Raw genomic sequence first — 126,215 nt, forward strand, 5'->3', positions numbered from 1 at the left:
AGTGTGCCAACTTTAAACAAAAAAAAATGATGCACTTGTTGTAAAAAAGCTATTTTCTTTTGAATAAATTTAACATATATTCAAAACAAAACAAAAATATATATATTGTTACAGACAGGCACCTTTTGTTGTTTTGCTACTATCGTGGACATCTTGCCTCAATATGGCTAGTACTTCATTGCATGCACTAAGTGTAAATGTAAACTAAGGCAAGCAGACACATCCTTAGTTTGCAACACATGCAATCACACAAATACAGTTGGTCTTATCAAGTACTTTATTATCTAATAAAGTAGGCTAATAAAAGATAATTATTAGTTTTAAAAATGATGTGTCAAAAATGTCAATATTTCAAAATAACATAGAAATTACTATCAAATAAGGTAAACTAACAAAGTAAAAAATTCTAAATATGTTAAATTAATATCTATATCAATATTTCGAAATTTAATATAAAATAATTATAAAATATAATAATTAATTTAAAATGCAAGACTTCCAAACAATTATAACTATATAAATTTATAATACATGATTTTTAAAATTTAGGCAATATGCTATTGAAAATATTCACAAATAATATATAATATATATAAGTTGAGCCTATAAATTATTGAGAATATCCACATATTATTTTAAAGCAGTAAAAAATGTCAAAGCAAAAAAATGTCAAATCAATACCCAAAATATGTTTCTTTCAAAATAAAATAGAAATGATTATTAAATTTAGTAAATAATTAAAGCAAAATGAATAAGTAGAAGACAGTTGATATATAAACTAAATCTTTGGAACATTAACATAAAAAAAAGTTATAGGTTTATTATTTTTTTTAAATGTTAATATTTCCAAAAAAATATTTTCGAAAAGAGAAATTAATACTCTATATATAACTTAAATTAAAAAAAAAAATATTAACATCTGGCAACTTACTTTAATAAATGGTAAAATATTATAGTAAAACAGAAAATCAAAAGTAAAATAGTAATAGTAACAAAAAAATACTTCTTCTTAGATATAATAAATCTAAAATACATTTTATACAAAAATAAAATGGAAATTAATGTTAAAATAGTTAAAGTAGCAAAAACAGATTATCTTTTTATTTTTAAAATGTTAATATCTCCAAAAAATAAAATAAAACGAAATTAATATTGTATATATATATATAATCTAAACTAATAAAATAAATATTAACATTTAAAAATTTACTTTAAAATGGTATCTATTATAGTAAAATAGAAAATGAAAAGCAGAATAGTAATGTTAACAAAAAAACATAATTTTCTTATAATATGTTGAGGCTATAAGCAATGGAGGGTGTCCACATAACCAATTATAGTATGCTAAATTATTATTTTAGTTTACTATTTTTAAAATGTCAATTGTCCAAATATATAATTTTCCAAAATAAAATAAAGATCTATACAAATAAAGCAAAAATCAACTTGATATATATGATTTTTCAAAAACTTAAAATATATATTTAAAATACTAAACTTAATAAAAATGAAACCTATAATAATTTAAATCACATATAATTTTGAAATATATAGAAATAACATAAACTAACGATTTTTTAAGAAAATTATATATAATTTTTATTTTGGAAATTAACATTTTTTATAAAAATAAAATAAAATAAAAATTTAAACGAAGCTATAAGAAGTTAAAACACATATGATTTAAAATCATATATGACAAATCATCATTTTAATTTACTATTTTCAAAAATCAATATTTCCAAAAGAAATTGTTTATATTGGGCTGGTCGATACCATGAGTTAGTTAAACCCCTACGTAAAAATGTTTTATTATATTCAACGTATTCAAGAAAATTAAAATTTTGAGTTGTCAGCAATTGTATGAAAATTGCTAAAATACATTGCAGTAGAGATTTTCAGTAATGTAACTAATACATTGTAGTCAAGACTTTAAGTAATGTAAAACTAAATGATGAAAATAGAAAACTAGACTAAAGATTAATATTAGAGGTTTCAACTAAATTTCCAATTAATTAATTTCAATGGCATGTTATCAAGTTATATATATATATGCAAATGATCTCTTTGATTAGATTGCTCTTATTATAATTCCAGCACAAGGAAATGAAACAAAGAAATAATGTGGTTTAGATCAAAAATGGAAGCGGCTAAGAGATTTGCTCCTATTTTGGCGAAGGAAACAAAAAATACAAGTGAAACATAATGGCTATGTTACACAGAGACAGTACAGCAAATCAAAACATTGATTACTATATTTGAGCTTAACAACGAATAAGCCAAAGAACTGAAGAAAAAACTGTCAGGAGAAGCCTATAAACAACTAAACTGCAACTCAGTGTGTCAATTAAAGGTAATGGATGTGAGAACAGATGAGTGGTGCACTGTGACGCTTCTTGAGAAATTATAAGACCGGTTGATCTTGGACTGAATCCATTGCAGCTAGGGGTGGATCTAGCAAATTTCATAACATGGGGTATAATTAATTAAATAAAAAAGTCGTAACCAAAGGTATATGGGGGCATTGGAGATTATAAGCCATTTAAGGTCCTTGGTTTTCAATACAACTAATGAGAAAAAAAAAATTTTGCATGTGGCACTTGCCCCACCTATATTTTGCCTAGGTCTGCCTCTGTTGCACCCTCTGTGAGGTTAGGAAGATGATTAACTTTGATTTCAGTAATAGTTTATGGAAGGCTGATGACCACATCGGATGTGATAAGAGTCTTTTTTGGAATGAGATAAAATAAAATATCAAAAAATTTCAAGAAAAAATTGTTTTGAAAAAAAATTATATAAATTAAGACAAACTTTAAAACTCATTAAAACAAATTAACTTGACATATATAATAATTTTTGGAAACTTAACATAAAACTTCAAGAATTTAAACTATAAGAATTTAAAACACACTTATTTTAAAAGTTGATACTACATGTTATTAAAAAATTACACATATAATTTAAAAATATCAAGATTTTCAGAAAAAAAATATTTTTTTAAAGAAAATCAAACCATATCAAGTAATAATAAAAAAATATAGGGGAGATTATTTTTAAAAACATTATGTCGAAAGAACGTCAAAGATATTAATAAAATAAATTGTGTTCTAAGTATGTTAAAGCATAAAATATCATATATAATTAATATCAAAAAATTCGAGGCTAATAAAAATAGAAGAAAGTTAACACGGAATTTAATCTAGATTATTTATAAAGTAGTTGTATATAGACTATAAATATTTATCTAAATTTATAATAGATTTTACATGGTTTAAGAAAATATTAAAACAATGGCTGGTTTCACTTTTTTTTTCTTCTCTACAGAGCCAATTTATTCTTTGACTTACAAAACATTTACTTTAGAAGAACCATATATAAGAATAATCCACTCGTGTGAAACACATATTGTTAAAAAGCATATTATTTAAGAATTTAAACTGATTATTTTCAATCAAAAAAATTCACAAATTTATTTATTCATCAAAATTTTGAAATTGTAATCAACACTATCATCTTATATAGATTATTTCATTAAAAATAAAATAAACCAACATGATGACTTCTCATAAATATATATCACCGATAAAATTATAGGTTCCATATAATACATAAAATTAAAATGATCTCACACAAAATAGGTTGAAAATGATATGTGATAAAAAATATTTATAAAAAGATGAAAAAATAAAGGGTCGAAAGTATTACGTCTAATAAATTAGTTGAATTTCAAATAAATTTATATGTATAGCCATATATATTTTGACAAATCATTTTTTTCATTTATTATTTTCAAAAATATTAATATTTCTAAAATTGTTCATTTCAAAATAGAATGTAAACCAATATCAAATTAGTTAAGTTAACAAAAGTAGAACATTATAAATAAGTTAACTTAATATATAAAATATTATTCAAAATTTAACATAAAAATATAAATACAAATAATAATTAATTTAAGAATGCAAGACTTTCAAAAAATTATAAGTAAATAAATTTAACTTATGATTTTCAACTTTTAGGCTATATGATAATGAAAATATTCACATATAACATGTATTATGTATAAGTTGAAGGTATAAATAATTGAAAATGTTCACATAATATTTTTAAAACACCAAAAATATGCTAAATATCATTTATTTACTATATAAAAGTTGAGACTATAAGTCATTAAGAATATATACATAGGATTATAAAAGATCAATAAAAATATGAAAAATCATAATTATAGTTTACTATTTTTTAAAATGTTAAAATTTCCAAAACTAATTATTTCAATACAAAATAGAATTCAACATCAAATAAGGCAAACTAATAAATAAATCATTAAAATGGAAATAACTTATATGTATACTAAATATTTGGAAATTTAACAATAAAATTAACTAAAATAAAATAAAATATAAAAAATACACGATTTTTAACTTGCAAGAACACAAAATAAAATATACTATTCAAAATAAAATTTCAAAAAGTGTATTTTCAAAATAAATTAGAAATCAATATCAAATATATTTTCTTTAATAATATCCAAATCAAAAAATTAACAAGGAACATATAAAAAATATAGGGTTTGAAATGAATGAAGAATAACAGTGAATGAAAACAAAAAACATCCGCGATGGAAAGTAACCATACAAGTCGAAGACAAAATTTGATAGACAAAAAATGCATCACACCAAACAATACCAGATATACTAGAGAATAATTTCAAACTACATGATGAATTCTTATTGAGAAGCTCTCTGTTGAGTTATGTCGAAAAAATATTTAGAGAACAATGTTTATAAGATAGATGAAAAATACAGAGCCTAAAAAATCATGTCAAATAATTTAGTTAAGATTTTAAATAAATTTTATAACGAACACCAACAATAAATTAGCATGAAAGATAACATAAAAATGATAGAAAGAACAATCAATATGAATTTATCAATATAACTATAATATCTAAGTACTATAACCAACAAACTAAAAACATAAAAATTTACAAATTTTGAACATTTTAAAAAAAGTAAATTATAATATATTGTAATAATCATCAACATTTAGCAACTATAAAAAAACAATTATCAAAATCATGTAATACTTTTAAAAGAATCTTAAAAATTTTCATGTAAACTCCAAAACAAACAAATATTAACTATTATACCATAAAGTAAATTATAATATATTGTAATACATTATACGATCATACAAGTTTAACTACAATACAAATAATCAACTGAATAAAGTAGAAGATAAATTTAATACTTTAGATTCTCAATATTATTAATTCAATAAATAAAAATGTTAGATAACATTTGCTAAATTTATTATATTTACTTTACTTTCTATATTATCTTACAAAGGCAGTTTAGTATTAACTAAAGTTCATCAAAATATTTATAATGATTAAATTTTAAATCTAAATATTATACTATCTTATATATATATATATATATAACAATCACACATTAATTGTAAAGTTTTTATGACTACAAAGCAAAATTAGATATAATGCATATAGTTCAATCGTTTATGTTATACAAATATAACATATGTAAAATATATGATAAAATATAATATATTACAAGTTTACATGCATCAAGCAATTTATATAATATTTTAAAATACAAATTAGAATTTTTCAAAAATTATGAATATGTTTATAAACATAATTATTACATTTATAAATACAAATAACTAAATAGCTAATAAGAGAGTATAGCTATAAATAAACATAAATAATAAAATCAACAAATCGTATTTCAGATAACAAATTATATAAATAAATTTAATAATTAGTTTTTAAGTTATTAATGCAGATTCGCGCGTAGCGCGACTATAAAATCTAGTCTATACTATATAAAAATTGAGGCTATAAGCCATTGAAGGCATCCACGTAGGATTTAAAACCACCAATCTTATTATGACACATCAACATTTTAGTTTGCTATTTCTAAAAAGTCAATATTAACAAAAATCGTTTATTTCAAAATAAAATATAAATCAATTTAAATATGGCAAATTTACAAAAGTCAAAGAATTATATATATGTTAACTTAATATATAATATATTTTCGAAAATCAACATAAAATATCTAACAAATATAATAATTAACTTAAAAATACAAGATATTTAAACAATTAGAACCATAAAAACTAAAAACACGTGATTTTTAAATTAGCATGAAAGATAACATAAAAATGATAGAAAGAACAATCAATATGAATTTATCAATATAACTATAATATCTAAGTATTATAATCAACAAATTAAAAACATACAAATTTTGAACATTTAAAAAAAAAGTAAATTATAATATATTGTAATAATCATCAGCATTTAGCAACTATAAAAAAAACAATTATCAAAATCATGTAATAGTTTTAAAAGAATCTTAAAAATCTTCATCTAAACTCCAAAACAAACAAAAATTAACTATTATACCAGAAAGTAAATTATAATATATTATAATACATTATACGATCATACAAGCTTAACTACAATACAAATAATCAACTGAATAAAGTAGAAGATAAATTTAATACTTTAGATTCTCAATATTATTAATTCAATAAATAAAAATGTTAGATAACATTTGTTAAATTCGTTATATTTACTTTACTTTCTATATTATCTTACAAAGGCTGTTTAATATTAACTAAAGTTCATCAAAATATTTATAATGATTAAATTTTAAATCTAAATATTATACTATCTTATATATATATATAACAATCACATATTAATTGTAAAGTTTTTATGACTACAAAGCAAAATTAGATATTATGCATATAGTTCAATTGTTTATGTTATACAAATATAATATATGTAAAATGTATGATAAAATATAATTTATTACAAGTTTACATGCATCAAGCAATTTATATAATATTTTAAAATAAAAATTAATATTTTTCAAAAATTATGAATATGTTTATAAATATAATTATTACATTTATAAATACAAATAACTAAATAGCTAATAAGAGAGTATAGTTGTAAATCAAATAAATAATAAAATCAACAAATCATATTTCAGATAAGAAATTATATAAATAAATTAAATAATTAGTTTTTAATTTATTATAAACATAAATTAAATTATTAATACAGACTTGCGCGTAGCGTGAGTATAAAATCTAGTCATTCTTTATATATAAAATACAGCTTCCTCTCTTCTTAGACATGCCACATGAGATTCCATGTAATCAATTAGGTGCAGAAGAGCGCGACACGTGTCCACTTAAACTAAACGCTGAGTTTCATTTATTCTGGTGTCCATTTCGTTTGGGCTTTAGTGCGTATTCGGGCTTAATGAAACCCAACCCGGATAAAGAGTAGCTCCAATTGTTATGGAAGCGCGTCGTTTCTGATTTAGGGATCAACACGTTCTTCATCTCCCCCATTCGAGAGCTAATCTCAACCTAAGGTTTCCATGGCGTTGTTTCATGTTCTTCCTAACAATCCGAGAAGCTATCAGTTACAGATTCATCCTCTTAAATCCACCACCCACGATCTACATGTTCTTTCATCTTCTTCCTAACAATCCGAGAAGCTATACAGATTCATCTTCTTAAATCCACCATCCACGATCTACCTTGAATGCGATCTTCACGCAAGGCCGTGGAACCTCGACTATAAAAAGGTAACCTTTCCTACTATGAGAACCATCTCCTCATTCCATTTGTTTAAACTTATTTTCTGTAAATTGGCTAAAGCAACAATTTTTATTTTCGATTTGAAGACCAGACGAGTACGGTACAGTAGGAGGAGGAAAGCGGTAGCGACGGAGGAGAGGAGGATCAAGGCAATGAGGGACCAGCCGTGTCCGGTTTGAATCCGGTTGTTTATTGTAATTTTCCCGTCCCTTAAAACTCATGTTCATCATTATTTTGAACACACATGGTGATCAGATTCATATTTATCAGAATTATTCTTTTTGTATATTTCCTCTTTGCAATATGATTTGAATCTGTTGTTTATTATTATTTTCCTCATTCCAGTGTTCATTGTCTTCCCATATACAAGCGACTGGGTTCTATGTTTTACTTAAAACTCTCGTGTTCACTTAAGACTTCATTATATTCAGGTTCCTGGTCTCCACCTTTTGCTTCTATATATCCAATTGTCACCCTTTGGAAACCAAACCCTACATTTACTGTTTGTCCCACTTAACACAAGCTTCTGACCGTGCAGCTCCATATGCCTTTCAAGTTCTTTCTTTTGTTTAAGGCAGACACCGCTGAAGGTGCAGAGATGTATAAGGTAATCAAAGAGACTACTAATCACCCAAGGGTGAAGTTCACAGATTTTGAATGTGGTCTGGTGGGTGCTCTGAAGAATTGTGTTGTATCAGCTGTAGCTTAGCTGCTTGGTGGAGCTTTTTTGGGTGTGATAAAGCTGTGAGATCTAGAAGAAACAAAGAGTTAGTTGATAATCAGTGAACATCAAAATAAATAGTCAGTTTTAGATTGTTGGAAGGGTAAGTGTTCTTTTATGTTTAATAAAGTGACCACCCGAATCTAGAGATCAATGAACATTGATGAATATGATTCTTGCAACTCTCTATTCTGTTATAGTTTCTCTTATTTATTGCTGCAAGTCCCATGCTATGCATGAGTTTAGTACCAAAGCTCTTCATTCATGTAGAAGGTTAAAGTATACAACAATCTATTCAGGTTTGTTGTGTGATTTTCTAAATTTCTTAAAATTGATTTAACAAAGGAATGGAGAGACTGGGATGAAGAGGTGATACTGCTGATTCCATAGCATGCCACATTTTGCAATAACATGTTAGATCACATTTTAGCTCTACTTTGTTCTCAATATTAAATGAAATTTTTTCATCAACACAGTAGCTAATGCGTGGAAAACTGGTTTGGCTACAAGGTTTTTAAGCAGTTGACTTTTATTTATTTTTATGTTATTCGGTTATAGAAAATTATCAACTTGGGGATCTCCTAAAAAATTACAATTTTTTTAAGGCCATTGCAAATTAGTAGACATTAATTTACAAGAAATAATTTTATTCAATAATAAAATACAATCAATATACAATAATATAATTATGTATGATAAAATTATTGCAAGAATTATATTTTATAAGTTAGGCAGTAATATTTATTTCAAAAATTCTGATCAAAGTAATGGGTAACTTCATTTTCATATATAATAATATATAAGATTCTAATAAACATGTATACATATAAATAGTAACAATAGTTTCATATTGTCTATTTATCTGTCTTAAAATAGTTTTAGTTATAATGAATAAGTTATTTCTTTATATCGCGTAAATCATTAGTTTTATAAGTAAATAATTATATTTTAAAATTTTATTATAATTATACAAGTTTATAATTTACAAAATGAAGAATAAAATAGATAGATAAAGTTGCTAGATAAAGTTGCTGTAAAATAATTACGAAACTTAATTTTATTTTAACTTAAAATGAAACAAATTTGTACTATTAATTTTATTCGTATGCCGCCTGTCCGTAGGGCGGGTTTACCCTAGTCTATATATATAAAAGAGGGTTATCTCTCTCCTGGTGAAGCCACCTCAGCATCCAGGTCACAAAATCAAGTCATATGGTATCGACACGTGTCCACTATCATCGACATTGCGTTTCATTAATTGAATTGATACGGGCTTTAGCTACAATTTGGGCTCTGTAGGAAGCCATTTGGGCTCATAAAACAAAACTAATAGGTACGATATTCTCAACATCGTCTTCTCCGCTTGATCGTACCCTGAAATTGAGATTAGGTCAAGCTCCAATGGAGGTTGTACGAGGTTGTACGTCTCAAATATTCGCTTGGAATCATTGTGTCGGTCTCCTTCATGACGTTTCGTTTCTGATTCATCGCCTCTGTTACGTTATGTAGTTAAGTGTTCAGCGCCATTAACATCGTTCTTTACTCCTTGGACCCACTCCACCCACGATTCATCATTCAATACATATCTTCTTCCTTCCAGGCGGTGAAACTTAACCTATAAAAAGGTATGTCTTCTTCCCATAAACAGCATCTTCCGCAATCCTACTTCAATTGAAACTTTGTTCTTAGAAAAATAGCTATCTTATCTACTATTTTTGCTGATCTGAAGTCTGGACGTTATTCATCCTCAACGTCCATCCACCGTGAAGGTGCTCAGGTTTTAGGAAGCCAGAAATGCGATGCTCCTCTTGGATGCTAAGGTGATTCTGTTCTTTAAAGTCATGTACATCATTGTTCATCATAAACTCACAGGTGTTTAGATTTATATTTATCAGAATTATGTTTCTCCTCTTTGCGATATGGTTTTGGATCCGGTTGTTTATAATGATTTTTTATCCGTTCATAAAAGTCATGTTCATCATTGATTTGATGCTTATTAATCATAATTTTTGTTTCCACTTATGTTATACCTCTTTGCGGTTTTGAATCCGTTTTTTAAATTGTGATTTTCCCAGTCCTTTTAGCTCATGTTCATCATTGTTTTGATCTTCGTTCTGTGGATTAATCTCTGCGCTTGATGAAATGCTGCCGTATTAATAATGGCTCATGGGTTTGATCTTCGCTCTGTGGGCCAAAATCTTTTCCACTCTTGTTTGATATCTTTTTTTTTGTAACACATACGATTATATTAAATCTAAAATGAGTTTAAACTATTACATCCGGAGCTATGCTCATCGGTAACAAGATAGGAACCGGAGGGGATCCTCGACGGTTTGATGAACATCATAAAACAGAACATAAAACAAGTGATAACAAAGCTAAACGAGAGAGTCTTGCTCGTCCATTGGAGAACCGTGGGAAGCATGAGATGTATCCCTGAATAGGTTACTACCATGAGCATGAAGTAGTCGGAACCGACGTTGATTAGACCAAACGGCAAAGTTTGGAAGGAGGTGGAACGAGCATGAACAGCTCTAGCTCCAACATCGAGGCTCCACGAAGAGACTATGTGAATCTCAACAGAACCGAAGAGTATAAAAATCCTAGATTTTACGTTGACGAACAAATAGGATGGACCTTGAAACCGAATAGCGCCAGTGACAAAATCAGAGCTAATGAAAACTCTACTGACCTGTGATGGATGTACAAATAATGGCAATTTAAGCACAACATCACGGCTTTGGGCTAGGTGAACCCTTTTCACTGAGGGGCGACGGCGGATTGTGGACAGACATGATGCTTTGGAGGAGGAATGGTGGCTCAAGTTTATAACAATCGGCAAGTTTAAGCTCCATAAATGGTTTTGGTTCAGACCAAAGCATGTGTCGGTTGAGTACCAGCAACGCTCGGAAGGGATTGGGATGATGAGGCGATGCGGCGGAGGTGAGGTGATGCTCTTGACGATCAACCATAAAGGTATAGAAGTAGAAGCGGCGGAAGAGCCGGTACCACGATGCCTTGCGACGGCCCTTTGTATGTATTTGACGGAATTTGAGAAGGAAACAATGGTTGAATTCAGGCAATGACTTTGGAATCCAACATTACCGTATTGAATCCGTAGAGGTATGACGGAATCCACCCAAAACCACTTATCATATGATTCTGTCAAGCTTGTCATGAAAGTACCTTGAGGTGTGTCAAGCGGAGGTTTTGATCCTAACGAGACAAGAAGCCTCTTGTTTGATATCTAAATACAACTTTTTCTCAATATGAGACATAGGGGACGAAGACGTTTACTGACAAACGTTTGGTGAAAATAGCGTTTTAACTAAAAAACTATGGCCTATACAGGTTTCGAACCTGTGACCTTCGCGTTATCAGCACGACGCTCTAACCAACTGAGCTAATAGGCCATTACGTTCTGTATTAGTGTAGGAAGCTATTGGATAGTTGGATTATTATTAGAATTAGTGTGAGGGTTTGCCGATTTATTTCATCTCCCGCTGTTTGCATCAATGCATAGTGTAGTGATAAAGTAAAGGACAACACTATAATATATCTGAAATACAATATGGTTTCAGTCTACTAATCACTTATTTCAGCTAGTATCCGTCAAACGATGTTGTAGACATAAAACATTTGACATAAGCATCTGTGTATTAATACCAAACCCGAATCGCTGAAACAGCGATCATAGAATAGAAAGAATTCTTCGTGAGAAATTCTTTGTTGTTAGCAGCTCCAATTGCATACCGTTCGTAAAACGTGCTGGTCAGGTCAGGACCGAGATAGGCCTCAACCTTTGGCTTTATTTGAGCAACTTGCACTAAATTAGCCATGGCTCGACCGTAAGAATCCGGATCTTTAATAAACTCTTGTTGTCTAGCATTCATAGGGTCAGCTATTTTCAGTAACTCCATCTTCTCTATCTTGAAACCACCACAACTTTCTATCGCAGCCGTGACTTCCTCAGTGTTTCTAAGGTACAACGGAATGTTGAAAGCATCTCTTCTATCCTCTTCTATTGAACCCTTTTACAAACTCACCAAAAAGATGATAAAATGATTTGTCAACTTGATATATATTATTATATATGTTTCCATAGAAGAGATTTGTTGTTTCAAATTTGATGTTTTAAAATAATTTTGACTTTATTGAAAATTAGTTGACACAATATTTTATTGCATTCTTTATAATTGATTAAATCACTTTAAATTTATATTATTAATAATTCTTTTTTGAAAAAAAAATTCTTCATTTTTATAATTTTAACCAAAACATAAAAAAAGCGAGTATAATATAGAGCATTAAAAAGGTTTATGACGTCAGGATGTGCTCTATATTACCTCATCTACTAGATCTTGCCATGCTTGATCCATCAAAGTTGTGAAAATAAGCTTGAGACGGGAGTCATCACTGACTTGACTCTCTAAGCCAGAAGGTCACTACAAGAAAACAACGGTATTCTGACGGACATTCCGACGGAAAATGAAATCCTCGGAATTTCCCGAGGAATTTCTGAGGAAATTCCGAGGAAACCCAAAATTTGGGTTTCCTCAGAATTTCCTCGGAATATACCGACGGAATTCCGAGGAAACATCAATCCGTCGGAATATTCCGAGGAAATTTCGACGAACTAGTGATCGATCGATGCGTTTTTGAACATATACCCATCGATCGATCACATTGTTACGCTTTGGTCCATCTTAGTGATCGATCGATGCGTTTTTGGACATAAATCCATCGATCGATCCATTTATAAAAAAAACATTCGATATTTTGAAACCCCAAACACTAGTTCCTCGGAATTTCCTCGGAATATTCCGAGGAAATTCCGAGGAACACTTGATATCCTCGATCGATCGATGGGATAATCCCATCGATCGATCACATTGTTACGCTTTGGTCCATCTTCGTGATCGATCGATGCGTTTTTGGACATATATCCATCGATCGATCCGTTTATAAAAAAACATTCGAGATTTTGAAACCCCAAACACTAGATCCTCGGAATTTCCTCGGAATATTCCGAGGAAATTCCGAGGAACACTTGATATCCTCGATCGATCGATGGTATAATCTCATCGATCGATCACATTGTTACGCTTTGGTCCATCTTAGTGATCGATCGATGCGTTTTTGGACATATATCCATCCATCGATCCGTTTAAAAAAAAAATTGACGTTTTGAAACCCCAAACACTAGTTCCTCGGAATTTCCTCGGAATATTCCGAGGAAATTCCGAGGAAGAAAAGGGTTTCCTCGGAATTCCTTCGGAATATTCCGAGGAAATTCCGAGGAAATAGGGTTTTTAAACCGAAAACAACGTTTTTGCGGTTTGAATAACACCTATATAACCCTTATTAAGTGTCTTACGTTCATTATGAAGTCAAAAATTTGTTCCTTACCCTATAATAAACACTTTTCCGATTGTATGAACGAAATCCCCACAACATAAGAGAAACACTTATACACTTTAATGAACGGTAAAGGGAATACTTACAATTCGTTTTGAAATTTGTTATTTCATGGTTTATGCTCATCTATACAAAGAATCCTCAATGGTATGCATTACAATTGTATAAGAAATGAAATACGGCAAAAAAAATTGATGTTTTGAAACCCCAAACACTAGTTCCTCGGTATTTCCTCGGAATATTCCGAGGAAATTCCGAGGAACAATCTAAATAAATAGAAATACATGCACAGGATATTCTTTTTCCTCGAATTAATGAAAATATTCCGAGGAAATTCCGACGGATATTTAAGTGGCCGTCGGAATTTCCTCGAAATATTTTCATTTAACCGGGCAAACAAGCCGCCAAATATTTCGGGAAAATTGAAATTGAAAATACTGAAGGAATTCCGACGGAAAATATCCGTCGGACCCAAGGTTTTATAAACTTCAAACGCATCTTCTTCCCCATTTCTCTCTTCTTCCTCTCCGGCGATCTCTCTCTCCTTCTGGCGTTCTCCACCTTCTCTCGCGACGAACTCTCCGGCGAATCCTTTCCATTCCCTTACAAATCATGTAAGGATCGTATCTCACTCTCTTAGGTCCTATTTGTTAGGTTTTTAAGTAGATTTGATGATTTTAGAAGGTTTTTGATAGATTTTTGTAAGGGTGATTGGGTAGGATTGTGATTTGTTGTGTAATAGGTTTAGAATTGTGATTTAGTTGTGTTGAATTGATTTAGAACTTTTTTTATAAATTGTTCATTATTTTTGTATTTACAAAACGTTTTTTCTATATAAATTCGATTTTACAAAACGTTTTTTGTTTATAAATTCAATTTTTGGATTTATAAAAGATGATTTCATATTTATAAAAATATTTATATTTATTAAAACTAATTTTGTATTTATAAAACATTTTTTTGATTTATAAACACTATTTTTTTTTTTTGTATTTATAAAAACTATTTTTAAATATACAAACCGTTCTTTGTATATAAATTTGATTTTTGGATTTATAAAAGATGATTTCATATTTTAAAATTAATTTTGTATTTATAAAATATTTTTTTTTTATTTATAAACACTATTTTATTATTTTTTGTATTTATAAAAAGTATTTTGTATTTATAAAAAGATGATTTCATATCTATAAAAATATTTATATTTATAAAACTAATTTTGTATTTATAAAACATTTTTTGATTTATAAACACTATTTTATTATTTTTTGTATTTATAAAAATTATTTTGTATTTATAAAAAGATGATTTCATATTTATTAAAACTAATTTTGTATTTATAAAACATTTTTTTATTTATAAAAATAATTTTATTATTTTTTGTATTTTAAATATGTTTTCTATTTCAATTTTAATTTTATATTTTCGAATTTCAATTTAAAAAAATAAATTTATAATTTTTTTTTTTAATTTTGGAAATATTCCGAGGAAGTTTATCCCTCGGAATATTCCGAGGACATCTTCCTCGGAATATTCCGAGGAATTTCCGACGAACTTGTGGTCCTCGGAAATTCCGAGGAAATAGGGTTTCCTCGGAATTCTGTCGGAAATTTCCGAGGGATTTCCGAGGAAAGATGAATTTCCGAGGAGTTATTTCCGAGGACTTTTTTCGTCGGTATGTCGTCGGAATATCGTTATTCCGACGACATACCGACGATTTTTTCCCTCAGTATGCCGCTGTTTTCTTGTAGTGGGTCGACCAGCCATTAACATAAACAACATTCCTCCTACCACAATTTCTTCTTTCCGACATTTCAAGAACTCGACTAAGTCTTTGTGTGACTGCTCCGCGTATGCCTCCACAACTTCTCTCTCTGCTCCTTGAATCCACACCCTTCCCTTATTCCATGTTTTCGATCCTTTCTCCATCACCTTTCTAGGTATCTATCATATCCAAAATCAAATAATGATACACTTTTTGGTTGGGAATGATCTGACTTTATAAATTGTTCATTAACATCTAATGGATTTTATATTATATTAAGTTTCAACTAGATGTTTTCATTTATAATAAATAATCAATCAGAAGCTTCGTTTTATTAGCCGTTTTATTATTTTTCATATATATATATATATATATATATATATATATATATATTAATATATTGATACCCAAATACTATGTGTTTTTTTATTCATCAAGAAGTGAGTAAATTAAACTAAATAAAAAGATATATATACCAGAGAGAGCCATTGTAAGGCACTCGTGGTCACAACAACATGGAGCTCTCCTTTTGGAAACAGCCTCATATAGAACGGGAGGGAAGTGCCATAGGTGTAGTACTTCTTCCCCCAGTCGTTAACTCTGTCTTCCAACGGTCGAAACGACGAGAAGAATCTATTGGAAAGGCGCAGGTCGGAGAAGAAGACTTCAAGCTCTGGCTCGGTTCCGCCGTTAATCACGGCCAGCTTCCGCCGTAACACCTCAACTACCGTGTCTACCATGGAAAACGTGTGGCCTCCGTCTCCGAGGCCTAAATTGGCAATCTCTATGTGAACTCCTTGGGTGAGCTCCATGGAGTGGATGGCTGACGTCAGCATTTGTTCGCTCGAGGCTATCGCTGCGGCCGCACCGAAGCTGTTTTTGTCGAAGCTGACGTCACCGTCTCCGCCTTGCATGGAGAGCAATGACTCGAGGCTCATGGAATTATCCATAGTTAATGGTGAAATGGCTAAGAAATTTTTGTTGGTGACGTTAATAACCAGGAGGATCTCTATTTGGTCTTAATGAAAATGCATGAGAAACAAACGTAACGTCTCTATATATATACTCGGCCAGCCACATTACGCAACCATAGGCTTCGACTCGTTTTTACTTTAATCCAATACACGTCACTAAAAATATAGATGTACCTATATGGTCAATTCCAAATATTACTATTACACTACAAGAAAACAGCGACATACTGAGAGAAAAAATCGTCGGTATGTCGTCGGAATAACGAAACAAGTCCTCAGAAATAACTCCTCGGAATTTCTTCTTTCCTAGGAAATCCCTCGGAATTTTCCGACGGAATTCCGAGGAAACAAATTTCCGAGGACATTCCGAGGACCACTAGTTCGTCGGAAAGCTCCTCGGAATATACCGAGGGAGAACGTCGTCGGGATATTTCCTCGGAACTTCGTCGATCGATGCGTTTTTGGACATATATCCATCGATCGATCCGTTTATAAAAAAACGTTCGGAATATTCCGAGGAACATGTCCCTCGGTATAAACGGATCGATCGATGGTTATATGTCCAAAAACGCATCGATCGATCGAGTATATCAAGTGTTCCTCGGAATTTCCTCGGTATTTCATTTCCTCGGAATGTAAAAAATATTAATTTTTTTAAAAAAATAAAATTTTTGAAATTTAAATTCGAAAATATAAAATTAAAATTAAAATTGAAATCATATTAATTAATATTCAAAGTTTCACAAATAAAAATAAAACATTCCGAGTTTTTGGAAAAAAAAAAAACTACGGGTCTGGCACGTCCGGGAACACCTCGTTCGGGTACATCCTCTGCATCATCTCCATCATTTGCTGGTCAGCCCTCCTCTGTGCCTCATAGCCCGCCTGTTGAGCCGCCATCTGGGTCTCCAACAAAGATATGCGATCATCCTTACCATGTTTGACCCGATACCACCACGACCACGACGCTGTCGAGGCCGGGTCTGATCATCATGTGACCTGTAAATTAAAAAATATATTTAATAAATATAGAAATATATAAATTATTTTTTTTTATAAAAAAATCCCAAATAATAGTTTTTAATCATTCTAAAAAGATTTATAGATATTAAAAATGTTTAATAAATATATAAAAATAGTTCTAATAAACAAAAAATAGTTTTAATAAATAAAAAATTTATATAATATAAATATATATATATTTTTTTTTAAAACAAAATCCCAAATAATATTTTTTAATCACAAAAAAAGTTTTATAGATATTAAAAATGTTTTGTAAAATCCAAAAAATCGAATTTATATACAAAAAACATTTTGTAAAATCCAAAAAATCGAATTCATATACAAAAATCGTTTTGTAAAATACAAAAATCGATTTTATATACAAAAATCGATTTTATAAATACAAAAAAAAATAAAAAAATTATAAAAAAATTCTAAATCAATTCAACAAAACAAATTATTCAACCAAATCACAATTCTAAACCTATTATACAACCAAATCACAATCCTAACCAATCACCCTAACAAAAATCTATCAAAACTACACAAAAACCTAACAAATAGAACCTAAGAGAGTGGGATAGGGTCCTTACATGATTTGTGTAAGAGAAGTGGGAGATCGCCGGAGATATCGTCGGAATTCAGGGAGAAATCGCCGGAGAGAAGAGAGGAGTCGCGCAGAGGAAGAAGAGAGAAATGGGGAAGAAGAAGCGGCTCGTGGTTATAAAACCTAGGGTCCGACGGATACTATCCGTCGGAATTCTAATTTCAATTTTCGCGAAATATTTGCCCGGTAAAATGAAAATATTCCGAGGAATTTCCGACGGGTAGTAAAATATCCGTCGGAATTTCCTCGGAATATTCCGAGGAAATACCGAGGAACTAGTGTTTGGGGTTTCAAAACATCAATTTTTTTTGCCGTATTTTATTTCTTATACAATTGTAATGCATACCATTGAGGATTATTTGTATAGATGAGCATATACCATGAAATAACAAATTTCAAAACGAATTGAAAGTATTCCCTTTACCGTTCATTAAAGTGTATAAGTGTTTCTCTTATGTTGTGGGATTTCGTTCATACAATCGGAAAAGTGTTTATTATAGGGTAAAGAACAAATTTTTGACTTCATAATGAACGTAAGACACTTAATAAGGGTTATAGAGGTGTTATTCAAACCGCAAAACGTTGTTTTCGGTTTAAAAACCCAATTTCCTCGGAATATTCCGAGGAAACCCTTTTCTTCCTCGGAATTCCATCGGAATATTCCGAGGAAATACCGAGGAACTAGTGTTTGGGATTTCAAAACATCATTTTTTTTATAAACGGATTGATCGATGGATATATGTTCAAAAATGCATCGATCGATCGAGTATATCAAATGTTCCTCGGAATTTCCTCGGAATATTCCGAGGCTTTTCCGAGGAAACAGGGTTTGGGGTAACAAAGTGATTGATCGATCCCAAAATGGATCGATCGATCACTAAGATGGACCAAAGCGTAACAATGTGATCGATCGATTAGATTATCCGATCGATCGATGTGGATATCCAATAGATCGAATGAACAAAATCTCGAACGTTTTTTTATAAACGGATCGATCGATGGATATATGTTCAAAAACACATCGATCGATCGAGTATATCAAATGTTCCTCGGAATTTCCTCGGAATATTCTGAGGCTTTTCCGAGGAAACAGGGTTTGGGGTAACAAAGTGATCGATCGATCCCAAAATGGATCGATCGATTACTAAGATGGACCAAAGCGTAACAATGTGATCGATCGATTAGATTATCCGATCGATCGATGTGGATATCCAATAGATCGAAGGAACAAAATCTCGAACGTTTTTTTATAAACGGATCGATCGATGGATATATGTTCAAAAACACATCGATCGATCGAGTATATCAAGTGTTCCTCCGAATTTCCTCGGTATTTCTTTAAAAAAAAAAAATCAATTGTAGTCTGTTTCCGAGTCATCATCGTCGGAATTTCCTCGGAATTTTGTAAAATCCCCCAACGGCTCTCCAACGGCTATAATATTTCCTCGGAATTCATCGGCTTTTTCCGAGGAACACATTTTTCCTCGGTATTTCATAAGAATATTCCGATGGATTGATATTTCCTCGGAATTCCGTCGGTATATTCCGAGGAAATTCCGAGGAAACCAAATTTTGGGTTTCCTCGGAATATCCTCGGAAATTCCTCGGGATATTCCGAGGATTTCATTTTCCGTCGGAATGTCCGTCAGAATACCGCTGTTTTCTTGTAGTTTTATTTTGTTTTGTTTTTCCAAAAATTACCATTAAACCTATGAATTTTGAAATATCACAAATTTTAGGTTTAGAAAATGATTCCATAAAGTTTATACATACGCAAGAACCATTCTAAGAAAGCTCTTTTCAAAAAAAAAAGAACTATTCTAAACTAAACTTTTATTAACCTTTGTAAAACCTAATATATGATTTATACATTTATTCAAATTATAATCTTACGGGAGTTAAATTTGTATTTATTGGTCTTTTATGACATTTCTATAACATTTTTTAAAACTTTTTATACTACAAGCAAGAAAACCTTATGAAAAAGTCTTAAATGTACCAATGAAATTTGTAAAGTGTGAATCAAGTTGGAGAATAAATTAAATGAATCAAACTGTTGAGAGCTGAGATTTTCCACCGTTCATTTTATAATGTTTCAGCTACTTCAGTCTACATCGAAGAATTAGCTAATTTGGTAAATGGTTACATATGGGTTATAGCGTGCAACAGATATGTTTACCTTAAGCAAACAACATTTTAAAGTATTCATAATGAAGGTTGACCAAAAATTAAAAAGTATTCATAATGAAGATACGTCGCTGTCTCTAAATCTAAAGGGACTAGTAGTTGGCGGACAAAAGAAAAGAATAAGAGACTAGCAGTTGCGTTTTACCTTTGGTATCTATAAATACTAGTAGATATGGTTATTGACAAACCAGTCTTTGTCTGTCCTTTAAGATTATTTTCTTCTTTCGATATATATATTGATAACCAATAAAATCATAAAATATCACAAGAGATATAACAAAATGTTCCGAAAATTTCCACAAGAGTGTGGATCAAGTTTGAGATGATCGGAATAAAATGGCACGGAAAATGATGGTCTTTTCACTACAAGAAAACATCGGTATTCTGACGGACATTCCAACGGAAAATAAAATCTTCGGAATATCCCGAGGAATTTCCGAGGATATTCCGAGGAAACACAAAATTTGGTTTCCTCGGAATTTCCTCGGAATATACCGACGGAATTTCGAGGAAATATTAATCCGTCAGAATATTCTTATGGAATACCGAGGATAAACGTATTCCTCGGAAAAAACCGATGAATTCCGAGGATATATTATAGCCGTTAGAGAGCCGTTGGGAGATTTTAAAAATTCCGAGGAAATTCCGACGAACTAGCCGTTTCCGTCGGAATTTCCTCGGTCTGTCGGCAGGATTTCAACTATAAATACAAGCACCCCTCTTCCTCTTCATTCACTTCATATCTTCATCCTCCCTCTTACTCTCTTTACACACGAATTTGATTCATAAAAAACATGTCTTCTTCAAATTATTTTCGTTCTTGGATCGATCGACCTCATTTGGATCCGAACACGAGATTGCTTACGGAAGAATACCAACGAGGTATAATCGAATTCATGGGGCTAGTTCACCGACAACCGAAAGCAAAAACAGGTATGTTAAGATGTCATTCTCTAATTGTAAAAATAGAAAGGTTATTAAAGAGAGAGATGTTTGGACTCATCTATATTTGAGTGGGTTTACACGAAGTTACAAAATTTGGTATCATCATGGAGAAACTGATTATGAACATGGTAGTACTAGCGAACCTCAGCCAGCGGTTAGATTAGAAGAACCAATTAGAACATATGTAGATTATGGTGTAGGTACTGAGCAGATGGTAAATGATCATTTTAGAGGGGAAGATTTACCCAATGCACAAGCTATGAGATTTTATGATATGTTGGATGCTGGAAAGCAACCATTGTACGAAGGTTGCAGAGATGGTCATTCAGCTTTATCATCTGCTACAATATTGATGGGCATTAAAACAGATTATAATTTGGCTGAAGACTGTGTGGATGCGATTGCTGATTTTGTAAAAGGTATTCTACCCGAGGATAATGTAGCTCATGGTTCATACTACGAGGTTCAGAAACTCGTAGCTGGTCTTGGTTTATCGTATCAGGTAATAGATGTATGCAGCGACAACTGCATGATTTATTGGAGGGCGGATGAACAGCGGGTTACATGCAAATTTTGTGGAAAGCCTCGTTATAAAGATACGAGTGGAAGAGTTCCAATGCCATATAAATGGATGTGGTATTTGCCTTTGACGGAAAGGTTGCAGAGGTTGTATCTGTCTGAACGCACAGCGCAACCAATGAGATGGCATGCGGAGCACTCAACAGATGGTGAGATCAGACATCCTTCAGATGCAAAAGCGTGAAGCATTTCCAATCAAAGTATCCCGACTTTGCGTATGAGAGAAGAAATGTCTACCTTGGATTATGTACTGATGGTTTCAGCCCGTTTGGCAAGAGTGAAAGACAGTATTCTCTATGGCCAGTCATTCTTACACCATACAACCTACCCCCAAACTTGTGCTTGCGACGAGAGTTTTTGTTTCTCTCGATTCTCGTTCCCGGACCAGAGCATCCTAAGAGATCACTTGATGTGTTTCTTCAGCCACTAATATATGAGTTGCAACAACTATGGGCTCAAGGTGCTGAAACATACGATGTTTCGTGTAAAGAAAACTTTCAAATGCGGGCAGTACTAATGTGGACAATAAGTGATTTTTCAGCATATGGTATGTTATCTGGATGGATAACGCATGGAAGGCTATCATGTCCATATTGTCAAGATAACACTGATGCTTTCCACCTAAAACACGGAAGGAAAACGTGTTGGTTTGACTGTCACAGGAGATTCCTACCACCTGATCATCCATATCGTAGGAGTAGGAATTTGTTTACGAAGAACAAGAGGGTGTTTGACAGTCCACCTCCGGAAATTTGGGGGAAAGATTTGAAGACACAACTAAAAGATTTTGGTGCAGAAAGGACGCCAGACGTTGGTGGACATGAGCATTTTCCGGTAGATGCTGTTGGAGACCTACATAACTGGCACAAAAAAAAGTATTTTCTGGGATCTGCCATACTGGGAGGATCATCTGCTAAGGCATAATTTAGATGTCATGCATATTGAGAAGAACTTTTTTGACAATCTCATGAACACGATCCTTAATGTTCAAAGTAAAACAAAGGATAATTTGAAGTCAAGACTGGATTTAGTCGATATATGTGCTCGTTCAGAACTTCATGTTGATGAGAATGGTAGGGCTCCTTTTCCCATATACCGACTTGATGCAGAGGGAAAAGATGCGTTCTTTGATTGGATTTCAAACGATGTGGAATTTCCAGACGGTTACGCATCTAATTTGCGTAACTGTATCGACAGAAAGGAAGGAAAGTTTACTGGCTTGAAAAGCCACGATTGCCATGTAATGATGCAGCGCCTCCTTCCGTTTGCCTTCAAGGAACTATTATCGCGAAATGTTCGTGAATCAATTGCAGGGATAAGTGGTTTCTTCCGCGATTTATGCACGAGATCAGTGACTCTTGAAGATATTGAAAATTTGAAGACTAACATAGCCGTGATTCAGTGCAACCTTGAGAAGATATTTCCTCCCTCATTTTTTGATGTTATGGAGCATCTTGTTATTCACCTGGCAAGAGAATTGGAACTTGGTGGTCCTGTGCAGTATAGATGGATGTATCTGTATGAGCGATATATGTTCCATTTGAAGAAGATGGTGAAAAATTTAAGTAGGGTGGAAGGTTCTATAGTCGCACAGATGATCAAAGAAGAAACTTCAAACTTTGCCGAGTAGTACTTTCCAGCAGAAGTTCAGACCAAAAACAGAAGACCTGCTCGGTATGATGATAGAGGCGAACGGGCAACATATCATGTTACGGTTCCAGACATTTTCACAGACGTTGGACGACTTAGAGGAAAACCAAACGACCGTCGATTTACTGAGCAGGAGCGCAGTAATTTGCAAACATATTTGCTCACCAACTGCGAAGATGTTCTTCAATATGAGAGGTAAATAAATTAGCTAACAAATTTTTATTTTAACAAGTTGAAATTTAAATCTTAATTAATTACATTATGGTCATCATATGTACAGGATTTTCATGGCAGAAAAGAGGTTCGAATATAGATACGCCACAGAGGACAAACTAGAAGAAATGAAGCAGAGAGAATTTTCTGGATGGATGTTTACTTATGTGAGTGCTTTAAACAAATTAAAATATTATTTATCACATATTTATACTAATTCACATTTATTGATATAACATATATATGTGCTATTAATATAGGTGTCTGCTGGTTTGGCCAGAGGTGAAACATTTGACGATTGGATACGCGAGGTGGTCGTTGGACCAAAATTTGTTGTGAAGTCATATCCGAGATTTTGTACGCGAGGATATGCATTCACAACTCAGAAGAGTAGACGTTCGAGTACGACATATGATGCTGGCGTTTGTTCTGCATCAGGAGATGATGTATACTACGGACACATACATGAGATTTTGGAAATCAAGTATTTGGACATGGTTGGATTGCGTTGTACTGTTTTCTATTGTGATTGGCACGACAACACTCTAGATCGAAGTGTGAGAACAGATGCATTTGGTGTTGCATCAGTAAATTCGAGGCGAAAGCTGCAATATTATGATCCTTTCATTCTTGCTTCTCAGGCCGATCAGGTAATTAAATGTTAATTATTTAGAATGATTCATCATCATGTGTATTAATTTATAATTTTACTAATAATTTTTTAAATGTTACAGGTTTGTTATATCAAGTACCCCCGGGTAAGGAACAGAGATGATCCATGGGTTACTGTTACAAGAGTCAACCCGAGAGGCCGAGTTCAGGGAAGTTCTGAGCTGGAAGACCCACTACAACCAAGCACATCCGGCAACTTAAGTGCAGCAGGAGATTTAGCTGGAGTTGACCTTGTAGTCGATTTAACCGACTTCGGAGAGGAAGCCGTCGTTCACGTAGAGGATGAACCAGTGATTGGAGAGTTTCACCAAGATCCAGATTCAGATTCATCTGGTGATGATGACTCAGAAACAGACTAGCATCGACTTTTTTTTAATAGAAATACCGACGGAATTCCGAGGAAGATAAGGGTTTCCTCGGAATTCCCTCAGAATATTCCGAGGAAATTCCGAGGAAGTAGGGTCTTTAAACCGAAAATAACGTTTTACGATTTGAATAACACTTATATAACCCTTATTAAGTGTCTTAGACTGATTATGAAGTCAAAAATTTGTTCCTTACCCTATAATAAACACTTTTCCGATTGTATGAACGAAATCCCCACAACATAAGAGAAACACTTACACACTTTAATGAACGGTAAAGGGAATACTTACAATTCGTTTTGAAATTTTGTTATTTCATGGTTTATGATCATCTATACAAAGAATCCTCAATGATATGCATTACAATTGTATAAGAAATGAAATACGGCAAAAAAATCGATGTTTTGAAACCCCAAACACTAGTTCCTCGGAATTTCCTCGGAATATTCCGACGGAATTCCGAGGAAGATAAGGGTTTCCTCGGAATTTCCTCGGAATATTCCGAGAAAATTCTGAGGAAGTAGGGTTTTTAAACCGAAAACAACGTTTTGCGGTTTGAATAACACTTATATAACCCTTATTAAGTGTCTTAGACTGATTATGAAGTCAAAAATTTGTTCCTTACCCTATAATAAACACTTTTCCGATTGTATGAACGAAATCCCCACAACATAAGAGAAACACTTATACACTTTAATGAACGGTAAAGGGAATACTTACAATTCGTTTTGAAATTTTGTTATTTCATGGTTTATGATCATCTATACAAAGAATCCTCAATGGTATGCATTACAATTGTATAAAAAATGAAATACGGCAAAAAAATCGATGTTTTGAAACCCCAAACACTAGTTCCTCGGTATTTCCTCGGAATATTCCGACGGAAATCCGACGGATATTTAAGTATCCGTCGGAATTTCCTCGGAATATTTTCATTTAACCGGGCAAATATTTCGCGAAAATTGAAATTGGAATTCCGAGGAAATTCCGACGGAAACTATCCGTCGGACCCTAGGTTTTATAACCACGAGCCGCTTCTTCTTCCCCATTTCTCTCTTCTTCCTCTCCGGCTCATCTCCCTCCTCTCCGGCGATATCTCCGGCGATCTCCCCCTTCTCTCCGACGATATCTCCGGCGATCTCCCCCTTCTCTTACACAAATCATGTAAGGACCCTATCCCACTCTTTTAGGTTCTATTTGTTAGGTTTTTGTGTAGATTTGATAGATTTTTGTTAGGGTGATTGGTTAAGATTGTGATTTGGTTGTATAATAGGTTTAGAATTGTGATTTGGTTGAATAATTTGTTTTGTTGAATTGATTTAAAAAGATTTTAAAATTTTTTTATTTTTTTGTATTTATAAAATCGATTTTTGTATATAAATTCGATTTTTTGGATTTTACAAAACGTTTTTTGTATATAAATTCGATTTTTTGGATTTTACAAAACATTTTTAATATCTATAAAACTTTTTTGTGATTAAAAATTATTATTTGGGATTTTAAATATAATATAAATTTCTATATTTATTAAAAAAAATTAATATTATTAAAACTATTTTTTGTAATTATTAAACTATTTTTTGTTTATTAGAACTATTTTTATATATTTATTAAAGATTTTTAATATCTATAAAACTTTTTTTGTGATTAAGAATATTGTTGCGGAGTTGGTTCGACAGCCCGGTCGTGACCATCTTCCCTATCTCACTTCGTATCCACATGGACGGGGTCAAACATGGTAATTAAACATATTTTTTTTCATTAAAATTTGATTCATTACTAAGCGTTTGTTCTTTTATTAGGTTCAACCGATCCGGGAACAGGATCAGCGCATGGATCAACCGTATGATGTACTCGGCCCTCGACAAGGGACATCCGACTTTCACTGACTTCCCTACCGACAAGCAGCATCTGTGGTTTCGTCAGTTTGCGGTAAGTATTCTAATTTTTTACTTATATTTTTAATCTTTAATATAAATTTTCTACTAATTGTGTTTTTTTTCAGCAAGAATTCAACTGGAATTCCGATGAGACGCTCTTTATCTATCACCACTTCGTCCATAAAGTTATGGACAACTATGGGAAGCAGATCCACGAGTGGAAGAAGAAGTGGGAAATCAACAAGGTTTGTTTTTAATTTATTAAACAGTTTTTTAATTTATTAAACTATTTTCTTTTTTTTTATTAAAATGTCCCAAAGTCGATAAACAACACGGTCTGGACGGAGTTGTGTGTGCATTGGGATAAGGAAGAGACGAAAGAAACTTCTTCCACCAACTCCACCAACCGCAGGAGCGACCGTAAAGGGAAGGGCGTCTTCAAGCATAACTTGGGTGCTCAATCTATTGCCTCTCTGGGAGATCGCATGGTAAGTTCAGTCGCTTTTTCTTCAATTATTTATGTTTTGAAATTTTATTTTTTGTGCATTTCTTCTAATTTCTAATGTTTCTTTAATTTATGTTTTTTTCAAGGCGGAAGAAAATGATGGCGAGCCGGTTGATGATCTCGCCCTAATGAAGAGGGCGTATACCAACAAGAAGACCGGCCAGATTGATGACGGTCTTGTGAGGGAAGTGGTCAGCCTGATCTAAACTCAGGTGCAAGACGAAGTGTCCCAGCTTCAAACCGAGGATGACGATTCGATGGCTTCGACCAACTTGTCCCAGTTTCGAATCAACGAAATCGTTGAATCCGTAAGTTCTTTTTTTTAAGTTCAATTCATTTATTTCTTGATTTAAATTTGGCTATTTTCTATTTCAGTCGGTTCCAAAGAAGAAGGGACGTTTGGTCGGTTTGGGTCGTCGCACCCGGTCGGTTCCTCCTTCTTCTGCACCACCGCCCTTTGTTCATCCAGAAGTACTTACGGCTCAGTTGAAGGACAAGAATGATCGCATATCTTTGTTGGAGACCCAGATGGCGGCTCAACAGACGGGCTATGAGGCACAGAGGAGGCTGAACCAGCAAATGATGGAGATGATGCAGAGGATGTACCTGATCGAGGTGTTCCCGAACGTGCCAGACCCGTAGTTTTTTTTTTTTCAAAAACTCGGAATGTTTTATTTTTATTTGTACAACTTTGAATATTATCTAATATATTTTCAATTTTAATTTTAATTTTATATTTTCGAATTTAAATTTCAAAATTTTTATTTTTTAAAAAAAAAATTCCGAGGAAATGAACTCTCGGAATATACCGAGGGACATGTTCCTCGGAATATACCGAGGGACTCATTCCTCGAAATATTCCGAGGGACTCGTTCCTCGGAATTTTCCGAAGGCTCCGTTCTTCGGAAATTCCCGATGAAAATTCCGAGGAACATTTCGTCGGAACTTCCGAAGATTGGACCATCGGAAAGTCCATCGAAATATCCCGAGGAGCTTTCCGACGAACTGGTGGTCCTCGGAGTTTCCTCGGAATTCCGTCGAAAATTCCGAGGAAAAATGAATTTCCGAGGAGTTATTTCCGAGGACTTGTTTCGTCGGTATGTCGTCGGAATAACGTTATTCCGACGACATACCGACGATTTTTTTCCTCAGTATGTCGCTGTTTTCTTATAGTGTTTCCGTAGTTCTTAAGCAAATCATATTAACTTGTTCGTATCATAATTACTATGATTTTGTTTCCAAAAAATGACTGTGAAGACAATTTTACTATAGCACCATAAAAAAATGTTTTGTGATGTTTTGTGCTTATGTTTGTATTTCCATATTTTAATAATTTTAATGCAAACATCAACGTAAACATAAATAAATAATGAAACAAATGATGTTCATACGCATGTTTACTATAATGATTTTTGGTTCAGTTTCATATTTTTGATTAATCCAAAGCTTAATACCAACTAGGATGACATGACATGTTTATTAAAAACTTAGAATGTCCCCCTTACTATGAATTAACTTTATTGTTGTGTTCTTTTAGAAAAAAAACAAAAAAAAGGAAAAGTTCTTTGATGCTTTACAAAACCATCAATGCTTCCGAAATTATGGTTTTGATGGAGAAAGCGTTTAGTATAATGTCACTTCATAGATTCTTAATTCGTGTTATTTATATTAATATCAACAAAATTTCGGTTCAAGTTATTCCCGAACAAAACAAGAAGGTAAGAGAAAAGCCTAACTACCAAAATAAAGCGATTTAAGTCGGTGAAAACTAGACTCATGTCTACTAAGATCAGAGGGATGCAATCCACTTCTCTAGATCATAATAGTCTAACTACCAATACTTTACCGCTTGAGCTAATAGTTAAATCTAATTTGATATACATATAAAATAATGCAAATTTATAATAACTAGAATACTATATAAAGGAAAAATATTATTAAATTGTTTTTTTGCTAGAAGCTTTGTTTAGACAAAAGCTAAGTTAAGATTGTACTTGTAATGTTTTAAGCTCCTAAATCTTGAGAAAAGATTTTTGAAAACAAACCAGCTTTTACCATCCCTCAATTGTAAAAACCATTTATTCAAATACGAAGAACCGATGAACAAAGAGATTGAATTTATTGAGATTATGTAAAAGTTAATGGATCATAAGCCTTATTAGGTAAACCTTTTGTGAATATAAGAGCAACATTAACGAATGGATTCTTAAAAAGAGGTTACTAATACCAAATATTATTATTTTAAGATATTACAAGTAAATAATAAACTTTAATTAAAATTAAATAGACTAATTAGATAATAACACATGGAGAAATGAGTTTTTATAAGTATCATGCAGAGACTTAATTAAAAACTTATGGGTATTCTCTCTCCTAATTTTATATTTTTCTTCTTTTTCTAAAATCATTAGAAACTATTAAAACTTCCCGTTGGAGAAACTCTGAGCTCTCTATCGGAAGTTTCAAAAGAACATGAATAAAATATAAAACATTTGGATCACTCTAAGACCATGAATAACGGGGGTTCTCATGGTGGAGTTTTTAGCGGAATATAAAAAACCGTCTCTTAACTTTTGACTAAAAAAAGCTAAGAACCGGTTCTTAAATAAGTTAATCATGCTCTAACTTAAAGGCAATTAATTTTAAGAGAGAAATCCAAAAAAAAACTTTATCAAAATATGTTTTCAAAGCCCCCTAAACCTAACTATTCAAAAGTTTAGCAATCGAGATAATGAGACGCTGAACAAGCTCAAAGAAGAAGAACCACCTGCTGAACGAGTGCACATAACCCACTAGAACCATCAAGAAGGAGCATGTAAGACCACGTCATGCTTCCTTATAATACAGTAAATATTGCAGCTAACGGTTATTTTGTCTCAGTTGATGCCGGAGTCTTATTATATTGCTCTACCAACGTGACATTTCGGCTATAAGTTTGGTTTATAGAATTAAAACACAAGTCTCACTTCTTCATTTACTTTGTTGGAATGCTACAATACGATATAATACAATCAACTCAGAACAGTTTATAGCACACTGCATTAAAAGAATCGAACCATATATAGAACCTTCAAGGCAGAATCTATTGAAGATGTTCCAAGAACTCTGAGATCACAATGCACTTCCAGAAACCTGGAGAAGAAGAAGAAGAAGAATCAACGTTTTAAACACACGACATGCCATCTGCACCAAGTTGTATGATGCTTATATGAAACTGAAACGTATTGTGTACCCTTTCTCGAGCAAACTCCATAAGACTACCATATGATCTATCATATACGCCAATGAAGAGAGACTCAGTGTCAGGACTGAAGGAGATTCCTGATATCTCTCCAAAGAAATCAATCTCTTGCTCTTTCATGTATCCTGTGTTGGTGTTGTAAATGTGGACAAAGTCTGCCGCCTCAGCCATGGCCATGTACTGACCATCGGAAGTGAACTTGATAGAACGGATAGCTCCGAGGTTTCCCTTTAAGATTGCCACAGATTTAGACAGATTCCTTACGTCCCACACACGGCAGGTCTTGTCCTGGTTCCCCGTGGCAAAGGTCACTCCATCAGGATGCCAAGCTGATGCAAATGAATAGTCCAAGTGACCATATAACCTCCCCACCGTCTAGAAAACTCAAAGACACAGAGTATGAGACTCCATTGATGCTTCAGACAAAGTAAGTAGCTGCAAAAAAAGTTGAAGTACCTCCCCGTTGTTGGAGTCCACCAACAAACCATCTGGGTCATCTCCAACGATTGTTACTAGTTTCCCATCAGGACTAACCGAAGAATGCTGCCATAATTTCAAATTCAATCACAAAAAAAACAATCAAATGGTGAGAAGGTAAAGGAGAAGTAAACTCACATTCACTGGCCAGGGATAATGGAAGTGCTGGACAAGCTGATAAGTTTCCATATCAAAGTTTCTGACTCCACCATCATTACTTGAAGCCATGAAATGAAGTGCACCACTGTATACAAAAGTTCATTAAGAAGTTCTTTTTTGTTTAGAGTCCATTACAAACTGAGAAGGTCCAAACATTCAATATAGCAAGGAGAAGTGATACCTGGAGTTCCTGTGTATATTAACAGAATTAGTTATGGCGTTTTCTTCACTAGCTAAGCGGTAGCAGAAGCTCACACCAGGTCTATCAAGATGCTGGATTCAGACAAAGAAGTAAACATGAGTACATGATTTGAAAGCAGCTTCTAAGCATGAAACAGATGAAACTAACCTTGCAAATGAGTTCACCAGAAAACCCACCAGCAACAACCATTCCATCTTTTACTGCCAGACTGCTAACATGTGTCTTCGAAAACCCTTCTAACAAACTTCCAGGATGTTCCTGAACAAAAGTTATATAAAGAAAAATAGGCTTTTGAGAAATCAAGAAAGAAGAAAGAAAAGAGAAACACAAGTTAGTAGAAACTGAAAATGAGAAAAGCTCACACCTCAGATGGGGTTACTAGACCAGCAAGATCAAGAACTTCATCCCTACTACTTGTTAAAGTAGACCAATGAGTGATAGAGTTGTTGCACATCAGGTAAACATCATGGTTAGATGTAGCCCACACCAACTCCCTCAGCTGCAAAAAGGAAAAGTAAAAAACAAAACATTCAACCAATCTTTTATATTCAGAGATGGAGAATAGATGCAGAAGTAACATTTGACAAACCTGAAAATGGAGAATAGTAGGTGTTACAGATCTAAAATTCTTCTTGAACCTATAGAAAGAGCTTCCTTTCTCTGAATCTAGACAGTCCTGGTTTTCCAAATGTGCAGAATCAGAGTGAGAATACAAAGGAGAAGTTTTGTATATGTATCAATGGATAAACATGATGTGTAACTCTTCAGACCTTCCCAGATGCCTCGCCTGAGTTTGGTATGTTTTCATAGTTTCTATAGGATTGTAGCCTACTTTTTCTGTATTCTTCTCTGGTGAGACTAAGTTTATCCCATGGGATTCCCTGAATGTCCTTTCTGTTAGGAGCTTGAGAAGCAGTTGTATCAGCAGAACACATAAGATTCTCAAAATCTGCTCCCAAAGTATCATCATCCTCCATATGTTCCGCTTCAGCTTCTTCACCATGGTGCCCAGACATGTTTACAGGACTGAAAAGTCTCAGAATCAAAAGAGAAAACCTTGCTCAGTTCAATTCAGTTCCAAATCTATGAGTATCTCCAAGACACAACATAAGGAGATGGTCGTGTAGGATCCAACAAAAAAACATTTTCAACAAATGATACTAGCAGAAAAAAAGTATTAGTAGTAGTACTAGGATCTAGCAGAAACGGACTAACAAGGATCCCTTGACTTTATACCAAAGTCAAGCTCTAAAGAAAAGTCAAAAGCACGGAAGCTAGCTGCAGATTCGAGTAGACTCTGTAAATGATGGAGAACTAATAACTTGATGCTTCGAAGGTAATAAGTTTTTCTTTCTTTTGAAACTTTCAAAGTAATTTAACTTCGAACTGTACAAGGATAATAGATTTGTTTGCATGAGAAAGAAAGCCCATATAAAAGCCCATTAAGACATCTGTTTAAATGGTAGACCATCACATGTGTTGTTGCATTTGCTTCTCCATACAGTGTCAAATGAATGAGAGAGGCACAAGTGAACAGAAGCCAGCAGGCACAATCTTTACTTGCACAAGCCAAGTTACTTAAACAGATTTGCCTTGAAAAACGTTGTCGTCTCTTAGATCGGATGTACCTTAGTCAAGTTTGCATATACATCTTAATATACAAATAACAACATGAAAACAGCAAGGGAATCAAGATAATAATATTCGTTTATTACCATTGGCTTCCTCTGCTACCAGAAGAAGGGTACTGAGAAAACTGGACAATATCTGAAAAGGGAGAGCCTTACAAATCAAACGACATCTAAGGAGGCTTTATGTTAAATTGTATAGACATACAAGCAACCTATCTTTCTTTTGGCTATGCAGCTTCTTCCTCTTGTCTCTTACCAAAAGTAAAGTTGGTTCAGACTAAACAAAACAAGAAAGGATTACATCCACGGTTTATCATTTGCCAGATGACTGTCTACTAAGCATCATACAACAACATCTAGGCTAAGGGGGAGAGTCTCAGTATGTGCCATGTGATCAGAAAGGAGTTTAGGATTTCACCTCCTCACCATCAGCAGACCCTCCTGCTTTCTCCTTCACTGCTTCCTCTTCTTTCTCCTTCTCACTACCAGCAGACCCTCCTGCTTTCTCTTTCACTGCTTCCTCTTCTTTCTCCTTCTCACTACCAGCAGAACCTCCTGCTTTCTCCTTCACTGTTTCCTCTTCTTTCTCCTTCACACTACCAGCAGACGCTCCTGCTTTCTCCTTCTCTGCATCCTCTTCTTTCTCTTTCTCAGTACCAGCAGACCCTCCTGCTTTCTTCTTCTCTGCATCCTCTTCTTTCTCCTCTATCTTTTCTTCTTCAGCCTCTCCTGCTAATTTGGTGAGCTCACTTTGGATCATCAGCTTTATAGATAACTTTCTTGGGGTGAGATCATCTTTGAACTCCTTCCCTGAAATATAGGTGAAACAATGTGTGTTACCATACATAATCAGAATCTGACAAGATACCACTGAAGAAAATAATGATAAGAGTGAAACCAATCTGTTCATACCAAGTTCTTTGATGATGTCCGTGAATGTAGCCTGCAGAAGAACAACAATGATCTTATAAGGTTATCTATATAAGAAGATAATTCACAGTTTGTATAGATATTTTACAAGAAACTCAAGTCAGATTTCAAAAAACAAAATTGTTCTGAAGAATCCCAAGTAGTTAAATGTGTCGAATATTAAAGGCTGAGATATGAACTCACAATATTAAAGTCGACCCTTTTCAGTATCTTAATGATTGCATTCTTCAGCACTTTATCACTTGGCCCTTTGGTTTTTTCTTTCCCTTTTCCAGCCCCTTTAACTTCTAGCATAGGCACAAACCCACATATAAAGATGGTGTTAAAAGACATTAGTGACAGCAATATTAGCTTTGGCTAGCTTCTGCAAACAAAGTACCCTACACTCTCCCACACATGATGTATTCTACCTAAGCAATCATCTTAGTGGAAGATAAAAAAAAAAAAAAGAGGATAGTATCCAAACCTGGCTTCTCTTTTGATGCAGACTTCGAAGGGGTAGAGGTGGAGGCCTTGGTAACTCTTTCAGACTTCTTCCTCTTAGAGGGGACCTTTGGACTTATATCACTGTCATCATCAGTCTTCTTTCGTTTTGATGATGATCGCTTCTGTGTAACTTTCTCCGGTGGACTGGATTTTGCAGCGACAGACGCTTTCTTGTTCCTGGCTCTCCCTGCGGATTCTTTCTTCTCAGCTGATAGTTTAGAACCACGTTTCTTCTTCTTCTTCGGCGTTTCCTCTTCAGAACGCTCCTCCTCAGATTCAGCTTTCTCCTCGCTTTCAGAAGGCTGAGGTGCTTCATCCTCAGATTTATCGGGAATACCGTTTACATTCTCCTCCTCTTCTGCACTCTTCTGCTCCTTTTCTTGTTTTTCTCCCTCTTTCTCCTCTTCAGCCTCATCTTCAGAAAGAGCTAAGCCCTTTTTGGCAGCCTTTGTTCCTTCTTCCGACTTTCGTTGGCTCTGCAAAGGCAGTGGAAATAATATAGTCAGATACTCAGATCTACTTGGAACAGAGATGGACAGTTAAAGATAAGTAGTACTGAGACTCTAAGCTACGCATTGATACCTTTGCTGATCGTTTGGAGGATGAAGTCGCAGCTGCAGGCGAGCTTTTCTTGGGAGTTCTCTTGCGTTTGGCACCCTTACTTGACTGTATCAGCAGAATCTTTAATGAGAATGCAAGAGGCACAAGTAAATTCTAAATTAAAAAAATGTTTTCAACACAAAAATACCTTCTCTTTCTCACTAGCTGGAGCGTCACCTTTCGCATGAGGTTTCTCCAAAAACTCAAACAGTTTCGTGACGATATCTTCCTGTGATGAGAAAACATGCAACAATAAGTTGACGTATTTGATTCAATGGGGAAATGAATTATCATAACTTGGGTCACATGAAGCCTAACTATTCATGCAAGAAAACAATGAATTATCAAGAACAAGAGCTTAGAGATTAATGACCTTTGTTGTAGCCTTGGTAACATGTATGTCAAACATTTCGCAAAACTCCACCAGTTTGTCTTTGATACATTTATCAAACTTCTCTTTTATTTTTTCTTTTGCTTTTTCCTGCCAATACCAAAGACAAAATTATATACAAAGCAAAGCAAATGTATACATAAAAATAACGATCATGTGTGATGGATGTTGCACACCTCATTTCCATGCCAAACAAAACCTGAGAAGCTCAATATATTTGTCTTGACCTGAGGAGCCTGTTAAGTAATGAGTCATATATAAACATGATTAGCAGGCTTGATGCTAACATAAGAGCTACAGAACCTGTGTTCAAACAACTAGTAATAACCCACAAGAGTATGCATGTGATTGACAATTAAGAATTAAGACTATCGGAGCGGAAAAATATGACACTCACCTTCCCTCTCCTCCCACCAAATAGAATGGTGTGCAGCAACTTCAAAGTTTCATCAGACTTCTTCCTAGTTACCTTGTAAGCAACTACAGAGAAAACATTCAAGTTATCTATTTCGTTTCAACTACAGAATAGATGATCAAAACAGAACCAATATATGTATTTAATGTTGCTTATGGATTTTAATTTTAATTAGCAGGAAACTTTGCTTCTAAACCAGTAGAATTGCTATATTCAACGAGTAACATTCTAAATGAAGATTCACAAAGCATGAACATACCGCTGGGAATGTCTTTGAGATATGCACCTGGCCCCTGCAATATCCAAAAGATAATTATGAGCACATCTAGCAACGAAGTTCTACTCAGCTTAGGGAAGTATTGGCAAACCTTTTCGATACGGAATTCTTTGAAAGAGTCTGTATCAATCACTGCGACAAGCCTCTCAACAGATTTGCGCTCACGCACAGGGCGATCAGAGAAAGGAGTCTTTGGTTCTGAATCCTTTTTTTCTTCCTCATTCTTTGTCTTCTTTCCAACCTTTTCACCAGAACTCTTTCCTTTCCCACGCTTTTTAGAACTCTTGCTCTTCTCTTTCTCTTCTTCCTTATCATCACCGCTCTCAGCTTTTTCATCTTCCTTATCATCATTCCTCTCTTCTTTCTCATCTTCCTTTGCAGGTTGACTCTCCACTTGTTCATTGTCATTCTCATCCTCACTTCGTTCTTCATCTTCCACCTTTGCCTTTTCAATTTCCTTATCTTCCTCTTCTTTCCCTTCTTCAGCCAAATCCTCCTCCTTATTCTGCTCCTTGTTATTTTCATCAACAGTCTCCACCTTTTTATATTTCTCGTTGATGTCTCCTGTCTTCTCATCTTTTGTTCCGTTTGCCGTATCACCTTCATTTATTACGTCCTCCTCTGATTCTTTCCCAGCTTTCTTCTGATCTGCTTCTTTACTCTCTTGCTTTTCATCATCTTTGGCATTGTTACCATCTCCAGATTCCACATTTTCCTTCATCACAGTATCTTCCACAGTACCACCTCCAGAAACACCATCACCAGTTTGCTCTTTCTGTCCATTTGCATCTTCATCCATCTTGGTAGCCTCTGCTTGTCCCTCATCTTTGGTCACAGTAACGTCCTCTTCCATTTTATCAGTCCCAGCATCGTCTTCATTGCTCTTAACCTCTAACTCTTCATCTTTCTTTTTCTCAGCATCTATCTCCATCGTATCTGGTTCAGCCTTCTTAGGCTCTTCTTCTGTTTCCTTACCTCCAGCCTTCTCCTCCTCTTTTTTCCCTTCCGTAGCCTCTGATGGCTTTTCAAGAGAGCTAGTATCCGTTGCTGTTGGCTCAACGGTTGCCTTTGTATCTTCTTCCCCCATTGTTAAAACAGTTTAGTAGATCTTTCTCCACTCCCCGGTGATATCAAAGGCTGCATGAGAAACCAAGTTCATGATTATCAACTTTGGTGAGATAGCAGAAACCAAACGATCCTTATAAACAAATTCATCATCTTCTGAACTGAAACTACACCCAAACAGTAGCAAAAACAGAACATCAATCCCATTTTAAAAAACTTGTGAAACGCGTTCACTTGGCATGTATGCAACAAAAAAAAAAAAAAAAAAAAAAAGCCAACAAGAAACCGTGAGAGAAATCTAGTTTAGATCACATGCGTGTTCCATAATTATCTCCTATTCCTACTTTGGATCTGAACAAGAAGATCAAAAAGAAACACACACAAGATCTCATCTCTTTTCACTTGAATCTCTCAAAATTAGTCAAATTCGTGCATTTTGCAGGTAACTTTACAGCGTCAAACAGGAACATAAAGGCAGTAGATTCTCACAAAATCGAAATTCACAGATCAAAAGAAGCACATACGAAACCCTAACTTCTCGTCTCACACAATCAAAGGAGCATGCGACTTCAAACAAAGCACGGAACACACAGTCAGCAACCACAGGGTTATATAAAGCACAAGACTTTGGAATCTCACCTCACTTGTCTCAACGCTAGGCACTGAGTTTACTTTACTTCCCTTTCTTTTGCCTTTCTTCGGAACAGAACCAAATACTTTGTTTATGTGGAGAGAGAGAAATGAAAAGGATTCGGACGCAAAACCAAATTTTAAATACAGTTAAATGCCACGTCGGATGGATGTCTGAGGAAGCATCACCGTCCAGTTCCGATGCTTTAAAGAGACTTGTTGAGTGGTCTAGATTTCATCAACGAATGCATCTCGTGGATCGATGACGATGGAATTAGTCCAACCAATGCTTACGTATTCCTTTCTTGACCCAAAAGGACAAAAATCATACTTCTAACAAAATTAAATGGCCATCTTGTGTACTTATTACTTATCTGCTTCAGAACCAATCAGTAAGGTAATGACTTTTGTCCGTAGGAACAGACTTTTTGGTCTTTTAACAAATTGCACAGAAAATAAGATGATCATGACTTGTTCAATCTGGAGAAACCATATAACCTTATCATGTCTTAGTCTGCACCTAGGTTTCTTGCACTGTGACGAAGAAGAAAGAGTTTTTATAGTAGTATTATACTGATAAAAGCATTAACAACTTGTGTGTTTTTACAGCACATTCAAAACAGGTGACACACAATACAAATATTATATGGTGGGAGATAGTATAATTCAAGATCAGATCCTCTGTTGTGATAGAGGAATCATATAGAAACAATGTCTCCTAACCTAAGAAGAGTGTTGTTTCCTTTTTGTCTTCTAAGGACCCGTTTGTATTCTCCCTATGTTGTTATGCGGATACGGGTAAGATGAAGAATGGTTCAGGGACGAGATGTCATCATTTTGAGTCTCGCTCTGGGTTTCTCTAGGGCCATACTGATTCATACTAGCATAGTAAGTTGATACGGGAGCTGCATGAACAAACCTGAATCCGACTCCATTTGGGTGAGTCTGGCTGAGGAGTTGTTGGTTCTCGTTAGGTCCATTAGACGAGATCCCAACTCCGAGATTGAGGCTTATGGTGTCTGTTTCCTCTGGTGGTCTGAACCGAGGCTGGATTTCATGATGGTTGCTGCTGCCAGACTTTGAAGTGGGAACATCGTGATTGTGTTTGCCTTCGTATGTTGTTATTACAGCTTTTGGATCATGTGATGCTCTCTCCACGTGTTTTCTCACTGGGCATCCCGGAGCTGTGCACTTGTAATAGCTCCTGCAAGAAATGTCAACATCACTATCTCCCATTCCCAAGAGAATCAAGCCAAACAACTAGCCCCTTGAAGACAAAGTCTAAAACTCTTCTAGCTATCATCTTAAACTACAAGTTTTGCTGTTGTATAGAACGAGTTGTGTGGCTGTACGAACCTGGGATTGGGGTTTCCCCTGACAACTTTCTGCCCATACTTTCGCCACCTATAACCATCATCAAGTATGTCAACCTCACTCAGGGTTTGAACAACAACCCTAGGCTCCCGGATAGGTTTCACTAGTGGAGTTATTTCCATGTTCCCATCCAACCTCCTGCATTAAAACGTAGAACAAAGTTTCCATCATGTCAAATCACGGTTCCAAAGCAAGCAAGCACCTGGATCCTTTCTTTAAATTCTAAATACCTCCGTTTTGTATATGGATCATCGTCCTCCGGGTCATCTTTATTCCTATTTGACGCTGCAACGTCTCCACCATCGTTAGTTGTAGTAGCTACTTCAGGGTTACCAGTTTGCTCAATGGCTTGAGACAAGTTGTAGACTCCCTTCTCTGTACTCAGAAATAAAAGGAACAGATATAGTCAAGGGGAGTAAGTGCAAATCTTCTCTCAAGTTTTAGATAAGGTTACCACCATCTCGGCGAGTCATTGGAGGATACTTACCTACCCTTTCTTCTTGCGCAACCATACCAACACCACCAGAGTTTCGGCGACCAGGTTGAGGTTTAGGATGGTCATGTGTACCCTTGTAGATAATATCGGTTATACGGCCATCATGAGACGTTTCAAATAACTTTTTCACTTCGCAGTTAGGATGTGTGCATTTATAATAGCTCCGTGGGAACTCACTCCCTTTGACATGCTTTTGACCATACTTTCTCCAGTTGTAACCATCATCAGCCAATACCGTCGGCGGCGCACTTCCCCTGGACTCGTTTTGCGACGTCTGGACTGATTCTTCTTGATCAGATCCGGCCGGAATATCTGAGCTCGTTGGTGGCGTCTGAACAGGAGGAGTTGGCCGGCTTGGCTCACTTGAGGAAGCTGTAGCCTCAGGTGAGTGTGAGGATCCATGGCCCTGGCCTTGGAATTGTACTGGTGGCTCCCTTTTATGCTTGTCAAGCTCGGCATACACCTTGAAATCAATAAATAGATTTAGACAACTCCACCATGCAACAGTATACAAGGAATATAAGAACTTTCAGCTTGTGGATATAGGTTCCTTTTGAAACAAATATCAGTAATTGTTACCATAATAAGCATTACAAACAGCAGTTAAGTGGACAATACCATATTGGAAGCAGGAGGTCTGAATTCAAATTCACTGGACTTGTGCTCGGTGAAGGTGTTCTGATGGAATGCCCTGCCTGTATAAGAACTTGAGCTAACATGCACTGGCCGGGGCTTGAACAGCGAACCAGTAGTAGGGGAAGGCTCTGGCTGAAAATTAAAGAAAGTTCACATATCAATACCATGAACAAAACATAACACATAAACAAAAGACCACAAAAAAAGTTCATTCTGTCTGAAATGGTATGAAAATTCGGATTTTTTAAAACCTGAACCTGATCCATTATCAAAAAAGGGTGATGTTTATGTAAACTCAAATGGAAGGACCCACTCATCTAAAACATAACAAGCAAAACTCTTGTTCAATCAGAAGATGTACTAATAGATGCCAAAATGTAATTAAGCATATCATCACTTCACTTTGATATATGTGCATAAATTAAGCTAAAGCTCTAGATGGTGAACATGATGTAAAGTACTTTTACTATCACACCGACAGAATCATTCAATATCTTAAACAAGAAAATGGAATTTCTTATACAGCTAACAGGAAAAACAATTAACAAAGAAGAGGGAAAAAAAAAAAGAGCAGCACCAAACACAGGGAAGATCAACAATGTGTATATAATATATGAAAACAAGTGAGTACCAATGGAAGATGATATAAAGAAAGGGTTTATTCGAGAGAACAATGTGGACGGACACAAATGCAGCGAGTCTAGTAACGTGAAGAATCAGAATCTGAGCCAAAGCCACTTAACCTAAGGGCAAAAGCACTTGTAAAAAAGAGTAAGAAACAGAAATGGAAACACAAGTCTAATGTTATTTCCTTAGAAGCATCTTCACCAAAATTACAGAACGGACCCAACTAACAACCTCCCCCCCACTAAGCACTACTACAAGAATCTTAGGAACATGAAACGATGGTCCGAATCCGAACTGAAGCAACAAGAAAACCAAACAAAGTTATCTTCTTTTTTTGGATACTGAGAAAGCTGACTGAATCTAATTCCAAATTTAAACCTAATTTCCCAAAAATGCAATCAGAAAACCTAATTTTTTCAATAGAAACCACCAAAGTGATGAGAAAAGCGGAGAGCTTTCCACAAGAGAGAGAGAGAGTAGCTGCTGCTGATTAACCTTAATGTTGGAGATGAAAACGGGAGATTCGAGAAACGACGTCGGACTCAACCCGGAAGGAATCGTGATGTTAGTAGTAGACCTCGAGATCGGAAGCATTGCCGGTGACATGAGCTTGTACCTAGCTCCTCCTCCTCCTCCTCCTCCTCCGGCTGAATTGTGTCTCGCCGTTGGATCTACCGTCGCCGAGCAATCGACCTGAAGTTCCTCCCGGTCATTGTTAGCTTGAGGGAGGTCCATTTCAGGGGAAATTCTAGAGAGGGGGAGAGAAGAGTGCAAGAAGGAAAAGGGAAGCTCAGCTATGGCGGAGGATTGAGAGCTTTTGTTCTCTTTCGTTCTCTCTTGTGTGTTAGTAAAGATGTTGTCAGAAAAATATTGACTTCAGACGCCTCTTTACGTTTATTTATTTTTTTTTGTTTTTAACCTTTTTTACTTTAGTTAATCAATCTAGATTTCGATCCGCGCAACCGTGTATGTTTTTGTTTTCATTTATTTTTATATAAATATTTTGTTTTCAATTTTAAATTTGTATATATTATAATATATATGTATCTATCAATTTTTAAAACATAATAGATTTACGGTATATTTTTTTCATTGAATAGATTGTTTCAAACTTTCATATGTATTTGTATTTTCTTCTATATATATATTTTCGGATTATCTATATATATAAAAAAAATGTTTGCCTCCATCATGTTGCGCCACGTCATAAAGTCTTTGATTGTGAGTGCGACACCTGTCTTCTTTGCCTAAAACTCATCGTTTCATTAATTTTTGATGTGGGCTGCTGCATTTCATAATTGTTTACGGTTTAGTGGGCTTTTTGTTCATACTGTGATATAGCCCAAATACAGAGAGATAGCCACTATAATGAAAACATATGTAAAGACTGAAACTTTTGAAACGAAAAGAAAAAGAAGGAGCGTACTGTGAGTTTCTGGATGCTACTGGCTTCGCCTTGGTTGGAGGCGATATCAACGGTGACGGTTCATTTCGCCGCCACCTCCGGTAACTCAATAACATTCAAGAGTTTAAAATTATTGGCGATGGGTTTTGCGGCAAAGGGAAGAAGATGATGAGCAACAACATTGAAGAGGTTAAAAAAGAAAATCGAACCAATTAATAAAAATATTCCACAGTTTAAGCGGTGGCAAGTAAATCAGATCGGTTTCTCAATTCCACTATGACTCGATCAAGAGAGAAATATAGTTTTTTTGTCCAAAGAAATGTAGATATTATCAAAGCAAAGATTGCTCCGAACGAATCATAAGAAGATAAGGAAAGCAATCAAAAGTTTTTATTTCATTTTTTAATTAGTTATTGGGAATTAACATGAATGGAAGTGTCATACACGGGCAGAGACATGCGTGTTGGTGAGATATGAGATACATATTTTAAACTTAAAAGGGAAATAGACAGAAAGCAATATGTTCTATTCCCATTGGATCTTCTCTTTTGAGCCTTTTGTTTCAAAGAAAAATGACAGAACATAACCAGATTTACTTCGGTTTAGTTTATATTCGATTCAGCTTTAATGCATGCATGATTTTAAGCTACACAAGTTTCATTCAATAAATAAACTAACGGGAAATTTTATCGTAAGAAATTGGGTTAATTGAAATTCATAAGACAGAAAACAATAAATAATTAAAAATAATTTTATAATTATCTAGCTACTTATATTTATATAATATTTATATATCAAAATAACATAAATATATGATTATAATTAATATTTAAATAAAAAATCCGGGCGTAGCCCGGGCCGACCCTAGTTATCTTATATATTAAAACAAAAGTCATCACTTCTTTCATGTATGATTTTTTAATTTGGACTATCACTTAGAAATCTTATTAAATGTATTTTATTAAGACTAATAATACATATAAACTTTAAAATATTTTAATCATAATATCTTTTGATATCTTTTCAGTTTAAATATAAATATATTTATTTTAAATTTCTAACAAATTTGTTATAAAAGATTTTTACAAGATCTTCATTTTCGAAATTATATTTAAATATTTCCACTAATTTCGAAATTAGTTAGAAATATTATTATACATTAATATATTCAGTTATCATTTATAAAATGAAAAATAAAAAAATTTATAATATTTTATCTATTATATAATCATAATCAATCATATTAAAAGAAACTTATTATATTGAGCTAAATATAATAAAATTGTATTAAATTTATAAATTTATATATATTTTACTTTCGTAAGTATAAAATATTTATATTCAAAAATAAAATCTAATATGTTGCTAAGATGGGTTAACATTAGCAAACTATATAATACATGTATAAAAATTAACATATACTAGATCTCGATCCGCGCAGGTTTTTGTTTTCATTTATTTTTATATAAATATTTTGTTTTCAATTCTAAATTGGTATGTATTATAATATATATGTTTCTATCAATTTTTAAAACATAATAAGTTTACGATATATTTTTTTCATTGAATAGATTATTTCAAACTTTCTCATGTATTTGTATCATCTTATATATATATATATTTTTATTTTTATTTTTTTTTCAGATTATTATTTCATAATTAAAATCGTAACTATATATATAAAGATTAAGTAATATATTGTTTTATTGTCATATTCAAAGATATTGTTACATTTCACAAATTTATAAAGTTTTTAAAAAATTAAACTTTTTACTTCATAGATTTATATTATCGAGTAAATAATTAAACATTTAGTTTTTGTTTAATTTTTATAAAATAAACTATATAGTTTAAAATTTGTTTTCATTGGTTTAAGGTAGTAAAGATTAATCATTGTTTGATAATCTGATATCTTTATAATTTTAAAAATTAACATCGAGAAATATTTAAATATTTAACATATGGAAGTATAGTATTACAACATTAAATTATATTTATTTAATTTATATTATCTATAAAAATCCAATGGATCATATATTATTTAAATCCAATTATTGATAGTCTAATAAAAATTTATGTTAGGTCCAAAATTTAAATGATAAGATTAGAGATTAAATGTTGCATGGCTTTCTATGAATAGGTCCATTAGGTCCATTTTTTTAAAAATCGCACATGAATCAAGGTTGTGACTTCTGTTTTAATATATAAGATTTCCTTAAAGCTAATAATATAAAATATTTGTAACTACTTTAATCGTAATTTATATTTTAAAAATTCTAATAAACATGTCTAAAAATATTTTAACAGTAACTTAATGTATTTTAAGTTATCGTTTATAAAATAGAAAATAAATAAATTATATCCTATTTTATCTACTTTATGGTCATGATCATGTTAAAATACAATTAATATACTTAAATAAATATGATAAAATTATATTCAATTGATAAATTTATTTTCATAAATAAAATATTTTTTTAAAAAATATAATATGATGATAGAACGGTTAAAATTAGTAAACTATATAATACATGTCTAAAAATTAACATATCTTAGACTTTTGTATATACAATAATATATTATCTAAAATGAATAAGCATAAAAAATATTGGTAAAAAGAAATCCAGCTTTGAAATACGAGTCAGAATTTAGCATAAATTAAATACAAAATAATTTTTAAATATGTTTACTCATGAATATATTAATTTGCTTAATAATTAAATGCAAATACAATAAGATAAATATATAATAAGTAAGTGACAAATACATACGGTTTTAAACAATTTGTTAATTATAAAATTATTATATTTGAAATAACTATATAAAAATTTAAGTATATGATTAACATTAAAAATATATACCACTTATGTTCTAAATCAATAATTTATATATAGAAAAGTGAAAACAAACACCCTCGCGGTTACGCAGGTCAAAATCTAGTTTCATTATTAAAATCCTAATTATATATATAAAGATTAGTAAAATATTGTTTTATTGTCATATTCAAAGATATTGTAACATTTCACAAATTTAGAAAGTTTTTACAAAATTAAACTTTTCGTTTCATAGATTTATATTATCGAGTAAATAATTAAACATTTATTTTTTGTTTAATTTTTAAAATAAACTATATAGTTTAAAATTTGTTTTCATTGGTTTAAGGTAGTAAAGATTAATCATTGTTAGATAATATTATTTTTGTTATTTAAAAAAAAATCTTTATAATTTTAAAAGTTAACATCGACAAATATTTAAATATTTAACAAATGGAGGTATAGTATTACAACATTAAATTATATCTATTTAATTTATACTATCTATAAATCCAATGGATCATATATTTTTTAAATCCAATTATTGATAGCCCAATAAAAATTTATGGTAGGCCCAAAATTTAAATGATAAGATTGAAGATTAAATGTACTATAACTTTCTAAGAATAGGTCCATTAGGTCCATTTTTTTAAAAAATCACACATGAATCAAGGTTGAGACTTCTGTTTTAATATATACGATTTCTTTCTTTTTTCTTTAGCAGACAACAAATAACAAATGCTAAAAAAAATAGATTAAACACAGTTTGTTCAGGAATTAAAAGAACTAAAACTAATTTCATTTTTTGTAATAGATGTTAAATTCATTCAAAAAGCATTTGTACAACATCTGTCACATTTGCAAATGAAAATTAGACCGAAAACATAACCGCATTCATTTTTTACCGTCACAATAATAAAATTAGATCACACATTCTCGAAACCAAAATTATCCTACCTTTCAATGTTTTAAAAAAAATTCTAGACCACTCTTTCAATTTAATTATTTTTGCCTTTTTACGTTTATTTATTTTTATAACCTCTTTTATTTTAATTAATCAGATTTCTTTTTTTCTTAGCATGGTAACAAATAACAAATGTTATAGTTTGAGAAAAATGAAATTAAACAGACTTTATTCAAGAATTAAAAAATAAAACCAATTTCACATTTGTAATGAATGTTAAATTTATTCAAAAAGCATTTGTACAACATCTGTCACTTTTGCAACTGAAAATAAGATTACAAACATAATCGCATTCACTTTTTATTATCACGATAATAAGATCATATCATACATTCTCTGAATCAGAGTTATCCTAACTTTTAGTGTTTTAAAAAAATTCTGGATCGCTCTTTCAGTTCAATTGTTTTGCCTTTTTTACGTTTATTTTTTTTTCTTTTTTTCTTTTTTCTTTTTAACCTCTTTTATTTTAGTTAATCAATTTTCTTTTTTTTAGTATGGTAACAAATAACAAATGTTATAGTTTGACAAAAAAAATGAAATTAAACAGACTTTATTGAAGAATTAAAAGAACTAAAACCAATTTCACATTTTGTAATGAATGTCAAATTTATTCAAAAAAACTTTTGTACAACATCTGACACTTTTGCAAATGAAAATAAGACTGAAAACATAATTGCATTCACTTTTTACTGTCACAATAATAAGATTAGATCACACATTCTCAGAACCAGAGTTATCCTAACTTTCAGTGTTTAAAATTTTTTCTAGACCGCTCTTTCAATTCAATTGTTTTTGCCTTTTTACATTTTTTTTTTGTTTTTTTTGTTTTTAACCTCTTTTATTTTAGTTAATCAAGTTTCTTTTTTTTTCTTAGTAAGCTAACAAATAACAAATGTTATAGTTTGAGAAAAAATAAAATTAAATAGACTGTATTCAAGAATTAAAAGAACCAAAACCAATTTCATATTTTGTGATGAGTGTTAAATTTATGCAAAAGGTCTTTGTACAATATCTGTCATCTTTGCAAATGAAAATTAGACTGAAAACATAACCACGTTCACTTTTTACTGTCACAATAATAAGATAAAATCATATATTTTCGGAACCAGAGTTATCTTAGTTTTTTGTGTTTAAAAAAAAATTCTAGATGGCTAATTCCCCGATCTGAAAGTTAAACATCAACACTTATCTAGATTTGAGCAGTAATGGCCAGTATATAGTTAGCATAACTAAAGTAATGTCATCAATTTGTAAAACATGAGCATTTGGATCCGTTAGCACTATCGTTGTTTCCCCCAAACTAACACTATAATTAACAGCCGAATCATACTATTACAAGCCATTTGTAAGTTTTTTTTTTTAAATGAGTATGACTTGAAGTCTGAAGAAATACAGTTTAAACTGTTCGTTTAATTTAGAATCATACAAAAACCGTTTTGAGATAAACTCAAATTTTCACATGTAAACTACCGTTACATCTGTTCTAAAGCTGATAACATCTTCTGGGGGTTACTAAAAATGACTATTTATCATCGAATGCTAAATACTATTAATTATTGTTTGGCTAATTATTGGATGTAAATATATATAATGCAACCGTTGGATACTTATAAACATCATTATGCCCAAAAGGAACATTTGGGTAGACTTCTTGCCTCCACACACGACAAGCTGTCCATAGATTCTTTCCTGCTTATTTTTTTTTTGTTATAATATACCCCACTTAAGAGAGGATGGAAAAAACGACATAGCAGACATTTTCTCTTATTGGAAAAGATCAAATGCCAATAGAACAGGATGTTAAAAATAAGTAAAATTGATACAGAAAATAGTATTTTATTTTCTTGTAGTTGCAGGGCATATGATTCTTCTTTGCAATATTAAAAGACCTAATTTCTTTATATTCACGTATCTTGTATAATCATCAATTCATTATATGTCAAGTTAGACATATCAAATGGGTTTTAATTACACGGATAAGTTTTACTAGAAATTTAATTGTTATACTAGAAATTTAATTACACGGATAAGTTTTACTAGTAAGTAGGGTCAGGGCAGGATATATTTACTTGTGATCTAGATTATTATTTTTTATATAATTTTGTGATTTGTATTTTAGGTTTACCTTTGCAAAAAATGTGTATGAGATATACTATTTTATTATTTTAAGTTGTTGGTTAATTTGTTTGGAAATAATTTTTGTTTTGAATTTTTGCTTATATGGCATCACTATGATTGGGTTGTTATGTCAATTTTTAGTTGAATTTTTTTATCTAACAACTAATATATATTACTCTTTTTGAGGTTTTCGCCAGTCATAAGGCCTTTGCAAATTTCTAAGAAGAATATCTCAACTTTGGTGAAAAACTGGCAATCAAAAGATTAGTCATCCAGTTGGATTGGAAATGGTGTTCTTGGGTTGAGAATATTGTTTTTGGTGTTCATCGGTCTCATTTCTTAAGTTTATTACTAGGTGATACTTGGCTTTAGTAAAATAAACTCTATTATTTGTTAGGAACAAATATGAGCATCTCTAGACCATTTTTTGCTTGGTCTTAACTCTTAGGCATATGATTTCAGATTCTAGGGGAAGAAATTCATAATTGTTTCTATGTTTCATTCGAGATCAACTACCAAGATTTTTTTGTTGTCAAGATTTGGAGGACCCATTGGTAGAAATTGGTACAATTGTATTTTCATTATCGAAATACTAAAACTTTGACATTATTTGCAGAGATTTAAAATATATTTATAGTGTAAACTATGTATTTATTTTACACATTTCTGTATATTTTTTATTAGTCAAATATTGTTGCAAAGAAATTTTTGTTTTTAGTCATTTAGTTTTTAAATTTTATTTATATATGTTAGAAAAATATTTACAACCAAATAAATTGGAATATAATATCTTATAAGATTTCAACAACATGATATACAATTTACGTTTTGACACATCAAAACTTACCATCAATTAGCATCGTTAATTTTCTGTTATTTACTTGATTTATTTTGTTTAATATAAAATTTAATTTTCATAATAAAATATGAGAAGGTATGAATTATCATGGTAAGATGCATTTATGAGATGATAATGTTTATTTAGAAATATATGGTTATATAGTATGAATGAATTATTATTTTTATGATTGCTTATTTTTATTTTATAAACTATATGATTAGCTGAAGCTTACTATATACTTTATCCAAAAAGAGTAGATCGATGATCATATCATACTTTGATAATTTCTTCTGATATCGCTCGCGTAGGTTAGACGGCAATTATCAGGATCCAATTACTCAGTGTGTCGAACAGCTTGGGAGCATATCCACTCTCGCAATGGCCCTCGAAATAGCATTTGTGGAGAGACTCTTTCAAATTAAGAAACTCACTAAGCCATTTTCCAGATGACCTCATGTGTCGTTTCAAGATCATCATTGTCCTTTAACACTCTCTCTCGCTCTCCCCATCCATGAAGAAATCAGAGGAGCCTTCTCTTCTATCTGCAAGTCCTTAGCTAAACCCAAGAAGATGATCTAATCTCCAATGATTCTCCTTTTCGTTTGCCTTAGGTTCACTCTCTATCTCTCCCTTTGTAGATCTTTAATCATTTCCTCCTTTTGATGTATTGCGTGAGAGAATGTTTTTTTTTTTGTGAAACGGTTTTTGCAAGTGACAAACTTTGTGTGCGGTTTGCTGTATTAATACAATGTTTTTGTAGACTTTTACTACTTTTTTTTATTTCTGTTTAATCTCTACAGAGCAAAGAGATGAGAATACATATAAAGAGTTGGAAATGCTGAAAGTAAGAAGACAAGAGAATGCTTATGCTCTGGGACATTGACCTGAATCTTGAAAAATCACTTGCCTTGTTTCTGCCTGAGGCGTTCTTTGACAAAATCATTACGGGCTTTAGTACGAGCTTGCTGAGGAGCAACGTTGAGATACGACAGATGCATTCCAACGGCGAAAAGAGCTGCTCCTGAGGCGAAGAAAGCGACCTTCATCGCCAGTTTTCCTGGTGATGATGGATAGCAAAACGACATACTCAATGCTCTAATCCCAGATCAGATGGAACAGTCAACGCTTTGTTCGCTACAAATATTCACAGGTTTATGTGTTAGTCAAGTAAAACATGAATGAGATGAAAATGATCGTGAGAAACTTTCTCCAGAAGACATTTCATCAAACAGTTGGTGTGCACTCTGACTAAATTTTTGTGAAACAGATACTAAGTGCCAAAGTCGCACGATTCCTGGAACAAGTTGGGATAGTAATGACAAAAAAAAATCACGGGAATAACGTAAACTGGTACCTGTTTCTAGTTTTTACCGTTGGAAGGGAAGCACTGAGCTTATAAACAAACGTACACAAAACAATAACACCAGGAGACGGTGCTGCCGATTATTTTTGGGACAGAATAAATTTAGTTAACTTATCATCGAAAGCAACATGGGGATGTAGCTCAGATGGTAGAGCGCTCGCTTAGCATGCGAGAGGTACGGGGATCGATACCCCGCATCTCCATTTTTAACAGTATTTTTTTTGTCAATGGGCCAATGAGCTTCGTAGAACGGCCTGCTAAAAGTATCATTTTACAAATGTTGTTCTGTACTCTTATTTACTCTACACTTTCAGTCTTGCAAACTATTAAAAACTTCTTCTCACTAAACCAAGACTTTAAAACTAGATTATATTGTGATGTTAAATTCCTGCAGGTGGGAGAAGAAGAGATAGCTCAACAGACAATGAATATCAACAAGATGGAACGAGACATTGGAGACAAAGGAGGACTTGAAAAACCGTGGCCATGGGCATGTCTAAGATCAATTACATGGATCCTAGGATCACACTCACACTCGCAGCACAGATGAAAGTTTATACAATACAATTGTTTCAGGTGAGGTTTACTTATGCTACAAGGACTATCGAACTGGAGTTGTGTATTGGCTGAGTAGCATCCTTCCAAAGATTTTTATTTCATCAAGAATGATATATACTCACTCCCGCTGGAATGACTTTTTTGAGTACAATGAAGAATGTTTAAAAAATGAATGAGAAACAAGATTTAACAGAGGGGGAAATGTATTGTTTGTTCCACACCGAATTACAAAAGGGGAAACCGATAAGTTTAAGGAAGATACACCGAAAGAGTAAGTCACTCTAGTTTGAGGAGATGGAGGTTCTTGTTTGAGCAGAGATGGGTGTCTACTCCACCTCGCTTAGGATTGGGACAATGAGAGGCTTCATCTGCGCAATGTAAACGATTGCCCACCTGCCAATATGACGAAAGAAAACGATGCAGTGATATAAGATAATGAATGAATCTTGTTAAAAAAAAAAAAAAAAGCATTTACGCAAACAAAGACACTGGTCAGAGACCAATAAATAATGTTCATGTTGTGGAACTTTCTCAAACACAAATCCTCCTAATTCATCGACTTAAGACAAGTTTCTGAGAGGCATAACTCATCTCCAACTAGAACTGTTTACATCACAAGAAAGTTGGAAGAAGTAAAGCCTACAAGGATCTGTCTCTCTATAGATGGTTTGATGGTTAATGTTGATCCAGGTGAGGAGCAAATCAAACGAGAGAGTTGGATAAAGGTGAAAGCAAACAGCTGAGTAAAAGGAAAAGAGTACACAAAATATAATAGACTTACATCATCCAACAGCAGACCGTGGCTGTAATGACCAAGGTAAAATGTAGCCTGTTCCATTATAAAAAAAAAAATAAAGACATGAGATCTTTACTCCAACCAAGAAGTAAACAGAAACTATCAAAAGAAAGGAACCAAATTCAAATTAAAAAAAGTACATATGGAAAGAGATTAGATTTCATCTACCAATTATCGTTCTCCGAGAAAAAAAGATAACTAATGATTAATTGATAACGGAGAACCACCACATTAGCATTGACAGAGTAGTATAAACATCAAATAGGGCAAAGGCTAATGAGATTACTTAAAAAAATTGCAATTAAATAAAAAAACATACAGATTGGTGGAGGGGCCTTGGTTGAAGCAGATTCTAGTGAAAATCGAAGCAATGATGCCGACCACAGCGAATATTACGGATGTTACAAGAAAAGCCATGTCTGATCCTGATCCCAAAGAGACTTAATCCTGCGACGAGATATTACACGTGGTTTCAGCCTTTCAGGTTATAGAATTCAATGTGATCAGACTCAAAAAAAAAAAAAAAAAAAAAAGGGGCTAGCTAATAATCGCAATACGAGGAGAAAGTGTCAGAGATCTCACAGATTCAAATTGGAGCTCCTGGAGACGTCAATTGAGGATCGTATATTCGTTCGTACCCAAATGCTCTATCTCGTCCCAGGCCCAGATTTTGTGAGGGCCAATTTTGTCATTTGCTAGCAGATAAATAGTAAACACAAAAGCATTACAATTCCATATGAAAGGAGATTAAGTCCGTATACCAAAGACAGAAACCTCATTAATGTTTTTTAATGATTATTTAATTATATAAACTAGATCTCGACCCGCGCAACCGCGCCGGTTTTGTTTTCATTTATTTTTATATAAATATTTTGTTTTCAATTCTAAATTGGTATATATTATAATATATATGTGTCTATCAATTTTTAAAACATAATAAGTTTACAATATATTTTTTCATTGAATAGATTGTTTCAAACTTTCACATGTATTTCTATCTTCTTCTGTATATATATTTTCAGATTATTATTTTATTATTAAAAATCATATCTATATATATAAAGATTAGTAAAATATTGTTTTATTGTCATATTCAAAGATATTGTAACATTTCACAAATTTAGAAAGTTTTTAAAAAATTAAACTTTTCGCTTCATAGATTTATATTATCGAGTAAATAATTAAACATTTAGTTTTTGTTTAATTTTTAAAATAAACTATATAGTTTAAAATTTGTTTTCATTGGTTTAAGGCAGTAAAGATTAATCATTGTTAGATAATATGATTTTTGTTATTTAAATTTTTTTTTTATAATTTTAAAAGTTAACATCGACAAATATTTAAATATTTAACATATGGAGGTATAGTATTACAACATTAAATTATATCTATTTAATTTATATTATATATAAATCCAATGGGGCATCTATTGTTTAAATTCAATTATTGATAGCCCAATAAAAATTTCTGGTAGGCCTAAAATTTAAATGATAAAATTATATATTAAATTTAACACGACTTTTTAGGAATAGGTCCATTAGATCATTTTTTAAAAAAATCACATATGAATCAAGGTTGTATCTTCTGTTTTAATATATAAGATATTTCAAAATCTATATTTATTCTAAATATTTCAAATAAAATTTATGTTCGTAAAAGTAAAAATAATCTTATTAAAAAGTATACTATATATTTTCAATTAATAGTGTAAATCATTTAAATGTGACAATTTAAACTGATCAATGTTATAATTAGTCCAATGGATCACTAATATATTCTATTAATTATTTAAGCCTAATATACAATTAATTTAAGTCCAAAATAAAAAATTAACAGATTTTTTAATGCAGAAACGTAATTATACAAAATTAATTATAAATAATCGAACTGTTTTTTCTTGTCACCCAACATTTAAACCATAACACCACATATATTAAAAATAACATGGCATATATTTTTAATGTATTCTGAAAGCTATATTAAAATGCCACCATCTAAAGATCCGGTTGAGCAACCAAATATACAGTCAAATTCAAACAGAATCTAAAGAATCTAAACCAGACAATTATCCCAACACTTAAACCTAATTGCGTTACAAAATTAAAGTAGTCCCCTATATACTAAAGCGCAAGTTGCATGGCCAATCAGATTATGCCACATGTTTATTGTTCAATTTCTTTTTTTAAAAAAATACTAAATTAAAAAAAAAGAATTTTGATACAAGCAGTTTATTTACGGTTAGATCAAAAATAAAGTGATAATAAAAACAAAAAGAAAGCAAAAAATCGTTTTAGTTGTCTGAAGACTATCAACCGTTTCAGCCACTATCTCCACCTTCTTCTCATACACTATCTCAACTTATACAAATAGTTTAATTTATTCCACAAAAACATAGCAGCTGATGTTCATATTTGTTTTCTCTGAGAAAAAATGTTCATGTTTGTTTTCTCTGAGAAAGATGAATCTTCAATCTTATGGGGACTATAAAGGTTCTGAAGCGGTAGAAACGGTCATTTAAAAAAATAAGTGAAAGTTATAGATGGCTTTGGGAAATACTTTGGTATCCATTGGTTGGTGGTGTCAACCAGTTTATTTTTGTTTAGAAAATGAGTTAGTATCGAATCTTTCTTTTATTCTCAACATTAGATTATTTTTTGTTGTGTAATTTTGATTATTTTCTATATTTTTACTTTTCTTGCAGAGGAATGGTTCTTCCTCAAACCAAAATGGCTCCACTACAACCGAAGGTGAAGAAGCTGGCAACACCATTTCATCTCTTTTTTGTTGTAGAGTTATGTTCTGATTAAAGTTGACGAGAGTTCATGAAGAATGGATGAGAAGATGGACTCCAATTTACCAAGAGATCTCAACCCACGTGCTGCTCATGATTTGATTAATAGGTCAGATGCAAAACCTTGATTAATATTTTTTCTTCTTTTTTTCTCTCTTTGCTCTTTAACTATCAAATAATGCTGAAAACTCTTAAGATTGACAAATTTTCAATAGTATTTTATATAATGACAAATATCATGGGTAGTATATATATATAAGCATGTATTGGTTGAGGCTATTATGTTTACATCTATAATATTATATTATATATTGGTCAATTAATTATAATACCTAAATTATGTAATATTCTTCTTAGTATTTATTTTACAGCATAGTTAAAATATCATATTTTCATCCAAACAATCCTTTAATTAATTTTTCAAATTAAATTTCATGTAAAATCAAATTTGATTTTTATGGTTACACAATTAAGTTGAACTAAGTGAAAGGCTTTGTTATTAATTTATAGATAAAAGAAAACTAGCTCTTAAATGGAGAAGAAAATTCTCAAATGTGATTATTATTGAACTCAAGCATTATCTACAAATATTACAATACATAGGAATTAACGTCTGACAATTAATTTTGCTACGAATCATACTATTTTTAACATAATAAATTAATTATTATTTTCCCGTACGTAGTACGAGGTAGTATACTAGTAATTTAACTAAACCAATGAACATAATATTCGGTGAATATAGGTAACGGGTGTTACAAAGAAAAACAGTTGGGTTAACATAATTTTAGGATACTACTAGGATAAGACCTGCGCCTTGCGCAGGATGAGTTTATTTGTATATATTATCGATAGTTTTTTTATATATGTGATCATTTTATTTATATATATAAAATATTTTTTGTTGTTATTATATAATTTATTTCCACTACAAGAAAACATAACCTTAACGAGGGCGGTTTTCCTCGTTATTTCGTCGTAAAAGAGGTTTTACGACGAAATAGCGAGGAAGCGCGTTTGCTCGTTACTCGTCCGTCGTAACACATATTTCCTCGCTAATTCGTCGTAACTTAGCGAGGAATATATTTCGTCGTAAAGACGAAGTAGGGCGATTCGTCGTAAAGACCACGTCAATATTCCACGCAAGGACGTCGCTACAATTCCTCGTAAATACCTCGAAATGAGTTCCTCGTAACCTACACGTAAATACCTTGAGAGAGTTTCCTCGCAAAATACACGTAACAACCACGAAACGATTTCCTCGTAAAATACTCGTAAACTTTTCCTCGTTATTTCCTCGCAAATGTTTCCTCGTAAAATAGTCGTTAACTGTTTCTCGTCATTTCCTCGTAAGGTTTCCACGTAAAGAGGTCGTACATTAGCTACGAATTTACTTCGTTTTTATTATTTTTACAGAATTTAAAAATATAATTAAAAAATAATTAAAATTATTTAATTTAATAATAAATTAAAATTTAAAATAAAAATAAATCAATATGAAAATATTTTATATATAAATAAGTTTTGAATTTATATAATACAACAACCAAAAAAAAAAACTAAGGGTCGTTCATCGCCCGGTAGAATTCATCACTCCTCCTCGTAACATCCGCCTCGTTATGTACGTCGGATGACTCGCCTTGAATGGGATGTTGTTGTCGCATGTTCCTCAACATGGACTCCCATTCCGGATTTGTGGCCGCAATAACGTCCAAGAAGCCCTCGACTCCACCCATACGAGATTTTGTCGCGGTCAACTCGTTACGCAGCTGAGCGGACTCTCTACGCAGCTCAGTGACTTCATCATCCCGTCGCTGACCATAAGACGATGTCGCTCTCGGAACATCGTTGACGGAACCAATACCCAACGTCCGTCCCTTTTTTTTAGGGACAACCTTAAAAACAAAAAATAAATATTGTAAGTAAAAATTTAAAGTTAAATTAAATGAATAATAAAAAATTAATTTTTTTGAAAATTTACCTCCTCGTAAATCTTATCCACGTCAAGTGTGGATAAGGTGACGGGTAATCCGTCGGTAGACTGCTGGGTCAGCTGAGTCTGGCGGTCTTCAACCCGAGCAACTACGTCGTTGTAGATTTGCTCGGACTTGCCATCTACAAATACGCCCGCCTTGTTCTTGTGGGTCCTCTCGTAAAGTTCCATAAGAGACGGGAGATGTCCCGTCTCTTTGGCCTAAAAAACAGTTAAGAAAGTTAGAATAAATTAATATATATATTAAAAAAATTATTTAATAAAATATTTAATTACCATTTCCAAACGGACACCGGCGTGGGGTTTTTGGCCCGTAGTGTGAAGCATCGGCCCGTTCCCGTGCTCATCGACCGTGTTACGGGAGTTAGAGCAAGCCTGGGCGATTCTAATGGAATCAGGAAGGCGCCAATAACGGATGAGGCCATCCCACACATCCGTGGTGAGCTCAGCGGGTTTGCCACGCTCATACCCCTTCACGATCCAGTCACCCTTCCAGTTGGAGACCGTGTCCAACAAGCGAACTTTCGCCTTCGCGTTAAACTTCTTCCTCACCCTCTCAGTGATCCCCAAGGCCCAAGTATATTTTTGCTGTTGGAAAAATAAATTAACAATTAGTTTTTTAGAAAGTATATATATAAATCATGAAAAAATTAAAGTATATATAATTAATTAATAGAAACTTACAGCGTAAATTTTGAACCACGTCTTTCTGACGTAGTGAGGCGTCTTACTCCAGTTTGGATGTGGCATGGAGAAGTAACCCTTGATCGTGTCGGTTACGTCCGATGCAAGACATCCGTCAACCCCCCACCTGGAAAATACAAATTTAAAATATAAATTATTTTTTAATGTTATAAAAGAAATTTAAACGAATTAAAAAAAAATTAATGCAACATACCACAAAGTTCCGTCCGGTCGGTCTGGGTCGATGACTGGTAAACCTTCTCTGCCTGGCAGACTGAGAATGTCCTCTACAGTGTACTGCGAGTAAGGAGCACTCGGAGGCACCATCAAATCAGGATGAATATCGGCGGCCATCGGAGGAGGCACAGGAGGAGGCATCGGAGGAGGCACATGAGGAGCCGATGGTGCAGTAGAAGAAGTAGACCCAGAGACTCTCTGAGTGTACTGAGTCTCGGGGACAGTCTCCTGGCCCGAAGAACTGGGAGCGGAAGAAGAGGCCGGGTCTAAACGACTACCCGGCTCACCGAAGATCTCTCTGTAATGGGCAGTAAGTCTTCCTTTTCGAACCTGGGAAAAAAATGAAATTTTTAAAATTAACATCAACAATATATTTCCCAACATTATCCACATAATCAACACTAAACAACATAAAATCCGCAAACCTATCTAAATTCCCTATACTAACCACCTAATCTATCCTAAACTAACCAAATTAGAGAGGAATCAGAGAGGCTTACCATTGCTACGAAATGGAGAGGAAGTAGAGAGGAAGTAGAGAGGAAAGAAAGAGTGAGCGCTCGGGTGTATATATAAGATTACATATCGTCGCAAATTCCTCGTAAGTTTACGACGAAATAGCGAGCAGTTACAAAGGCCCGTCTTTTTTTTTACGAGGAAATTGCGAGGAATCACAAAGGCCCGTGTTTTTTTATACGAGGTATTAACGACGATTTAGCTTACGTGGAATTAACGAGGCTTGCTTTCCTATAAATATACCCACAACTCTCATTCTCAAACCACACACAAACTCCCAAATTACACCCTATCTGAAATCACATTCCTTAGCAAAATCCTATTCAAATTATAAATATTTGAAAAAAATAGGAAAATGATAAGATATTAGAATTCATGTGGGCGAGACTTACGTATTATAATTGCTGGAAGTCTTGCCACATGTTATTCTGGTATTTTGATCTTTTTCCCTTTTTTTCTAGTTTTTACACTACGAGGTATTTACGACGATTTCTGCTTACGTGGAATTAACGGGTTTATGTATAAATCCGTTTACGTGGTCTTTACGACGATTTCTGCTTACGTGGAATTAACGAGTGTTTTGTTTAAATCATTTTACGTGGTAGTTACGACGATCTCATCCTACGAGGACTTTACGACGATTTGTGCTTACGTGGAATTAACGAGTGTTATGTTTAAATCCCTAGAATCCGAAACCCGAAACCCGAAACCCGAAACCCAAACCCGAAACCCGAAACCTCATACCCGAAACCAGAAAGCCCAACCCCCAAACCCGAAACCCGAAACCCAAACCCCCATCTTTAATTTTCTACTTCATATATTCCAAACCCCATATTTAATTTTAAGTTTGGTCGTTATTTTTAACGAGTGTTATGGTTAAATCCCTAGAACCCCAAACCCGAAACCCGAAACCCGAAATCCGAAACCCGAAACCCGAAATCCAAAACCCGAAACCCCAAACCCTGAACCCTTAAACCCGAAACCCCAAACCCGAAACCAAAAACCCGAAACCCGAAACCCGAAATCCAAAACCCGAAACCCCAAAACCCGAAACCCCAAACCCCAAACCCGAAACTCGAAACCCGAAACCCCAAACCCATATTCCTTATTTTCTACTTCATATATTCCAAACCCCATATTTATTTTTAGGTTTCGTCGTTATTTCCTCGTTGTATTACGTTATATTTACGACGATTTCATCCTACGTGGTTTTTACGACGAATTCATCCTACGTGGTATTTACGACGATTTAGTCCTACGTGGAATTAACAAGTCCTTCGTCGTTATTTACTCGTTGGAATACGAGGACTTTACGACGATTTAAGCTTACGTGGAATTAACGAGTGTTATGTTTAAATCCCTAGAATCCAAAACCCGAAACCCCAAACCCCATATTCCTTATTTTCTACTTCATATATTCCAAACCCCATCTTTATTTCCATTCCAAACCACAATTCCCACATTTGCTTATTCATAAAACAAACTCCCACATTACCTTATTCATAAAACAAACCCCACATTATCTTATTCATAAAACAAACTCCCTCATCTTATTCATAAAACAAATACATCAATCGGATACATCGACATTCTCGTCATCACTAGAAACATCATCATTTTCATTAAACTCGTCTTCAACAGCTTCGTCTGTGGCATCATCGGTAAGATCTTCGTACTCGTGATTATGCGGATCAATGAGAAGGATGTCATCAATTTCTTGTTCAGGTTCCTCAACTTCATTTATCTGTTCTTCTTGCAATGGTGGTTCTTCTCCACTGATGATTCGTCCTCGAGGTGTAACTTTGATTACTGCTAACCAATTTATACCTGAATCTCTCATCCGAGGGTATGGAAGGAAGCTAACTTGGTCTGCTTGTGAAGCTAAGATGAAAGGCTCGAATTTGTTGTACCTTCGTCCACCGTTGACATCAACTACACCGAATTTGTTAGACCGAACACCTCTGTTGACGACGGGGTCGAACCATTCACATTTGAAGAGGACGCATTTCAGCTTCAGTATCCCTGGAAATTCGACTTCAATAATCTCCGTCAAGATCCCGTAGAAATCTGTTTCCCCTTTCACACATATTCCATAGTTACTGGTCGCCCGCTGTCTACCATAGTCATATGTATGAAAAGTATAGCCTCGTGTGAAATACATCTGTGATGTGGTGACCTTTACAAGTGGAGATTGAATTACTTCGTGTAACCACTTAGGATAATCTGCATCGTCGTCGTCATAATCAACCTGCAAAAATAAAGAGAATGTTAATGAAATACAGATAATGTATGAAAAAAAGTTTTAGTTAATACCTGATTCCGCAACCACTTAATGAAGTGTTGATCTTTCCTTTTGTCTACGTCACTTGTGGATATACCAGGAAATGTTTCTTCGACTTGAGAAACAAATAGGCTGTAAAATCACATTTTATAGGAATGAATCTCTCGCAATTATACAATTAATTATACTTATATGTGTTTCGAAGTGTCAATATATGTTACCTTTCAAAATAACGCATCAATGGATCTTCGCAATTGAGTAGAATATAGGTGTGTGCACTATGAGCGTCTTGTTCACTCGACCACCAAACCTCTTTAGACTTCCCACCGAGTCGCCCAATCTGGCTAAAGATGTCTGGAACACCAGCAACTGCATATGTTGGCGCAACACCACCATCATCATATCTTCTTGGAGCTCTTCTCCGTGTACGTACTTTTGACGCAAAGTAGTACGATGTGAAGTGAGAAACTTCTTCCGTCAAACTTCCAGCAATTATAGAACCTTCAACTTTGGCGAGGTTCTTTGCTTTTCCCTTCAAATATTTCATGGCTCGCTCATACTGATACATCCATCCGTAATGTACAGGTCCACGAAGCAATGCCTCATATGGGAGGTGGACAGCTAGATGCTCCATGACGTCAAAAAATCCGGGAGGAAATATCTTCTCCAAGTTGCACAATAAGATGGGAATGTTCTCCTGAAGCTGTTCCACAACTTCTTCTTTAAGAGTGCGTGTGCTCAGATCCCTGAAAAATGCTCCAATGCCTTTTATATTCAAAAAAAATTAAACACATTGTTAGTCATATATTATTTTGTAAATTATTGTGATATAATACACTACGTACCTGCAAGTGCTTCATGTACGTTTGTTGGAAGTAGCTCCGCAAATGCAAAGGGCAGTAGTACCCATCGGGGAACTTCACTTCTGATGCCACCCAGTTGAACAACACCGACTTTTTTTCTGAAGATAATCTGAATATCGGAACGGGAACTTGTCCATTGTTTTTAATATGTAACTCGCTTCTTGAGCAAATATCCGGCAAGTCCAACCTCGATTTTATGTTGTCTTTTGTCTTCCCTGGGACATTCAATATTGTATTCATGATGTTCTCAAAGAAATTCTTCTCTATATGCATCACATCGAGGTTGTGGCGCAGAAGAAGATCCTTCCAATATGGCAACTCCCAAAATATACTCTTCTTGTGCCAGTTGTGATGAACACCGTAAGAATCTGGCATATTACGAGGGACATGCCAATTACCACCCCAACGAACTGTTTCGTTAGCTCCGTAGTAGTCGATTTGCGCTTCAATTTGTTCTCCAGTTAGATATGGAGGAGGAGTGTCTCTCACAACCCTTTTGTGCCTAAACAAATTCTTGTTTCTTCGGTAAGGATGGCCAATGGGAAGAAATCGACGGTGACAATCAAACCAACTTGTCTTCCTACCATTCTTCAGTTGAAACGCATCTGTCGTTCCATTACAATATGGACAAGCTAATCTCCCATGTGTAGTCCATCCAGACAACATCCCATAGGCAGGAAAATCACTTATGGTCCACAAAAGCATCGCTCGCATCGTAAAATTCGTCTTCGTTGAACAGTCATACGTCCTCACCCCTGTTGACCACAAATCCTTCAACTCTTTTATCAGTGGTTGTAGGAAAACATCCAGGGACCTTTTTGGATGGTTCGGACCAGGTATTAATATGGTCAAGAATAGTAACTCCCGTTGCATGCACATCTCCGGTGGCAGGTTGTATGGAGTAAGAAAGACTGGCCACAATGAATATTGTCTCCCTGACATTCCGAACGGACTAAATCCATATGTGCATAATCCGAGATACACATTCCGGATATTGCTAGCGAAATCTGGATGTACTTTGTTGAAATGTTTCCAGGCTCTTGCATCTGATGGATGAGTCATCTCACCATCCGTCTGAGTATGCTCGGCATGCCATCTCATCTTTCCAGCAGTCTGCTCTGATTGATACAATCTTTTCAATCTGTCTGTAATTGGTAGGTACCACATCCTTTGGTACGGTACCCTATTACGTCCCCGTCCTTGCGGCTTGAATCGTGGCTTCTTGCAGAATCGACATTCTTCTAGCTTCTCATCATCTCTCCAATAGATCATGCAGTTGTCGATGCAAACATCTATCATCTCCGAAGGCAACCCAAGACTATAAACCAGTTTCTGAATCTCATAATAAGAATCAGCAGACACATTGTCTTCCGGCAAATACTCTTTAAACAAGTCCGCCCATTCGTTCATGCAACTTTCAGGTAGATTGTGATCAGTTTTAATATTCATCATTCTAGCAGCTAACGACAATTTAGAGAGACCTTCTCTACAACCACTGTAAAGTGGTTGATTCGCCGCGTTTAACATTTCGTAAAACTTTTTTGCATCTATATTAGGTTCTTCATCTTCATCATGAGCTACGAATGCATCAGCTACCATATCATGAACCCTATCATAATCTACCATCTCCTCCTGATGGTAACTATGTTCATTATGCAAATGATGATCAACCAGTTCTTTTTCCTGAAAATTGCTATTACTACTACTAGCTTCGTTCTGATCATAATTAAAACCTTCTCCATGTTGAAACCAGATATAGTAATTTGCCGTGAAACCTCTATTTATTAAATGCTTCCAAACATTTTCACGGTTTGCCAGTTTCGAATTGTTGCATTTCCGACAAGGACAGAACATCTTACCACTTTCTTGGGCGAGCGGTGTTGAATCTGCTTGATGCATAAATGTCTCCAGACCCGCAAGGTATTCTTTCGTCACTCTCCCGTTAGCATCTCTATGCATATACATCCACTTCCGCAACTCGTAAATAGTCCCGGAGCCAGCCATTTTTTTTCTTTCACGTTTTTTGTTGTTGGTGTGTTTAAAATGATGTTCAAACATCCATATTTATAGGAAAATTCGAATCTGGTAGTTGTAATTTTCCTATGAATTTACGACGAAAATTAATTAGGTGGGCAAAAAAAACGTGTAACACCTATAAAGTTGGTGGATTCAAAAATTTCCTCGATAAATACACGTAAACTATTTCCTCGTAAATACCACGCAAAGTTTACGTCGTATTTACGAGGAAATAGTTTTTCCTCGTAAAATACTCGTAAAGTTACATCCACTTTACGACGAAACAGTTTTGTCGTTACGTTACGAGGAAATAACGATGACTTTAGTTTTTCACGTAAATTCCTCGTAAACTCGACGCAAATTTACGAGGATTGTTTTTCCTCGTTAAATTTCGTCGTTAAGCATGTGTTTTCTTGTAGTGTTCCGATGGATCGGATCAATTTTTATTAAAAATAATGGAACAAAACTATAATTAATACATCATGGGTTGATCGGATTGGACATTAAACAAATTATGACATAAAAACCTTATTTTTTCCATCGAACACATTCTTGGAAAAAGCGAACAGTATTGTTTTCACAGTTGAATTATTTTGACTTTTATCTTCCATATGGTTTTGAAAACTTTCAAATCAACCATCGAATTGATACATGTCATTTTAATGTTTTTAGTCGTATACTTAAGGAAAACTTACATTTTTGTAATTTAAAGTCGTTTTAAAAAATTCAAAATATAATATCTAAGAAAAAATCTAACATATAAGAAAAATCTAACATATAAGGTGTCCTCATTTTTGTATTTTAAAGTCGTTTTTAAAAAAAAAATAACATATAAGGTTTTCTCATTTTTGTAATTTAAAGTCATTTTAAAAAATTCAAAATATAACATATAAGAAAAAATCTAATTTTTTATTATATGGTTAATGTGATTGTTTATTTTTTTTAATAATATAAAATTAAAGAAAAAGAAGAAGGATGCAAAAATTGTTATTAAATCTTTATTATTCATATCATTAATTGACATATATATGTAAATCATATTAGGTAATTTCGTAGCTTTTATTTAGGGAACGAATACACACTTCTTATATTTTAGGTTAATATCATGTTCTCTATTGGACATTATACAAATTATGACATAAAAACCTTATTTTTTTCCTCGAACACAATTTTGAAAAAGTGAATAGTATTGTTTTCACAGTTGAATTATTTTGACTTTTAACTTACATATGGTTTTGAAAGCTTTCAAATCAACCATCGGACTGATACATATCATTTTAATGTTTTTAGTCGTATACTTAAGGAAAACTTACATTTTTGTATTTTAAAGTTGTTTAAAAAAAATTCAAAATATAACATATAAGAAAAAATCTAACATATAAGGTGTCCTCATTTTTGTATTTTAAAGTCGTTTAAAAAAAAAAACATATAAGGTTTCCTCATTTTTGTAATTTAAAGTCATTTTAAAAAATTCAAAATATAACATATAAGAAAAAATCTAATTTTTTATTATATAGTTAATGTTATCAAATCTTTATTATTCATAATCATTAATTGTCATATATATGTAAATCATATTAGGTAATTTTGTAGCTTTTATTTAAGGAAAGAATACACACTTCTTATATTTTAGGTTAATATAATGTTCTCTAGTGGACATTAAACAAATTATGACATAAAAATCTTATTTTTTCTAGCGAACACATTCTTGAAAAAAGTGAACAGTATTGTTTTCACAGTTGAATTATTTTGACTTTTATCTTCCATATGGTTTTGAAAGCTTTCAAATCAACCATCGAATTGATACATGTCATTTTAATGTTTTTAGTCGTATACTTAAGGAAAACTTACATTTTTGTAATTTAAAGTCGTTTTAAAAAAAATCAAAATATAGCATATAAGAAAAATATAACATATAAGGTGTCCTCATTTTTGTATTTTAAAGTCGTTTAAAATATATATATAACATATAAAGGTTTCCTTATTTTGTAATTTAAAGTCATTTTAAAAAATTCAAAATATAACATATAAGAAAAAATCTAATTTTTTTATTATATGGTTAATGTGATTGTTTAAGTTTTTTTAATAATATAAATTTAACAAAAATGAAGAAGAATGCAAAAATTGTTATCAAATCTTTATTATTCATAATCATTAATTCCCGTATATATGTAAATCATATTAGGTAATTCCGTAGCTTTTATTTAAGGAAAGAATACACACTTCATATATTTTAGGTTAATATAATGTTCTCTAGTGTTCTATAATTACACCATTAGATGAAACTATACTTTATATTAGATGCTCTAGAATTCTTTGAAATAGAATTTAGAAGGCATTTAGAGTGTCACCTAGGATTTGGGTTTTTTTTTAATTAATACAAAATTAAGGTTCTAATTTTTCAAATGCTTCTCAATTAATATATATGGGATTAGTTAATGCAAAATATGTGTTTGTTAACCAATCTGGTTTTATAGGAGTCTATTGTTGTATTAGGAATGCTATATTATTAAACCATATTATTATTAATAAATGAATGATAACTGATTTCTAGTGAAAGTCTATTTTTAAAAATATCACACATGAATTAAGGTTGTGACTTCTGTTTTAATATATAAGATATATTTAAGTGTACTTAAGAACCTTTGTTAAGAAACTCTCATTTTAATGGTCCAATGGGAGTTTTTTAACTAAGGGTTCTTAAAAAAAATACAAGATAATAGGTACAAGGAAGAAAGATGCATACAAACAAGAACATACAATTATCTCCACATCCAGCCATAGCCCTGGCATTATTTAAAGTCAGCCTAGACCTACTACTTATGGAACCAGACCTTCAAAACACAACATCACCCACACTATATAAACTAAGTTAAGAAGCCAAGTTAAGACCATAGGGAGATTTAAGAAACATACAGAATGGTAAACGTATGGAGACTTTCCCTGGCGCTCAAAATGCTTAGCCATTATACAGAACTCAACAGGACCCCAATCCTCAGATTCATAGCAGTTCCGAAGTGCCTCTTTGTACAGCTTTAACACAAAACCAATTGCATCAATCTCCACACAAATACGTAATCGCTAAGAACAAATCAACTCGAAATGACACAATTCAAATGTCTCTGTCAAGAAACGAGGACTCACCTTAGCTGTGTCGGTCAGAAGTTCGGTACCAGGGTACGATGCATAAAACTGATCGCCCCTTGAGAATCCAGCTCTTGTTCTACAAAACAATCAAAATTGAAAAAGCAAGAACAACCAGATTAAAAAAAAAATGAAATCCGAGATTAAGCTTTGAAGAAGCTTATTACGTGTTGTTTGTGTAGAAGAATGTAAGAGCGGCAGTGAAGCAGTAGAACCCAACGTAAGAGACGACCCATCGTAGCTTCTGGATCTTTAGAATCTCATTGCATACATCCAAAATCATCATCCTCACCCTCGAAATATCCAACTTACATCCAAAGAAACCTGTGAAAATTCTCTCAGGTATTATATCGAACACGTTGTGATCACATTCCCAAAAGAAGCACGATCACAATTAATAAAGCCTTGTATTGTCCACCGAGTAGAAGTGGAAACAGTTGGGGGAGAGAGGTCTCGCGAAAGAGAGGGTTCTCTTGAAGCTTCTGATTAACAAAAACCCATCGTCGTCCAGCGGAGAAGAGGAGAGAAGATGGAGACGACGGCGACAAACGGAGAACACGAGAGAAGAAAACAAACACAAAATTTTTTTAAAACAAAAAACAAAAATTGAAACTTCTTTGTAAGCCGACACGTGGTCTAAAAAATCCCCCCTAAATCGGTCCCCAAAATACCTTATTAAGGATCGGTTACTCACATTTTAATTACTTTTGATTTAATTAAATCACTGATTTTCTCTAAAAACCCACCTGGGATAATCCTGCTCTAAGCCATGCGATTAAAAGAACCATAATCTCAGAACTTGTCATGTCAACTTTTATGTTTGTGCTCTTTTAAAAAGAAAAAATATCAAAAATAGAAAACATTTTTATGAGAACATTTTGTTTTTAAGAGCATGAAATAACAACACTATGTGGGCTGCATACGTCTTCAAGGAGACATACAAAATCAATCCAAACCGAAAGAACCCAAGATGGTTTTACTATGACATTATTTTCCACAAACGCTCTGCTTTTGAGAATCAGACACTCTGGTTTCCCCATAAGTCAATAACCCCTCGAGATCCTCAACAAAAGCTTCCTAGATGTGATCATTTTGTTATTAAGAGCATGAAATAACAGCACTATATGAGCTGCAAGCATCTTCAACGAGACATACAAATCAATCCACAGTGAAAGAACCGAAGATGGTTTTAGTATGAGCTGTATTTATCTTCAAGGAGATGGTAACATCCCGGTATACGTAAAAAAGGTTAAGAGAATTGATTTAACTATCTATGTCACCAAAGTGTGTTTACATTTTCGGGCATACATCCGTTTAGAACTTCATAGTTAAATGCGCTTGAGCTGGAATAGTAGAAAGATGGGTGACATATCGCGAAATAATTCGCGATATCGTGTCGCCTGTTACACGGAATGGGATCCACGTGCCGAAAGAATGAACATGGAAAGTCTATTAGCCGTGGACGGTCCGAGCGTTACAGAAACACTATGCCACTCTTTTCCACAAACGCTAAGCTTTTTGAAATTCGGACACTCTGGTTTCCCCATAAGTCAATAACCCCTCGAGATCCTCGACAAAAGCTTCCTAGATTTGAATGTATCTTCTCTTTGTAACCTTGTTCTCACTCGGTTCTATATATTTCTTATTATGAACCTTAATTGCTTCTGAGAGATGTAATTAACTTTGGAAGAGTATAGATGTTATTATACGTATCCGTGTACGAGTCTGAGACTCTTTATTTTCTTAAAGGGGTTTACCCATTATTTCTTTCGATTTGTGTGAGGGTTCTTGCATGATTCAATCTGTTTAGAGCTCAGATGTACATATGTAACTTGTGAGTTAAGAAAGTATCATGATCATTGGCCATCTTATATTCTGGAAAAGAAAATTTAATTATGATTATGAATAAAATGTACAGCCAGAATTCTTCTTGTTAGCTTAAACATCTTACTAAAGATTATATGAAACATGTAACTTCCTTACATGTTCGTTTAATTTTATATATATAAAAAAAATGTTTATTATTTTACAAATAAGTTAAACGAAATATGAAGTAACTCAACAACACTGCATAATTGCATTTAAATTGGAAATAAATGGAAAAAGAGACTGCTGGTACAAAAAGAAAAACAACAAAACATACTATTATTCCACATTGAAGCTTTTTAATAGAGCTGCAACTTATATTTTACCTTAAATATTTGGACATAACAAAACAACACATATGGATCGATTATAAGCCTAAAGCAGCTCGATCAATTACTTTAGTAGTACGCTGTCTTGTCTTCATTGATACCAACGTAGATCTTGGCGCAGTACTCGAACAAGCTCCCATCGAAACACCGCCTAATAGCTTCTTTTGATAAAAACCCTTCTTCATCCCTCGCTAGCAAGTACAACAGTCCCCACTCTATTTTGCTTGCAAACCTAATACACAAACATCATGTTTACAACCGGTTTAATACTTAACATTCATTCAGTAAACTAACTGCCTCATTTCACAGATGTACCATCCGAAAATGTCCCATGCGTCACGTTGTCCTTCTGTCATGTCCCATAATTCTCCAAGACTCAATTTATCTGGCAAGGTTTTCGCATATTTGCTAAATATCAACTCAAGATTCACCGGCATAAACCTGCCAAACATAAGGTGGTTAGAGACCAGTGCATCATGATTTGTGACGCGATTTTTTCAATATAGGTCACCCACCTCCCTTCATTGTCATATGTTCTTGAGTCGCTTCCATGCTTTGACTTGTGTATGTTGTGTATGTATATAGGGAAGAACGGCGAAGGTAACCATCCCTGCATTTTTGAAGTGAACATTAATATAGGCCAATTAATCAATCAAATCTACTGATATATGATGGAGGAAGATGAGAGGTGTCACCGGAAGAGTAGCATAGCTAAGGGCCAGGTTGATTACAGCAGCTATGATAAGCGACCCAATGATATTGAAACCAATCATTCGCAGTCCTAATCACAGGTTCGAATTTATCATACATATACTACTGAAAACATGAAACTGAAAGATCTATATATGTGTCTATATCTAAAATAACATATATGTATAGGTATATTACCAGAGTAGGTCTCCCAAGGGTAGATAATGCCATTATCATCTATATCGAAGAAAGCGACATGTTGTTGAAGAACACTTAGTCCATAATTCTTATGGCCTGGGGTTCCATATGGATGCTCTCTATCTGGTGCTTGCAGGGCTCTTGGCATATCTATGCATATCATTATCATATATCATATATATATACTCATTTACACATATCACATATCCATCAACCATCACATATATACATGATACATTAATTTGCGTATATGACACAATATTAACATATAATGTTTGGGCATTTGTAAAGATCAAAATAATATGATCATTTCCACAAAAGTGTGTTATATACTTATATGTGTAGAACTAAACTACTTTTTCAAAAAAAAAAAATGTGTAGAACTAACTACCGTATACATGCACGTGCATGTGTGTAAATTACATAACATAAATGAAGGCTGCATAAGGCCGGTTCTAAATAAATCCGAATGAAACATTTACATTGGCTGAGTTTTAAAATGTTACTAGATTCTAGGCGGGTATATTTTTTGTTTTATATTTTTATAGAAATTTAATGTTCATATTTATATTTGTGTTTTTCTTTGTAATCATATTTATGTTTTTATTTGTAATCATATTTGTGTTTTTCTTTGTAATCCGATTTAGCAAAATAAAATATATTTTGTAAATTTTGACTCAATGTAAATAAAAATCATGTTACCTTTGAAAGCACATGATTAATATTTTGACGATAACCTTTTTTATTTATCTAAAATTTCAATTTTATATATAATTAATGTTTACCTGAACTATTTTAGTTGATATGTTAGATAGATTAAGATTTTAGGCGAGAGTTTTGACCCGTAGAAAACATAATATTGTTTTAATTTAAATATTTGTATCAAAGTAGGATAATACATTTATATAAGTCATCTCACTTAATTTTAGTTTTATGTTTAAAGTTACAAAATTTAAATAAGATAGTTCTTTTTTATTTGCTCTTCTTATTAGTAAAAACTTTGGTAAATCAAAATTACTACAGTTCTTATATTATTATATTGCAGTTCTAATAATAATCTATAAAAATTTAAGCCCTCTGTAAAAAACATAATATGAAATCTCCCGAGTGTATATAATATCTGATATACTTTGTTTTTAACAGTGTTGATATTGATATAACACATGAATTAATGGTAGAAGTCAACCTATAATAATTTTTTGCTCTGATATATCTATTATCTATTATCTATTCCTTTAATATAGAGTTAGTGGGTTAGTTTATAAAAGAAAAAATATAGGGTTAGTGGGTTACGGTTATATTATTTGCTTAAAACTAATATGTATGCCCACTTATATAAAGAGAATCTTAAATTAAAAAAAAAAATAATTGAACATAACATTTATCAATAGATCATGATCCTGTTTTAATAGAATAGATTATATGCATATGTATATCGCAGAATCTTCAAATTTGTGGAAATTATTTTATTAAAATTAATCTAAAAAATTATGACCTCACAAATCTTAAATCCGGTTTATACTCTATGAATATTATATATTATTTGTAACTTATTATCGATATTATTTATTTGGCAACTATATCTATAAGATCATGAACATCAAAAATATTCCCACATGCATAAATTGCATACAGACACACCACACATGAATCCAAATATGCTGATATGCAGTCGGTGTGAAATAATCGTGCCTCTTCAAATTTGGGGGATGATGATATATGATATATCACATGTCAGCCTATAATATATACACATATAAAGATCCGTACGTTGGCAGCAATTAGGATGTAAGAGAAAGGCGTTTTCGTTACATGGTTTAGGAAGTCTATCATCCAAGTCAACACGAGCACGGCGATGAAAAGTGACCGGAGCGTAGGGAGCCACCGTAGCCATTGCGTCTCTCTCCATTATCTCCGTCGCCGTACCCATCTCGTTATTCTTGTTCTCTAGATTGAATGCAATGTGTTCGTGTGTTGTGTTTTAGAGTAATAAGAACGAAATGAGCTAATAAGAATGATGATTGATGTGCGTGGCCGACATGCACGCAAACGAATGCACCGGTGGACATGTCATTCCTTGTATTGACAACACTCTCTCCTCTTCTATCGTTCTCTTTCTTACACTTGACATGACTCTTACGACACGTTTGCTTCCATGCTTGATCACTTTATTGTGTATGCTAAATCTGTAATTTCACACAAAACCATGAATCGGGCCTTTATGGGGTTTCTGATCTAGTCCAGCTTCGAATACTATAACCACTCGCTAGTTGCTTCTTGAACTCGAGTACTCTAGAAAGAATATTCATGGGTTTGGTTAGGCCTGGACGTTCGGGTACCCGTTGGCATTCGGGTCGGGTTTTTCGGGTTTACGTTTCTAGGTCCCATACTAAAATTTTATTAGTACGGGTCAGATTCGGATAATAACACTTCGGGTTAGGTTCAAAATTGTATTGTATCATAAAACCCATAAAGTAATCATACATCGTACGGATTCGGGTTATATCGGTTCGGTTCAGATATAACCAAAGTAAAAAACAAAATTTTTGAAGTAAAACATAAAGAAAAACATAAAGAATGACATCTAAATTAAATAAAAATTAATCTATCACATATAAAATTGATAAAATAACAATAAAATGTTAAATCAAACATGAAAACAAACATCATTTGTAAACAATATATATTGCCTTATAGAGAGTAGACTTTTTATTTCAATGAGCAAATTATAAAATACTTATTTATAACTAATTGTGTACTTAAAGCATTTATTAGAATTTTAATATTTATTATTATATATAATATTACCACAAATATTGAATTTAATAATTGGAATACTTATATATATTTCAAAATATTTATATTGACTATTAATTTCGGATTTTTCGGGTTACCCGTTCGGGTTCGGTTAATAACACTTCGGGTTCGGATATTTTTTGTACCACCCTACAAGACCCGTTCAGGTATTTTTACGTTTCGGGTCCGATAACGGGTCGAGTTTTTCGATTCGGATTTCGGGTTCCGGATTTTATGCCCAGGCCTACGGTTTGGTAGTACATATAAAATGTTTAATCTTGGTTGGCCTAATGTATTTGAATATTTAAGCTCCTATTTTACAATTGACATAAAAGAAAAAGGGCCTTAATTGGAAAAATTAACGATCTCAGTTGTTAATAGCATTTTTCACTAATAATCTATGCTTCACAAATGCTGACTGGCTGTAAGAGATACATCGATGAAGCGTACCATTTAATTATTTTCTCTTTTTAAGTTGATAGTTTCAACATAATGAAAGTACGTAGATCATCGTTACAAATGAAATCCAACTTTTTAACGTTAAAAACAATCCTTTTCAAAAAAAAAAACAATAAAACAATTGTGCATTTGCAATAAAAAAAAGAACACTGATTTTATGAGATATGTATAATAAATAAACACTTCAATTTTGTTAATGCAACCTTATTTGAACAAAAAATACAGATGCCGCCAAGGAAAGTGCAGACTGGAAAATAGAGTACAGACTGAAAAGAAAAAGAGTACAGACTGATAAACCATAGCATGCAATGGCATGATGCGACGTGTTATATCAGGAGTGTATAGGTTTACTCGGCGAACTGTACATTATTAAACATAAAAGCTGACCTGGAAAGTCAACACTCTAATTAATAAGTGGATCGTATAAATCTAAATAATCACGTTTCTTCTGAAAATCGCGTTTATTACAGAAATAAACGACTTTTGATGTAAACGACTTATGATGTAACAGTTTTATGCCGCGTGTCTAAACATCGATAAGGTTCAAATGTGAACACATATTTCACTTTTCCTAGTATATAGTATATACTATATAAAGCCCTCTCTCTCCACTGTTTTTCCAAATCGTCACAACACTTTATTGGTTCCTTTTTTTTTGCATAAACTTTATTGGTTCCTTTTAACCAGAAACAGGAACACTTTGGATCATTTTCAGTTCGACTCCAGGAAAATGGATTATTCAGAAATTGATCCCTCTTACGATCAAAAACCTCCTTATTTGACAAGAGATCAAGAGCATGTGATCATGGTCTCTGCTCTGCGACAAGTGATATCCAACGTAGGAAGTGACACTACTTCATCATCGAACTTCGAAGCTCTTCAACCTTTGGATGCTGGCCCTTGTTCTCTTTGCGGTATCACCGGTTGCTACGGTTGCGCATTCCCACAACACCGAGAGATAAGTAAGGAGAAGAAGCACAAAGGAGTGAGGAAAAGGCCATCAGGTAAAATAACATTATATATCCAATAACTTATATATGTTCAACCGGGCCTGGTGGTCTGGTGGTATAGGAACCTCGGCCACAGCGGATTTAATATCTCTTCCGTTGGGGCGCTGGACCCCCTACGGGGTATAGTTGAGAATGTGGCTGACCAGATACCAGAGTTACCAAAAAAAAAAAAATTATATATGTTCCAGCCGGTAATTAACTTACGTTCCAACACGTTATGTTGAATATATTCTAACAGTTTACGTGCATTCATAAACGATCAGGTAAATGGTCAGCGGAGATATGGGATCCGAGTGCAAGAGAAAGGAGATGGCTTGGAACGTTTCCAACAGCCAAAATGGCGGCCCGGGCTTATGATGACGCGGCGGCTGGGCTTGTCAGAAGAAAGGCATCAAGAGGTGGCACAAGAAATGGAAAGGAAGCATACACCAAAACGACGGTGGAAGATGACTAATATTTTTTTTTTGATTAGTGATTATTTAGCTTAGAAAAATATGATAAGCTAAATATAATTATTGATAAAAAAACTATGTTATACTGTATTTTATTATATCAAGTTGAAGGTTATCTTTTAGCAAAAAAAAAAAAGTTTAAGGTGTTCGAGCAGAAGTGAAAATGTTTATTTTATATATCAGATTTTGATATGTATCAAATATTGTGTTTTTATAAAGTTTATGATTCTTTTCATATTATTTTGTTTCAAGTTATTTTATTTATAAGAAATGTTTTTCCTTTTAATAATATTTGATATTTTCCATTTTAATGTTTTGAATAACATAAGAAATTGAATTATATTTATATTTTCTCGTTTTGATTATGTGTATACGGAAGCAGAAAGGGGTGTTTAGGCCATTTTCATTTTAGACGATAACGCAATGATTAATGATCTGGCTGATTTCTCCACTGTCACCCGTAAACACAGCTTTTGTGGTTGGTAATGTTTGTTGGCGTTTTGCAACAATCAAAATGCTATAAATCATTTTAAGTTGTTCTGAACCTCTTAAAATCAAAAGTTGGTTTTGCTATAGCGTTTGCGGCTGTGGACGGCTGCAGATAGATAAATAAATATAAAAATACTTTTAAATCTAAAATTAAAAATGGAAATATTATATATATATATATATATATATTATATTTTAATTTAAATTCACAAACGGTGTCATAATTTATTTTATAAAAACTTTAAACTAAGAGTATTCACTATAATTTTTAAAAATTAATATATATAAACGAGACAGAATATTCTTTTAATTTTTTTAATATAAATCTTTAAGAAATTTTTTATTGTAATTATAACTTTGATCTAAGTTAAAAAATAAACATAATCCTATTAATTATATTATATTAATAGTTACACATTTTATCACAATAGTATGTTTTTGATATTTTTATAATGGTGTAATATATTAATATTGGCAATTTATTATTAAACCAATGCAATATCTCATAATCAACCAGTTATAAATATCCCGCAAACGTAACAATTTCTAACCGATGTACCAATCGTTCAGATTGCATAATAACGCTAGAAACTGCAACCCACATATACGCAAACTTCCGTAACCACACCCGCACCTGCAACTGTTGTGTTTCAACCAGTTAAGGCCTAAGTAAATGTTATATTGCAGCATGTGCGAACATGATAAACAGACTTACGAACAACGATTCCACGATGTAACTCTCTCTATAACACTTGGATCGACGAACGGTTTTACATGTACAACAACCTCGATGGACATGATTTCTCTGCAGCACACGACTATAACGAACGGCTTTGACTACATCACGTTGAAATCTCCGAAAATGTTGCATCCTATAATCTACAAAAAATTGTGCTTCTTTTGGGAATCGAACCCAAGACCTGATGTAAAATCTTTTAAACCTTGACCAATAGACCACAACGTTTCCACAAAAAAAATTGTCAACAAATCATTTATTAAATAAAGTTTTGATATATAAAAGAAAAAATATTTTTTTATCAATTATATCTCACTTATATGGAAAAATAACAAATTTCTTGCTCTACCTTTCCTAAAGAATTTTTCACACAGAATGTGAAATTATACAGATTATCATTTTTTTTATCGAAGATAATGTAGGTGAATCTGTTTGTAATTCTGTATATAAGGTTTTATCTATTTATTTATACTATTAAAAATAAGCATTCTAAAAAATCTACTTAAACAAGGTAATTGGAAGTATTTACTAGAAACTTAATATTTACCTTTATCAGTAAAAAATATATCAATATTAATAAAATATAATATTTCCTAATATTTACTCCTACAATTTCGGTATCTAACAAAAAATTTTTATAATCAATCAAATTAATTATAAATTTGTCCCTGTTATTTAATTAACTAGGTGATTTTCCCGTGCTCAAGCATATGTATAAATATTTATAAAATAAATATACTATAATAATATTTCTATTTATTTTTAATTTTAAATTAACTTATAATTTGCATGCACAATTTATATTAATAATATTATATTACTTTAATTAGACATATGATTTTAGATATGTTATATCTAGTCGGTTTTATTGTTTTTTACAGTCGATTTAGTTATCATTTGGGTATATTAGATTGCATCTATTTCTCTGAATTCAACTATAATATTTTTTTACTTTAAATATATTAAAATTATGATTAATTTTCTTATTTGAATTTACGTTGGTTATTGTCTTAGATACATAAATATATTCAAGGAAGTTGATGTATAATTTAAGATATATTGTACTTAGAATGAAATATAAAATAAACTAAAGTGTATGATTCCAAATTACATAAATTAATACAACAATAATATTTTACAGTCTCATGAATATATATAAATTTTACAAAAGAACTAAATTATAACAATTTATTAATATTTTATTTTCATTTATTAATATGTTTTGAGTCATCTTATAATTTACATTTATAAAATAAATTATTATTATAAAATTATTTATTATTATTGTAATTAAATCTATGATTTTAGATATAAGTTGGATTAGTCGAGTCACTCATGTTGTGAGCATATTGAGTTATATATTGTTTCAAATTCAAACTGAAGTACAATTATCATTAAGTAAAATCAAATTAATTTTATTTATCATTTAAATGTGCATGTAGTTTCATAACATTTATCAAATTATATGTTGATTTTTTTTCAAAAAAAAAAATCATAAAATAAATCGATGATCAATATGAAGTTACATACATAAGTAACTAATACATTTTTGGTAGCTCATGAACACATATCAATATTTACAATAATTAAAATATTTTATAAAGTCTAAATAACTTTATGCCTTAGATATACTAAATAGTAAACTGAAATTTATTTGAAGTAATCTTTAAACGAGAATTCATATTTGCTTTGATATTTTAATTATAGTCATATTAAGTTCCACAAAAATAAACAAATAAAATTTAAAAGCAAATTTAATATTATGAAAACTAAATTTTTAATAATGATAAAATATAATATATCTACCTCGTTAAAGTATATAGTGTTATGTTATTTTAAAATATTTTGTAATTATTTGATCAAAACATATTTATTGTTAATTCTTTTTATTTTTTTAGTATCACTTAAAAATAGACAGTTTAAAAAAAATTGTGTGATTGTATTTTAAAAATCATATTATATAAGTAAAATTTAATTTATAGATTTTTTTGCTGTAATTGAAAGATATTATAATCAACTAAATATATGAAAAGTAAATAAAACATTCCAATAGTACTAATTATAGACTATTTTTAGTCAATTAAACATATATCAGTTTATGTTACTTAATTGTTTTATGCATGTAAGAAAATATATAGATATATAAAAAATTATCTCTATTACTTTGAAAATATATAGTTTTGTATTGTTTAAAATTATGTTTTAAGAGAAATAATATTTTTTTTCTAATATCAAGATTATGTGTGTGAATGTTGTTTTATGAAATCACATTATACAAAAATCTGCTAGTAAATTTTAAGTCGCATCAACTCAACATATATAACTCTTATAAAATGCACAAAAAATATAATGAGAGAGAGTAGACATGTGCATTCGGGTACAGATTGGTTCCTTTCGGATCCGAATCTCTTAGGTCCTAGACATTTTAGACCCAACTAGGTATTTTAAAATTTTAAAATACGGAATGGATCCAGATATTTAAGACCCAAATTTTTTTTGAATTATCTGAAAACTCCAAAATACCTACAAACCCAAACAAATACCTGAAAATATTCAAATACCAAACCCCCTCCCCCAAATGTTTTACCCTAAATCTGATGGAGAAACCAAAAAACACACTCAAAATTTTACCCAAGTACCCAAAACCCGAAACTATACCTAAAATCAAACCCAAAACTTTAAAAATATTCGTAATAGAGAAAACATATTTGAAATATCCAAATACACCTAATATACACAAAACATTTTAGGTATTGTAGGTATTCGGTCGGGTCTCAAGCAAGACCCATACTCGAACCGAGACCCGCATGTCCAAAAAAATACCCAATAGGTATTTTACCCTGGACCCGGATCCGAACCAAACCTATATTTTCAATTCAATTTTGGTTTGGTTTCTCTGGTCCGGATAATATGTCATGACTAAAAATAGGTACATAAGAATGTACATACAAAAATCTTAAGTAAAATAATTCATAAATTATATATTTTAAACATATTCGCTTTTTCAAAATAGTACGACTTTGTAACATAAATATATAACAATTTTAAAATAATTATTCATATTAAAATACTTATTCATATTAAACTTTGTTTATATATCAAAAAAATCCGCGCTTTCGAAGCACATATCAAAATCTAGTTATAGTTAAATTAAGATATAGTCGTTTATAGTATGCATGTTGAACTATTTTTTTAGAAGTGGGTACGAAGCGAATATCTAATCTTTAAAGATATTCATAATCTGATTTGTTTCATCCAGATCAGCAATTTTATTATTTGATTTATTTCGACGCCATCCAAATATTCAGTAAATTATATATTTTTAAACTAAGTATTCGATTTGATTCATAAAATTCAAAAGGTCCAATTTTTAATATAAAAATTTACTATAGTGAAAACAATAATATTTCATTATAAAATAAAAATTAATCATCTTTTAAAACTGTAATGACTAAATAATGAAATTAGTGAATAAAGATATTATAAGACTTGTAATGCAAAAATAATTATATATGTTGCCAAGAATTGTAAACAACAATTATACAATATTTTGAGCTTATATACATAAGAATAATTATAAAACTTATAAAACAAGTTTACAATATATGATCAACGTGTACATGTAAAGAACTGAAAGTAATAATAATATCAAAACCTTGTATTATTTTACTCGGATATATATATATCCGGATCAGATCGAATATCCATTTTTCTAATATTTGTGATTTGATTTGATTTTAGCGGATACTACATATTAGTATTTGTTTTGATCTATAGAATTAAAGTTATCCAATTTTTTTAATCGAATCGAAATAGATAACAGATCAGATCAAAATTTATAGATCTTTTGCCGCCCTTAATCTTATGGATGTAGTTTGGTGTGGACTGTGGAGTCGATAAGGAAATTGCTCTTGTAGTCTACCACAAGAAATTGTTTATTTTCACGTGCTACATAGGAATTAAAATATTTTCGTCTTGGTTGAGATCATTATTTGTATAAATTAAATTAATTATTTAAGAAGAAAATAATGTACCAGACAATAGAATATATATATATATATATATACACACATATATATTGTGATTTTTTATGTATATACTTCTAATGTTTGTGGCTGTATACATCAGGAGCGCGCTTGCCAACAACAGTTGTTTGAGAAATCAAAAGGCCTTTCACACTACTTTTTATTTGTACACAAAGTCTGATCACGAAAAGTTAAGAACCCCCATGGTGTGATTGTGAGTTCGTAGCCTCGTACACACATTCACCCCAAGTTTAACAGATTAAACCTGAAATTCAGTGACTAGTGGATGGAAAAGTCAGCAACTCGAGTGACTTCTTCAGATGTTCTACAGCAGTAGAGACTTCATCGAAAGCTAAAAGCTCCAACAGCGAATCTAGCAGCCTTGTGCGCCTCTGCAATCTTATCTGGACCTGGCTGGTAGCTGCTGTCGTAATGGTACTTCTGAGCTGGACTAGGTGCATGTTCTAGCACCGTAGCAATATTGTTACGCCCGTTTGATGATGAATAAGGAGGAGAGGACGTGAAGCTTGTGGAAGAAGGAGCAGAATAGTAAGATTCAGGGTTTTGGTAGTGAGTAGAGGAAGGAGTGGCTGGGAGGCTGCTATCACTAAAGCTCGGGTAAGACTGGAAATTAGGGAGAGAAATTGGAGAAGGCTCATGAGATGGATAGTTTTGTGATGGCGGCAGATCTTGGTGGTAAGGGGAGTTTGATGGTCCCGTGGGAGGAGGAATGAGATCGTTGGAAGGGTAAGAAGACGGTGGTGGAGGATGAACATCTGTGGGATAATTATTGTTAGGCCGTCACATGAATTTCAGGTTTTAACACTTCTAAACTAATGGGCAGTGATTGATATACATTACTACAAAATTCGAAAGACATCATGAAACGATGATGGGGCCATGGAGGAAGATATCACCTAAAAGCATGTCTACCGACCAGTGTGCTTTATTGTTACATGTAATGTATGTATATGCTCTTTTCAGTAACAAAACGAGACAGAGAATGAATCTAACAGAAATAGGATAATTCGAACTCATTGAGCTAGTGCTGATAACAGTACTAGAAAACTTACTAGTAGTGTCAGACATGTCATTCAAGATGAGATTCAAACATAAGTCAAAAAAAGAAGAAGTAATTATTACAAGTCAGCTCTTCCAGCACGATCCTTTGCAAAGACATTAAGTGCTACATATGGATAAGAACGCACGCGACATTAAACTCAAGATTTTCACCATCAACATGCAAGAAAAACCCCCAAGCCTGAGTACCAATGTATAAGTATTGTTGCTTCACATATGTTTTCCCAAATACATGAACATAATAAATACACTCTCTCCAGCATTACAAATACATATCAACTAACAAAATCAAGACAGGTGAAAACAAATCAGACAAAGCTCACAACTTCAAGGTGTGATACCTTTTCGAGTTGATTACTGAGGGTCGAGTTCGTGGTCTTGGTTCTATCGCTCTGTTGATTCTTCAATCCTCGTTCCATGGCGTATAGTCGACCTGATCATATCATCTCACTCAAATAAACAATCACTCATGTATGTTTTTTTTCTTCAAACAGAGAGAAGACAAGCTAAACTTACAGTAATAACCAACAAGAGGTTCATGTTTCTGCAACTCGTCCGCTCGTTGCAAGTAAGGCAGACTGGTTCGTTTGGGTTCGACATGGGTCCTCCTCTCTCTCTCTCTCTCTCCGCGACCTCGCAGCTTTCATCAGATTATAGAAGACAAGTAGACAACCATCAAGTGTTCCTAATTTGCCAAAACGATGTCGTAACATCTGTCTTACATTATTCAATTGCACACATCTTTAAGCATATTACGATTTGACGCCATATAAATTATATAATTGCAATTAGAACCCTAATGTTTTTCTTCATTAAACCGGTCACTTCAAATTCAAAGTATAGTCGTCATTCTCCCAAAGGCTTGGAAGAAGAAGAAAAAAGAGTCGATCAATGATACAGAGACATAAAAATCTACGTAACATTCTACTCTCAAGTGTTAATACCAAACTAACAAAATGACTAGAGAATATTATCATGGTGAAGAAGCTGGAACTGGGTCAGGACAAGAGACTGGAGGAGATGATGCAGCTTCCTCTTTCGAGATGGCTACTAGTTTCGAAGGCGAAGTCAGCTTGTTGAGACTGTCTCTTTTGGACTTGCTTCCGTTTGAGTTCATTGATAAGCGCCTAGGCGTTTCGTTAGCCCCTCCTCCTCCTCCTCCTCCGTTAGCTCGTGTTCCCACCGGTTTCTTGGCACTCACGGGTCTCGCAGGGCTAGGTTTAGACCCAAAGGCTGAGTCTTGCTCTGTGTGCGGCTGTTCTTGCTGCTTCTTCTGCTCCTGTAAAATAGGAAACGGCTACGTCAGTTAGGGGTTTCACAATCAGATGACTAGAGTATGAAGAAAACTCACCTTCAGCCTCCGCTTCTCCTCTTCTCGTTCCTGCCTAAGCATAGTGTACTCATCTAGCATGGCTAGTAGAGGAACACCATCGTACTCAAAGGACATACTGTTATCCTCTTCCCATGCCCGGGTTTTAGCAACCAATGTGTCAACCATTGCTTGCACAAAACAAAAAGATCATAAACTCTTGAGGTCTCAGTTTGACTCAAAAAGATGATAAGAGAGACTCTTGCAAGTTACCCGTAATCTTGCTGACAAGAATCCTAGCTTTCTCAGCTCTCTTGAGATTCAAATGCGCTCCTCTGCTTGCACTATACCTGTTCTGATCCTGTTTTCAAAAAACAATTAAAACGTATAATCTTAAACAGGTGTTGTGTGTTTGACATTGTTATGATCGATCCTCTCATTGCATTTACCCGGTTATAGTCTTCAAGCCAGCTCTCTTCCTCACAAGCTGACATCCATTTCTCGACTCGGTCCAATATCTCTTTCCTACTAAACGCTTCTTCCTTGGCCTTTGCTATCTGGCTATCCATCTCAGCTAGCAGCTCAGCAGGTTCAGTGTTTCCAGCGTCAATCAATGACATGATCCTCTCGCGAACAACCTCAGGCTTTATCTCTATGTGAGCACGAGCGTATATCTCCTCTAGCTCGGATTGTTTCTTGAATGCAATCTCCTTCATCCTGCTAGCTTTCAGCTTATCAAGCCTATCCACTTCCACCTCAGCCTTCAAACAAATGCACTTACATAATATAAGCATTGGGTGATTGTCAATACATAACAAGTTAACAATACCTGCTCGATGAGATCAAGGGCGAGAGCACCAGCGACGGTTACTTCATGAACTGAAGCTGAAATGTAACAGGTAACATGGTTAAAAAGCTCTCTTTCCTCATCAGGAGTGTCCATCAGATTCCATAGTTCAGTTAGCTGAATAGCTAGCTCTTGAAGCTGCACATAAACCAAGATTCATTAATGAAACATATGTCCAGACTAAACTGACCAACCTCATGTAAGAGAACCAACCTTCTCAAGTCTTTGCTTCTTATCCTCTTTAAGAGTCAATACAGTTGTAGCCAACCTTGAAAGAGTCTCATTGCTAATGCTCTTGGCATGAACACCATTTGCCTCATCTAAGCTCGGATGAACTTCAGTGACAGTGCTCAAGAAATCTAAACCAAGGACGGAGCATAGATCATGCACTGTGCTCACAAACTCAAGCACCTTGTTCAACCTATCACTCTGTCCAAACACAAAGCAGTTTAGTTCTGTTCTCAAAACAAACAAAATCACCAACTAATATTGTTACCTTCTCTTTCTGGAGCTCTTGGAGTTTGCTCTTGTAGTCATCTAGCCTCTTCAGAGACAAGTCAGACTCGTCAACCACATGAGGCCCATTACTCAAACCACCAGCGATCTCTTCACAGATCTTCTGAATCTGTGACTGCACATCAGAAAACTCCCGGACCCTTTCCTCTTTCTGTTGCCAAAGTTGTTCAAGCGCAGGTGCTATTGCAGAAAGCTGCTCTTTGATCGTTCCTGAAGTCTTATCTGGCTGCAACCAAAAACAAACACACATCTAAATGACTCTACTCATCATCTTTACCCTTTTCCTCCATATTTTAGAGACGTGGGAGCACACACTTACAATGCCGATGTAGCTTTTGTCCCCAAGAGCGGTAGTGAGATTGGAAAGCTCAACATTGGCATCAGACAAGGTCTGAAGAAGCTCAGCGCGAGATTTTGCGGCGAGCTCAACCTTGTGCTTGTAAACGTTGAGACACTCTTCCTCTATCTGGAGAAGTAGTTTGTCTCGTTCCTCATCGCTCTCACCAACTTCATCCCATATTTCCTGTTAAAAATTTTTTGTCTCCAATGAGTTCATGAAACCATAGTTTTTAAGTGTGCGGTCCGGAAAATTACCTGCAACTTCTGGAGTAAGGTGCCACAAGTGATCTCTCCAAGAAGAGGGTTTTCTGCTTCTGTCACTGCCATTCTTGTTTCCTGCAGAAAGCAAACACACAAAAAGCTTTTTTTGGGTGAAGAACTGAGGTAAAAGAAACCAAAGTTGCAATCTTTTTTCGGAAACTAAACACCTAATCATTCTCCTCAAACATGGAAGATTCAAAGCTAATAACTTTCAGAAAGAAATAGAATCTTGAACTTGACAAGCTCAAACCCACATTGTTAGCAGGACACATGAAACAAGCATGATGAACGCTAAAATGGGATTAAGCACAAGTAGAAGCTCGAAAAGAGATGGAGATCTCAAGCTAGGACAATAGATATCCAAAAGCAAAGCAAGAATCCAACATTCAAATTAAAAGAATCAAACAGTAGAAGATTGTTTTCTTTACCTAGATCGTTACTGGAAGCTAACGGTTTATCTGGGTCTTTTACACTTCTCTTCAAGTAGATCTGAAGCTCAGAGAGAGATAGAGCTCAATTTGTACTATAGTCTCAAACTATAGTTATGGAGGTTGGGAAATGGGAAAAAGTGGGACCCACTTTACGGAACTCAATAAAGAATTAAGAAAACAGAAAAAAAAAAAAAAAAAAGTGATTCCTCTGTTTTCGCATTATGTGCTGATGTGGCTACTGTACACTGAGCTTCAGGCATTGACTCATGTTCATGTCTGAACATCTGCCTTCGGCAGGCCTCATGGGCTTCAATATTCCGACCCAGCCCAAACAGTTTTGTAAGAACCATTCTTCTATCATTTGATACATTCGTTTGTAACCATTTTTCTTTTTGGTATCAAGACCGATAGATTATGTATGTGCCTCTTTACAAGACTACAGTGCAGATGATCCTAGACACCTCTATAGAGAGGGTTTTAAGAAGAGAGTGTAGGTTTATGTCACTCTGTTTTCAGTTTCTGTCCTTCTGGTTGTGTTATTATTAGACCATGTATGCAAAACCTTGATTTGTGTCTGAAAACTTATCAAATCATGTTTGAAAGAAGACTGAAAAAAACGGACACAGAAGCAGGACTTCCCTTGCAAGTGACCATGTCCAGCAACTATGGGAGATCTTTGTTCATCCGATGAATAAACAAACGAAAAGAGAAAACTTGTATAACTCAAAAGATTTATGGACTTCTTTTTTAAGCATCAGACTCTTTCTTGTTTTCTTCGCTCTCTCCTCCCTGAGTAACACCAACCTCAGCTGGTCTTATCACTCGATCATACAACGTGTATCCAGCCTGCAGATTTTGACACCAGCCATTACAAAATTGGTGATAAGACTATTGTACTAAAGAGAGAATCCAAAGAGATTACCTTCAAGACATGAGCAACTGTGCCTTCTGGTTTAGAAGCATCAGGGACTTGGAACATTGCGTTATGTCTGTTTGGATCAAACGGTTCGTTGATAGGATCATACTTGTCCATACCAAATTTCTTAAACACTTGAGCTAGCTGTTTCTCAGTCATCTCCACGCCTTCTAAAAGGGTCTTTAACAGTCCAGAAGCAGAATCTTTCGAGGTCTCGTCAAGCTTTGAGAAGCTCTCTCTGACAACAGAAGAAGCTCTTCCAAGGTTATCCGCCACATCCAAAAGGCTCTTTGCAAAATTCTGCAGATACACATACATACATACATATATATTCTCAGTTCAACTATCATTCATCACAATGATGCAAACAAAGTTCTTTTGTAGGACTAACCTGTATGGCATACTTCTTGGTGTTTTCAGCATCACGCCTTGTTCTGTCCATTACATTCTCCATCTCTGCGTAAGTGCGAAGAACTTTATCTTTCATTTGCTTAATCTCTTCCTCCTTGACAGACAGTAGCTCCTCCTTCTCAGCTACGAGCTTCACCAGATCATCCTTCGACATCTCCTCTCCTCATCATCACTCTCGGAATCTGATTCCGAAACTGCAGCTCTTTTAGCATCTTTCCCCGCACAAGCTTTTGATTCTGAGTCAAGACCTGACTCGTTTGCCTCAGCTGTCTTGGACGCCTCAGTGTTGCTGCTCTCCTTTCCGTGTGATTCAGGCGTTGTGGAGGTTGAAGAAAGAGAGAACCTTTGAAGTGAAAACGAATCAAGAGACACCTGAGCTGCTACAAGCTGCCATGAGACCAAAGAAAGCACTATCAAAATCATTTCTAAAGACACTGACTTTAGGGTTCAATTGGATAAACCCCTAAACCCTGAACGAAATTCGTTAGGAATCGTGAATATTATGGGTCAAAATCTAACCTTTTGTGAGAAGTTGTTAACCAGGGAGTGATACCGGCTAGTGAATATAGGAGCTTGGTTCCTCGCCGGAAGAGCGGCGGCGGAGAGAGAGGAGCGTAAGCCCGCGCTGCGGGAAACTCGCGAGAGAATCCTCGAGGCCAGCATCAGGGAATGCACAGAGGAACAGAGCAACGATCAACAAGAGAAGAGAAGAGAAAGTTCACAGAGGTGCTCAGCGTGGAGAAGAGAGTTCTCTCTTTTGTATTTCTTTACGTAAATACCCTCACCAATGCACCGGTGGCTGGGGCTGTGAGGGTATTATCGTCAATATAGCACTACGAGATTTTGAGAACCCTCTAGAATCAGAGGCACTCACTTTAGACCAAACACATGTCCTGTATCATCATCGGCTATGTTTTTGCGAGTCAACTACTTGTTATATCAAGCAACTTTCTGATTTGTGTTCTTAGTCCTCTTGGATGTTTTCAAAGTGCAATGGGATACTAGGAGATGAGCCACTTCGCACTTGACTGATAGAATTGAAGCCTTTCCACATGTTCAAATGCAAGCAACTATGTACTTTGGGACTTTTAACATATCAAGTCATACCACAAACAAATTGCTTTACCATTCCGAGCTTTTACCAGTGATTAGTCAAGGTGCTTGTTTTTTTTAAAGCAAGCTTTTCAGGATGTTGTAAAAGAACCAATCTTTCTTAATATATGTTTTGTGTAACTACTTAAAGATGTCATAGGCAAAGATTCAAAACATAAACCAAATGTATATCAATGTACTTCAATACTTAAAGATGGATGGCATTCTTTTTTCTTGAGAATTCGAGTTGGGTGCTTTGGTGGTGAAATGCAACTTGATAAGAGAAGGAAGATCGACTAGCTCCACTCGCGGCTTCCCAAGCAAAATACTCTTCAGCTTTTCATCACAGTTCACCACATTCTTGTTCTTAGGATCCTTTAAAAGAAACAAAGAACCAATCACCAGCCGATGAGACAAACAAATTAACAAAAAAAGCTGTCTTTAGCAAGTAACTAACTGATCACATGTTCTAACCTGAAGATTGTTGGTTTTGATGTACGACCAGACACGCATGAAACAACCCAGACGAGAACTCTGAGACTGACCAAGGAAGTCACGTAGAGTAGATGGAAGATTCACAAGGTCAATCAAATTCCCAAGCTTCTTAGGGTTGTCAATTATTGCTTTCTTCAACCTCTGAGGCTGCATCTTGATTCCAATCAACTACTGAAATGGAACAAAGAAATAAAAACGTTATTTTCACCACTGATTCCCTCTGGGGAATTTCATCGAACAGTTGGTGTGCAATAATAAGAAAGCGAAGCTAACTTAAAAGCTTACCCTGTAATTGGTAAGTGAAACTGAAAGCAGCAAGTCAATGCAAATGAGCTTAAGCTTTTACACCGTAACAGTGAAAAAGTTGTGACACTGGTGCGTTGAATAATCCTCGCGCCTGAATGAAACGCTGCAGGCTGTGTGATTGAAGGTTCGAAAAAGACGATATTTTAAAAGTAATACGTTTGTTGGGCTTGTAATGATTATTGGGCCCAGAATATATACCCACGAGACTTCCAATTGATTTAGGATAATAGAAGATCTTTTTTACAAATGGATTTCAGCGCAGTCCCAGCCGTTGGATTAAAAAGAGAATATTGACCGTCCGATAGATGCCCTACTTTATGGAAAAAGGAGGAATCCGATGCGGAAGTGCAAATGCGCGGCGAAGCAATTTTCGGAGTTTAATCAATTTTTATTTTCAATTTTATTTATAAATCTCTCAGCCATCACTCTTCCTTCTTTTGATCTTCAGAACCTTTACTTTCGTCTGGGTTCTCTCACTGACGAGGTTGTTCAGCGGAAGGAGAGAAGTAAAGATGTCTGCAACACAGGAGGAAGACAAGAAGCCAGGAGACGGAGGAGCTCACATCAATCTCAAGGTCAAGGGTCAGGTAATAATCATCTCTCTTCCTTTCTTTTGTTTTCCTCTTGTATGTGTTTTGTCTGTTAGAGTTTCTGATTTCAAGGTTTCGTGTGTGTGTGTGTTTTAGGGTTTTATCTTCCAAGTTTGCTCCTTTCTGGTTTTGACATTCTAGGGTTTAGTTCTACTAGTGTTAAGTCTTAGTGGGTTCTGTTCTTTTGTTGGGTTTAGATCCGAAACCCATTGATGTTTATTAGACCTGAGCAGAGTGTTTTGCTTGTTTTTGCGAACTGTTTATCAAATGTCTGAAACCGTAGGTATGGGTTGTTTATAGAGTTGTTTTTGTTGCTGTCTGAAGGTTTTTACTGTTCAAGAATGGTAAAGTTGAAATCTTTTTTAAAATTGGTCATAATTTGGGAATAAAGTTAAAATCTTTTTTTGAATATATGGCAACTTTCATTGTGAAGATGATGAGTATTGTGGTCTCCAGATTTTAAGTTTTTTTTTTAAATTGTTTTGTGATTGTTTTGATGTTTGGTCGTATGTGCTGCTTCACTTTATGGGAATTTTATTTATATGCTCAGTATTAGAATCTATGTTTTATTTTCTTGAATTGTGTGTGTTTATGTGTATAGGATGGGAATGAGGTGTTCTTTAGGATCAAGAGAAGCACTCAGCTGAAGAAGCTGATGAATGCTTACTGTGACAGGCAATCAGTGGACATGAGCTCCATTGCCTTCTTGTTCGATGGGCGTCGTCTTCGTGCTGAGCAGACTCCGGACGAGGTACAACATTCCATCTACTACTAGGCTATCATTATTCCCTTGAAGTTTTCCACTTCTCTAATGCTAAATCTTTGGTACTACGCAGCTTGACATGGAGGACGGTGATGAGATCGATGCCATGCTCCATCAGACTGGTGGCTGTGGTAGTGGCGCTGCTATGGCCTGACACACTTATCCTGCTTTAGTGGTTTCACGATTAGATCGTTGTGATATGAATGGTGGTGAAAAAGTAATCGGCATTAGGATTTGCAGACTTGTTTTTCTTCATGACCATTGTCCTTAGAAAACTAATATGGTCATTAAGGGTTTAAAAAAAAAAACCTTATGGTTGATTTTTATTTGAATATATTGGATCTTAATGTCCAAAACTATTTGCGCTTAAAGTTATCTAATCCCGTTGTCTAAATCTATGCGCTATCTTTTATCTGGTAAGATGTAAAGTGATGATGATGTTAATTTAAACAATCAACTAGATTTTGACTCGCGCTTTTAAAACGCAGGATTTGTTTTTTTTAATTTTTATTATAAATATTTTTTATGTTATAAGATTAATTATTTTTATATAAGAAAATTTAATCTTATTTACAATTGTTTTGTTTGTACATTCATGTGTTAGACATAAATACATAATATAAAAAGTTGCATATTTATACTCATAGAATTAGTTTTAAAGAGTTTAATAGTATGAACTTTATTATGTAGTAACTTTTACATAATTTATTTGTTATTAAGAAATTTATTATATTTAAAAAAAAATCCCTAATTAAATCTAATACGCAATCCTTAATCATACAAAAGCTGGTATCAATTGAGATTATGGAATAGCTGACGTGAGTACTCGACCAACATATTAACAGCCATTGGGTAAATTTTTTGTGTGTTATGTCAATAAAGAGTTTGGTGAAACCAGTAGAAATAGGGTATTCAGTTTTAGGAAAACACATGCATCATATTTAACCGTAGCTTTCTAGATACTTTGTTTCAAAATATAGTTAATATTGTTATTTTCCATATATAATGGATCCTAAAGTATCTTTAAAATATTTGATTAATTATAAAAAGATTCTGATTGGTTGTATTTATTGTGGTCGAAATTTATTTAAAATAATAAAAAATAACGATGGCATTAAAATGTAAATAAGTTGAAAAATTAAAGACCTAGGATTCTGCTTTAATAGTATAGATTATCTCAATATTTCTTGTATGGCAAGTAATTAGCTGAAAACAAAAGATAATCGATCATCCACGGCTATAAACTAATCGAATTTAAACAAGATTAAACCATAAACATAGATCATCCATAACATAAACTTACAACCAAGTTTAGGACATAAAACACCCATAACCATCACAAAAAGAGCACTGGGAAGCTTCAAATGCAACTACCAAGAGAGTTTGCTTATTTATGCATTGTAAACTCTAATTACACATAAAAACCCACGAGGCCGCAGTTGTTCACTGAAGAACAAGGCACTCAGAGGCAGTCCCGTTAGTGATCGGACCTCCAAGGGTTCGGTTGCCTGTCTGGTTAACACTTCCACTAGGTTGAACTAAGATTCCTTCAAGCTCCTCCTCTTGGTTACTACAACCTATGGCTTCAAAGATGAGAGCATTAACCTCCTTGAACCTTTCCTCTGACAGAGAAGCTTCTGCTAGTAGCCTCCATGCGTTCTCCTCCGAAGCTCCTTCGTAATCCTCTTTCCTCTTCAGCACCATGTGCCCACTTATCTCCCACACAGCTGGGTTCACTTGCGTTTCCAACAACTCGGGGCTTACTTCACCTAAAGCCTGCTTCTCTGCGTAACACTGTAATTTTACACACTCAAGCTGTTATTTACTTTCATTCGATGGATTCAAAACCCAAGTGATCAAACTGTTATACCTGTGGCATCAAGAAGATCTGCCGTCCAGAATCAGATATGAGAATGTTGAAAGGGATGTTGTTGTTCTGGAGGCAAACACAGGCATCTGAGACAGTATCAGATAGGTCTTGCATAGAGGTTCCACCTTCAAAGAGAAGACTTCTCACAGGGTAATTCACAAGCTCTGAGATTTTCACACCACTAACAGTGGTTATCATCTTCTTTGAAGGAGCTTTCTCTAATGGGAAAGGCATGGCCAAGTAATAAGCCTGAAAGTGAAGATGGTTGATAGTGGCGAAAGCACCCAAGCTGTTGTAACCGAGTCTGAAGTAAGGATTAGCTGCCTCTGCCGCCATGTGAAGTGCAAGCAAAAGGCTTTTGTGGTCGATCCTCTGAGGTAGGCAGTCAAGAACGCGAGGGATCAGCAGGACATGGCCATACTCGATTGGACTAACCTGTTATTAAAAACAATAAAGAGTTACTCTTCTGCTAGACAAAAACAAGGCAAGGTCTCTCTGCATAGATTCATTACATTGATGGCAACAACACTGGGAGAATTCTCAGCGTCAACAGGCATGCAGGGGAAGAACTGAGCTTCGCAATCTTCACCAGCTTCAAACTGGAAGAGCAACTCTTCTTGACCAACTTTGGTGAAGTTGAACTTGTTGCCATCAAAAGACTGCAAAACCTTGTCCACACGGAACTCGGTAGGCCTCTTCTTTAGGTGACGACCCTCGTTTAGCTGAGCAACGAATCCATACTTCCCCGGGATCACCTAAAAACAACAACAAGAGAGACAATCTTAAGAACAATGTGAAACACAACAAGATAGTCTTCAGAGATCAAGCATAAGATAAAGAAAGACGCTTACTTTGGTTTCGCAGGCAGTGACATCGTAGCGAAAGAGCCCTCTTTGGAACCTATCCTCCCACTAAACACATAACATTATAAAATGATTAGACTCACTCAAAACCACATAATCTGAAGTTAGCTCTATGTATTATATGAGTTTACCTCTTCAAGGACAAGGGACTCCAGAAAAGCCACAGGAGGCTCTCTAGCTTCACCGCTGATCACAACCTTCTCTCCGGTGCCGGATTTTTCCAGTTTATTGCAAGCGTACAACGGAAGCCTTGCACCTGAACAGGAAAAAAAGATGAATCAAACATGCAAAATTCAGAGAAAAAAAAAAATCGAAAAGCTTTAGATTTAAGAAAGTACCGTTCAGACAGCAAGCTCCGAGACAGTTCCGTCCACAGCCGACAGATTCATCCGAAGCTTCATCCTTTTGGTAGTTAGACACTACGGTCGGAACCCTCTTGATTTTCAGCATTCTCAGGAAGAAAAAAAAAGAAAGAAGAAGAAGAAGAAGAAACAAAGCTAAACCCTAAAACCTAAAGGAAGAGAAAAGAGGTGAAGGAGGAGGAACCGCCTCCGGCGAGAAAGAGGAGATCGGAAGGGCTGCCGCCTTCAGACGGCAGAGCTCCACGTCCTCCGTGCGGCAAAGGGTTAGTCTCGATTAAACAACCCTCCTTGCGTACAAGATGGACATGAAAGCTAACACCCGTTGATATCCCGTGTATAGCCGTGATGCCCGATCACCAATTTTCGCCGGAGAAGATAAAACCAGACACACTCAAAACAGAACACAAAGGACAGATCTTTCGATGTGTTGTGTGCTCCGATTTAGAGATTGGTTCCTTTAAATAGATAGGAGATGAGTAAACCGGAGATTAGTAACGACACAACTACATATATTTTTTATGGAAATCTCTTTTTTTATGTGGTTGTCAGTTTTTTGCCAAGACGTTATTTTATTATTGAAATCTATTTTTTCCTTTGAAATTATTTTGTCCGTTTGGTTCCTACACTTGTACTACTTGTGCATTATGCAGCATGGGCATAAATCATGCACATCGTGTACACAAACTTATGAATTTTATCTTCTTTTTTTTTGTTGGTAAACTTACCTCAGTTAATCTACAATAATTGAATTGAGACTCCAATAAATCACTGCAGATCACGTAAACAAGAGATGGGCTATTTGGCAACCAAATACACTAAGATATATATAGAGTTCATGCCGTATGGTTTTCTCATGTATTTTTTTGGTAAAACAATGGATTTCTTATGTTGTTATCTCATTTGATGTTATGCCACTTTACCAAAAAAGAAAGAAAGAAAAATGTTTATCAATGTTATGGCACTTTACCAAAAAATAAAAGAAAGAAAAATGTTTATCAATAAGTCATTGAAGACTTTAACAACAATAAAAAGTCGTTGACCTTTATTATTATTTTGTTTCAACCTAAAAGTCTTCATTGAAATTTTATATGGTCAACGTTATTTCATGGGATGTTTGTGGTCGTAGCAACTACGTAAGGCTTGATATGTGGCCCGTGAGGGCCGTTGTTAGATGGATATTGGGCTAACCTATGTTTTGAAAATTTCTTAAACCATCCGCATTAGCGGTTTTAAACCGGTTCGTGGGCTCGATATCTTAGGCCCGTTGGATTAAAAGAAAATGAAAAAAGCGATAATTTAGATGAACCGGGCCTAGACCATGAACCTGTAAGGCGCAGTTTTTACCACGCGTCGTGCTCTCGTTTGTCAACCGCTTCCGCGTTGACGAGGAGGAAAGTAGGGTTTCCTCGTGATTCATCTCATTTTCTCCTCTTTCTCAAAAAAACTAGGGTTTCGCCGTGAGAGGCGATTTTTCGTGCGACGACGACTCCCAGAGATTTGCTCCACCTAATCGACGACGATCTCTAGTATCCACGAGCGTAGGTGAGTATCGAGTAGTTTTTCAGATTTTTTGGGTCGATTTTGAAAAAAAATTGGGGGTTTCGAGTAAGGGATCTAAATCGATATATGGGTCTCGATAAAGGGTTGTAGATCGTGATGGTGGTTTGTTTTAGGGTTCTTTTCTCTGAGGTTTCAAATCGAGTTAGGGGTTTCGAGTAATGTTTGTAAATCGAGTTATGGGTTTCGTTTTATGGTTTAAATCGTCATGAGGGTTCGATTTTGGTTTCGTTTAATCCTTTTGTTTCGTTATTAAGGTTTAATTTTGACATAATTTTGAATTATTTTACAGATGGATCCGGCAGAAGATAGAAGACATTCAAAGAGGCAAAACCACCACATCAACATGTTAGGGTTCGTGGCCGATTCCGAGTACGGGATTCCTAGAAGGTGTCCATGCAAAACCTATGAGGTAAAGTCTCCTGTGTAAAACTACACTTTAATAAGTTGTATATCATTGTTGTTATTGTTGTCAATCGAAAAGACTCTGATTATTCTTTATGTTGTAACCAAGGCTAATGGGTTCCATTATCGTCAGCCTTGGGTGATAGATGTGCAGGAGGAGCTGGAGAGGCTGACTAAACGGGTGGAGGAGGCTGAGCAGGTGATGATGGGGGTCTCGAATCTCACTAAACAGATTGAGACACTTGAGGTTAGTGAAACATTGCTCTTTCATCGCTGTAATTATTTGTTCCATATATTTTTATTACAGTGACTAACACAAATGTCCTTTATTTTTCCCATGTCCAGGAACAAGTTAAAATCCTCAATGAGCAGGTCTATGACCTCACTGTGCAGGTCGATACCCTCGAGAAGGTCTGCTTCGATTGACAACCAAAGGTTAGACGCTAAACTAAATCTCTGGTCATTAGTATATCTCGATTGAATTAGAAGTAGAACTAGAACTAGAACGAGAACTAGATGTAGAACTAAACTAAACTACAACGAGAACTAGAACTAGAACTAGAAGGAGAACTAGAAGTACAAGTAGATATTTTATAAACACACATTAATGATCTGTTGGTTGGTTGGTTGGTTGCTGTGATTAATTTGAATTGTACTTAGCAGGAGTTAATTGTTTCGCCTGATTTGATGTGTATCTGCTCATAGGTATCTAGTAGTTGTGTAATGGCTTGTGTAATGAATTTTGGTTGGTAGAGTTCTTTTAATTATCTCTCATTTCAAACGTAAAAACTACTTTAAAAACATAGTAACTCCACACTTAAAATTCACATAAACATCTAAACACCAACCCAAACCAAAACACCCCAAACCAAAAACCATGGACCCTTTTTCCCTTAACTCTACCAGGTTTGTTAACCTGTTAGCTTCGCAGAGCAGTCCACCAATAGACGTAGACTCTGCTGAGCCAGGTGTTAACTCTCTCAGGTTAGTTAAGCCTGCGGAAAGGAGAAAGTGGTCAACCAAAGAAGACCTTGTGTTGATCAGTGCTTGGTTGAACACCAGCAAGGATCCCATAGTCAGTAATGAACAGAAGTTGGGCTCGTTTTGGAAGCGAATAGAGGGGTATTTTAATTCGAGTCCTCAGCTCATTGGCTCTGCTCCTATGGAGTGGGGTCAATGTAAGCATAGGTGGGGAAGAGTGAATGAGCAGGTTTGTAAATTTGTGGGATGCCATGAAGCGGCGTTGAAGGAGCAGGCGAGTGGCCACAGTGAGAATGATGTCATGAAGGCGGCGCATAACATCTTCTTCAATGACTACAAAGTCAAGTTCACACTTGAACACTGCTGGAGGGAACTGAGGTTCGATCAGAAATGGAGATCACACACTATCTCGAAAGAGAAAAGGAAGGAAGCTGATGCGGAGGTGGAGGTGGTGCCTGAGGATGAAGAGGTGAGACCGCCCGATGTTAAGGCCAGCAAAGCAGCGAAGCGAAAGAAGCCAAACGAGGCAGCTTTTGATCAAATCCAGAGCATCCTAGCTCAGAAAATTACCATCTCCAAACAAAAGATACTTGATCGCCTCGTAGCCCAAAAAGTGGAAACACTTTCTGATCAGGAACTTGCTCTTAAGACTAAACTCATCTCAGAAATGCTTTAGTTGGTCAGTTAAGTAGTTTTAATTTGATTGAATGTATATTAATTTGATTGAATCGTAGAGCTTCATTGAATCTGTTAAGTAGTTTTGCTTGATTGAATGTGTTGTCTAAATGGTTTTATTACTTTTCTTTTGGTTTATTGAATATCTTGTCTTTTCTTTTGCAGGTCACGGGTTGTAGGACACGGTGTTGCAGGTCACGGGTGGGAAGGTGTTGCAGGTGAAGGTGTCTTTTCTTTGTTTCTATATGTTTAAGCCACGGGTAGTAGGTGAAAGTGTAGCCTTTTGTTTCATGCTACACTTCAGTCACGGATGTACTATGTCTAGACTTGATGTCTTTTGGTTTTGTTGTAACATTGATGTTGATTCACGGATGTAAACTTGATGTCTCTCTCTATATAAACTATGTGTTCCTAACTTGATGTTTGGTTATAAATTGTGCTCTCTATGTCTATTTGTCGTTATTACAATTGATAAGCACAACAAACTTGTTTCTCTCTCAGTTCTCTTCTCTTGTTTCTCCCATTTCACTACAATAAAAGCGACAACAAGCTTCAACAAACTTGAACAAACTTCTTTCTTACAACAAACCTCTGAACCATCTATCTTCTGTAACAACACACTTCAACAACCTTCTTTCTCATCGTGGTGCTCAAACAACAAGCTTCAAGCTTCAAACCAAAACAACCCTTCAAGCTTATTTCTTCAAGGTATCAAGGTAAGTGAAACATTGATAGAATAAAATGAAAAACAAAAGAGTTTATGAAAGAATATTATAGAATCATTGAATAAATGTTATAAATTTTTTGTTTATGAAAAGTTTTATACAATTATGTAAAAAATAAACTAAAAGATTATGAAAAGATTATCAAACAAAATGATAGAATAATGGGGAAAAAAGAATTTGAAAAAAAGATGATAGAATACTATTAAAAAATTATTGATTATATGAATACTGTTAAAAAAATTGGAATATGAAAATAATGAAAAAATAATGAAAAATATATATTATGAAAAAAATATGGTAGAATAATGAAAAAAAAATTATGAAAAAGATGATAGAATAATGAAAAAAATAGATTATGAAAAAAGATGATAGAATAATGAAAAAAATAGATTATGAAAAAAAATGATAGAATAATGAAAAAAAATGGATTATGAAAAAAGATGATAGAATAATGAAAAAACTAAAAGATTTTGAAAAAAGATGATAGAATAATGGAAAAAAAAGAGATTATGAAAGAAAATGATAGAATAAAACTGAAATCCCCTTTTGTCATTTTAGGAAAAAAATTACCAATGTCTTCCTCATCAAGTGATGAAGTAGATGAAGTTTTAGAAGAAATAGTCGACCAAGTAGTTGATAATTTCATCGACTCAATGGTTCATGCTCACCCGAACAACCCGACGAGACGAGCTTATATCGAAAGAGATTGGGAACTAGAACACAATCAACTATGGAACGATTATTTCAAGAAAAATCCTACATACCCACCGGAAATGTTTAAGCGTCGTTTTCGAATGAACAAGCAATTGTTCCTTCGCATTGTCGAACGCTTGAGTAGTGAAGTTCCATACTTTCAGCAACGAAAAAATGCTCACGGAAGGTACGGGCTTTCTGCACTTTAAAAGTGTACGGCAGCTATACGGATGCTGGCATATCGTCAATCGGGAGATACATATGACGAATATCTCCGACTTAGTGAAAGTACATCACGTTTATGTTTGGAAAATTTCACTAATGCAATAATACAATTGTTTGGAGATGAGTATCTATGAAGATCTACACCCGAGGATCTGCAACGATTACTCGATGTTGGAGAGGTACAGGGGTTTCCGGGGATGATAGGCAACATCGATTGTATGCATTAGGAGTGGAAAAACTGCCCAACGGCTTGGGAAGGTCAGTACACATGTGGTTCAGGAAAGCCGACAATTGTCTTAGAAGCTGTGGTATCACAAGATCTTTGGATATGGCACGCATTTTTCGGATTACCAGGTACCCTCAATGATATCAATGTTCTTGATCGGTCACCAGTTTTTGATGACATCTTACAAGGTCGAGCACCTAAAGTTAAGTTCAAGGTCAACAACCACACTTATCGTATGCCCTATTATCTTACTGACGGAATTTATCCAAATTGGTCAACATTTATCCAATCCATCCCACTTCCTCAAGGTCGTAAGCCAGAGCTATTTGCTGAACATCAAGAATCCTGTAGAAAAGATGTCGAACGGGCTTTTGGAGTTTTGCAATCGAGGTTTGCAATTGTTAAAAACCCAGCTCTACTATGGGACAAGGAAAAGATAGGAAAGATAATGAGAACTTGTGTCATATTGCACAATATGATAGTAGAAAACGAACGACACTAATACGCTCAAATTGATACATCTGAGTTCGAGACAGGAGAGTCAAGCAGAAGTTCCAAGGTCAAAAGGAGAGAAAGTATTCATGTCGATAATATGTTAGGCATTCGCAGAGAAGTTCGAGATACAGAGAAACATGATCGTTTGAAAGCTGATTTAATGGAGAATGTATGGCAAAAGTTTCGTGATGAAGATGAATAATCTTTGTATTTTCTTGAAATCTCAAATGTATGAATTCTGAAATGTATTGAATAAAACTTTTATGTAATTTTTTTTATGTAATCTATTCTTAATATATTGAATAAAAAGTTTTAAAATATTTTTAAATATTATTATATTTTATTCATGAAATGTCAATATATTGAAAAGTTTTAAAAAATTTAAAAAATAATATTATTTTATTCCTATGAACTCTTCTTCAGGTTCACTAATGCAAGAACACAATAGATAGAGGTTCACTAATGCGGATGCTCTTAGAAACAACGGGAAGAGTTTGAAACCATAGCTTTTTGAAGGATTTTTGTCATGCAAAACTGAACAAAGAAAGAAGGGAAAACATAATAATGAAGATTCGGAATCTAAGGAAAGGGTTAATGGATGTTGCGGTTAATGGATGTTGTAACTGCATACTTATATGGGCCACTGGATAATGAGATTTATATGAAAGTACCTGAGGGTATAGAGTTGAAAAACAAATCGAGTACTCGAGAACAACACTGTATAAAGTTGAATAAGTCACTTTATGGATTGAAACAATCAAGCCAAATGTGGTACAATAGGTTAAGTGAGTACCTAGAGAGAGAAGAATACAAGAATGATCCGATCAGCCCTTGTATCTTTATAAAGAAATTCAGCCAGGGCTTTGTAATCATAGCAATGTATGTTGATGATTTGAATATCCTAGGAACCTCTGGAGAGATTTCCCAAACAGTTGAATATCTTAGGAAAGAATTCGAGATGAAAGATCTTGGAAAAACAAAGTTTTGCTTGGGATTACAGCTTGAGTACATAAGAGATGGAATCATTGTGCATCAAATGACATATACAAAAAAGTACTCAAGAGATTCAACATGGGCGAGTCTCACCCATTATCTAGCCCCATGGTCGTGAGGTCCCTCGGCCTGGACACTGATCCGTTCCGTCCTAAGATGGACGATAAAGATGTCCTTGGTCCCGAAGTGCCATATCTCAGTGCCATAGGAGCTTTGATGTATCTGGTAGTCACACGACCAAATATATGTTTTACCGTGAATCTATTGTCTAGATTAAGCTCTTGTCCAATCCAAAGGCACTGGAACGGGATTAAACATGTTCTTCGTTACCTGCAAGGAACGAAAGACTTGGGTTTTTTTTATACTAACCAAAACAAAGAAGGTTTAGTTGATTTTGTTGATGCAGGTTATCTTTCGGATCCACACAATGCTCGATCACAGACAGACTATGTTTTCACACATGGTGGAACGACCATATCATGACGTTCCATGAAGCAGACGATCGCGACCACATCTTCAAACCATTCGGAGATCTTGGCTGTTCATGAGGCCAGCCGCGAGTTGTTCAGAACAGAGGGAGTAATACGTGTTGTACTCTTTTTCCTTCACCATGTTGATGATTTGAATATCCTAGGAACCTCTGGAGAGATTTCCCAAACAGTTGAATATCTTAAGAAAGAATTCGAGATGAAAGATCTTGGAAAAACAAAGTTTTGCTTGGGATTACAGCTTGAGTACATAAGAGATGGAATCATTGTGCATCAAATGACATATACAAAAAAGTACTCAAGAGATTCAACATGGCCGAGTCTCACCCATTATCTAGCCCCATGGTCGTGAGGTCCCTCGGCCTGGACACTGATCCGTTCCGTCCTAAGATGGACGATAAAGATGTCCTTGGTCCCGAAGTGCCATATCTCAGTGCCATAGGAGCTTTGATGTATCTGGTAGTCACACGACCAAATATATGTTTTGCCGTGAATCTATTGTCTAGATTAAGCTCTTGTCCAATCCAAAGGCACTGGAACGGGATTAAACATGTTCTTCGTTACCTGCAAGGAACGAAAGACTTGGGTTTTTTTTATACTAACCAAAACAAAGAAGGTTTAGTTGATTTTGTTGATGCAGGTTATCTTTCGGATCCACACAATGCTCGATCACAGACAGACTATGTTTTCACACATGGTGGAACGACCATATCATGACGTTCCATGAAGCAGACGATCGCGACCACATCTTCAAACCATTCGGAGATCTTGGCTGTTCATGAGGCCAGCCGCGAGTTGTTCAGAACAGAGGGAGTAATACGTGTTGTACTCTTTTTCCTTCACCATGGTTTTGTCCCACTGGGTTTTCCTGGTAAGGTTTTAATGAGGCAACATCTAAAGCGTATTACAATCCATGTATGGTTATGGCATCCAAGGGGGAGTGTTATAAATCATATTGTGGATGTCCATAACCGGCCCGGTTCATAACTGGTCCAATGCTAGAGAGAGAGAGTCGACCGTGAGGGGAGAGAGAAAGAGAGAGAGAGAGAGAGAGAGAGAATCGGCATCTTGCTTTTTCCTTATTAAATTATGATTTGTATTCTTTCCATATTTGTATTTCCTTTCTTTAGTCTTTCCATTATTCTATGACGGTGTAATTCCCTATATATAAAGGGCTCCTTATGTTTATGAATAATACAGAAACATAGATTATATTCTCTAGTTTCACAACATAACTAATCTTCTAGTTCCATAAGAGTTTTTTTTTCTAATAACCTAGGGGGTGTATTGAATCTGAAATTTAAAGTGATTTGATTTTAGTGAATTTTTAGATGATTTTAGGTGAATATTATAATTTGGTGTGATTTTTGTTAAACAATTCTAAAATCTCATCTAAAAACATAGAATTTGAATTTTTATTTTTATAACCGAGAAATCTCTCTCAAACATCCTTAAAACATTTAAAGCACTATAATATCTCTAACTTAAATTTTGTTCAATAACAGTGTATTTAGAGTGTTTTATAAAATGACAAGTTCAATAACATTGTATTTTAAAGTGGTTTTTAAAATCGTCGTTTGAACATTTTGATACAAATCATGTGAAACTTTTAGTTGAATACACCCCCAGTGTATTCGACGCGTCGAGTCCAACCGACTAACTTCTTATAAGTTTGTCAACCAGTACCAAGCATACTCAAATTGCTCGCAGTGAAAATTAAATATCCATGATTGGCCACGCAAACAGACATATCTGAAATGGTAGGTTTCAAATCCGAAATGCTTACCACATTTCCAAAATATATATTGGGGATGATTGGTTGGATTATAGCAAATAAATTTATCTTTAATTTTCATCTACAACCATAGAAATTACCAATCATGCATTATGTAGTTTTTAAAGGTAAAACCACAAATTTAAAGTAATGGCTCTAAGAGCCTTCTTTTCTAAAGCAAAAAAATATTGATGTAGAATTTTTTTTTTAATTTTTATTATTTTTTCATTTAATTTCCACAACTACGTTAGTTACAACTACATCAAAAAAATTTACAGACTAAATTCTGCGGTAAATTTTTATAGTTACAGTTCAACCAATCGTTCCCATTGACTTGGACTTTTCATATGTTGCTTACAAACCTTACCAAACTAATCAAAAGTATAAACCGCGAAGTTTTGCGTTTTTCATTTTTAAAAAGCCAAGTCAATATATAGAACTAATCTTATACCTAATTAGCATACTTATACTACTACATTAGACGTGTCGTATGCACTCGGCTAAATTTAAAATTTCTTAACAATCAGTTTAAAATTTTCACTACTAATCTTCAGTACATTAGGTTCATGGACATGGCGTAAATTATTGAAACTTCGTCCTTTGGCTTATGAGTTTATGCGATTTGATGTACAAGATGGCTGTTCTACCTATTTTTGGTTCGATAACTGGCTTGGATTGGGCAAGCTGCTGGATCAAACGGGTGAACTAGGGATAAGGTATCTGGGGATCGAGAGAGAAGCTACTGTCGCCGCAGCAGCTAGTGGTACTGGCTGGAGAGTTCGCAGTCGGGGACAGTGAAGGTTCCCTGAGATATATGCGAAACTTGTAGCAGTCCAGGCTCTGGACTGTCTATCAGGTAATGATAAATTTCTTTGGAGGCAGGATAATCAGGAGTATAAGCATGGGTTCTCCTCTTCTCAAACTTGGAATCAGATTCGTACCAAGAAACAAAAGGTCCCCTGGAGAAAGCTTGTTTGGTTCTCTCAGGAAGTGCCTAGACAATCGTTCATGGTTTGGCTTGCGTTCAACAATAGACTGTCTACGTGAGATCGCATGAGGACCTGGGGAATAGAGCAATGTTGCATGTTTTAAGCTAGATGGGCTTCCAACCTAAAACCAATTGGTGATAAGTGGAGTGACCCATCTATCTTATATATTACTAAAGATCCCTTTCAACTATCGATGTAGGACATTTGTCCCTAATATGCCCCCTCGAGATGATGGCTCTTTAAGCGTCAATCTCGGAATGTTTGGGCAAGGATCGAGGGCCAACTTTGGGCCGGGTCGATGTGGATCGGGTTGGACTGCGTGGACCGGGCTCTGATACCATTTTAAGCTAGATGGGCTTCCAACCTAAAACCAATTTGTGATAAGTGGAGTGGCTTATCTATCTTATATATTACTAAAGATCCCTTTCAACTACCGATGTAGGACATTTGTCCCTAATAGCATGCTCTGTGGAGAGAAAAATGAGACAAGGGACCAGCTTTACTTCGCATGCCCTTACTCTTTCACCATTTGGATGAATATTGCAGAACGAATCCTTGGCCAAGTAATCTCACCTGATTGGGAAGAAACGGTAACAGCTCTTATGCACCCTAATAGGACTCGCATGGACACCATTCTCTTGAGGCTGAACTTCCATTGCACCATTTATGCAATCTGGATGGAGAGAAATTCGAGACGACATGGAGGAGTCTAGATCTCAGCGGATGAACTCACTCGCAGGATTGGTAAACTGGTTCGGACGCATATCCTCACTACGCTACGTATGGCCTCACCCGCTTGCTGGGCTCTTAAGAAGATGGTTTGAACTTAATTAAGAGCAAACCTTTTACAATGCATTTTTTCATTCTTTGTCCTAGTTAGCCAAGCATAGCTTCACATAATTCTTGTAAATGTTCCTTACATTGCTCAATAAATTTGATATTCAATCAAAAAAAAAATCTTCACTACTAATATTAATAACCTCAAATCATGTGAAAATACTTCTAACCAAATCAAAATTTATGATAATGCTCTATGTTAAAAGTTCTCATAAATCCATCACTAGCCAGTCCTAACATAAACAGTAAGCTTTCACCCAAAAAAAAAATATATAAACAGTAAGCAATCCACGTTATTTCTTAAAATTTATTTTATATGTTTCTTTAGTATCGCGGTTGAAAATCCAAATGCACCAGTCTGGACATACCTCTGTCCATATCACATGCATGAATCCGCGTTTCCCACCCAGCCAGCCCCATGACAAAAAATGTAAAACTTTGATGAGCTCCAACTGTATTCTCTGAGCAAAAGCAAACACGAATAAATATTTATTTTCGAAAAAAAGAAACATGAATAAATATTGGGTTAATTTGCGTAATAACTAATTTTGGAGATAAAATTAAAGATATATCATTGATTTTGACATAATTAAATTTCCTAGCTTTGGTTTCATTTTCTTCCGGTTATATCCTTCTTCTATACAAGTTACTGGTAAATAAATGATGTTGAAGTGTATAAAAGATGACAGTGATTATAAAAGTACAGCTGTGATAAAAGATAGATAAAATGAACATGATAAATGGTAATAAACGAAATAACATACTAGTATATATTGTATAAATTTTGAAATATCTATAATTGCAGGAAAAGAGGTAATGCTTACCCCAACGTCAACTCAAACCTTCCATAAACTAAACCTAAAACACTAATCACTAAACTCTAAAAGGACATATAAACCCTAACCCAAATATCAAAAAATATGCACATAGTGCATAATATGAAGCATTATCAAAATAGAATAGTAACAAACGAAATAGCATAATCCATATTTTTCAAATTTTGAAATGTTTATTATTGGAGGAAGGAGATAATGTTTACCCCAACGTCAACCCAAACCTTCTATAAACTAAACCCAAAACACTAATCACTAAACCCTAAAAGGAAATATAAACCATAACTCAAATATCAAAATATGCACATAATACATAATATGAAGCATTATCAAATAGAATAGTAACAAACCAAATAGCATAATACATATTTTTCAAATTTTGAAATGTTTATTATTGGAGGAAGGAGATAATGTTTACCCCAACGTCAACCCAAACCTTCTATAAACTAAACCCAAAACACTAATCACTAAACCCTAAAAGGAAATATAAACCATAACTCAAATATCAAAATATGCACATAATACATAATATGAAGCATTATCAAATAGAATAGTAACAAACCAAATAGCATAATACATATTTTTCAAATTTTGAAATGTTTATGATTGGAGGAAGGAGGTAATGCTTACCCCAACGTTAACTCAAAATTTCCATAAACTAAACCCAAAACACTAATCACTAAACCCTAAAAAGAAATATAAACTCTAACCCAAATATCAAGATATGCATATAGTACATAATATGAAACATTATCAAATAGAATAGTAACAAACGAAATAGCATAGTACATATTTTTTAAATTTTCAAATGTTTATGATTGCAGAAAGGAGGTAATGCTTACCCCAACTTCAATCCAAACCTTCTGTAAACTAAACCCAAAACGCTAATCACTAAACCCTAAAAGAAAATATAAACCCTAACTCAAATATCAAAATATGCATATAATACATAAAATAGTAACAAACGAAATAACATAGTATATATTGTCTATATAGCATAGTACATCCAAGAACTTACGATACAAACGAGGGCGCCTCAACCGTAACGCCGTTGTGATCTGTAGATTTTATGGCTATGGTGATTGTGGTTCAGTGATGAATGTGAATATGAATGAGGTGAGAATAATTATGAAAAAGGGATATTGATTATAGAAAAAGAAATAGTCTTTAAAGAGACGATAAATACAAAGCACAGTAGAGAATTAGTGATGATCGTATTTGTAACGGCGTCGGAAGGCAAGGTGGTAGAGATGAAAGCAGATTAATAGAGGTTGTTAATCGAAAAAGAAAAATATATATTTTCATCTTTCATTAACCGGTTACAGTATTATAGTATATATTACATAAATAATGGAAGTATTTTTTTTTTGGTTAGATATTTAATTATGTTTTGTTTCGTGGCTATCCATTCTAATTTTCCTCCCAGCTTGCATTCTAACTAAAGACATTAGCTTCGACCACACATTTTATTTTCTTTACAGCCGCGTAAACAAATAAAATAAATAGTTAAATTATAAACTTTGATGAGCTAATAAATCCTTTTTAAGCAGTGTGGATTAATCTCGTTGCCACGTTAAATGGTCTTAAGAACTTGATCTGGTCCTCGCTTCCGTCACGTGATGGTTTCCCGCGTGTTATTAAAAACTCATAACGGTCTTTACCCACTCCCCTTCTGCCACGTGTTCATTTTTATTTTGCCCACTCAAAAATGCACTCAAAAATGCTACCAGAATCTCTGAGGTTAGTGTGTTAAATGCAATTAACTCAAAACATACTCTGCAATTAAGTACTGTCTTACATTATCAATTAACTTAATGCAAATGAATAACTCTCAACATGCAGCTGTTGGCAACATTAGGTTCTGCATTGCTTTGGACGCAATACCATCCTAGTTTAGGGATAGTATATTACTAGTATATACTCTCTTTAAAAAGATATGACACTGAGTAAAGGATATACAAACCATATAGTTAAGTTCCCAGTTGTACTTCTTTTTCCTAATAAGTAATAGTTGTCCTCAGTATATGATTCACGCAAGTATTCTTAAAACTCAGACTAAGCGACGTATGTTATACTAATATTCGAGCATCTTGAGCTTCCAACAACTGCTGTGACAAAGAAAACATATAGTAGTAATCTAAGTGAAAGATAAGATAAAAATAATGCCAAAGTCACATACACACACTTCAACATACCCAAAACACACACACATTTAAATGCATTCGTATACTATTATCTCTCTCTATATATATATAAGCTTCTTATTACCCATTTCATAAAAAACTCAAACCTCTAAGATCATTTCTTTCACTCTCTGATCTCACAACTACGCTGCTTTTATTTGCTCTGTTCCAATGAACGTTACTTGGACAAGAGGACCAACCATCGGCCGTGGCTCCACCGCCACCGTCTCAATAGCAACTTCAAACTCCGGTGAGATCTTCGCCGTCAAATCCGCCGACATTTCTTCCTCAGCTTTCTTGCAGAAAGAGCAATCCATATTGTCTACACTGAGCTCTCCTCACATAGTCAAGTACATAGGCTCTAGTCTAACGTGCGAGAACGACCGACTTGTCTACAACATCCTTGTGGAGTACGTTTCCGGCGGGAGTCTTCACAGTTTAATCAAGAACTCAGGCGGGAAGTTGCCGGAGCCGGCGATCAGATCGCACACGCGTCAGATTCTCAAGGGACTGAAGTATCTTCACGAGAGAGGGATCGTTCACTGCGACGTGAAGAGCCAGAACGTGCTGGTTGGAGAAAACGGCGTCGTTTCAAAGATCGCTGATTTGGGTTGTGCTAAACCGGTTTTTAACTCGGGATTTTCCGGTACGCCGGCGTTTATGGCGCCGGAGGTTGCTCGTGGTGAAGAACAGAGGTTTCCGGCTGATGTATGGGCTTTAGGGTGTACGGTGATCGAGATGATGACTGGATCAAGCCCTTGGCCGGAGCTAACCGAAGCCGTTGCGGGGATATATAAGATTGGATTCTCAGGCGAGTCGCCGGAGATTCCTGAGGGGATATCGGAGAAAGGTAAGGACTTTGGGATGAGGTGTTTGAAGGTTGATCCGAAACAGAGATGGACGGTGGAAGAGTTGCTTAAACACCCTTTTCTCGACGACGAAGAATCTCAATCTATCGGTTACCTGCAGAACACGTCTTCTCCGAGCACTGTGTTGGATCAACGGTTTTGGAGTTCATGCGAAGCCTCGAAAGATCACTCCTTTTCGATGGATCACGAAGACCCTTTTGCTGGTTACTCGGATCCTTGGCGTTCGCCGGCTGATCGGATCGAGCGACTCGCCGGAGATGAAGTTACTACCGCTCCCATTTGGGATCCTGCAGACGACGGCGAGTGGATTCAAGTGAGGGGAAATGTTACTGGAGAAGTCAAGAAACGCGTCGGCTATGGCGGTGAAGACGTGATTTGCGTTGAGGTAACGTCATCGTCGCAAGTGATTGAAGTAGTTGACTATTGGATACCGGATCAAGAGAGCTTGCTGTCGGAATATTCCTCTCACGACGTCATTGCTAGTTCTTACTGTAATGTTACTATTGAAGGAAATGTAATTTTATTTTATTATTATCACAGTGTTGGAGATAGGAATGTACTAATAAAGAAAATCTTTCGTAATTATAATGGAACACGAAAAAACATCTTATCTGTCAAATTGCATTGACAATAAGTCTTTGTGTTCTTGTTGGATATTAAGTAAAAAAGACAACTCTACAATTAGGTATGAGACTGACTATAGTCTATAGAAGAAGTCAATATGTAATTTGGTCAATTTATCTACTAGTCATTTTTAACACAATGTGTTTACGTTAAATCAGAGAAAACCCCGTTTGTGAACACAGACGACTCTTTCGGGTTACAGAATCAAAACCGACTTTTACTTACTAGCACCAAAAACGTTTTGGTTTCTTTCTTTCCTTTTTTCTAAGACTAGCCACTCCCTTTCACAAATCAAACACGTAACAACAACTCATACACGCCGTTCTTTATGGTTTTGTTTGCAATAACGTTTGAAACTTTGAATATGAATGTGTGTTTTTTTACAATCTAAACATGTTCAGTGAACTGTTTAAACGTATAACTAGCATCATGTTAGGTGAATAAGGCAGACTAGTTAACTTCCACCGTTTGAAAGTTTAGAAACACTTATACTGTAATACTGATATACACCGACACGGACGATTGCGTCGGTCGATATAGTTGATATATAGTTCTACTACTCTAGAGCCACCTTTCGAACATTCCTACTTTGAGACCGATACCTAACAAAACTAATATTATAAGTCACTGCCGTGCAATTTATTAGGTAACGTCTCTACAAATAAGTGCAACATTATATTTTTTTGTTTTCTCCCGTACTTATCCAAGGACAACAATATAACAATATCATTGGCATTAAAAAAACCTTTGGTCGACAAAAATTCCAAATCACTTTCACTGGTATAAAATGTGTTGTATAGTACAATTATTATCATTTGTCTCTTTTAAAGCATTTAAACAATTATCTAAACCAGGTGATTTGTCAAACTCAAAACTTGACTTTGATTGCAAAAGTATACGCAAACTTGAATTAAATGCAAAACTAACATACAAGTCTTGTGAAATTACGGCCAGCCTCTTGTGGACAAACAAAAAAAACATTAGTCATTTTTACGAATATAGCCCCAGTAAGTCGTCTGAGATGCTGGAAGTCTTCTAGACGACCTACAAGTAAGTCGTCTAGTGTAGTTGATCTTAAAAATATATAAATTTAAGAAAACAATATTTTGACAAATGAAAAATTAAAATCATGTAATTACAAACAGTTTTAAGTAATGTAAATTAAGATATAACAAAATTGAATAGTTTTCAGCATAGATGAGTGAAAGTAGTTAATCATGATATTCTTTGGTTTTATGGTTTGACAACATATGTTGTAGTATTGTATGTATTCTTAGGGTTAGATTTTGGAAAGCTTCAATGTTTTTTTTAAAATTAAATTTTTACCTATAAGTGTTTATTTTTGTGTATAGTAAACACTTTTGAAGTTTAATTTGATTTTATGAAGTGTTTAGTTAGTTAATTAAGTTTAGGGGTTATGTTTAGGGTCTAGACGACTAACTTGTAAGTCGTCTGGTAAATAATTTAAACCAGACGACTTACATGTAAGTCGTCCAAATATTTCCGCCTAAAATTTTTAAGAAAATTATTTTCCCGCTTAAATAATTTAAACCAGACATCTAGGAAGTCTTCTATTTTAGTTTCCCGCTAAAAATATTTTAGTTTCCCGCTAAAAATATTAAAGTTTTCTGGGTGACTTACAAGTAAGTCGTCTAGGAAGTCGTTTGAATCAAAAATATTTAACCTAATTGGATTTTTGGTCTCCCTATATAAAGAAAAAAATTACACATTCTCTCTCTTTCTCTCAAATGACTGCAACAAAAATGTAATGTTCATCATTATAAAACTCTTCAACCTCTCTCTAATCTCTTTGAACTTATAAAAACTAAGCTTTATATCAATTTATTGTTTTTGTCTCATATCTTTCACACTAATTTATCTTGTTTTTGCAGGTTTTTCATCACATGATTTTCATCTTCCACTCATTTAAAGGTAGATCTATCAATTTTAGATATGTATTTTTGTGTGTTCTATAAAAGTTGATTTATATAATCTTCCACTCATTTTCTCTGTTTTAAGCTCTTTGAACATTTTTGGATATGCAGGTTTCTCAGATCTGGATTTGGATATGCAAGTTTTTCAGAACTGGAAGACTTTTGGGATGACTTACCTGTTAGTCGTCTAAAATATAATTCGCTAGACGACTTCCAGGAAGTCTTCCAGACGACTTATAGGAAGTCTTCTAAACGAAGTCTTCATCCATATCAAGTGGAGTCCAAGCTTGTCTTTGTAGAGAAATGATCTATAATAGTTTTGTTTGTGGTTTGTTTTGTGATTTGCATGTCTACTCTTTTAGTTGTGAATTTTTTGTAAAATCAGTAATAATGTTTCTCAAGATGTAATATATGTGCTAACAATGTATTTACACATTTACAAATCAATGATATAAAATACTTCAATAGCTTTTTTCTTATCTTTGGATCTCCCATATGCAATAATAAACTCCAATGACTTTCTTCTCATCTTAATATGTTAGAGTATATACGGTTTAGATATTATGTATCTTGTAGATACACTAGATATTCTCTCTAGAGCATTCCTTCTATGTACTATATATATACTCTTGTCATATAATGATATCGGATACGGAGTTTCCTATCTTACATGGTATCAGACGCTAAACCCTAGCCACCAAGCTAATAGCGATCGACCCTAGCCACCAAGCTAAACTCTACCCTCTCTCGCATATTATCTTCTTTTTCTCATTCTCTTCCAAAAACAGACTTGACAACTTTGTGTCAAGCATGTCAACTTGGCAAACACACCCGTTTACCTTTTTATAGGTCAAACACTATTGTTTCTCATTCCTTTGAAATTGTGCACTCTGACATTTGGACCTCTCCCGTTATCAGTAATAGTGGTCTTAAGTATTACCTTGTGTTTCTTGATCAATATTCACATTTTCTTTGGGTATATCCCCTCCACCGTAAAAGTGATACGTTTGGAAAATATTTGCACTTTTCTAACTATGTGCAGACACAATTCCATAGCTCTATCAAATCATTGCAATGCGACAATGGTGGAGAGTATGGTAACCGTGAAAGACCATATGGCATCAACCGGGACAAGTCTGCGATTCTCATGTCCCCACACATCTCAACAAAATGGTCGAGCCGAACGCATCCTACGTACCATCAACAACATGATCCGCACACTCTTGTTTCAGGCATCTGTTCCACCTGAGTTTTGGGTGGAAGTGCTTCATACATCAGCTCATCTTCTCAACATACTCCCATCGGCGACAATTGACAACGACATACCGGCCACTCGCTTGTTCAAAATGGTGCCCAACTATAAACACATGGGAATGTTTGGATGCCTTTGCTATCCTAACTTGCTACCAACATCAATGCACAAGCTCGCTCAGCGCTCCACACCGTGTGTGTTCCTCGGATATCCAACAGATCATCGCGGCTACCGGTGTTTGGATCTGCACACTAGACACATCATACCCTCCTGCCACGCCGTGTTCGTTGAGACGATATTTCCATTCTCTCAACATTATGTTAAAGCGTCAGCTCCTCTTGCTCCCCTGAAGCTTCCTCCTACACCAATTCCTCGCCAAACACAACTCCCACACGTTCCTCCTCCACCTGTTCAAATTCCAGCTCCACCTCCTCTTCATACTCAAAATACTCATTCCATGACTACTAGAGGTAAAAGTGGCATAGTCAAACCGCGAACTCCTTTGTGCCTTCATACTGATAAAACAATTTCTCCTCTACCATTGTCTCATGTTCATGCAGCTAAGGATCCTCCCTGGAATAATTCTATGCATGTAGAACATGATGCTCATATTAAAAAGGGAACGTGGGTTCTTGTGCCACGCCCAAAGAATACTAACATTGTGCGTTGTATGTGGCTTTATAAGCATAAGTTTAATGCAGATGGCACTCTTCGCTGCCACAAGTCAAGACTCGTCGCGAATGGAAAATCCAAGCAACAAGGAATAGATTGTGCTGAAACGTTCAGTCCCGTCGTCAAACCGGCAACGATTCGCACCGTCCTTCATGTTGCTCTAGCTCGCGATTGGCCTCTGCATCAACTCGACGTGAAGAACACATTCCTCAATGGCGACCTCGACGAGACCGTGTATATGCACCAGCCTCCGGGATTTCACGACAAAAGCAAACCGGACCATGTGTGCCTCTTAAAACGCTCCCTATACGGACTCAAACAATCACCTCGCGCTTGGAACACACAGTTTGCCTCTTTTGTTCGTCGTTTGGGTTTCACACAGAGCACGTCTGATCAGTCGCTGTTCGTGCTCTCCTCTGGAGCTGATATCGCCTATCTCCTTCTTTATGTTGACGATATAATTCTCACCGCATCATCTACATGCCTGCTGAATCGCCTCAACAAAAGTCTGAGCTCAGAATTTGAAATGTCTGATCAGGGTCCTCTCCACCATTTCCTCGGCATCACTGTGAAACGCGACTCAACCGGCCTTCTTCTTCATCAACAAAATTATGCCGCGGACATCATACATCGCGCCAATATGACAAACTGCAACCCCTGTCTCATGCCGGTTGACACGAAACAAAAACTCTCTGCCGATGATAGCCCACCGGTCTCTGATCCCACGCTCTATAGAAGCCTGGCTGGAGCCCTCCAATACTTGACTTTCACCCGCTCTGACATAGCATTCGCAGTCCAACAGATATGCCTCTTCATGCATGACCCGCGAGAAGCTCACTTCAATGCTCTCAAGCGCATCATATGCTACCTGAAAGGCACTATCTCTCTTGGCGTTTGCATGCTCAATTCGAAGTCACTCTACCTTACCTTATTCTGACGCTGATTGGGCAGGGTGCCCGTCTACTCGCCGATCCACTTCAGGATACTGCGTATTCCTAGGAGACAATCTGGTGTCATGGTCTACTAAAAGACAAAACACCATCTCTCGCTCGAGCACTGAGGCCGAGTACCGAGGTGTTGCAAATGCCGTCTCCGACGCAACATGGTTGCGTAATCTATTGTTTGAAATGAAGATTCCTCCGTCTCGAGCCACAATGGTATATTGTGACAATATTAGTGCCATCTACTTGTCGTCAAACCCGGTTCAGCACCAGCTTACGAAACATGTCGAAATAGATATTCATTTTGTTCGCGAGAAAGTGTCTCTTGGTCACGTCTGGGTCCTGCACGTTCCTTCAGCTCGACAGTTTGCAGATATATTCACCAAAGGGCTACCCTCTCCTCTGTTCAATGAATTTCGGACCAGACTCACCGTCCGTCCGTCGTCAGACGCTTCGACTGAGGGAGAGTGTTAGAATATATACGGTTTAGATATTATGTATCTTGTAGATACACTAGATATTCTCTCTAGAACATTCCTTCTATGTACTATATATACTCTTGTCATATAATGATATCGGATACGGAGTTTCTTATCTTACATAATAAACAAGAATGTTGGTAGCCTCATATTGATACAACATTTTAAGAAGCATTTTAACCCTTCTTCCAACTCATAACAATAATCATCATTGGTGTCTATAACAATAATACTTAAGAGATGGAAACAAACAATAGTAACTAGTCAAAGCATATCACATTTTTTAAAAGTTTGTGTTGAAAAACTTAGTCAAATTTAGTAAAACTAAGGGAGAAAACATATTTTGAAAATATGAGTTTTACATATCTTGAAGTTACTTATCACTCTTAAATATACAAGTTATTCAAAAACTAGCGTAGAATACTTAAAAACTAGCGTAGAAGACTTCCACAGAAGTCTACTCGGATTAGTTAGAAACTTTAATTAACGTGAATGTTAGTAACCTCATAAATATCATCAATTAAGTTATAAATTTCATTCTGTAGCCCTAATATTGACTAATATACATGAATTAGCAAAAAAACTATTAAAAGTCTTTATAGGTTTAGAGAAAATTAAAGTTTATTAAACATTGACGCATACGACTTCCATGGAGGTTGTCTGGACGACTTCCTAGGTTAGTTTTGCAATTGATTTTTAACCTAGACGACTTACATGTTAGCCGTTCACCTTTGTTTGATAAAAAAAAAATCGAGACGACTTACATGGAAACGAGTTAGTTTTGCATTTGACTGGAATGTGTCAAAAATTTGACTTTCCTTTGACGACTTACAAGTTAGTTGTCCAGTGGAAAATTAAAAAAAATAATATTTTGTTTTTCTAGACGACTAACTTGTAAATCGTCTCAGGTTAGTTTTGTAATTGAATTATTAGACAAATTTTTTTTTTCTAGACGACTTATACGTTAGTCGTCTCGAGTTTTTTTCCTAGATGACTAACCTGTAAGTCGTCCAAGATAAGCAAGGTTTGACCAAAAATCTCGGAATAAAATCATGGAAAAACTAACCTGAGACGACTTACATGTAAGTCGTGTGGAAAAAAAAATTAATTTTTTAATTTTCTACTGGACGACTAACTTGTAAGTCGTCCAGAAAAAGTCAAATTTCTGACACATTCTGGTCAAATGCAAAACTAACCCGTTTTCCCTAGACGACTTACATGTAAGTCGTCTCGATTTTTTTTTTATCAAACAAAGGTGGACGACTAACCTGCAAGTCGTCTAAAAAAAATAAATTAAAAGTCAATTGCAAAATTAACCTCTGCATTGACCAGATGACTTCCAGGTAAGTTGTCTACAGCCAGAAGACTTACATGTAAGTCGTCTGGATGAACAGATGTGGAAAAAATTTCAATTTCATAGTTTCAACCAGTGAAATAACTTGTTTAGCACACATATGTCTTCTCCAAGCACCCAGAATCTCAAACAAAAGTGATCCACCAAAAATCGTAAGCTTCAATGGCTCTATGAACCATAAAAGTTTTAAAATCAAAATTTTAGATTTTTTGGATGAATATGGAAAAAAAGTGAAAAAGATGTTGTTTTTAGTTCATAAGAATTGAGAAAGAAAGAGTGTAAATCGATTTTTATGTGCATTAAGAGCTTCAAATTGGTTGTTCATGGTGGTTGGTGTATTGATGACAATGACAATATTGTGAATACTTGAGAAAGATGAGGGTGATAGAGTAAAATATGCATTTTCGAAAGAAAAAAAAATGATGACATTTTCGTGAATAATCTGAACTTTAGAGGTGAAATAGACAAGTCGAAGTTCCAAAAAAATATGAGTTAATTTTGTGTTTGACTTTCATTTTTATAAAGACCCCTGTAAACTATTGTAATTTGTAAGCTAATATTCTTTATTGGTTTTCACGTCTACTTTGCTTTTACCATACGACTGCCAATATCTTATCGTTCATGGCCGCATGCATAACATACGATGTAAATATATCTTATAAGACTATTTACCCAAAAACAAAAAGAACTTTACCATGTCGGCAACATTAAATCATTATAACATTATATTTAAATAAAATTGATAAGAAATAAAAGGGTTGACTTGAGGAAAAAGATGGGAAGAGTTGGCAAACACTCAATATCATAGAAGCAAGTCTATTACCTCTTTTATTTTGTCCTTTTGTTTTGCTCATTATTCATGCTTTCCATTGGATGGCTGGAGTAGGTGTGTATACAGATGACCCTTTATCCATTCCAAAATTTAATCTCTCATATATTATTAGTTTTCTTTGCCACGCTTGTTACTATTAAGTACAAAATGGTAGGAATATTTTTTTCCTGGATACTTAGAGCATGATTATCCCTAAAATCTCTAATGGGGTTCTTAATAATTTTTTTAGTAATAAATGTAACCTAAAAACTTTTGTTAAGAAACTTTCATTTTGAATGGTGCAATGAGACTTTCTTAGTTAAGGGTTCTTAAAAAAAATTATTAAATTTTTTTTTATGAGATAAAATTTATTTATTAAATAAAACATATTAAAAGATAACATTTAAAACATAGATTAAAAAATATAAAAACAAAAAATAATACAATAATCGAGAATAATTCGAAAAAAAAACATCCGAGTTTGAATGGAAAAATTCTCAAAAGTAATAAATGGAAAAATTCTCAAAGATTTGATCAAAATGTTGATCAAAATTTTCATCAAGTGATCCCTCAAAAGTGTTTTGAAAAAAAGAAACCATGAGATGAAATTTTTTTATAAAACTTGTTTACAAGTCGAAGGAAACTTGTTTATAAACTTGTTTATGAAACTTGTTTTCAAGAAAGAACTTGAGAAGGAACTTGAGAGAAGATGCGTGATGAATGAAGAAGAGTGTTGTGTTGTGAATAAAAGTTTGGCATACAAAGTTTATATAGACAAGACTACAAGAGTTCACAAGTTTATATAGACACAAAGCTTTACAAGTCCGTGATTGATGACTACAAGAGTTTGCAAGCGAGTTCATGTGAGTTCTGATGTGACCTCCTAGTGATTTGCCTACGATGACAAATACAAATTGAACAATTGAAATTACCTCTCCTAGTATTGCAGGTCCTGGTAGCTGTGGAGAATCCATAGGTTTGGTCTGTGGAGCAGCTTTGACAAGAGAAACCAAAAGTCACAAGCTTTTCATCACTTAAACAACTACAACAGGACAAGAACAAGAACAACACACACCTAAACCACTAAAACAGAATATGAAACATAAATATGAAACAAGAACAACAACAGCACATAGACACTCGTTTTAAGAGCAGTCACTACAAGAAAACATATTTATTACAAGGGTCATATTCCTTGTTAATTCGTTGTAATAGAAGGGTTACAACGAATTAACAAGGAATAGCGTTTCGTTGTAAAACGCCCGTCGTAATGCAAGATTCGTCGTAACTTCCATGTAACATTTACGACGAAATAAATTCGTTGTAAAAGCGAAAGAGAGTATTTCGTCGTATTTTCGTAGTTACGCTTCATCGTAAAAGACTCGTATAGTTTCCTTGTAAAGTCGTCTTTAAGTACTTGTACAATTTACGACGAATTTACAAGTCTTTTAATGTAAAGTCCTTGTAATATTTACGAGGAATTTACAAGTATTTCCTAGTAAATTTCCCGTAAAGATTACGAGGATTTTACAAGGAAGTACTTGTAAAATCCTCGTAATCTTTACGAGAAATTTACATCTCATTGTCATATTATTATATTATTATGAAATATTCAAAATCAAAATATATAATTTATAAAATAAAATATTGAAAATTAAAATATATTTTTAAAAAAATATATAAATGTCATAAAATAATATTCAAATTAATAATAGAAAACAAAAAAAATTGAAAAATAAAAAGCTAAGGGAGAACACCGTCGAAGTAGTTGTTGGAGGTGTTTCTTCCTGGAGAGTCTCGTACTTCATCTATGGGTTCCGTCTCGAAGAGTAGGATGAAATCGTCCTTGTGGCTTCATTGATGAAGCTTATTCATACCGTCAGTTCCATCTTTTTAGGAGCCACCTTGAAAAAAGAAACATATTTATATAATTAATTACATAAAATTATAAGAAAATAAAATATATTTAATTTTTTTAAAAAAATATCTAATCAGTCGTTTAAATGCCTCAACCTAATATTTGAATATAGTTTTGTTACCTAAAATTACCACCTAAACTAACCACCTAATCTAATTAACTAAACTAATCACCTAAACTAATTACCTAAACTAACCATCCAAACTAACCACCTAAACCTAAATTAATATTAAAAACAACATACCTTTGAGAGAAGGAGAGGAGTGGTTTGAGATGAATGAAGGAGGCATTCCTCATTCATGTTTCGAGTTTATATAAGAAAACAACATTCCTCGTAAAGTCGTCGTAATTTTACGAGGAATCTACCAGGCCCGCGTTTTTAGTGTTACGAGGAATCTACCAGGTCCGCGTTTTTAGAATTACAACGAATTTACAAGGAATATTTACGACGAATTTACAAGGAAAATTTTACGACGACTTTACAAGGAAAGCTTTACAAGGAAATTACAAGGAAAGCATTACAACGAATTTACAAGGACACATGTATTACGAGGAATCTACCAGGCCCGTGTGTTTTCTATTACGACGAATTTACTAGGACTATATCTGAAACCCCGAAAATCAAATCCCTAAACCCCAAAATCACTTATCTATTTACACCATACCCTTTTACCACATCATCCCCTTTATCATATTTTTTCTTAAACCATAAACTCCAATTGAATCCTTAAAACGCAAGTTATAAGTATTATAATCAAACAACCACTTGATAGCAAATAATCAAATTATTCTGCAATCTCTAAACCGAGGGTATGAAATGAAGTTAACTTGCTTGGCTTGAGAATTCTTACAACAAAATCAGTTTGGTAAAACAGCTTAAACACGTTTTCACCAAAAATAATGGTAACATGTTTCGTGAAAAAAATCCTTGTAAAGTTACAACGAATTCACAAGGAAATCATTACAACGAATTTACAAAGAAAGAATTACAACGAATTTACAAGGACACATGTTTACGACAAATCTACCAGGCCCGCGTTTTTAGAGTTACAACGAATTTGCAAGGGAGCATTACAACGAATTTACAAGGAAATCTTTACAACGAATTTACAAGGAAATGATTACAACGAATTTACAAGGACACGTGTATTACAAGGAATATACCAGGCCCGTGTTTTCCATTACGACGAATTTACTACGACTATATCTGAATCCCTGAAAATCAAATCCCTAACCCCCAAATTCTCTTACCTATAACCTCATATCCCTTTTACCCCATTTCCCCATTCTCCCATTTATCCTATTTTCTCTTAAACCCTAAACTCCAATTAAATCCTTAAAAGCCAACAAATAATTATTATAACCAAACAATATACACTTGCATTAAGTCTTAAACTGATTTATATATTTTTTAAAAATATTTAAAACATATATTACATCATTCTGAATCATTCGAGTTTTCAACAATATCAGTACAATGATTATCATCGCTTGCATCGAACTCTTCTTCACTTTCTTCATCCGTCATATCGTCGAAAAGATCTTCATATTGGTGGTTATCCACATCAATTAGAAGGATGTCATCAGTTTGTTGTTCAGATACTTCCACTTCAGTGATACACACTTCTTCTTGCAAAAGTGATTCTTCTCTAGCAACTATTCATTCACGAGGTGTAACTTTGATAGCAACTAATCAAGTTATTCCAAAATCTCTAAACCGAGGGTATCAGTTTGGTAAAGCATGCTTAAAACACGTTTTCACAAAAATTAATGGTAACATGTTTCGTCGTAAAAGCCTTGTAAAGTTACAAGGACTTTACAACGAATTTTCTCTTTCCTCGTAAAATCGACGTAAATTTACATGTAAATTACCACGAAACATTTTCCTTGTAACTTTACTACGACTTTACGACGAAATTCAGTTTTGTCGTAAAATCGTAGTAATTTTCTCGTAAATTTACGAGGAATATATTTCCTCGTAATTTTTCCTCGTTATAGGCATGTTTTCTTGTAGTGAGTGGAGTGATCGTACCATCACCAGCATCGTCATTAGTAGCAGGAGCAAAACTCCATATGTGTTGACAAACCGAAAAAGAATCAAGCTTTACTCACACTTGCAAAAAAAAAAAAAAAAAACAGATATGCCTTCTCAGAAAAAGATTCCTCTTTGATAATCATAACTTAGTGACACCACACAACCTAATGAAGAAGAATATAAAGAACTTGATAGTAATAACAGACCTTTCATTTTGGCAAAGTACATGACAAAATGGAAACCCATTGCAGGTGTGATCAAATACGCCCCTAATATGTTTGTCCTGTCAATTGAAGCAACAATTAAGCTCAAGGACTAGTAGTCTTGTGCAGCAATCAAAACAAAGAAAAGAGATGTACGTACAAGTCAGGTAAAAGGCTGTAAACATGACTTTCCGGTGTTATTAATGCATGATCTCGTTTGTATACACTTCTTGTATAACCCGGCAAGTCTACAAAAATCAGAAACTTTCTGCTAAAACACTTTACAAACATCCAAATGCAGAATGCTCGGTATCAAATTTAAATTAGAAAACTAATCTAAATATACAGAAAGGGACAACTTTTTATAAAAGAGACAAATCTGTATACAAAAGAATTGAACTTTAAGCTTCCATATCTACTATGTCTGCACCAATATGATCTTCTAGAAGTTAAGAGCTATTTTGCAATACAAGAGCTTGAAATTCTCTCAGACTAAGCACTAAACCAATCTCTAACAAGAAATAGAAGTTAAGCGACAAAAGTATCAAACTTTCAATGACACGAAGCTAGAGACTACGATCGTTGTAAAGAAAAACATTTCGAACCTTGGAGGTGTGAGAGAGTGTTGGATTCGTGACTTTCCAGTAAATGGGTTTTGGCTTCTCGTCTGATTCAGTGATCGAAGGAGCTGAACAAAACCCATTGTCGCTTTTGGAAGCTTTAACGAAAAGAACTTCGCGACGGTAACGATAACAAATGAGAGAACTTGATTAAGTTATGAATAAAAAAACTTGTGAAGAAGCGTGTGCCGACAGAGTCGTCGATCGTCGGAGACGGAGAACCGAGAAGACTGTGGCGGAGAAGACCAGAAGACGATCGCCACAAAAGAAAATACAAAAACATTCTACTTTGCCTCATGTGCTGACACGTGGGTGAAAAACCCTTCTAATAATCGGTCACAAAACACCTTAGTTAAGGATCGGTAATCTGTATTTTCTTTTCTTTTCATTTAATTAAATCACTTATTATCCTTAAAAATCCAACTAACGATCCCAGATAATCGTGGTCTTACGTACTAGGATAAGAACTGTGATTTGCACAGAGTGAATTTATATAAAAATTATTTAAAAAATATCGTATGGAAAAATAAAATTTATATTTTTGATAGAATTAATACTTTTGGCCCATAAAAAAATTTTAATTTTTTTTTCTTAATTACATAATTTGTTTATTGAAGAGCTGATCCTATTTTTAAAAATATTTTAGGTCAAAAAATCACTTATCGCATAAAAACCTAACGTTTAGACCGAAAAATCTCATGCTTACTATTTGGTTACAATGAAACTATGTTAGCTCATTTTTATATCATGATTTAACAATTTAAAAGTTAATTATGGTTATGAGAATTATACGTTCACGTGTCAATCCTATTTATTTTCAATATTTTTCTCATTTTGTGTCGTTTTTTTTATTTTGGTTATTGCTCGATATAAATATTGATTTTTAAGTTTATTTTCATTTCGTTAGTTTGTTTTGGCGTGAGATTTAGAAAATGACTAAAATTTAAAATTATTAAAGAGATACATACTTAGGTTAAGATCCGCGTCTTCTGTAGAATAAATATTTTATATTTATTACTTATTTTATGTTTCTATGCATATTATGAAATAATAAAATAATAATTATATATTAAATAACTAAAAAATCAATTACTATTACGTAATAAATTAGCGTGCGCATATAAATCAAACGACTGCTCTTGTTTATTCGCAATCATTTTAGGGTAAATAAATAAAACAATCAATTTTATCTATCGTATATGTTATATAATAAAATTTAAATGATATTCGCATAGATATATAGTATACTTTTAATATAGATATTTATTAAATGAAGTTTCTACTCAAATGATTTTATGATTATTTAAATATTTGTGTAACAAAATTTTACACGAATGATTTTTTTTAATGTGGAATGTTTAGTGGTTTCAATAACTTATAATCATTTAAAAAAATAAAGATTTTAAAATTAAAATATTAAATTTTGCAATACATGTTCAACGCAGATGTCAAAATAAAAGTATGTATTTTCGTATGATGTATAGTTTAATTTAAACGATATAAAAATATATATATATGAACATAAACACCTATTAAAATAAAATTATTTATTCATATGATTTTATAATCATTGTATCTTATTATAGAAAACAATTTAAACCTTGATCACAAAAGTTTATTTGAGACTTTTAACAGTTTTAGTAGTTTATACTCGTTTTGAAAAATTCAAAATACAACATATACAAAAAAATCTATTTTTTATTATATGATTAATGTAATTGTGTAATTTATTTTAATAATGAATAATTAAACAAAAATGATAGAAAATATACAGATTGTTAGCAAATTTTTATTATTTAAAATCATTAATTGATATATATATCTTAATCACATTAGAAAATTCTGTATGTTTTATTTGAGGAAATAATACATAATAAATTCAATTTGATAAATAAATGGTCCATAATAGACATATTATATAATATAACATTTTCTAACAATTTAATTTTGGATTAAGAAAATTCTCAATTGAAACTCACGATGCCACATAAGCAAAATTAGCATTTTAATTATGTGACAATTCAGCAAGACAGTTTTTTAATTAGTACAAACTAAATGTTATAACTTTTTAAATGTTTCTCTGTTAATATACAGTGGATATATCTATGGGCAAATCTCCAAAATAGCACATTTCTAAGTTTATATCACAAAAATAGCACTCAAAAACTAAAATGACCAAAATAGCATTTTATCATTTGAAAATTTTAATTTTTTTATTTTTCAAAATTTGAAATCTTATCCCCAAACCTCATTTCTCAACTCTAAACCCTAAACCCTAAACTCTAAACACTAAACCCTAAACCCTAAACCCTAAACTCTAAACTCTAAACTCTAAACCCTAAACTCTAAACCCTAAACCCTAAACCCTAAACCCTAAACTCTAAACCCTAAACCCAAAATTCTAAACCATAAATCCTAAACCCCACCCTTTAACTCTAAACCCTAAGTTTGTGACTTTTGATAAAACATTAAGTGCTATTTTTGTGACTTTTGACCTTGAGTGCTAGTTTGAGAACAAAAACTTGATTTAGTGCTATTTTTGTCTTTTTCTCTATATCTATGTTATAGAACATGTATTCTTTTGATGCTATAATCATTTCAAAACTCAACACCAAAACTCACTTTTAGCAAAAAAAAAAAAAAACACCAAAACTCACTCTTGGTACTTTCACATTTGGGAAATTGTCAAAAATATCATTTTCAAAGTACCACTTTTTATGTTTACACTAATCACTTTTATCCTCATCTTTAATGAAAGATAAAAGACATTTATAACCTTTTGATTACCTCTAACAAAAAAAAACATAACTAATCTAAACTTAAAACATCAACTCTAAACCTTAAATCATCAACTCTAAACCCTAAACCATGAAACATCAACTCTAAACCCTAAACCCCGAAACATCAACTATAAATCCTAAATCCTAAACCCTAAAACATCAACTCTAAACCCTAAACGTAAACCCTAAACCCTAAATCTAAACTTAAAACATCAACTTTAAACCCTAAATCATCAACTCTAAACCCTAAACCATTAAACATCAACTCTAAACTTTAAACCCTGAAACATCAACTCTAAACCCTAAACCCTAAACCTTCAAATCAAAACCCTAAAACATCAACTCTAAACCCTAAACGTAAACCCTAAACCCTAAACCTTACATTTTTATGAAATTCGAACCCTAAACCCTAAACCATCAAATCTAAACCCTAAAACATCAACTCTAAACCCTAAACATAAACCTTAAACCCTAAATCTTCAAATCTAAACCGTAAAACATCATAGGGTTTTAGGGTTTAGGGTTTAGGATTTAGGGTTTAGAGTTGAAGGTTTAGGGTTTAGGGTTTAGGGTTTAGAGTTGATGTTTTAGGGTTTAGGGTTAATTTTTTAGGGTTTAGGGTTTAGAGTTTACTTTTTAGGGTTTAGGGTTTAGTGTTGATAGTTTAGGGTTTAGTGTTGATGGTTTAGGGTTTAGGGTTTAGAGTTGATGTTTTAGGGTTAAGAGTTGAAGGTTTAGGGTTTAGGGTTTAGAGTTGATGTTTCGGGGTTTAGAGTTTAGAGTTGATGTTTTAGGGTTTAGGGTTTATTTAAAAAAAAATAGGGTTTAGGATTGATGGTTTAGAGTTTAGGGTTGAGTTTTACGGTTTAGAGTTTGAATTTCGAAATAGTATAATTCCGAAAAAAATTAAAAAAATTATTTTTTATTCTTTTAGATATTTATTTATTTAAATATTTATTTATTATATATATAAAGAACATGGGCATAAGAGTCTTTTGCCGTTTAATGAAGAATTTATTTTTGAAAATATCCTTTCAGTGGTGGTATAAATGAAAAATGGTAGCATGAAAGTGGTAAACATGTAATTTCTCCGAACACTTAAAGAAGACAATCGAGTAAAATGAAACCTTGGCGCAATACTATACTATATTTTTGTTGGCATGTGAAATTTGAAAGACATCTTAGTAGATTTGTTTACTTTTTTGTTCTTTTGCAAATTTCTATTTATTCGTGAAACTTCATATTTTTAAATTATATGATTTATTGTTCACTAAATTATTATTTGCTAATATTTTCACATAATTCAAGTTATATTATGTATTTTCATTAAATTTTAATTGTATTATTTGTTATATGCTTACATTTTGTTCTCAATTTGAAAATATAATATGTATTAATCTTTAGATATATTTTTCTATTTTTTGTTATTTTTTCAAGTTTGAGCTTTATGACCAGAACAATTATATTTCTTGTTTTTTTTGTCAGCTTGCTCTTTTTTGTCAGCCAATTATATTTCCTGTTAGATTTTTTTTATATTTTCATTTGTGTGATTTTGAAGAAACGTGAGAACCATTCTCTTACACAGTGTTAATGTAAAGATATGTAGAAATTAATTATTAGTTGTTAACTAATTTTTTTACCAACTTATATTATTTATTTTTACAAAAGTTGTATTCTTTGTTATATTTTATTATTTTATTATTTTTTTTAAACTGATTTTTGTTTAAATCTTTTTCAGTTATATATTAATTTTGTTTATTCTGTTTTATTATTTTATTTTTAATTTCTCTGGACTTTAGATTGGTGACAGAAAAGTAAGATAAATTTCTATGAATTAATTCTTTTTGTTTTGTTTAATGAAAATAAAATAAAAATTATATCGTAAGTTGATTTCCCTCTTTTTAAGTTTCTATTTATTTTTGAAAGTTATGTCATTTGGATTGTATTTTTCATTAAATCGTTAGTTCATGCTTAAATTTTTCATGTGGATCAATAGACTAATTGATGTTAATTTTTTGTTGAACTGATATTATAATACTAATTATAAAGTTTTTATGGATTATTAAATGTTTTGTTAACAGATTTGATCTAAATATCAAGAAAATGAAAAATATGAGAAAATTTATTAATTTTAAAATATTTATGACATGTGTAAAAATTTAGCATAGTCTTTGTTGAGTTGGCTCTCTAAAAAGAAAAAAACAAACAATTTTATTATAATAGATAGATAGATATTATTATTATTTTTTAAACCAAAGAAAGATAACCAACACATGTAAGAACCAAGTACATGAAAGGGAAAATGTCTAAAAGAAAAATATGAATCATGCCTCTGAGTTTTTGGCCGTGTTTCTGGCCTAAACACACCTTTGGGATAAATTTATTTGGTCGGGGATTGTGGATATCATCACGACAAATTGGACATGAATGTTTGCGACGTAGCCACGTGAGAATACAATCCCTATGATAACAATGGTCGCAGCAACGCAACTTTGTGATGATGGTGCTTGTACTCTGACCAAACTCTAGTAGACAGATTGGACAATCTGGTTTTGTTGGTATTCTTTGACCTTCAGAGTCGTAATCATTAAAGTCAACAACATCATTGATATATGTTTCTTCGACTGCTTCAACCAAGAAACCATGACTTGTTTTGCCTAGTTCAATGGCTTCTTTACAGATTTTAGGAAGGATGAGCACCTGAATCCAGTTGTCTATGATTGTCTTAGACAAGGCGTTACACACATAATCGCTGCAAAATTCTTTTCCAGCAAGAAGAAAACAAGGTGGGATCTCGAATACGATTGCCGGCTGATGAAGGTAGGTTTTTTGAGACATCAGATTTTCACAACGAATGCTATTAATCCTCACAAAACACCGTTCAACTTGTCGAATCAGAATCGAGAATGATCCTGAAATTTGGAAGTCAACGGCGGCATGCATCTTTGAGTCATAGTTTACAGTCTGTGTCGTTGGAATGATGTCGTCCAAAGCTTTGATACATTTCTTTTAGTTTGTTTCTTTGTTGTGTTCCTCTAATAAATAGATTGTTTAATATTTATTGAGAAGCAAGAGATTAGATAAAAAGAAAAATGACTGGGAATGATAAGGCTTTCTCTCTCATTCTTTCCTAGAGAGAGATTTCTCTCTCAGTTCCTCTTCCTCTTATGAGGTTAGAGATAGTTTTGAGAGTGTGAGGGATCGCGTTTGTAGAGGTCCAGAGATTCCGGGATGAGGAGGCTTTCATAGATCGTCATCGTCGGTGTTTGACTCCGGGGAGTGGAGGTTTATTCAACCTCGCGCCGCCGGCTTTGGTGGTTCGCCCCTTTTCTCTGTTGGGTGTGACACAACGGGTGGTGAAAAAAGGAAGTGAAGTTGAGGAAGGCAATCGCTGGAAGAGGCGATGGTGTTGAAGGGGTATGCGTTTTATACGCATGATCATGACATGATCCGGTGTGTGTCGGAGAGATGAAGCTGATGAAACCCGATACCTTTAATACAGTTGTTAGAGGTGGGTTTCATCGGAAAATGGTGGAGAATAGAGTTTCTCCGATTTGGCTCTGGAATTGACGCTTGAATGATTCGATAATCGCCGATATTTTCTTTGCTGGTGGTCATCTTTGGCGTTGAAGGCTTGTAGTCGTCTGGTGTGTTTTCCGGCGATACGAGGTCTCTGGCCGTGTCTCCGGCGATGAATTGAAGCGGTGCCGTTCAGGCGGCGAGGAAAGAAGTGGTGGATGGGTGGCGCGTGTCCCTGCGTTTGGGCTTTCTTCGGCACGTGGCGTTCATGCTTCATGAGGTGTCCGGACGCGTGTGTCGCGTTGACGGTGATTCTCAACGCGTGGACGATCACGTATGTTTTGGTTGACGCGCGTTTACGTTTGTGGGTCGATTGAGCTTTAGGCCATTTGTTTCTGTTTTGTTATGTCCATCTTGTGGGCTTTTAGTGGTTTTTCTGTGTTTTGGGCTTCGGCCCAGCACTTTAATAAAAGA

The 126,215-nt window shown here is 34.0% G+C and overlaps 15 protein-coding genes, 1 long non-coding RNA gene, 2 other non-coding genes and 1 pseudogene across 28 annotated transcripts; 6 read left to right on the forward strand and 13 right to left on the reverse strand.

Moving 5' to 3' along the window:
• Positions 1-7,098: 7,098 nt before the first annotated feature.
• On the forward strand, positions 7,099-8,670 carry LOC125591469. The gene is made up of 2 exons (XR_007327502.1): positions 7,099-7,634; positions 7,734-8,670. It is a non-coding gene; the product is annotated as an uncharacterized LOC125591469 (long non-coding RNA).
• Positions 8,671-11,707: 3,037 nt separating this feature from the next.
• TRNAI-GAU lies at positions 11,708-11,781 on the reverse strand. The gene has a single exon. It is a non-coding gene; the product is annotated as a tRNA-Ile (tRNA).
• A 112-nt stretch (positions 11,782-11,893) lies between these two features.
• LOC106429481 (gibberellic acid methyltransferase 1-like) lies at positions 11,894-16,588 on the reverse strand. The gene is made up of 4 exons (XM_048765760.1): positions 16,028-16,588; positions 15,541-15,730; positions 12,715-12,809; positions 11,894-12,399 (listed from the first exon to the last, which is right to left on the reverse strand). Exons 1-4 carry the CDS (start codon positions 16,499-16,501, stop codon positions 12,028-12,030), a joined length of 1,131 nt encoding a protein of 376 aa, XP_048621717.1. The 5' UTR covers positions 16,502-16,588; the 3' UTR covers positions 11,894-12,027.
• Positions 16,589-30,078: 13,490 nt separating this feature from the next.
• On the reverse strand, positions 30,079-32,577 carry LOC106429508 (uncharacterized WD repeat-containing protein C2A9.03). 5 transcript variants are annotated; one of them, XM_013870255.3, is made up of 10 exons: positions 32,400-32,577; positions 31,980-32,244; positions 31,799-31,885; positions 31,574-31,708; positions 31,357-31,467; positions 31,189-31,280; positions 30,987-31,092; positions 30,828-30,914; positions 30,363-30,746; positions 30,079-30,262 (listed from the first exon to the last, which is right to left on the reverse strand). In XM_013870255.3, the coding sequence occupies exons 2-10, from the start codon at positions 32,223-32,225 to the stop codon at positions 30,242-30,244; spliced, it is 1,269 nt and encodes a 422-aa protein (XP_013725709.2). In that variant the 5' UTR covers positions 32,226-32,244; positions 32,400-32,577; the 3' UTR covers positions 30,079-30,241. The 5 variants fall into 5 exon arrangements, with proteins under 5 accessions (XP_013725709.2, XP_013725712.2, XP_013725713.2 ...); XM_013870258.3 differs by having other exon boundaries at positions 31,980-32,235; positions 32,425-32,576; XM_013870259.3 differs by having other exon boundaries at positions 31,980-32,235; positions 32,446-32,571.
• A 321-nt stretch (positions 32,578-32,898) lies between these two features.
• On the reverse strand, positions 32,899-37,819 carry LOC106429509 (DEK domain-containing chromatin-associated protein 3-like). Of its 5 annotated transcripts, none has more exons than XM_048765766.1 (12): positions 37,644-37,819; positions 36,031-37,076; positions 35,922-35,955; positions 35,645-35,727; positions 35,424-35,483; positions 35,230-35,337; positions 35,005-35,085; positions 34,839-34,922; positions 34,237-34,732; positions 33,954-34,054; positions 33,753-33,783; positions 32,899-33,650 (listed from the first exon to the last, which is right to left on the reverse strand). In XM_048765766.1, exons 2-12 carry the CDS (start codon positions 37,024-37,026, stop codon positions 33,247-33,249), a joined length of 2,478 nt encoding a protein of 825 aa, XP_048621723.1. In that variant the 5' UTR covers positions 37,027-37,076; positions 37,644-37,819; the 3' UTR covers positions 32,899-33,246. The 5 variants fall into 5 exon arrangements, with proteins under 5 accessions (XP_048621723.1, XP_048621718.1, XP_048621720.1 ...); XM_048765761.1 differs by having other exon boundaries at positions 33,954-34,057; XM_048765763.1 differs by having other exon boundaries at positions 33,954-34,057; positions 36,031-37,171; positions 37,644-37,741.
• A 357-nt stretch (positions 37,820-38,176) lies between these two features.
• Positions 38,177-41,643, reverse strand: LOC106429511 (probable WRKY transcription factor 20). 2 transcript variants are annotated; one of them, XM_013870262.3, is made up of 6 exons: positions 41,263-41,643; positions 40,123-40,272; positions 39,496-39,967; positions 39,239-39,383; positions 38,991-39,146; positions 38,177-38,838 (listed from the first exon to the last, which is right to left on the reverse strand). In XM_013870262.3, exons 1-6 carry the CDS (start codon positions 41,500-41,502, stop codon positions 38,388-38,390), a joined length of 1,614 nt encoding a protein of 537 aa, XP_013725716.1. In that variant the 5' UTR covers positions 41,503-41,643; the 3' UTR covers positions 38,177-38,387. The 2 variants fall into 2 exon arrangements, with proteins under 2 accessions (XP_013725716.1, XP_048621724.1); XM_048765767.1 differs by lacking the exon at positions 41,263-41,643 and adding an exon at positions 40,718-40,736.
• An 8,758-nt stretch (positions 41,644-50,401) lies between these two features.
• Positions 50,402-50,474, forward strand: TRNAA-AGC. The gene has a single exon. It is a non-coding gene; the product is annotated as a tRNA-Ala (tRNA).
• A 433-nt stretch (positions 50,475-50,907) lies between these two features.
• On the reverse strand, positions 50,908-52,397 carry LOC106429496 (V-type proton ATPase subunit e2). The gene is made up of 4 exons (XM_013870240.3): positions 52,208-52,397; positions 51,945-52,072; positions 51,611-51,658; positions 50,908-51,222 (listed from the first exon to the last, which is right to left on the reverse strand). The coding sequence occupies exons 2-4, from the start codon at positions 52,040-52,042 to the stop codon at positions 51,156-51,158; spliced, it is 213 nt and encodes a 70-aa protein (XP_013725694.1). The 5' UTR covers positions 52,043-52,072; positions 52,208-52,397; the 3' UTR covers positions 50,908-51,155.
• Positions 52,398-54,993: 2,596 nt separating this feature from the next.
• BNAC08G12270D (abl interactor homolog) lies at positions 54,994-67,246 on the reverse strand. The gene is made up of 5 exons (XM_048766834.1): positions 66,318-67,246; positions 66,151-66,229; positions 65,923-66,039; positions 57,314-57,660; positions 54,994-54,997 (listed from the first exon to the last, which is right to left on the reverse strand). Exons 1-5 carry the CDS (start codon positions 66,434-66,436, stop codon positions 54,994-54,996), a joined length of 666 nt encoding a protein of 221 aa, XP_048622791.1. The 5' UTR covers positions 66,437-67,246.
• Positions 67,247-68,207: 961 nt separating this feature from the next.
• On the reverse strand, positions 68,208-71,196 carry LOC106429504 (peroxygenase 1; the record flags this gene model as incomplete). The annotated part of the gene is given in 6 exon segments (NM_001315834.1): positions 68,208-68,577; positions 68,661-68,786; positions 68,861-68,955; positions 69,041-69,126; positions 69,234-69,383; positions 71,046-71,196. Coding segments are annotated over 6 exon segments (738 nt in total). The 3' UTR covers positions 68,208-68,414.
• Positions 71,197-72,339: 1,143 nt separating this feature from the next.
• On the forward strand, positions 72,340-74,075 carry LOC106429478 (ethylene-responsive transcription factor ERF120). The gene is made up of 2 exons (XM_013870225.3): positions 72,340-73,492; positions 73,762-74,075. The coding sequence occupies exons 1-2, from the start codon at positions 73,219-73,221 to the stop codon at positions 73,950-73,952; spliced, it is 465 nt and encodes a 154-aa protein (XP_013725679.1). The 5' UTR covers positions 72,340-73,218; the 3' UTR covers positions 73,953-74,075.
• A 5,126-nt stretch (positions 74,076-79,201) lies between these two features.
• LOC106429477 (protein HOMOLOG OF MAMMALIAN LYST-INTERACTING PROTEIN 5-like) lies at positions 79,202-80,001 on the reverse strand (the record flags this gene model as incomplete). The annotated part of the gene is made up of 1 exon (XM_013870224.3): positions 79,202-80,001. A coding segment is annotated over one exon (459 nt), but the record flags the coding sequence as incomplete, so codon positions are not given.
• Positions 80,002-80,313: 312 nt separating this feature from the next.
• LOC106429465 (65-kDa microtubule-associated protein 2) lies at positions 80,314-84,129 on the reverse strand. The gene is made up of 11 exons (XM_013870210.3): positions 83,981-84,129; positions 83,547-83,627; positions 83,272-83,475; positions 82,933-83,178; positions 82,650-82,865; positions 82,419-82,574; positions 82,039-82,350; positions 81,863-81,950; positions 81,632-81,780; positions 80,797-81,559; positions 80,314-80,713 (listed from the first exon to the last, which is right to left on the reverse strand). Exons 2-10 carry the CDS (start codon positions 83,616-83,618, stop codon positions 81,254-81,256), a joined length of 1,749 nt encoding a protein of 582 aa, XP_013725664.1. The 5' UTR covers positions 83,619-83,627; positions 83,981-84,129; the 3' UTR covers positions 80,314-80,713; positions 80,797-81,253.
• Positions 84,130-84,537: 408 nt separating this feature from the next.
• LOC106429463 lies at positions 84,538-86,078 on the reverse strand (annotated as a pseudogene).
• A 422-nt stretch (positions 86,079-86,500) lies between these two features.
• Positions 86,501-87,334, reverse strand: LOC106429500 (upstream activation factor subunit UAF30). 2 transcript variants are annotated; one of them, XM_013870245.3, is made up of 3 exons: positions 87,183-87,334; positions 86,877-87,068; positions 86,501-86,777 (listed from the first exon to the last, which is right to left on the reverse strand). In XM_013870245.3, the coding sequence occupies exons 2-3, from the start codon at positions 87,048-87,050 to the stop codon at positions 86,604-86,606; spliced, it is 348 nt and encodes a 115-aa protein (XP_013725699.1). In that variant the 5' UTR covers positions 87,051-87,068; positions 87,183-87,334; the 3' UTR covers positions 86,501-86,603. The 2 variants fall into 2 exon arrangements, with proteins under 2 accessions (XP_013725699.1, XP_013725701.1); XM_013870247.3 differs by having other exon boundaries at positions 86,877-87,065; positions 87,183-87,325.
• A 157-nt stretch (positions 87,335-87,491) lies between these two features.
• LOC106429460 (small ubiquitin-related modifier 1) lies at positions 87,492-88,950 on the forward strand. The gene is made up of 3 exons (XM_013870205.3): positions 87,492-87,790; positions 88,395-88,544; positions 88,630-88,950. The coding sequence occupies exons 1-3, from the start codon at positions 87,716-87,718 to the stop codon at positions 88,708-88,710; spliced, it is 306 nt and encodes a 101-aa protein (XP_013725659.1). The 5' UTR covers positions 87,492-87,715; the 3' UTR covers positions 88,711-88,950.
• An 854-nt stretch (positions 88,951-89,804) lies between these two features.
• On the reverse strand, positions 89,805-92,149 carry LOC106429510 (GDP-L-galactose phosphorylase 1-like). Its single transcript, XM_013870260.3, has 6 exons — positions 91,628-92,149; positions 91,421-91,545; positions 91,278-91,337; positions 90,939-91,181; positions 90,427-90,861; positions 89,805-90,350 (listed from the first exon to the last, which is right to left on the reverse strand). The coding sequence occupies exons 1-6, from the start codon at positions 91,737-91,739 to the stop codon at positions 90,000-90,002; spliced, it is 1,326 nt and encodes a 441-aa protein (XP_013725714.2). The 5' UTR covers positions 91,740-92,149; the 3' UTR covers positions 89,805-89,999.
• Positions 92,150-94,490: 2,341 nt separating this feature from the next.
• Positions 94,491-95,270, forward strand: LOC106429476 (glutathione S-transferase T3-like). The gene has a single exon (XM_013870223.1). The coding sequence runs from the start codon at positions 94,491-94,493 to the stop codon at positions 95,268-95,270; it is 780 nt and encodes a 259-aa protein (XP_013725677.1).
• Positions 95,271-99,966: 4,696 nt separating this feature from the next.
• On the forward strand, positions 99,967-108,272 carry LOC125591470 (mitogen-activated protein kinase kinase kinase 18-like). Its single transcript, XM_048765770.1, has one exon. The coding sequence runs from the start codon at positions 105,902-105,904 to the stop codon at positions 107,225-107,227; it is 1,326 nt and encodes a 441-aa protein (XP_048621727.1). The 5' UTR covers positions 99,967-105,901; the 3' UTR covers positions 107,228-108,272.
• Positions 108,273-126,215: the final 17,943 nt, after the last annotated feature.

Source organism: Brassica napus, chromosome C8, assembly GCF_020379485.1.
Source record: "Brassica napus cultivar Da-Ae chromosome C8, Da-Ae, whole genome shotgun sequence".
In the NCBI taxonomy this organism is placed as follows: domain Eukaryota; kingdom Viridiplantae; phylum Streptophyta; class Magnoliopsida; order Brassicales; family Brassicaceae; genus Brassica; species Brassica napus.

Excerpts from the sequence above, each read along its gene's own strand:
- LOC106429511 (XM_013870262.3), bottom strand. The coding sequence starts at position 41,502 with ATGGACCTCCCTCAAGCTAACAATGACCGGGAGGAACTTCAGGTCGAT. Across the intron at positions 39,968-40,122 it reads GACCTCCTGCTTCCAATATG|GTGTATGCCGAGCTTGACAA; the intron begins GTATTGTCCACT and ends ATTGATTTCAAG. Across the intron at positions 38,839-38,990 it reads AGGGGAAACCCCAATCCCAG|GAGCTATTACAAGTGCACAG; the intron begins GTTCGTACAGCC and ends CATTTCTTGCAG.
- LOC106429465 (XM_013870210.3), bottom strand. The coding sequence starts at position 83,618 with ATGGCAGTGACAGAAGCAGAAAACCCTCTTCTTGGAGAGATCACTTGT. Across the intron at positions 83,476-83,546 it reads CCTTACTCCAGAAGTTGCAG|GAAATATGGGATGAAGTTGG; the intron begins GTAATTTTCCGG and ends AATTTTTAACAG. Across the intron at positions 81,560-81,631 it reads AGGAGAAGCGGAGGCTGAAG|GAGCAGAAGAAGCAGCAAGA; the intron begins GTGAGTTTTCTT and ends CCTATTTTACAG.
- LOC106429496 (XM_013870240.3), bottom strand. The coding sequence starts at position 52,042 with ATGGCTTTTCTTGTAACATCCGTAATATTCGCTGTGGTCGGCATCATT. Across the intron at positions 51,659-51,944 it reads CAAGGCCCCTCCACCAATCT|GCTACATTTTACCTTGGTCA; the intron begins GTATGTTTTTTT and ends ATAATGGAACAG. Across the intron at positions 51,223-51,610 it reads ACGGTCTGCTGTTGGATGAT|GTGGGCAATCGTTTACATTG; the intron begins GTAAGTCTATTA and ends TCATATTGGCAG.
- LOC106429509 (XM_048765761.1), bottom strand. The coding sequence starts at position 37,026 with ATGGGGGAAGAAGATACAAAGGCAACCGTTGAGCCAACAGCAACGGAT. Across the intron at positions 35,338-35,423 it reads TTGTTTGGCATGGAAATGAG|GAAAAAGCAAAAGAAAAAAT; the intron begins GTGTGCAACATC and ends TGGTATTGGCAG. Across the intron at positions 34,733-34,838 it reads CCTCCAAACGATCAGCAAAG|AGCCAACGAAAGTCGGAAGA; the intron begins GTATCAATGCGT and ends CTGCCTTTGCAG.
- LOC106429508 (XM_013870255.3), bottom strand. The coding sequence starts at position 32,225 with ATGTCTGGGCACCATGGTGAAGAAGCTGAAGCGGAACATATGGAGGAT. Across the intron at positions 31,886-31,979 it reads CAGGCGAGGCATCTGGGAAG|GACTGTCTAGATTCAGAGAA; the intron begins GTCTGAAGAGTT and ends TTGGAAAACCAG. Across the intron at positions 31,281-31,356 it reads CTGGTGAACTCATTTGCAAG|CATCTTGATAGACCTGGTGT; the intron begins GTTAGTTTCATC and ends GTCTGAATCCAG.
- LOC125591470 (XM_048765770.1), top strand. The coding sequence starts at position 105,902 with ATGAACGTTACTTGGACAAGAGGACCAACCATCGGCCGTGGCTCCACC.
- LOC106429510 (XM_013870260.3), bottom strand. The coding sequence starts at position 91,739 with ATGCTGAAAATCAAGAGGGTTCCGACCGTAGTGTCTAACTACCAAAAG. Across the intron at positions 91,546-91,627 it reads CGGAGCTTGCTGTCTGAACG|GTGCAAGGCTTCCGTTGTAC; the intron begins GTACTTTCTTAA and ends TTTCCTGTTCAG. Across the intron at positions 91,182-91,277 it reads TCACTGCCTGCGAAACCAAA|GTGATCCCGGGGAAGTATGG; the intron begins GTAAGCGTCTTT and ends TGTTGTTTTTAG.
- LOC106429460 (XM_013870205.3), top strand. The coding sequence starts at position 87,716 with ATGTCTGCAACACAGGAGGAAGACAAGAAGCCAGGAGACGGAGGAGCT. Across the intron at positions 87,791-88,394 it reads ATCTCAAGGTCAAGGGTCAG|GATGGGAATGAGGTGTTCTT; the intron begins GTAATAATCATC and ends TTATGTGTATAG. Across the intron at positions 88,545-88,629 it reads CTGAGCAGACTCCGGACGAG|CTTGACATGGAGGACGGTGA; the intron begins GTACAACATTCC and ends GGTACTACGCAG.
- LOC106429500 (XM_013870245.3), bottom strand. The coding sequence starts at position 87,050 with ATGCAGCCTCAGAGGTTGAAGAAAGCAATAATTGACAACCCTAAGAAG. Across the intron at positions 86,778-86,876 it reads TCAAAACCAACAATCTTCAG|GATCCTAAGAACAAGAATGT; the intron begins GTTAGAACATGT and ends TTTCTTTTAAAG.
- LOC106429478 (XM_013870225.3), top strand. The coding sequence starts at position 73,219 with ATGGATTATTCAGAAATTGATCCCTCTTACGATCAAAAACCTCCTTAT. Across the intron at positions 73,493-73,761 it reads AGTGAGGAAAAGGCCATCAG|GTAAATGGTCAGCGGAGATA; the intron begins GTAAAATAACAT and ends ATAAACGATCAG.
- BNAC08G12270D (XM_048766834.1), bottom strand. The coding sequence starts at position 66,436 with ATGATGATTTTGGATGTATGCAATGAGATTCTAAAGATCCAGAAGCTA. Across the intron at positions 66,040-66,150 it reads TTCTGACCGACACAGCTAAG|CTGTACAAAGAGGCACTTCG; the intron begins GTGAGTCCTCGT and ends TTTGTGTTAAAG. Across the intron at positions 57,661-65,922 it reads CTCCATACGTTTACCATTCT|GTTCGAAAAGGAAGACTTAC; the intron begins GTATGTTTCTTA and ends TTTTTTTCCCAG.
- LOC106429481 (XM_048765760.1), bottom strand. The coding sequence starts at position 16,501 with ATGGATAATTCCATGAGCCTCGAGTCATTGCTCTCCATGCAAGGCGGA. Across the intron at positions 12,810-15,540 it reads TATGTTAATGGCTGGTCGAC|CTTCTGGCTTAGAGAGTCAA; the intron begins CCACTACAAGAA and ends TCTTGTAGTGAC. Across the intron at positions 12,400-12,714 it reads GGCAAGATCTAGTAGATGAG|GGTTCAATAGAAGAGGATAG; the intron begins GTAATATAGAGC and ends AGTTTGTAAAAG.
- LOC106429476 (XM_013870223.1), top strand. The coding sequence starts at position 94,491 with ATGGACCCTTTTTCCCTTAACTCTACCAGGTTTGTTAACCTGTTAGCT.